We start from the raw sequence: 127,587 nt of genomic DNA, 5'->3' as shown, positions 1-127,587 counted from the left end.
GACCTAGCCTAGGAAGCCACAAGCCACTGCATGAAAGGTCCCAGAAGCCCACGAATGTGCAGGCGGATGAGTACGGCCTAGAAGGAATCCCAGGGCAAGAACCGTGTGTGGCACAAGGTACCCTAGTGTCATCTTTGGGAAGCAGTCTGTCTCACCAGCCCAGTGTGGCAGTATAGGAGACAGGGGCCAGACATGGAGCCGGGAAGTGGTTCACCCTGCTGGGGAGACCGAACGTGCAAGCCTGTGTCCCCCACTGAGTGGCTCCTATGGTTCCTAATGGGAAGCATTTGGGTTCACAGCAGATGCATGGTATCTATAGGAGTCAGTTTTCCCATTGCTGAGATACAACACCAGACCCTCGGTTTAAAGGAGAGGTTTCACTTGGCTCATGCTTCAGGGGGTTCAGTCCATGGTATGTTGGCGCCAAAGCTAAAACATCATGATGGGAAGTCCTGGCGGAGAAAATCAGCTTGCCTCATCGCATCCAGGAAGCAGAGAGGGAAGGGAGGAGCCAGGGAGGAAGAGGCACTCAGAAAGACACACCATTAGCACCCCACCTCTTCCCACCAGGCCCACCTCCCACAGCACATTCAGCGATGAATTCATCAATGGATGAATCTGCTGTTAGGTTCAGTGCCCCCCACGACTCAGTCACCTTCCAAAAACCCTGTCTCTGAACACATGAAATAGGGGGCGTTCTAGACCAAAGCCATAACGGTGTCTTAGGTCTGCTCAGACAGCTGTAACAAAGTTTATTTTTAATAGGTATTTTCCATAGTGCTGGAGGTTGGAAGTGCAAAATGAAAACAACAAAGATTCAGGGTGTCTGGCAGGCCCCTTCCTCACAGATAGAACTTCGCTGTGTCTTTACCTGCTTGCTTATTTCTGGCACAGGGGAAGGTGTGCAAAGGAGTTATTCAGAGCACAAACACCATGCCGGGCAAGGGTTACTCTAGCCATTGGCCCCGTGAGTCCCACTTTTCTGGACAAACAACTCCACTCAGAGGAGAGTTCACCCATTTTTCCCAGATCTCATTTACAAAGATATACCTGAGTGCTGGTCGGAACTTTCGACTGGGACTCGAGAAGCCAGGAACATGCTGAGTAGATTCTTCTTTTTTACTACTATTTTTTAACCCAATGCAGAGAAATTTGATGTTTGGGTTAATGTCTAAAACCCCATCCTAGGGGCTGGGGATTTAGTTCAGTGGCATAAGTGCCTGCCTTGCAAGCAGGTGGTTGTGAGTTCGATCCCCGGTACCGATAAAAAAATAAAATAAAACCCCATCCTGAGAAGAGGAGGCTGAGGCAGGAGGAGGGCAAGTTAAAACCCCAGCTTTAGCAACATAGCAATTTAGCAAGATAGAATAATTTTAAAAGGCCTGGAGATGTAGCTCACTGCAAAAGGGCTTTAGGAAGAAATGGAAACACAGCTTTTATAAATAAGGAGGGGAAGAGGAGTTGAAGAGAGCAGAGAGGAACAGGAAAAAAGAATGTACAGGTTCAAATTCTCTATGATGAATGTTATCATTGCGTATATCTAAAATATAACAATAAAAGTTGTAAAATGCAAAATAAAATAAATATCCTCCCCGAAGGCCTTTAGGTCAGTTTCCAGTATGGAGGGTTAAAATTTGCACGCCTGTAATCCCAGCACTCAGGAGGCTGAGGCAGAAGGATCACTGAGAATTCGAGACCAAATGGGGCTACAAAGTGAGTTCAAGGCCAGCCTCAACTGCAGAGCTAAATCCTGTCTCAAAAACAAACAAACAAACAAACAAAGGAGCTGAGGTTCCCATTGCTCTGGGCTGGAGACAGACCTAGGCCTCAGGGTGACACTAGGGGAAACAGGTTGGCTTGGAGGATGGGTGCAATGTCTGAGCTAAACCAGGCTGCAATCTCTCCCGGCTCTCTGACCACCTGCCTGGTTTTGACCCCTCAAGCAGTGCCCCCCCACAGGGCGCCAGTCCCAATCTAGGGGCCCCTGGCACCCCCCATCCTCTGTCCTCCCTGCCTCCCCGCACTTTTCCTCAGAGCTTGTGCCACCCTCAGAGTCGGGCCCCTGAGGGACAAGCTCTGGTGGGACAGGGCCTCTTCACCGCTGACCCTCAAGGCCCTGGACAGAGCTGTCCCGCGGAGCTGCGGACAGACTCCATCCCCTCCCCTGCCTCTCTGCCCCGCCTCCCCGCCGCCTGTTCCTGGGGCTCGCGGGAAGGAGCTGGAGCTGCCTTCTCACTTCTGACACCTCCAGAGCTACTCTGAGCCCCTCTCTGGGTCTCCTTGGCTCTACTTTCTCATGTCCTTCTTGCTTGGTGTCCCAAGGGGGAGGGCAGTGAGCACAGAGACGGTCCCAGTGACCTCTCCCAACCAACCTCTCCTCCTCCTGCCCCACTCTCATGCGCCCACACCTCCGTGAGCCCCTCTGCGCGGCCAGAGGCAGCCAGAGCCGGGAGCCCACATCTCTTCCTCGACCTGGCTCCTCAGAGAGCCTCAGCCTCCCAGTTGGCAGAATGGGCCCGCGGCGCCAGCCCCGTCTCTGCCGGCCGGGCCCAGGGGCACACGGTGGGCTCCGAGAGGAGCCCCCGCCTCCGCCTCCTTGCCCCTGTCCCACAGGCCCTGCCCGCTCCCCTCCCCCAGCTCCCCCGAGGCCCCTGCGCCCCACATTCTCTCCCTCACTCCAGCCTCTCAGGCCTCTCCTCTCTCCTCCCACACCCCTTCTCTCTCTCCTGCACTCCCCTCTCCCCCGCCCCTTTTTCCCCCAGCCTGGGAAGGTGATCCAGGGGTGCCTGACCCTCCTTCTCCCTCCCTTCCTCCCCCTGCGCCTCTGCTCTCCTCTCCTCCCCCACCCCTTTCCTCTTCCCCTTCCTCCCCTCCTCTTCCACCTTCCTCTCTCCTCCTCCTTTCCTTCCACCATCTCTCCGCCCTCCCCACGCCCCTCCTCTGCGCCCCCTCCCCTCCCCCTCCCTCCCCCTCCCGCTCTCCTTCCCGGCGCCCTCCTCCCCCTCCTCCTCCTCCTCCTCCTTTTCCTCCTCCTCCTCCTCCTCCTCCTCCTCCTCCTCCTCCTCCTCCTCTTCCTCCTCCTCCCGCTCGCTCCATCATCTGTATTCCGCTCCCGTCTGCGCGGCTCCGGCTGCTCTGGCCGCTGCCGCACCGTCCGAGGCGGGGGCCGGGGCCGGGGCCGGGGCCTGGGGGGGGTGGGTGGGGGGAGCCGCGCGGCGGCCCTCGGAGGAAGAGGAAGGAGGAAGCTGGAAGGAGGAGGAGGAAGGAAGCGGGCAGGAAGCGCCGAGGAGGCCGGCGGGCGAGGGCCCGGGCCGGGCGGGGGGGCGGCGGCGCCCGGACCCCGGACCCGCTACAGCCGCGGACCCCTCACCTTCGGGACGGGGGTGACAGGGACCGGCGGCCGCTGCCCCGCCCCCCGCGCTCCCCGCAGCGCCCTGCATCCCATCCCGCGCCCCAGTGGGGGGGTCCCCCCCGCAGGGCATGCGGCGCCCCGGACGGAGCCCCCTCCCCGCGGTGAGTAGCAGCCGGCGTGGGGTGGGGTGGGGGCTTCTGGTATGGGGGGACAGTGGTCTCGGGCCGCCTCGGAACGGCGGGGGGGGACAGCAGAGGACAGTGGGCGGGGCCTGACGGGGAGCCGAGGCTGTGGGGGAAGCGGCGGGGTAGGGGCGCTGGGCCGGAGTTGTGCGTCGGGGTCGCCCCGGCTGGGGCGTCTGGGGGTCGCTGCGCACCCCGCCGAGGATGGAGATGATGAGGTGCGTTGGGCGCGGGTCTAGACCCCCCCCTGGGGCGGGAGTCCGGCCCCCCCGCTGCCCCTCTCACCCTCCACACCGCGGCTGTTGGGGGGGCGCATGCCAGCGATGGGGAGGGGGAGAGGCGGGCACGGGGTTTCCTTGGTGACCGCGCCTGGCAGGAGCGGTTGCCGTGGCAACCGGGTAGAACCGGGGAGTTTGGGAAGTGAAAATGGGAAAGACGGAGGGGGTGACCGGGGAGTGAGACAACCCCCTCCCCAATCACTAGCCGGGCTCTCTCCGGGTTACCCGTCCCCTCCGGGTGGGCAGCGAAACCCCCGCCCCCGCTGCCTCTCCCCAGGACCCCTTACTCGGCCTGCTCGGCTCGGGCTTCAGGGCTGGTCCTCGCACACGTGCCGCTCTGGGACCCCCGCCTCTCCCGCCTGCCTGGGCCTCTCTTCCTGGGACCTCCCCACCCCCACCTGCTGGCTCCCCGCTGCTTCCCCGTCCTCGCACCTGTTCTCCCCGCTTTCTCCCTGCTCATTTCCCCTCGGGCCCTCTGCCCTCCTGGCACCGGCTCGAGGCCTCTTCTTCCCGGGACCCCTTCCGTGGCCTCCTTGCGCACAGGCCGCTGTCCCTGTCGCCTGGCCCGAGGCTCTCACGGTCCTGGGACCCCTCCCTGGAACGGCTTCCCGGACCCTGTCTCCTTCCAAGTCCCCGTCCATCTTCTGGCCTGGTCCCAGGCCCGGGCTTTGGCCAGGTGCACCCTGCCTCCCCGGCTCTGCCAGGCTCCTCAGGCCGGAGGACCTGCGGGGTCCCCAGCCCCAGCTCCACACGCCCCCAGCCAGCTCGCACCCTTCTGCTCCCCTCCGGGCACTCCCACCTGGCTCTGCTGGGGTGCCCTGGCCGGTAGCTTTCTGGGAGGAGTTAGGGGTTCCCCTGGGGACGTCCAGCTGGGGGGGGGAGGGCACAGGAGCTCGAGGTCGCCCTAGACCCCCTCCCTGTCCCTCCCCAGCTGGGAGCTGCAGCCGCGCCTCCCTCCGCAGCGCCCCATTGCTATGCGCCTCACATCCCCTCTGGCCGCGCAGCCGCCAGACAGGAACTCGGGCTCCCCTGGCAGCTGGGAGTCGCCAAGTCGGTTCCCTCCTGGTCCAGGCAGCCGGCAGCATCTTCACCCCTCTAAAACTGTCCCCTCATCCCACCCCTACCCCAGGACCCCGACAGGATCAGCACCGCCCTCCTCAGCATCCTGGGCCTCTGCTGCATCCTGCTGCCCTGCGTCCAGGCTCCACTCCCCCCCACCCCCGTCCTCTCATTGTCCACTTTCGCCTACCTAAGGAAGGGGCAGAGCAGAGCTGCAGGGACAGGAGGAAAAGGGTGGGAGCCAGCGAGAGGCAAAGCAGGTGTGAGAGGGGACGCAGCCCCCCAGCATGCACACACAGTTAGGGTGCAGCCAGTTAGCGTGGGGCTGGCGCACAGTTACTCATTCCCAAAAGAGAGGGAGAGTGGGGACAGGGACACAGGGAGCCCTGAAGCCCAGGAGGCTGGATGGACCTGCCCCTGTGGGAACCTCAACCCCTTGCCATCCCGGACCCAGGAGACCCCCACATGGGCACAGGGGTGGGAGCAGGCTGAGCCCCGGTGCGTGCGTGCGTACACACGGTCACTCCAAAGCAGGCCCAGGTGTGGCACCCACAGACCAGGTGACAGAGGCCGAGAGAGGCGGGGGCAGTCCCAGACCAGGAGTCAGGAATGCAGGCCCCCCCACTGTGTCCCCTCCACCCCGGAGACCGGAGAGGACAAAGGCAAGGCCCTCACACAGGCACCATCGCCTCGTGGCTTCACAGAGACACAAAGCAGGGGCACAGAGGCGGTCTGCGTGTCACCGATACAGCCGCACAGATGTGCACACACCCAGCGCACACGGGCACGCACACATGTGCACCCCAGACCTGCGCCCGGGCAGGGCATCACATGCGCTCGAAAGGGCCCCAGCAGTGGCCCAGGATGCTGCCCAGGGATCCCCTGAGATCTGCTAGCTGCCCCAGAGGACAGCAGGGTGAGACCTCAGTTTCAGGGGGCCCGTGTGGCAAGGTGGTACCCGAGCCCTGATGCCCCATTCTGTGCCCTGCCAGGGTCGCTGCTGACCGGGGCCCGAATCCCAGCCCCACAGAGTACCCTGCGTTCCTGCTGCCAGAAGCTCTCATGTCCCCCCACCCACTGTCACTGCCTGTTTCCCTCCCTGGCCCTGGCCCTGTCACCTGCACCCACTTCTGAGACTCCTTCCTGTCCCCATCTCTCGGTCTCCCTGGGGCTGACTCTGGGCCCTACCGGACACCTGACCACCACTTGCCACCCTGCCTTCCCCACCCTGGGCCACTGGTCCTCACCTTTCAGCCTGCCTGTCCTCCGGACCCACTGCCAGTTCCCACTTCTCCAGACCTGGGGACCATGAGTGTCATTACACACACACACACACACACACACACACACACACACACACACACACGACTTTCAACTCTGTTTGCGGCCGACATTTTTTTAATAGCAGTTTCACATGAAACTCCATGAAATTCTCTGCTCCTTTGAAATTGCCTGGCCACTTGGGTCACAGGGGCTGTGCCCAGCGGTCCCGCCCTGCCTCAGCCTCCACGATTCCTCACCACCCGCCCGTCCTTCACACCTCTGGGCAGCTCAGTCAGCTGAGTTTCCCCCCCTGCTGCTTTCTCTCCCCTCGCCTCAGCCTCAGCCGCTGGCTGGCTCAAGTTTTGCGCTGTCACTCTCTCTGGTCTCATCCCCCGGGTTCCTTTGCCAGGGGCTCTCTCTGTCCCTCCTGGCCTCCATCCTTCTGCCCTATCTCAGAGCCTCGCTGGCCTGGGCCACTCCCCCCACACTCTTGTGCCAGCACAGAGGCAGGGCCAGTCCCCCCTATACTGGGAGCAAGGGACAGCTAGGCTGTTCCAGAGGACACAGAGCATGGTCCCAGCAGCCAGCTGCAGCCAGCGGGCCAGGGCTTCTGGCCAGCAGGTGGTTTCACTGTGCCCCACCTCCAGGGCTGGTGTCCCCTTCTAATATGGCCCTGCGGAGGACAGACAGATGGCAACACTTCCTCCACTGTCCTCGCTGAGGTCGGGGCCCTGTCTTTGTTCCTCCCTGGCAGGGTGCAGGGCGGCTCAACACCACTGACCTCAGGACCCTTGGTCCCTTTCCCTCCTGGCCCCAAGTGGCTTTGCCAGACAGGGTGTCGGTCGAGTCTGAGAGGCGGGATGCCCCTTGTTGCCTGGAAACCCACTCCTGCCTGTTGTCATGGCAGGCGGAGAGGGAGGGCCACACAGGCCTGTAGATAGCTGCTGAGGGCCTAGCAGTCAGCAGCAGGCACCATCTCGGGAGATCCTGCCTCCCCCCGCCCTGGGATGCCGAGAGGAGAGAGTGGGGAGCACTGTCCTGTGGCCTTGGGTCTGGGTGGAGGGCTGAGCACAGTGCGCAGCTGAGACGGGAAGTGGGGACAACGGCCACCCCCAGGGCCACCCGTCCCCTGGGGCCTCAGCCTGCCTAGAAGCTGACTCTCACTGCCACAACTCGCAGGTGCCCAAGAGGTGGGGTGCCCTCCTCTCGCCTAGGATCTCCCCTCCAGTGCAAGAGGGGAAAGCAGTACAGTGGCCCACACGTGCTGGGAGGCTGCCGTGAGCTGGCCCCAGGCCAAGCACTTCGTGTGAATCTGTTCCACTCATTCTTGTAAAAACCCCTCCAAGGAAGATGCCATCTTCAGCTCTGAGGTGACATTTAGGGAAACTGAGGCCCAGAGACACACTGTGCTGGGACACCAGGCCCTTCCGGTGGAAACCAGAATGTCAGTAACAGCAGCTGGGTCGTGCACAAGCAGAGGCTCTGGGGGCCAAGGCAAGAGGATCTCAAGGCTGAGCGCAGCCTGAGCGGCTTAGCAAGCCTCAAAGTAAAGGACACAAAGGCTGGAGACGTACCCCCAAGAGAAGGGCCTGGCAATCCCAGCGCCGCAAAGCGAACATGACGGGCTCAGAAGGTTGCAGGTGCTTGTGTTTGCTTTATTTTGTTTTGGTTTTTTTTTTTGGTATTTTTTTTAAAAACAGGGTTTTGCTGTGTAGCTCAGGGTGGCCTCAAACTCAAAGTGATCTTCCTGCCTCAGCCTCCTGAGTGCTGGAACTAGACCCGTGCTAGTCTTGGAGTTTTTCAAAGGCTTTATATGTAAATGGGGGGGTAGGGACGGGGATTGGGGAAGGACCCACTGCCTGGGTCTTCTCTGACCGTGCTGGTGTGACCTCTGCTGAAATGAACGCTGGCGTTCGGTCCAGGGGTGGACTTAGAAAAGGGGGCTACAGTGAGAAGCCATCCTGGAGGGTCTGGTGCCGTGCATGCTGTCTTGCATCCCTGCCACACTGGGCATCACTCACTTCCCAGACCGCAGGCTGGAGCCTGGTGGGTCGGGCCGTGGGAGGGACAGAGTTTGCACCCACTCCCCACCACCTCCTAGGACTGTGTGGGGTGAGGGGGAGAAGAGAGGCTCTCGTCATGACCCCCCAGGGACACAGCCCTGCGCCACGCCAGGGTGGAGCCAGGAGCCGCTCAGGGACGCACAGTGGTCCCTGTCACCAGTGTCAGCCTCTGCATTCTGAGTCCCAGCCACAGACCTGGATCTGCATTGCTTTGGGGCTTTGATCTTTGATAGTCAGGCCAGATCCCAAGGCCTTTGCACTGACCTCCGTCACCAGCGCTCTCTTCACTTTGAGACAGGATCTTTGTAAAAGTCTCTAAGTTGCCCAGGAATTTGTGATCCTCCTGTCTCAGCCTCCCAGGGTGCTGTGAATCTGCACCTTAAGAGGACTCCAAGGTGACCTGGACAGACTCAAGTCAGATGCACTGTGCCTGTTCCATCACTCATGACAATTTAAGTGTTCCCCACCCCTACCTCCGTTTACAGGGCAGCAGACCGCAGCAGCCCCTCCTGCAAGGGAGAGCAGCTCAGAGTCACCTCCTGTGCCCCTCGGGCTATGGCCAAGGCCCAGGGCGGATCCTGGCTCTGTCCCAGAAGTGTCACAGTAGGGTACAAGCTCCTGTGGCCCTGACATAAATGGCCTCCAGGCCGGCAGGTTCACACTCACAGAGTTGGCCTGGGTGGAGGCGCCCATGGGTACTGAACCTCACCAGGCTTGGGGGGGCCTTGTGCAAAGTGGGAAGCCTGTGACCCCCAGCGTGGAGGCAGGGGGGTCATGGTCAGTTCAAGGCCAGCTTGAGGTACATAATGAGGGCTTGTGTCCAGAAATAAATAAAGGGACCACGTGTTTCCCACCCATGATCCCCTGGGAGCCCCTCGAGGCAGCCGGGTCACTGAGCAGAAGGAGCCCAGCTCAGGACGCAAGCAGAGGCCTCTGCACACAGGGCAGGGCGGGATGGGACGGCCACATTGCAGTTAGCTCAGAACCACACTGCCTGTTGCCGTAGCCACTGTAGCCACCTGTGGCCACTGCTGAGAATTACAAACACGGTGCCTGAGGCCAAGCTGTGCCAGGTAGCGGTGCCTTAGATCCTAAGGTCCCCCCATCGCCGCTGGACACTGTAGTCACCCTCGTGCAGCCCACACGTTGCCCACAAGCCTTGTCCTGTTACATCTGGTATCTTTATTATCGTTTTTTTTTTTTTTTTTTCTTTTTGAAAAGGGGTCTTGCTATGTAGCCCAGACTGGCCTCTAACTTGTGATCCTCCTGCCTCAGCCTCCTGAGTGCTAGGATCACAGGTGTGCACCACCAGGCCCAGCTTGGGTCTCAACTCTCAGGTGGCCTCCTGTGAACTTCCCTCCCTGGCTGGGATGGCCTGTTCTAGGCCCACCATGTGGTCCACCTTCCCCTCTGGGGCAGTGACCAATCCCTGATCAGTCAGAGACTCAATGGGCTCCTGAAATCAGGTGCCCTGGAAGACTGTGGCCCAGAGCAGCTCCTTCTGCCACCCTGAAGGCCTCACAGAAGCTCTGGCCACTGAGCTGGCCCTGGGGTGTGGCAGGGAGCAACTGGACAAACTCCACATCCCCAGTAACTCACGGCCAATGGGGAGCTAGTGGGGTCCTGGCTGGTCTCTCGGGGCTGTGAATGGCTTTATTTTTTTGTTTGTTTATTTGTGTTTGTTTTTTTCTTTTTTGAGACAGCGTCTCACTATGCAATTTAGGCTGGCTCTGAGCTCACTTTGTAGCCCAGGCTGGTCTCAAACTCGCAGTGATCCTCCTGCCTCAGCCTCCTGAGTGCTGGGATTACAGACATGCATCATCACACCTGGATTTATTATTTTTTTAAACAAGTTGCCACTATGTAGCCCAAGTTGGCCTGGAACTCAGGGGCAATCCTCCTGCCTCAGCCTCCCAAGAGCTGGGTTTACAAGCATGTGCCTCAAGTGCCTGGCTTGGGTCCCTTTACTGTGAACATACTCCGGACCTCTGGAAGCACTGAGAGACACATGTGGGAAGCTAGCTCATGCTTCCAGGGCCCACTGCCCTCCCCTGCCACTCGGTCTTCCCTTTCCCTTCGAGGCTTCCTGAGAACAAAGCGCTCCTGAGCCCCGGCCAGAAGCCTCCCCACCCTCCAGGCGCAGGCTGGACTTGTGTCGTGGGCTCCCCTGGTGTAGTGCAGTCCGGTAGGGCAGGCGTAGGGTGGGTGGGAAGGTCCTGTGCAGCTCTGCTGTCCCTCTCCTTCTCCGCCCCACCTCCTGAACTTGCCCCGAAAGTGAGCTCCACCGACAGCAGTGCTTCCTGCCCTCCTTTCCACCTCCCCCACCTCCCTGGGGCCCTGAGTTTCCCATCTGCCATCTGCCCGAATCCTCTCGGGCACCATGCCCGACATCTCCAGAGCTCGGACTGAGGAGAAGCGCTGGGCTGGGGGGAGCCCCGGCTGCCCGGGATGTCTTGTCCTCTGCTGCGCTCTGTATGTTCCTGGCCCCCTGCGCCTCTGTCCCTGTCCTCCCCTGGGCCTTCTGCGCCAGCTCCTCCGTCCACTCTGTGCTGTGCAGGGCAAGTGCTGGCCTCAGATCTCCAGTAAGCCAAGCCCTGTCCCTCGGGCTGCCCGGCCCGGCCAGCATCCCCAGCCCTGGGACCTGCAGCCCAGCATGGAGCCACCCTCCCAGGGCCACAGGGAGCCTCGGTGGCCAGAGCAGTGGGCCAGACCTGGCCAGGGTATTGGCAGAGGTGGCCCCTGTATGTTGGGGACCCAGGCAGCTGTTGCTTCTCCTGCCCAGGGCTCCCCTGGCTCCCCTGCAAGACTGCGGGGCATCAATGGGCCCCTTCCTCGCTCTGCTGGCCTTGGACAGAGGCTGAGCGTCAGCTCTGTCCATGGTGTGGGCCTGGCTCACTAGGAGGACACCAGAGTGGGTCCACCAACAGCACCAGGACTTGGGGAGCGTGTGCCCACAGCCCCAGATTGGGGCCTGCCCAGGCACCCCAGGAGTCCCTGGCTCAGGTGTCGGGACTGGGCCCCATCTAGTACATGGGCCTCAGCCAGCTAGAGGCACTGGGGTATGCGTGGAGGCCTGGGGCACAGGTGGCCCCCAAAGGCAGAACCGGGTACCTCTGCCAGGCAGGCTCTGGGGAGGGGAAGGCTGAGGCTGGTGGCCCTGTGATGCGAGCAGTGGGGAGGACAGTGTGAGAGGGACTATGGTGGACTGTGGGGCACAGGGATGGGAGGCCAGGGGACATCTGTCCAGCCTGTCACCCAGCGGTGAGCACAGCCCCACCCTCAGAGCTTCCATTCAAGGTTACAGACACAAAAGAGAGCAGAGGACAGGAAGTGTTATGAGAAAAATGAAGCAAAGTGGGTCTGGGGGGATAGGGTTGCGCTGATGGGGGAGTCAACAGTGTCACTGAGAGTGACCGCACAGCCAAGGCCTGACAGAGGCAGGGGGTGCACTGGGAACAGCTTGGGAAGAGCTGGGAAGCAGTGAGAGAGCAGGTGCCAAGGCCCTGGGGCCAATGCACAGCCCTTCCTGGGAAGGCCTGAGGGGCATCGGTGGGCAGGGGACAAAGCCAGAAATGGGCGGTGGGAGCCTGGAAGTCTTCACCTTTCCCCCACATAAGTGGGGTATGTAGGAGGCTACAGAACAAAGGGACAGGGCCCCTCTGGCTACCTGCAGGGGACAGGGAGGGGGTGGTAGGAGTGGGAGACCATTGCAGAGGGGCCTGGGGACCTGCTCATCCAGGCTGGGAGCTGGGTTGGGAGCCAGAACCTTCTGCGGAGCATCAGACTCTGACCCTCGAGGTGAGACTTTCCTCACCCTCACCTCAGCCCAGAGACTGAGGTCAGAAAGCGGCTATCCTTGGCCCTAGGCCTCACCGAATCAGGGTCCCCTGCTAGTGCCATTCACCTTCAGTGGCCCACAGGTGTGCTGGCTTTTCAGCCTGCTGGGTGGCAGAGGCAGGGCACTCACCAGTAGTGAGGGCATTCTAAGTATTTCCCAGGTGGAGGGAGGGATGGAGGGACGGATGGGTGGGTGGGTGGATGGATGGGCAGGGGGAGGAAAGGAGGGGTGGAGGGGGGATAGAAGGAAGGGATGAAAGAAGGATACATGGAGCGAGGGAAGGCTAAGTGGATAGACGGAAGTGTGGGTAGAGGGTGGAGGGAGGCAGATGAATGATGGATGAATACGGAGGGATACAGGGATGGAGGGATGGAAGGACAGAGGGATGGACAGACACAGGGATGGAGGGATGGACAGACACAGGGATGGATGGAAGAAGGGGGGATGGATACAGGAACGGAGGAATGGAGGGGAGGATAGATGAGGGATGTGTGGATGGATACAGGGATGGGAGGATGGAAGGACAGAGGAAGGGAGGGAAGGATGGATGCAGGGATGGACAGATAAATCGAGTGAGTGATGGTGGCCGCCCTGCCTGTCCTACAGAAGCGGTGGGAGTCCAGGGGGCCCGGTGTCGGCTGCGGCCGAGGTCCGGAGGGCGGCGGGGCCGCAGGTTTCTGCACCGGATGAGTAGGGGCTGAGCCACCCCCAGGACGGGGTGCCGGTGCCCTGGGTGCCCGGGCGGGGTCGGGGTACATGCCGCGCACTGCAGCCGGAGTCTGGGGGCGCCTGGGCGCGGAGGGGCCGCGAGGGCCGCTGCTGGCCGGCGGCGCGGGGTCAGCGCGGCTCCGCAGCCCGGAGGGAGGCGCGGGCTGGTGGGAGCCGCCGGGCTGCCAGGCTGGGCACAGCCCGCACCCCCTTCCCGGGAAGTCCGGCCGCCTCCTCCTCCGCTTCCCCCGACCTCCCCGCTGCCCAGAAGCAACGGGTTAATTAGATAACGGAGCCTTTGATTAGCGGGGGAGGGGCGGCGGGCGGAGGCGCTGCCCGCGGGGAGGGGGAGGGGCGGCGGCGCGGCGCGCTCTGCACCGCCGTGTGACTGGAAATCGTAATCGCGAGCAAGGAGAGGACGGCGGCGGCGGGCGGGCGGGCGGGCGGGGAGACCGGGCCGAGGGCCGGACGGGACGGACGCACGGACGGAGGGACGCACGGACAGACGGACGGACGGACGGACGGACGGACGCAGGCGCTGACCGCCGAGCCCGTGATGATCGGCGAGTCGGAGGGCGCGCGGCCGCGGGGGGCCAAGGAGAGCGGGGGCCCGGAGGTCCCCAGGGCCGCGAGGCAGTGAGGGGCTGCGGGGCGCAGGCGGGCGCGGAGGTCGGAGAGGCCGGCGGGCCGAGCGGACTGCGGCAGGCCGGGGCGGGCGCCGGGGCGGGCAGGGCGACGGGCCGGGGGGGGGCGCGGGGAGACCCGGGAGCCCTGCGCCCCCCCCCCAGCAGCCCTCCCCGGGAAGCCCTGGGAACCGGGCGCAGGGCCCTGCGCGGCCTGGGCATGTGGAGGGGGGGCCCGGGGCGCAGAGAGACGCCGAGCGGCAGCAGAGCCACCTGGGTGAGTGTCCCCGGCCGGCGGGGGGCAGGACGGGACGGGGAGGCGGGGGCGGGCGCTCCCTCACCTCGCACCGCGGCTGCGGCCGGGTCCCCGCCGGAGCCGGGAGGTGGCGCGGGACGCGGGCCAGCGCCGAGCGGAACCGGCCTCGTTCGGTTCGGGAACAAAGACCAGGGACGCGGACACAGGCGCAGGCGCTCGGCAGCCCCGGGGAGCGCGGTCGCGTCCCTCTGTCCGTCTGGCCCCGGCCCTCGCACGGCAGACACTCGGACGCCGCCTCGCGCGTTTTTATCTGGGTTAAACGATGTCCCTGCACCCGTGCGGCGGGCGGGAGGCGCAGGCGTCCGCGTGGCCCGTGACCCCCACCGCCCCCGGGAGCAGCCAGGAGGAGCCCGGGCCTCGTCCCCGCAGGGGCCTCCGTTCCCCCGCTATAAACCAGGAGCCCTGACCTCTTCCCAGGCTCCCCGCGAGGCCGAGGGGACAGGCGGGCGCTTGGTGCATCGCGAGGGCTTGGATCGCTTTCTGTCCCCGCGAGCCCCCTCCCCTTCCCCGGCCCTCTGCAAAGGGGAAGCGCAGCCCCGACTTCCCGAGGACCCGAAGCCCCCTCCGAGCCCAAGGCGCAGGGTCTCCCAGCCCCACCCCCGCCCCATTAACGCCCCCAGCGCCATCCTGCGGCAGCAGCTGGCGCAGGGCCTGCCAGGCTGGCTTCACCCAAAGCACCTGCAGTCTTGGGGCACAGGAGGGTGCGGGGGGCCTCGCAGAGCTGTCGGCACCCCAGACCCCAGGCTCCTGCCCCGCCCTGCCTCCACCTCGGCAGTTACTTCCCACACCCTCTGCTCCACGCCTGGCACCTGCTGGGTCCCTGGGTTCCCGTGGGACCCCTTCCATGCTGGGCCAGGCCGGGTGGGTGGCGTCAGAGTGGGAAAGGCAGGGCCTGGGGAGAGGACGAGGGTTGGGAGTCCTGGTGAGAGAGAAGGTGGGAGGCTGGGCTCTGCCCCCTTCCCGGGACCCAGGTGGCCGATATTGGTCCCCATCCTGTCCCCCATCCTCTCCCTGCCTCTGCTGCCTGGGCTTCACTCAGGCCCTGCCTGTGTCTGCCTTTCTGGACTCAGACAAAGGCCTGTGCTTCCAGCCTGGCTGGGTCCCCCATTATCTGCCAGGTAACCTGGGCCAAGAATGTCCTCTTGCCCGGCCTCAGTGGTCCCCTCTGCACAGTGGGCACAAAGCCTCCAGCACCTGGAAAGGACCAGGTGGGAGCAGGGTGGCCCCTCTCTCTGCCATGTCCCTTTGTCTTTCCCGCTGCCCCTGTGGTCTCCAGTACCGGGCAGGGTGGTGGCAGCAGCCACCGGTGCCTGTGGGGTCCCCACCCCCAACTGAGCATCTCCCCGTCCTCTTTCACAGCCCCCCAGCCTCCACGTGGAGCATGAATATTGAGGATGGCGCGTGCCCACGGCTGCCCGTGCCCCCCACTGCTGCCCAGTAGGATGTCCTGGCCCCACGGGGCATTGCTCCTCCTGTGGCTTTTCTCCCCCCCTCTGGGGGCCGGTGGGGGCGGCGTGGCCGTCACAGCAGCTGCAGGAGGGGGCTCCCCGCCGGCCACCTCCTGCCCTGCCGCCTGCTCCTGCAGCAACCAGGCCAGCCGGGTGATCTGTACACGGAGAGACCTGGCCGAGGTTCCCGCCAGCATCCCGGTCAACACACGCTACCTGAACCTGCAGGAGAACGGCATCCAGGTGAGTGCACAGTCAGCATGCGGGGCCAGGCCTGTCCTGGGCTGGGGTGGGGAGCAGGGGACATGCGGTCACCGGAGCTGCCTTCGGTCCTCCTGGGTGCCTGGGACAGGTGTCCTCGGCTGGCGAACCTCTGTGGCCACCCATGAGGGTTCCCCTCCATGGGGCCCTCCACACAGACCCTGTGGCCACAACCCTGGAGCTCTGAACCCCAGCTTTTTGGTCTGGAAGATCAGGGTGGGAAGGCCCCGAGAGCCACAGGGCTGGGCACTGCTGTGCATGGTTTGTGGTGGGTGCCGCTCAAGTTCGTAGGTCTCCTGGGGTGAGCAGCAGCTGTGGCCATGGTGGGATGATCGTGAGTGTGATGGTGCTGGGCAGGAGGGTTCCAGGAGCTGCCCAGAGCTGGGCGGGCGGGAGCTGCAAGGTCTCAGCCCCGCTCTCCTGTGCCTCAAGGTGGAGTGGCCAGGCCCAGGGGACATCCATGCACCCTTGGCCTCTGGAGACCCAGAGCCTCTGCCTGGCTTCCAAAATCAGGTCCTGGAAAAGAACCTGGGAAACGCTGTTCCCGTGTCACTGAGGACCTTGCGGTCCACGCTTATCCACCATTGCCCACCCGCCCCACCCCTTCCTTCATTTAAGGGGCTCCATGCTGAGCCTGGTTTTAGATGGGAACAGTGCATCGGGGAGGGAGGACCTGTGGGTCCAGGCCAGAGCACTGTCCTCAGCAGAGCCTGCAGAGCCCTCTGTGGGCCCTGCAGATGGTCCAGGACCATGGGCACAACCCGTGTGTCACACACATCATGAAGCGGCTGCCAGAGGGGGCGTCACTGAAAGAGCAGAGGGGAGCAGAGCTCTGAGTACCAGTCCAGCACAGGGATGTGCACCTGTGACCCCAGCACTCAGGAGGCTGAGGCAGGAGGATTGCTGAGACAGACCCTGTCTCAAAACAAGACAAAATACCCTTCCCCAGAGCCACCACCCAGATATACACAACCACTGCTTCCATACATTTTGTTTTAATGTTCTGGCTCCTTCCTGTGCTTATGTAAATACATTTTTAATTATTTATTGCAGAGTGAATACAAATTAATAGAGAAAAACTAGAAACCACATCTAAGTACAAATACAGAGAAAAAAAATCCAGCTACAGGTTCCCAGCCCCAGGTGACCCACGCATGTCCACGCTAGGTTCAGGCTGGCAGGCACTGTTTGTTCTTTTGGAGACAAAAGTGTCACTTCTGTAGCACAAGCTGGCTTCAAATTTGCATCGATCCCCCTGCTTCAGCCTCCCAAGTGCTGGGATTACAGGCATACACCACCACGCCCAGCTTGTTTGCTTCTTTTTTTTAAAGGAAAAATGGAATCACCTTCTCTTATACTGGTCCCAGACTGTTTTTTGGCAATTGGTAGCATCCATGAACACTTTTACCCAGCATCAAACAGTCTTCTCTGGTGTTTTTCGTGACTGCCTAGTACGCCTGTGTATGCACGTTCTGTCTTTCAACTTCTTTCTTTCTAAAGTTAGGACACCCATGCAGACGAATACTATGCAGCCATAAATTGAGCCATAGAGAATAATTGGTCCCTTTGCTGTTCCAAGATGGTGTTGGTTGTTGATGTTGTCTGGTGCTAGGGATTGGACCCAGGGTCTTCCCACCAAACCACATCCCCAGCCCTGTTTAGTTTTTTTATTCTGAGACAAGATTGTACTAAATTCCTAAGTAATCCAGGTTGGATTCAAACAAGCGATCTCTTGCCTCAGCCTCAAAGAGCTCTCGGATTTCAGGTGCACACCACCACATCCAGCTGTTCAGGTTTTTCGTAAGCAGGAGCAGAGGACAACCTATCTTCCCAGCACTCCAGTTCTGTCCCTGGGATAGATTCCTAGAAGCAGACTTGCTCCATCACGGGGAGAAGGCCCTAACACCCGCATATGCCCGTAGGCCCTGCGTCCAAGCATCCCTAGATCCAGGCTGAACTCTGGAGCTTTGGGAGCCACCCATGTGGCCCAGTTACCTCTTTCACCTGGCTCCCCACCCACCTCATGGGACAGGGACATTAAACCATTCCCAGCCACGCCTGTCATCCCAGCACTTGGGAGGCTGAGGCAGGAGGATCGCTGTGAGGTCAAGGCCAGCCTGGATTACATGGTGAGACCCTGGCTCAAAATTAGCATCAAAACTATTCTGAGTCATGTGTGCAGTGCCCAGTAGATGCACAGTGACACTATCAGGATAGAGAGGGGCTCAGAGGGGCTCAGGCCTGGCAGATGCCCAGGACCTATGGGCGGAGCCCCCATCACTGCACCCACAGCCCCCTGCCTAGGCACAGAGTGGGCAGCAAGGAGCATGCAGTGTGAGCCGGGCTGCTGGGGCACCCGTGACGCCGCTGGCTCTGTCTTGAATACTGTCATTCACCCAGGGTGAATAAGCCTGGCCAGAACTTAGGGGTCCCGGTTAGGAATGGGACCTTGGGCACTTTGGAGGAGAAGGAAAGTTGTGGCACTCAGAGCCAGAGGACTTCTTAAACTCTCACCAGTGGACCTGGTCTAGTGGCTCAAACCTGTCATCCCAGCAATCAAGGAGGCTGAGGAAGGAGGATCACCAGTTCAAGCCCAACCTGGGCAACTTGGTGACTTAGTGAGACCCTGCCTCAGAATAAAAACCAAAAAATGGCTGAGGTGGGGCGGTGTGTAAGACTGAGCAGAAAGACCCTGTGTTCAAGGCCCCGTGTCGCTTGGCCCCCATTTGTTTGCAAACAGGTGGAGGGGGAGCGGTGTAACCCTGGGGCCCTGCATGATCTGGGGAGCAAGGAGCAAGCGGGCTAAACGCTCTTCCTCAGGTGGGCAGGGCCGTCCTCAGACTCCTCCCGGTCAGCCTTAGCTCCGCCCACAGCCCACGCCCCCCTCCTGCGGCGCTGACGCCTCTGCAGCTTGGCTGCTTGCTTTGCTCAGGTGGATTTCAGTTTGCCTCGTCGGCGGAGTGGTGTGGGGCGCTCTGTCTGCCTCGCGGTTCTCCTGTGGCCTAAGAATGTTTTTGAGACAAAATCCGACTGTGTAGCCCAGGCTGGCCTCGAACTCACGGCAGTCCTCCTGCCTTAGGCTCCCAAGTGCTGGGATTACACACGTGGGCCAGCACACCAGGCTTTAATAGTAGTTTTAAAAAGAGCAGAGCACACCCAGGAATGTTACCGGGGCTCGCTGTAGCATTAGGGAGGATATTTATCTTCCCCCCACCCCCACCCCCACCCTCACCCCACCCCTGCCCCATCCTTTTCTCACTACTGAGATCAAACCAAAGCCTGGTGCTGGTCTACATTCTCAGCACCCTGACCCCCACTTCTTTTTCTTTTGACGGGCTCTATGTAACTCAGGCTGTCCTTGAACTCACTGTGTAGCCCAGGCTGGCCTCGAACTCACGGCAGTCCTCCTGCCTCAGCCTCCCAAGCGCTGGGAACACAGGCATGGGCCACTGCCACGCCCAGCCTGCTAATTTATTTTTTCTGCTTTCTTTATTCTCTACATTTTCTTCTGTGAGACAGAACCTTTAATGCTTCTTTGTAATCAGGCAATTAAAAACATAGTACAAAAGAGGGCCCTTGGGATTCTTTCAAGGCCCCGGGAGGACAAAGAAGTGCGCTGTGGGCTGCCTGCCCCAAGCAGGCTGGGATCCCTCCCATGCCCCAGGCTCCTCTGTTCCCACAGGGAGGGTGGCGGCTCTGGGTGACTTGTCGGAGGCCACCCAGTGAGTGGGGGCGCTGGGGGCAGGGACGAGGCCCCGCAGGTCCCGGGGCACAGGACCGGCCAGCGCTGCTGGAAAGGGCTGCGAGGTCTCCCAGCAGGTGCGATCCCCTCCCCCTGCAGCTCGGCCAAAGCCCTTTGGGGAGAAACAGGGGCAGGTGAGGTGGGGATCTTTGAGGTCAGCAGGGCAGAAACACAGCGCTGAGCCGCCCGCTCCAGCTGCCAGGACTCCTGACCCTCTGTGGCCACTCTGCTTGCCTCCAGGTCTGTGTCTTGTCCTCCGCCATGAGCTCCAGGCACCTGGTCACCTCTCTGAGCCTCACTGTCCTCCCCTGTCAGATGAGACCCTGATGTTTGGCCATCACAGCACATAACACAGTCAGAAAAGCACGGGTGACAGAAAAGCCAGATCCACAGGTCGTCACAGAGAGAGCAGCCCTGTAGACCCCAAGTCAGGCAGAGTGGCAGCCTCCTGTCACCCCAGCACTCCAGGAGGCTGAGGTAGGAGGATGCCAAATCCAAGGCCAGCCTGGGCACCTTACTGGGGCCCTGTCTCAAAATGCAAGATGAATCAAAGGGCTGAGGATGGAGTTTCTGCTCTAAGGCCCTGGACTGAACCTCCACTACTGCCCAAAAACCCCAGAAGCCTCAGCCAGGTCAAGAAGGAATATAAAAGCCCCAAGAAGTGCCCCATGCCCTTCAGCCACCCCCTTCTCCACAGTGAAGGATGTCACTACTGTGGAAGGATGACATAAACGGGCTTGTGGTGTTGTCTTTTTCATTGTTGTATACTATGCCTTTGTGGAGGTTGCTAGGTTGTATCTATCCATGTCCCATGAGCGGATGCCCAATTCCAGAGTCATCCTGTACCTGGTGGGAGTCTTGCCCTGCATCCAGTGGATGAAGTAGGGGCCTGGATATTATAGACCAGGGGTCCAAGGCAAAGTGGCTTGGGAAAGGGCTACATGCCATCTACCCCTCCGAGGCCCTGGAGCATGTGTGCTCCTGCCAACCTCATTCCTGTGACTGAGCAGAGGTCCCAGGACACACGCACCTGCCCTCCCACCTGCTGCCCTGCTGCTCCTGCCTTAGGGTCCCTGGTGTTTTTCTGCGTGTTTGTTTGTTCTTGAGACAGGGTCTCACTATGTATCTCAAGCTGGCCTTGAACTCACAGCCACCCTTCTGCCTCAGCCTCCTGAGTGCTGGAATCACAGGTGCTTGCCACCATACACAAACCTGTCAGCCACTGTTAGGGAGGCACAGGGCCACGTCCGGCCTCTGGTTCCGGGCTGACCATGTAGAAGTGGCCTGTGTCCTCCTGCCTCAGCCTCCCAGAGTGCTGGGATGTCAGGCCTGCCTCTTCTCCCCACTTCACAGATGAGAAACTGAGGCACAGAAGCAGGGCTCTGATACCATAACGCAACCCATCCAGGCAACCCTGTGTCTTCAGCCCAATATGGTCCCCTTGCAGAGCACACCCTGGCCCCCTGCCCCCACTCTTCCCTGGGCTAGTGACAGATTCTACGCTCCCAGCTCACTGCCTGCAGAGCGCCCTCTGCTGGGTGTGCTCGGCCCGACGCCTCCTGGGGCTGCACCTGCACCTCCTCCGGGCTTGAGCGCTTCAGGCCCCCAGGCTCTGTCCTCCCCAATGAGGGACCAGGTGGCCCCCGCCCCACCCTGCCTTTCCCTCCCGCTCCAGACCAGCCCCTCCTTGTCCATCTGCTCTACCCAGCTTGGTCCATGTTCATTTATTGAGCATCTACTGTGTGCACTGCACAACTCAGCCAGGGGAAATGCAGACCCTGCCCTTCCGCTCTGGGTGCAGAATAGGCAAGCAAATACCTAGGTCAAAAACCTCCACCTGGGGCCAGACCCTCACCCAGGACAGGGCCACTCCAGGGGCTGATGGCTGGAAAGGGAGGAGTTGGAGCAAGGAGGTGAGGCAAGAAGGCCAGAGGAGGCCTGAGTGGCTCAGTGCGCAACTCGGGCACCCGTGCCAGTCATACCCTGGCCATCAGGGACGTCCCTGTTGAAGAGGAAAGCACAAGTCCCTTCCCTCAAGACAAGGAAGAAATATGAGAAGTCATCATAAAAACAGCAGGCGAGAAAAAGAACCACATTTTTAAATTTTGAATATAAAATATTAAGGTAAAATAAAACCTCAATGAGCTTACTAAACTTTTGAGACCAGTTCATTACATTTAAAATGTATAAAAACAATTTATCTTAATAGTGTTAAGATGAGCAATTCACTTCATCGTTTTCCTACCACAGTTAAATTTTTAATAAAGACCCGTGACAGTTTATTTTCTTAAAAGCCCTGACAAAACACAGCAAGATGTCTTCCCTTCTGGTAGCAGTTACCCATCTCTATTGAGAGGCCACATCTTGAGATAAAAGATAAAAGAGAGGGAAAAGCCCCCCTCCGGTGGGGCTGGGAGGAAGCCACAGAGGTGGTCACACTTCTCGGGCCAAGATGGCACACGCCTGTGATCCCAGCATTGAAGACAGAGGCTGAGGCAGGAGGATCACCACGCATCCCAGACCAACTGGACTATACAGCCAGACCCTGTCTCAGAAAACAAAGATCCCAGACCCTGCCCAGCAGCCTGTCCTGCCCTGTACCCTGGCCACGTGATCCCCACCCAGATCTGGGGTGTTTCAGCTGCACTGTGGCCAGGTAGCCCCAGCCCCAGGCTACACACTGCCACTTTGCCCCCAGGGTTGGGTCTCTCCTGTGTACAGCTGGATCCCCAGAGTCCAGCGTGACACCTGCCATACATTAACTCTCAGAACCCCCATCCAGATGCATGTGCATGGCAGCACACACCTGTCATCCCAGGACTCTGGGAGGCTGAGACAGGAGAAGTCCAAGTTTCAGCCCAGCCTGGGCAACTCAGTGAGATCCTATTTCAAAATTTGAAACAAGGGGCTAGGGATTTAGCTCAGCGGCATAAACACCTGCCTTGCAAGCAGGTGGTCACGAGTTCGATCCCCGGTACCAATAAAAAATAAAAACATAAATTTGAAACAAAAATATGTAAAAAGTTGCGAGTGTAACTGAAGAAGCCCTGGGTTCAAATTCCAGCACAACCCCAAACTAGCAGAGTCCACTGCTCTGCGGCTTAGAGCATAGGGGACTTCACAGGCAGCCCAGCCTCGGGGTCTAGGCTGCCAAACATGGCAGAGAGCCCCACGTCCAGACTCAGGAGAAACAGGCTTTGAGCCCTGCAGCTGTGAGACTGAGAAAATAACTTTACCTCTCTAAACTTGGGTTTGCTCAGAGGTAAACTGTCAAGCACAGGGCGGGTCCAGGAGTGTAGCCCATAACTTCCTGCAGATCCTGACCTTGAACTATAACTACCTGCTACACAGTAGTCACTTTACTGAGCACAGCTCCAGTCTTGGAGATTGAATCCAGGGCCTTTGTACGAAGCACTTTTTATTTTTTATTTGGATAGGATCTTCCAAGTCACTACATTGCCCAATTCGAATTCAAATGCACAATCCGGATGCCTTAGCCTCCCAGCGTCCTGGGATCACAAATGTCCACCACCAGCTCCAACAGCTGGAGATGGGATCAGCTTTGTATCCCCTGGGAAGAGAAGAGAGGAATCCACTGGTTTTAGATGTGTGCATTAAATGTTAACGCTAGTTATGAAAACAAGAGGAAACATAAATCCTAAACATTACAAAGGGGAAATAAATTCAGAAGAAATTCAATCACATGAAAGGTGACAGGAGAGAGAAAGAATAGGGTACAAAAATAAGGACAAAAACAGCACAAAATAATACTGGAGTAATAATGCTAAATATATTACTAACTACAATAAATGTAAATTGGTTAAAGTTCCACTTAAAAGGCAGAGATTTTACAAGAAATTAAAAATTTTTTTAAAAAGGGCAAATGATAAAAGTAAAAATGATAGCAAACACTAGTCAAAAAAGAGCATGTTGTTTGTTTGTAGTACTAAGGATTGATCTCCAGGTCTTTGTCTTTCCTTTTTTAACAGTCGGGGTCTTGCTAAGTCACTAAATTGCTCAGACTGTTTAAATTTGCAATCCTCCTGCCTCTGCCTCCCAGAGTCCTGGGATTTATAGGTTTGCACCAGCACACCCACCCCAGTTTTGATGGATGGTAGCATTGCACGCACCACTGCAACTTCCTTTCATGGCTGGTGTGGAGAAGCAGGGAGCCAGAGAGGCTCCGAAGAGCCAGCAACACTGTAGAAAGGTCAGAGCACAGGAGGTTGAGGTCTGAACTCACGGCTGGCCTAGAACAAAGATGCCAGAGAGGAAAGGGGCAGCCTGGAGACAGGGCAAAAGAAATGGTGTTATCAGCTAGATTAACATGGTGACATGGACCAATGCCCTGAGAGAGAAGGCAGAGGCAGGTCAATGCTGGGGACCCCAGGGATGGCTGAGGGGGAGACTGGAGGCTAGGCTGGGGTGGGGGGTGCTATGGGCAGGGTGAGTGGGCCATGGGGACCGAGGGTGTGAGACCCACAGGTGCTGCCAGCAGCCCCACGGAGGCTGCAGCCAGGTTTTGGATGGGAGGTGGCTGGAGAGACGAGCACGGGACTCAGGAAGACGGGAGGAGTGGAATCAGGCGTAGTGCTGGCTGGGTGCAGGGCACATCCACACGTCAGCAAAGCCCAATGAGGGGTGCTTTCCTGCCGGTGCCTGGGCCAGCAGGCCATTGGTTTAAAATTTCTTAGTCCAGACACTACACCACCTTTTTCCCCAGGAGAGTAGCCCTGACCGGAAGCTCTGCTGCTACCGCCACTGAAACAGTAACCAGGCACCTGCTGTGTCAGCACCAGCACTGTAGGCACTACTGCTTCCAGGGCGGTGATAAAAGCCCACCTGTAAGAGCACTTCTAGCTGGGGGTAGTGCACACCTGTGATGCCCGCACAGGAGGCTGAGGCAGGAAGATCATTGTGAGTTCAAGGCCAGTTTTAGGCTACAAAGTGAGCTCAAGGCCAGCCTGAACTGCATAGCAAGATCCTGTCTCAAAAAAAGACAAGAAAAATTTTAAATACAATAAATAGGTACATAAAAGATTTCCCCCATCACTGCCAAGTCAATGTCCCAAAACAGGAACAGCCCTGGGCCAGAATTCCACACTACCAAATTGTGATTCGAAACGTGTTTCATAAAATTGGAAAATGAGCACACTATAGTATTAATGGGAAATACAGGACTCAGGAGAGTGCATTATCAAAACTTTGTAAAAAAAATTTTAAAGATAATTAAAATTATACACATAGAATAAAAGATTAGAAGGATATATACCAAATAGTTAGCATAGGTTCACTCTAAGTAAATCTATCACACACTCAGGGAAGCTGAGGCAGAAGGATTGCAAATTTAAACCCAGCCTGGGCAAGAGCAAGACCCTGTCCCAAACATAAAATAAACCAAAATAAAATAAAAATTTTAAAAACGGCTGGGATGTAGCTCAGTGTAAAGGCCCAGTATCAAAAAACCAAAATTAATGTATCTTGGCTGGTTTTTCCTTTCTTACAACTTTTCCCTAAAATGACAACATGAGTTTTATAGGTGGAAGAGAAAGGCCTGTGACGGCCTGTTTACTGGTCACAGGAGACTCCACGCCCTCCTCCTCGGTTACTGTGTCTGGGAGGGGCTCCCACCTATCTGCCGCGGATGTGCTCAGCACTTTCCGCTCATTCGGGTCTCTTCTGCCAGTGCCCCTGCAAAGTGCTCACGGGTCTCAAAATTTTAAGAACCCCAATAAAAGCCAGGCATGATGGCGCCCTCCTGTAATCCCAGCACTCGGGAGGCTGAGGCAGGAGGACCGTTGCAAGTTCAAGACCAGCCTAGGCTACAAAGTGAGCTCAAGGCCAGGCTGAACTGTGTAGTGAGACCCTGTCAAAAAAAGACAAAAAAGACACACACAAAAAACTCCTTCCACCCTAAGAACCGAGGCGTCTTAGTCATGTTCTTGCCACAGAACACCCGATACCTGCAACTTAAAGGAAGGGAAGTTAATTTTGGCTCAAATTTTCAGTCTATAATTAGCTGGATAGCGGGGCGGAGGGATCCGGGAAGGAAGAGCTGCTGGTCTGGTGGAGGCCAGGAAGCAGGAAGCAGAGAGAAGGGAGGAGCTGGGGAGCAGACGAACCTGGGCAGTCAACTCAGGCCTGTAACCCGGTCACCCTCCAAAGGGCCAGCGCAGGAGGCTTTGGGGGAACGCCCTGGACAGAAACCATAACGCCAGGGCCTCTTCTTGAGCTGGCACTGGGTTCAGTGCCCTGGGAAACGATGATGGGCCTCAGTCCTGGTGGAGAAGGACACACGGGATGGGCCTGGGCAGAACAAGCGCTTAGATGCCTTCTTGCAGGAGCTGGGTTCCACGCCTAGCACAGAGGAGGCTGGAGGGAAGGGGAAGGGGACAGATGGAGGGAAGAGAAGGAGAAAAGGATAGAGAAGGAGCCCCAAGAGGCAGAATCCGGAAGGGGCCATTCTTTCAAAGTCATTTCTCAGGGTCACAGTGAGCAAGCCTGAGCTGTGGGTGCTGCAGGCACCCCTGTGGCAGAGGCCTAGATCCCTTCCTGCCTTCCAGGGCCTGGTCCTGGTGGGTGAGGCAGAAGCCAGCACATAGCTTGGCACAGGGGAACCCAGAGTGGGAGTCCCTGACAGCCCTGGGGCAGGCAGATGGGTTAATGACCCTCCTCCTGCAAGCAACCCCACAGGTGGGTGTGAAAGGGAGGGGGAGCAAACCAGAAAAAGAAGTAGGTAAGTCAGTCCCGGAAGCAGGAACCGCAGGTGCAAAGGCCCCAGGACAGGAAGTTTGCTGTGTCGGGGGACCTGCGGCACAGAGGACTGGATGCATGTGGAGAAGTAGGAAAAGCCAGGTTACCCCAGGTGCTGAGGGACGGAGGGCACGGACAGCATCTTCTTAGATGTCACTGTGAGCATTACCTCAGTGTAAGGCACAGTGGAGTGCAGAAACCCCAGCATAACCCTGTACTTCCACGGCGTGAGCATTAAGTGCGTTATGTCCAGGAGCACATCTGGCCCAGGCCCATGAACTGCGCATGTCCGGAAAAGACTGCGCACGCGTGTAAAACGCCGACACCTCTGTGTGAAAAGAGAACAGATACTCCTATGCTTTCATCTTAACTACGTGGTGAAAGAATAACATTTTGGAGATGCTGGGATACATAAATATATCATCCAAGTTACTTCCAGTATGCATCAATTCTTTTAAAACAATAAAAATTGATTTCACCTGTTTGAGTTTCTAAACAATATGGATCTAGGAAAATGCTGAGCTGCACCTGTGGTTCGCATGGAGCATCTAATTGGGCAGCGCTGACATAAGTGGTGCCCGTTATTATTCCGTGGTCACGACTGTGCCAAGAATATCACTGTCCTTAGGCTGGCTGCCCCTCAGGTAGTCGGTTTTGTTATTCAAGATTTCTGGGGTTTTGTTTTTATTCCTGTGTATTATAAAAGTAACAAAAGCAAAAAAAAAAAAAAAAAAAATGTCCGTAATCCCCAACAGCTGGAGAACAGCTTGGAGGATTTCCTTCCTGCTTGCTTGCTTGCTGTTTTTTGTATTTTGTTTGTTTGTTTGCTTTCACAATCTAGACAGACACCTAATTTTTAGTTTTATGAAATTGTGATTACTGAGGATGCTGTTTGGTGTTTTCCATTTCCCCGTAATATTACACATGAACATCCGTGTCACTAATAAGGCTTCGACCACACGACCCGTGGCTGTGTGACCTTTCCGTGGTCACTCGCTCCACCCACTAAAGATGGTCACCAAGATTAGGGACTAGGAGCTGGGACTCTGGGACCAGGCGGCCTGTGTCTCATCCCACATCTATTCCCTCTGTGCGAACTTGGAGAGTGACTGAACTTCTGTGTCTAATTCACCCCCAGCCCGCGGGGCACTCCCGGGCCTGGGGGCTCTGGCAGCACACACATATTCACAGTACATAACACATTCACCATGGTGAAGCGACACATGTAGATACGGCTTCTCAGTCCTCTTTATTTAGTCTTCCTCTCCCCTCACTCACCTCTCACCCCTCCTCTAGATCCCTTCCTGGCTACAAAAGTGCTCTCTCCCTATCTCATCTTTTCTTTTGCTCTTTAAATTATTTGTGCCTTGGGCTCCTCCTGTAAGAGCAACCATGTTAGATTTAACCTTGTGTCCAATCCATTTCACTTAGCATTAGGTCTCAAGATGCATCCATTTACCGATAAAGTGACTCAGACCCATCCTTTGGGGCAGAGTAGTACTCCATTGTGTATACGTGCCATATGTCGTCATTATCTGCTCATCTGTGATAAACATAAAGGACTTTGCTAAGAATTGGCTACTGTGCATTGACAGCATGTGTATTATAACACCTGTGGGTCTTATACTAACCCTGATTGAGTGTGGAAATATTTCTACAGTGAAGTATTTCAACAGTCACATGACTGGATGATAAAAGCTGTAAACAGCCTCATAGGAGTTCTGATCAAGTATTGCTACTATTTAGTATCAGTGTTATGAAAAATCTGATTTTCAGGGCTGACCAAATTTGGGACTGCAGGTACTGAAGACACGTTTGTAATGGTACTGATTTTACAGGGCAGTTAGGAGTATTCAATGAGTTATCACTTCAAAATCGTTTAAAACAGTATCTGGAACCAAACAGGTACTAATGGATTTAGCTGCTGGTATTATTATTCTTTGTCCTTTTTTAAAATATAGATAGAATTTACATATAAAATGCCCCCATTTTAAGCATATAGTTGGCAAGTTTTGACAGCTCCATTCACCCATGCAACCACCACCTCAATACACAAATTCCAGTCACCATCTCCCCTACGCCCCCTCCTATTCCTTCAAAAGCCCCCCACACACACACACACCGGAAACACCCGCTGGGAACATCTGGAGCGGGGGGGGCCTTACCCCCCTCCCCGCAGGGGCTCCCTCTGTCAGGTCCCCTTCCACACAGCACTCCCAGGGAGCCCCGAGGTGGGCGGCCCAGCGGCCCCTCCCTTCCCGCAGGCGGCTGTCCATTCCCCATTGGTGAACATTTGGGTGGCTTCCCTCTAGGCTGTGATGAACAGGACTTCTGTGAACACCCACGTGTCAGCTGTCCTGTTACTCTTGAGGACGCACCCAGGAAGGTGATGGCCAGTGTGTGGCAGCTCTAGTTGTTAGTTTGGTAGGGTTTTTTTTTTCCCCCTTTTCTTTTTTTGAGACAAGGTCTCCATAGACAGTGCAAGCCGGCTTTGAACTCACTATGTCATTACACTACCTTCAAACTCAAGATCCTTCTGCCTCAGCCTCCCAAGTGTTGGGAATGCAGGCACACATATGCTACCACTCCAAGTAAGCAGCTATCAGATTATTTTTTCCAAAGTAGCCATTCCATTCCAAGCTCCTGCCATCCCCCGTATCACACCCTGGCCACCATGACTGCCCGCCTTACTGACCCCTGTCCCCCTGCCCCAGGTGATCCGCACGGACACGTTCAAGCACCTGCGGCACCTGGAGATCCTGCAGCTGAGCAAGAACCTGGTACGCAAGATCGAGGTGGGCGCCTTCAATGGGCTGCCCAGCCTGAACACGCTGGAGCTCTTTGACAACCGGCTGACCACGGTGCCCACGCAGGCCTTCGAGTACCTGTCCAAGCTGCGGGAGCTCTGGCTCCGCAACAACCCCATCGAGAGCATCCCCTCCTACGCCTTCAACCGCGTGCCCTCGCTGCGCCGTCTCGACCTGGGCGAGCTCAAGCGGCTGGAGTACATCTCGGAGGCGGCCTTCGAGGGGCTGGTCAACCTGCGCTACCTCAACCTGGGCATGTGCAACCTCAAGGATATCCCCAACCTGACGGCCCTTGTGCGCCTGGAGGAGCTGGAGCTGTCGGGCAACCGGCTGGACCTGATCCGCCCGGGCTCCTTTCAGGGCCTCACCAGCCTGCGGAAGCTGTGGCTCATGCATGCGCAGGTGGCCACCATCGAGCGCAACGCCTTCGACGACCTCAAATCGCTGGAGGAGCTCAACCTGTCCCACAACAACCTGATGTCGCTGCCCCACGACCTCTTCACGCCTCTGCACCGCCTCGAGCGTGTGCACCTGAACCACAACCCTTGGCACTGCAACTGTGACGTCCTCTGGCTGAGCTGGTGGCTCAAGGAGACAGTGCCCAGCAACACCACCTGCTGTGCGCGCTGTCACGCGCCCGCGGGGCTCAAGGGCCGCTACATCGGTGAGCTCGACCAGTCGCATTTCACCTGCTACGCACCGGTCATTGTGGAGCCGCCCACGGACCTCAACGTCACTGAGGGCATGGCGGCCGAGCTCAAGTGCCGCACCGGCACCTCCATGACTTCGGTGAACTGGCTGACGCCTAACGGCACGCTCATGACGCACGGCTCGTACCGCGTGCGCATCTCCGTGTTGCACGACGGCACGCTCAACTTCACCAACGTCACCGTGCAGGACACCGGCCAGTACACGTGCATGGTGACGAACTCGGCCGGCAACACCACTGCCTCCGCCACGCTCAACGTCTCGGCCGTGGATCCTGTGGCAGCCGGGGGTGGCGGAGCCCCGGGGGGCGGTGCGGGCGGCGTCGTCACAGGGGGCAGCGGCGGTGGCGGCGGCTACACCTACTTCACCACGGTGACCGTGGAGACGCTGGAGACGCAGCCCGGTGAGGAGGCGCTGCAGCCGCGCGGGACAGAGAAGGAGCCCCCGGGGCCCACCACGGACGGCGCCTGGGGCGGGGGTCGGCCCGGTGACGCGGCGGGCCCGGCCTCGTCCTCCACCACGGCACCCGCGCCGCGCTCCTCCAGGCCCACAGAGAAGGCGTTCACGGTGCCCATCACGGACGTGACGGAGAACGCCCTCAAGGACCTGGACGACGTGATGAAGACCACCAAGATCATCATCGGCTGCTTTGTGGCCATCACGTTCATGGCCGCTGTGATGCTTGTGGCCTTCTACAAGCTGCGCAAGCAGCACCAGATGCACAAGCATCACGGGCCCACGCGCACCGTGGAGATCATCAATGTAGAGGACGAGCTGCCCGCCGCCTCAGCCGTGTCTGTGGCCGCCGCCGCCGCTGTGGCCGGAGGCGCGGGTGTGGGCGGCGACAGCCACCTGGCACTGCCGGCCCTGGAGCGCGACCACCTCAACCACCACCACTACGTGGCGGCCGCCTTCAAGGCGCACTACGGCGGCGGAGGCGCGGCGGGCGGCGGGGGCTGCGGGGGCAAAGGCCCGGCCGGCCTCAACTCCATCCACGAACCTCTGCTCTTCAAGAGCGGCTCCAAGGAGAACGTGCAAGAGACGCAGATCTGAGCCCAGAGGGCGTGCGTGTACGCGGGGCGCGGGCAGGGGACCCGCGGGGACAGAACGCGCTCCCGGCGGCGGCGGCGGAGGCGATGCCTCGTGGTCCCTGCCCGCCCCACGCGTGCCCAGGGACCCAGAGGGGACACGGGACCCGGGAGCAACAGCCGCGACCCGCGCCTCCCGCTGGCCCTCCCCACGCACCGACCCCGCCCCCCGGCCACTCGCCCGCCGCCTTCCAGGGGAGAGGAGCTTTTCCGAGGGGTGCCCTTTCCCCTCACATCCAACAGCCCTCCTTTTACGGTTCATTTTTTGCGGTCTGACGCCTGCCCCTCCCTCCCAAACCCTCGACCCTGAAAACCCCAGAGACACACGCGCGTCGTCGCCGGAGCCCTCATCCCCAGCCCTCGACCCCGGCTGTCCCCAGCGCCGCGCGCGCTACTCCCCCCTGACCTGCAGCTGGGGTGCCGGCGACCCCCGCACTCGGCTCCCCTTCCCCACAGACTCTTTTGATACTGAAGGGAGGTTTGCGTCAACGACTACCTGCTCTGTAATTACTTTAAAAAAAAAAAACATGAAAAAAAAATTTGTTTTGGGGGGGTCATGAAAACAGAAAGGATACAAAAACCAAAGTGGATGGGGTGGGGACAGAAGTGGGAGGATGCTGAAAGGCCCAAACCTCACAGGCCCCGCCCAGGGCCGCCCCCACCGAGGTTAGGCCACGTCCCTCACCCCAGGCTCCACCTCTTTCACTGCAGAGCCTTCTGGGTCTCCCCGTGCAGGCTCTTTCGTCCTCTTCCTGTCCAAGGTTGCCCTTTAGAGTTCAGTCCTAGAGATTCACATACATACACAATCCTGCACATCACAGCAATGCCAGGGGGCCCTGAGGGCTGCAAGTACCAGTCTGTGTGGCATAGTATGACAGGAATGTACTGTCACCCTTCTGGAGGTGGCTGTCCAAGATCCAAGTGACACAAGACCACGCCCTCTCTGAAGTCCAGAGGAGAAGGTTCCTTCTTTAGGACAGCCTCCCTGTGTCTGTGGTCACTTGCCTCTGTAGCGTGCCCCACCCCCTCTCCTCACAGGGCCACCGTTGCGGTGGACTCCGAGCTGCCCCCCATCCCTCACCCCACTGTCGCTCCTGCAGCCTTGAGCCACCTGCAGACACCCGCTGTCCCTGCAGCCACGTATGGGGAGTGGAGGGAGGTCAGGGCGTCCAGACGCTCTTTCTGGGTGACACAACCCTGTCACAGCCCAACCTACCCATAGCACCTGTCCTACTGCAGATGCCTCTGGGGAACACAGTGGGGTGGAGGGCAGGGTGGCTCAGAGCCCAGGAGTTGGCGGCGGGAATATGTGGCTCTGTGGGGTCCACAGTCTCCAGGATTCAGCCTCAGGGAGCTGCCCCTTCCCCACTGTCACTGCCAGATGTGCAGGTATCACAAGGATGCACTAGACACGGTGGGAGACTCTGGAGACCCTGGCAGAAGCCACCACCTCACCTTGAGTGTGCCTTGAGTGCCCCAACCCTGCCCTCTTCCCTAGCCACCTCTTCACCCCCAGCACCTTCTCTGCCACCACCTCGGGTTGTCAGAATTCTTTCCTTATTTGGGCTCAGTACAGCACCCGCCCCACCCTGGGACAGCCATGGCCCTATCCGATGCTCTGTCCCCTCTCTGCCTGGCCAACGACAAGGGCCTGGCATCCATGCCTGCCCCATCATTCTTGGCCCAGGCTGCGCAGATCCTGGTTGCCACAGCAACACTGCAGCGGTACCAGGTGGCAGCGGGGGCAGGGAGCCGGGCACCGCATCTCCGTGCCAGGCCCACCAGTGCAGTGGCCAGGCTCCTCCTGAGAGCACTCAGGGACTCCCCAGGCTGCACTGCACCGCTATAGGCTGGGGGGGTGGGGTGGAGGGAGAGCAAGGATCCACCTTGCCCATTCCCCATGCATCGCTGCAGGGGGGGTGCAGGGGGGGGTGTCAAGGTGAACTAAAGGAGCATCAGATCTGAGGAAAGGGCTTCTAGCTCAGGCTGAGGGGTACAAAGAGCACCCCCTCCATGTGACTGGGGGACTCAAACCCATGGGACCCACCATGGCAGGCACAGCTGCCTGGGGGAGAGCTGGACAGACGGAGGCTGCAGCTTTCTCTTCCCTGGCCACCTGCAGAGCATGAGAGCATGGTGGAACAGAAGGCTCAGAGACCTAGAACAAGGGGACAGGCTGGGGGCCCAGAGTCCATGTCACTGGCTCCTCTCCTCACACCAAGCAACTTATAGTTTCCATGGCAACGTGGCTGGCCAGAAAAGGGGGCGGGAGCGGAAAGGGGGGGGCTGCGGAGGGAATTTTCCACACTGGCAGGAGCAAGCTGTGTGTTGCAGAGGAAGGAGAGGCCAGGGCCACACAGCCTGGCCAAGCCCCAAGTCACCATGGCTCTGCCCAGAGGACTGGGGGCAAACCCACTGCCACCCCTGGCTGCTGTGGACACGGGAGAGGTTCAGGCAGGACAAAGGTCAAACGTCCAAAGATCAGCAGCTATCTAGCCTGCAGAGCAGGCAGCAGCAGCCTGGTAGGCCCAGCTGCAGGCTATCAGCGCCCCCAAGGGCATGGCCCCCCATAGGGTCCCGAGGAAGGTGGGAGTGGTGGGCTATGGCCGCCTTGGTGAGTCCTTGGCCATCACGGCCCCCTTCTGCAGGCCCCCTCCCCAAGCCCCAGAAGTCCAGCTCTATGCAGTGCCTCTCATCTATGTCGCCTACCTGGATATCAGCCATGGGAGAGCCTACCCTGCCCAGCCTCCCCACTCCCCCTCTCTGCTCTGTGACCCTGCATCCTATGTCCTTTCATCTGGATCTGTCTGTCCTTAGAGCTCTGTCCTGTCCCTCCCCTGGGCTCCTGTTCTTCTCCCATTCTGCTCCCCCATTTCGACCTTTCTGTCCCTCTGTCCCCCACTCTCTGGATCTGTGTCCCCCACCCTGGTCCCTACCCTCCCACTCTCTTTCCTCTGGTTTTGGAGCCCTCTGTCCCCTCCGGCAGGACAGTCCCTCGTCTCCCGCCTGCTGGCTCAGGGATCTGGACTGGGCCTTGAGCTTGTCTTTGTTTGGAACCGCGACCCAGCCCGCATGGCAGGGAGCGTGCCCCCAGCCCTGCAGCTCCACGACCTCTCTGCCCTTGGGGAAAGGTCAGTGGCCACTGCGCGGGAGCCTCCCTGAGCTGCGGTCTAGTAGCAGGCAAACCTGTTCGATGCCTAGTTCCACCCCAATGTGAAATGGGGTGGGCCTGGGCTCCCCTACTGTGGGAGAGCCTGGGGGAGGGAAGGCCTAATTCCCTTCCCAGACCCTCCCCCATCTCTCCCCTCTCCCAGGCACCCTGATCTGGTGGTAGAAGTGGCCCATCCCAAAATAATCCACGAATCTGGGGCACACATCCTGCACCATGCCAACCTGCTGGTGAGCCCCCCCAACCCAAAACCTTTGTCTTGGTCCTGTTCTGTACTAAGCAGCAGTCTATCCCCTCCCCCAATCCTCTCTGCCTCCCTCCCTCTCTTCATGCACCTCAGGTGGGGTCCCCATCAGCCTTGGCCAACCAGACCACAGAGCAGCAGCTCCTGGACGCCTCCCACCGCTGGGGCCATGCCGTGTTTGTGGCCCGAGGAGCCCTGTGGGGGACTGAGGATATCTCCAGATTGGATGCAGCTGGGGGTCTCCAGGTGTGGACCCGCTGGGCTCCCCCAGACAAGACGGAGCCCGCAAAGACCCAAGTCGCCCTGACCAGCTCTTGCTTTCAGAGCCTGCGAGTCACCATGGCCACACACCCAGATGGCTTCCGGCTGGAGGGACCCCTAGCTTCAGCCCACAGCGCTGGGTCACGCACTGTGCTCTACGAAGGCCCTGTCCGCGGGCTCTGCCCTTTTGCTCCTCGAAACTCCAACACCATGGCAGCTGCCGCCCTAGCTGCGCCCAGCCTGGGTTTTGACAACGTGATCGGGGTGCTTGTGGCAGATCTCAGGTGAGCAGAGCAGAACCGGGGTCAGGCCTGGGGTCAGGCCAGCCCCTCACCCCTGCTTTTCGCAGCCTCGTGGACATGCACGTGGTGGACGTGGAGCTGAGAGGCCCTCCGGGGCCCACAGGCAGGAACTTCGCCGTGCACACCCACCGGGAGAACCCCGCAGAGCCAGGCGCTGTCACCGGCTCTGCCACGGTCGCCGCCTTCTGGTGCAGCCTCTTGGGTGCGGCCCCCACCCCAGGCAGCACCCAGGCCCCTCTCCTGGGCTAACCCTAACCCTAAGGCTGTCGTGCTCTGTAGGGCTGGGGTCTCAAGCTCGATTCTGTCTTCGCGGACCTTTATTCCTGAGCTCCTGTTCCTTCACAGTCCTGCACCTCACTTTCTGTGTGTCTCTGCCTCCTCTGTCCACAGCCCTTCTCTCCAGGTCTAGGTGGCTCTCTAGGTCCCATCCACCCTCGTCGGTCTGCCCCATCCTCCCTTCTCTTCCCTCCGACCAGGTCTGTCTCTCCCCTCTAGGCTGCTGCGAGCTACCCTCCAGGCCAGGGATCCAGCTCTGCTAGACACCAGCTCCACGGGAGGACACGCTACCTTCGCCCATTTCTGACCTGGCCGCATTTCCCAAGAGCTGCCTCTTTTCTCAGTAAAGCTCAGAGGGTCTTGCTCACCCCAGACCACGTGGCCTCTGTGATTCCTTATTTCTCTTTGACGTCACACAGCGTCTTGCACAGCATGTGACGCCATCGCAGTGGGCGGGCACACACGGTTCCTAGAAGCTGTCGCGAGAGTGTTACTAACTACATTTCCCAGAACGCCCTGGGCCTCAGTAGGCGTAGCGTCCCGCGGGGTTGAATTGCCAAAATGCATTTCCGAAGTTTACAGTAAGGACTGGCGGAAGTTGTGGTGCTGTATTTCACAGCGGCCACGGGGCACTTCCGGGCCAGGCAGCCTGGACCTCCCAGAGAGAGCGCAAGAGTCCGGCGGCGGCCGTCGGGAATCGTATTGCGAAGCGCGCGGGTCGCCGGGATCTGTAGTCCGTCCTGCCAGTCCGGTCAGCGCGGTGTTGCCCGCCCCGGGCTCGGAGCCCAGTGCCGCTGCCCAGGGGGATGCGGAAGCCCCCGGCTCGGGGAAGCGGAGATACAGGCGGGGTGAGGGACGTGGTTGGGATAGGGGTCGGGGAAAGGGTTCTAGTACTTGGTGTCGGGAAGGAGGCCTGGTTGCCAGGTGATGGGAACAGGAAATACTTTACTTAGTGACTGGGAAGGGTGTTCTATTACCAGGTGACAAGAGGATAGTTGTTTAATAACCGGGGAAGGGGAGTCTTCTGTTTCTAGGCGACCAGAAGACAGCAGGGGAGGAGTCCTCCATTGCTAGGTAATCAGAGGAGGAACTTTGTTACCCAGAGTGTGTGTGAGGGGAGGTTGTCCTCTGTTGCTAGGAAACTAGTGATCCTGTTACCTAGGAATGGGAGTGGAGGGTCCTCTGTTGCTAAGTGACAATGATAGGCACCCTTTTACTTAGAAATCAGGGGTTTCTGTGTTGTCAAGTGAGCAGAAAAGATCTTTTCTAGGAACAGGGGATAGAGGTGCCTTGTGTTGCCCGGAGCCAGCCCAAGGAGCAGGGTTAGGGCCCAGTGTCCTCAGAGGATGTCCCTGGCCCACACCTTGATGCTGGTGCCCAGGGGTCTCCTGGGAGGCTGGACCTCACACTCCAGGCCTCCAGATCCTGAGGCCCTGACCACCTTCTCCCTACTCCCCACCCCCAGCAGGAGCCGAGGGCAGCATGTCCCAGGCCCCAGAGGCACAGCCAAGCCCACCCTCCGTGTACCACGAGCGGCAGCGCCTGGAGCTGTGTGCCGTCCATGCCCTCAACAATGTCCTGCAGCAGCGGCTCTTTAGTCAGGAGGCTGCCGATGAGATCTGCAAGAGGTGACTCACCCACCCTGTCCCCCAGAGAAGCAGGGCCCAGGGAGGCCAAACTAGGGCTCACAGAGAGGCCAGGTCCTGTTCCTGCACGCCCTGAGCTGCAGTGGAGCTCCATGTGGAGACAGTGCCTAACCTTCACCTTGATCCTCGCCCGCGCACAGCTTTCTAGTCCACCTTGGGAAAGTCCTGAGCCCCTCAGCCTCCACCAACACTTGTGGTTGTGCCCTTGGCTGTGCTGCCCACCTCTGCAGCTTTTTCTCTCACTGCTCAAACTAGACTTTTCTGCAGCCCCTGAGTGACCACCAGCCTCTGAGCCTTTGCACCAGGTGTGGCTTCCTGCCTTGGTAATCTGGACATTCCCCAAGACTTCAAGCAGCACTTCTTTATAATCCCTCTGCCTTGGCCTCTCCTCTCAGTCTGGCCCTCTGCTGCCTGAACATTTCACCCAGCCTCCTCACCTCGATTCCCCACCAGCCAGTGCACCCCAAATTCCCAGATGGATTTTTTCCTACACCCTCTCTTGCTCTGGGCCTCCTGCAGCTCCCTAATAATCCTCAGGCTGGTTGTTACAGACTTTATTCATCTCTTCTTATTCCACACAGGGTATCGATGGAGACTCATGCCACAAGCCCAGAGCTGAGTCAGGCAGGAGCCCTGCAGGAGGGAGGAGGCGAGGGAAACAGAAAAATAAGGCTCAAGCTTTCCCCTCCCCCTCCCTGCCCTCCCAGGGCCCGAGAGGGGGAGTTGGGGGAACAAAGATCCAGTTGTTCTGAGCTGGAACAGGAGGCTGGGAGAGACTTGTGGCTGCAGGGTGGGCCCAGAGAGCTGGAGCAAAGAACAGGACGCAGGAATGCAGGGCATGGCTGGGGCCAGGTGTCTGGGAAGGGCCAACCCCGAGACCACAGTGCCGAGACTGCCAGCTGGAGTACATGGGACACGGTGCTAGGACCATGGGGCACCAGGGGGAGCTGTGGGCTGGCGATGGGCAGCCTTAACCTCTGCAAGAGCAAACGGTGTTAAAACAGTGATGCCAGGTGCAGTGACACAAGCCTGCAATCCCAGCACCTCGAGAAGCTGAGGCAGGAAGTTCAAGGCCCACCTGGGCAATTTGGGAAGTTGTTGACTGAAGATCAGATTTACAAGGCTGGGCATGTGGGTCCTTGATGGAGCACTTGGTCAGAATGCTCAAGGCCTGGGTCCAGGCCCTAGTACCCCTCCACACATACACAGAGAAGGTGATACGGGCATCATCACCACTGGGATGGCCCCACTCACCAGGGGAGCCAGGGAGGTCAGCAGGCTTCCCTCGGAGGAGGTGCATGTGGGATGCAGAGTGGAAGGGACTGCTCACAGTGAGAGGGCCCTAGGAATAGAGACCTGGTCTCAGAGCACTGGGTAGCCATGGAGGATGTGAGTGGAGGAGGGAAGGGAAGCTCCTGGGAAGACGGGGCTGCAGGGGACACCCTGCCAGGTGGAAGGTGAGGCCTCTCCAGGTCCAAGCTCAGACTCCTGTCACCCCCGCTCCCAGGCTGGCCCCAGACTCCCGGCTGAACCCGCACCGCAGCCTCCTGGGCACCGGCAACTATGACGTCAACGTGATCATGGCGGCCCTGCAGGGGCTGGGCCTGGCTGCCGTGTGGTGGGACAGGAGGAGGTAGGATGAGCTGGCACCTGCTAGGGCCACCTGGAAGACAGGGGCAGGGCCCAGCCACTCAGTATGGGACCAGAGGAGACAGACGGGAAGGGCTGTGTGGCCCACAGGGTGGCATGATGGTGGGGGAGGGGGACCATGTGACAGTCCTGCTGCATTGCTGGGCGATGGGCAGAACGGTGGCCCCTGGGCATCTAAGAGGAAGGCTATCAGGTCATCCGTGGTGAATGGGGTGATGAATGGGTGGTTGTTGAGTGAATATAAGACACTTGGCAGGTGGGGGTAGAGGAGGTGTGGTGGATGGAAGTGGGCAGATTAGCAGGCAGGAAAGCAGCTGGCTGCTGGGGGCCCTGATAGGGTGGGTGGGGTCTCATGGATGGGTGGCGGGAGATGGCAGGCCCAGGGCCAAGGCAGCCAGGGACACCTGGCCTAACCCCACATCTCCCTCCCAGGCCCCTGTCCCAGCTGGCCCTGCCGCAGGTGCTGGGGCTCATCCTGAACTTGCCCTCACCCGTGTCGCTGGGGCTGTTGTCCCTGCCACTACGCCGGCGGCACTGGGTGGCCCTGCGTCAGGTGGGCGGCATCTACTACAACCTCGACTCTAAGTTGCAGGCACCAGAGACCCTGGGAGACGAGGATGGGGTCAGGTGAGCCAGGCGGAAGTGGCAGGGTACTCACCCTCGTCCCCCAACCTCACAAGGGGACCTGGAGGCTGGCTGGGCCTCAGGCTCCCCATCACTCCACCCAGGGCCTTCCTGACGGCTGCCCTGGCCCAAGGCCTGTGTGAGGTACTGCTGGTGGTGACCAAGGAGGTGGAAGAGAAGGGTTGCTGGCTGCAGAGTGACTGACCGACCAACCAACCACAGGGCCGGCCTCAGTGCTGCCTGGTGCTGCACTTGCGACCACAGCCAGCCTGAGTTCAAGTGCCGGGGAAGGACCTGCACGGCCAGGGAGACACGGTCCCTCCCCCTCGCCATATTCCCCACCGCTTACACCTACACCGCTGCTGCCTCAGTAAAACTGCTGATCTGCACCAGTGTGGCCTGTGTCTGCCTGATGCATCGACGTTGGGAGACTGGAGCCCAGCCAAAGCTGGTGATGGTACATGCCTGACCTCCCAGCACGCCAGGAGGCTGAGGCAGTAAGATCGTGAGCTCTAGCTCAATCTAGGCAATTTAGAGCCTTAATGAGATTCTGTCTCAAAATTAAAAATTAGAAGGGCTAGGGGTGGAGCTCAAGCCAAAGACCCGGGGTTCTGTCTCAGCGCCAAAAAGGGGGAAAAAAAAGAAGGCAGAGAGGCTTTGTTTCCTGCTGGTCAGCTGTGAGGCAGGCAGGGTGTGGGCCACAGCTGTCCAAGAACCTGGCGCCTGTGATCAGCCAGCAGGGAGCCGGTGGTGGCCCTGGCCCATGGAAGTCACTGTCCCTGGGCCCCACAATGCAGTGGGGGTCACCCCTGTCTCCACAGGCCGACAGAACCTGTATGCACACAAGCCACCAAGGGGCCGCTGGGCCACTGGGGGTACTGGGCCTCCCAGGAAAAGGGGGGGAAAGGGGGGCAGTGTGGGGTGCCAGGAAAAGCCCCCCAGGCTGGAGGACAGCCCCAAGGAGGCCTGAGGGATGGAGACAAGTGGTAGTGTGACTTCCACAGTGAGCTGGTCCCAGCTGTGCTGCTGGGTGCCAGAGCTGGGCGGTCTGTGGTCACCCTGCTTCTGGCTGGGGTTGGGGGACAAGAGGACACCAGGGCCCCCTGCCCCATGGTTGTGTGTTTCAGAGGGGAGTCCCACAGGGTGCATGGGGAGCTGATGGGGACAGAGTGGCTGTGGACAGTGGAGGGTTCTCAGACCTGGGGAGGTTGGGGGGGCGTGGCTCAGAGGTGACACTTGCATAGCCCTGGGTTCCATTCCTGACACCACCAAAAATAAGTCAGATGAGCTCAGGACCTACATAGTTATTTGAGGAGGTGATGAGAGCTAGCCGGCCAGTGGTGACACAAAGCAGGCAGGTCCACCAGGGTAGGGATAGCCTTGGGGACGGGAAGACACACCCATAGCCCAGGACACTAGGGAGGTGGGGGAGAGGCGGTTGGCAGGGATGGGCCTGGCAGACCTGGGCTTGGAGGATATCCTGGGCTCCCCAGAACGGGACTGACCAATAACAGGAAGAAGTTTTAGGGGGTTCAGGGCTCACAGTCCGGGGACAGGGGGAGAAGTCCCAGTCCCAGAGGGAGAAGCAGGTGGAGGGCGCTACTGGACTTTGCCTCAGGACCTCAGCACTGCAGCTGACACTCCCAACACCCCTCACCCTCCACCACACCTGCACATCCCAGGACCATGCTGGGGGACGAAAGTTCCTGAGGTCAAAGGGCAGGTGGTCAGTGAAGGGGAAGGACTGCCCCCTGGCTGGCCAGCACCTGGCCAGCTTCACTCTCATCTCCTGTCTTCCCCGCACCCACACCCGTCCCCTCCTGTCGCCCTCCGCCCTCCACAAACAGACAGCTGGAGGAACCCAGGTTTCTATTCCTGGCTGAGTGGCGTCGGGGCCTCCCAGGTACTCCCAGACACTGCCAAATAAGGTCGGGAGCACAGCTTCGGGCCTGGGGCCTGCGAGGGTCGCGGCCCTATGTCCCTGCACTTAGGTGGGTGGGGGCGGAGTCAGCTGTCCAACAGCTGAGGCCCGATTTAGCCACCCAGGGGTGGGGCTAGATAAGGGGCTGCCCTGGAGCCCCTTAAAGCTCAGGGCTGGGCTAGGGGCTGCAGTTGCCTCCAGTGCCAGGTGAGAGGAGCCCCCGACCCCTACAGCCGTCCTGCTCCTGTTCCCCACTTCCGCTGTGCGCCCTGTCTCTGCTCACTGGGCTCTCCTCTGCCCACCTGCGCCCTGCTTCCTCCTGTCTGTCTGTCCCTTACCTCCGCCTCTCCTGTCCCTGGCTCCTCTGTCTCTCTGTGACTTCTCGGCTGCTGCTGTCTGAATCTCTGCCCGCCGTGGGCACCTCCCCTGTCCAGTCTCTATCTCTGTCTCCCTCACTCCCCTCTCTCGTGCTCCTCGCTCTCTGTGTCTTGGTTTCTCTGTGTCTTTGTCAATCCATCAGTCTCTCCCTGTGCCTTTGACTCTGCCCGCCTCCACCGTCCCCCACTGTCCCTGTCCCTGTCCCTCTCTGCCCCCTCTCAGCTCTCTAGGGAGCCTTCGCGACTCTGTGCCTGGCTGAATAAAGCAGGTTCTGTCATTTGTCGCCCTCCACCTGTCTTTCCTTCCACTTCTCTGCTGTTCTGCTGGGTGGGTGGGATGGGGGGATTCATACATGCGGGGACAAGTGGCAGGGAGAAGCAGCCATGGTTGTGAACTGGGGGAGGTACAGGTGACAAGGGACACGGAGGCCAGCAGCCCTTCCCTGAGGTCCAAATGCCACTGCGGGGACAGAGGGGCAGTGACCACAGCTCCCCACTCCAGGTGGTGGTGCTACACCATGACAATGGCCCTGTCCTCTCCCGTGGGCAGAGCCTGGCCAGCGCCCTCACCCTGCCCTGCCCTGCCCTGGGTGCCAGAAGGAGCACACGTCCTTGTCACCTGCTGTGGGTGCCTGGGCCTTCCCCGCTCCTGTCTCTTCCTGCCTCAGCTTGAAGCTGCGGAGCAGCTGGGTTTGCTGAGCACGCAGGCAGGTGCTTCCTGAGCTGCCCTAGCCGCCTCTGACTCTTCCTTCCCTCAGGGTGGGTCCTCCAGGCAAGAAGCCCGTCCCCTGTCCCCTGCTCTGCGCTCAGCTCCCAGGACAGAAGGGATAGCCCTGAGCCTGCTCCTCACCTTCCACCCACCCCGTGTCCCCCCTTCCCCTGGGTGGAGCACGTTGGAGAAGCACTCCTGTCCCACTGGGCCAGCACATTTGCTGCGCCCTGTCCCCTCTTGGCATGGCCTGTGCTTTCTGCCCCCAGCAGCAGGGAATGTGATGGCCTGCATGCCTGACCATCCCTGTGCACTCCCCTTCCCACACTCCCCAGCTCACCTGTCAGCTCCAGCTACTGTTTGTGGAGCAGAAAACAAGCACTTTTGAAGCACCTACTGGATGCCAGGCATTAGCGGCCCAGCTCATCCTTTTAGCCTTGCCACACTCCAGCCCCCTTGCTCTGCCTGCCAGTTTCTCTCTGCCTGTTCTGAGGGCTGCATTTATTGGGCGCCTGCTGTATGCACCGTGATCTGCCCCAGTGTGGACTGTCCTTTGCTGGCCTCCATCCTGGTCCTCTTCCCTGCGCTCCTCGGCCCTGCCCACCTCTGAGCAGCCCCTTTCCCCTCCTCCCCCCACACTGGGACCACCGTACCTACCTACATGTGTGCAGTCTGTACCTCCTCTCCTCCCCTCTGCTCCCTGCCCTGCGCGCTGCTGGGGAGGAAGGGACCGGGGCAGCACCCCTTGGCCCGGGGGCCAGGGGATACACTCACACGCTGTCTCTTCATCTCTGTCTCTCTCTCTCTGTCCCTCACCTCTGATTCTCTCCCTCTCTGACACTGTCTTTCTGTCTCTGTTACTCTCTGTCTCTGTCTCTCCCTCTCACACTCCCTACCACCTTGGTGCTGTGGGTTGACCCAGTGGCTCCACACCAGCACCTTTTTCTTTTTTCTTTTTTTTTTTTTTTGTTAAGAGTAGGAAGGGTTTACTGGGGAACAGGAAGGGGGCCTGGGAATGGGGAACAGAATAGTTCCTAAGAAACAAGTGGGTGGCCCTTGTGTTTTGCTTTCTGTTCTTGACTCAGAGTCTCACCAGATTGCCCAGGCTAGACTCGAACTTGTGATCCTCTTGCCTCAGCCTCCCAGAGGGCTGGATGGCCGGCGTGCACCACCACGCACAGTGTCTCCCCTCTTTCTGCATCTTGGGGAGGACAGACACTCCATGCACTGCTGTCTGCTGGGTGGCCCGACGTGGGGTGGTGGTCTCATCCTCCTTCCTGGGGTGAGGGAAGAAGGGCCAGTATCTACCTTGTGCTGCCTCTGTGAGCCCTAACCCCCACCCTCCGCTCTCCGTCCCCTGCACCCTCGCCTGGCCCAGGGAAGGGCACTGTGTGAGCTCTGTGCCCAGCTGTCCATGCACCTGCTGCCTTCTCAGCCCCTGGAGCCCCGAGGGAAGGGGCCGGGTGTCCTGGAGCTCAAACCCAGGTGCTGGACAGAGCCAGGCTCAGGCCTGGCCCCTCATGGAGAGAAGCTGGGTGAGGCCACCAGCCCCTCCCATGTTCCTGCAGGGCTGCAGTCTGGGGAGCAGATAGGGAAACTGAGGCAGGGTAGGAGAGGGGCGGGGCTCTGCACGCTTACCTCCCTTTCCTAGGGCCCCTTCCCTCCTCTGCGACTGTCCCCATCTCCCTTAGCCCCCCTCCCCCATCTGTTCTGATGCCAGGTGCCAACCTTCCTGCCCCTGGCCTCCCTATCCCTGTGCTCTGGTGACCCGGCAGGACTCTGCAGCCTCCGCCTGGCACTGCCTCTACCCCCCGTCAGGACAGACATCCCTGTGCCCCACACCTGGAGTTTGCCACCCCGGTTCACATCCTGCCAGGTCCTGACCTGGGCTCCCCACACCCTCTCTGCCCTGCTCCAACTCTTTTATTTTTTATTTTTGTCTTTTTGAGACAGGGTCTTTCTTTGTGGTTCAGGCTGGCCTTGAGCTCACTTTGTAGCCCAGGCTGGTCTCGGACTCGCAACAATCCTCATACCTCAGGCTCCCCAGTGCTGGGATTACAGGTGTGTGTGCCCCACCACACCCGGCACCTGCTCTTGCTCTTGTCCTGTAGCCCTAAGTGCCACCATTCTGGGGAACAGTGAGGGATGGGGGACAGTCACACTGGGGGACCCTGGGCTGCCTGCAATTTGCCCCAGTCTCCGTTCCTCACTCAGGGGCGCCCCAGAGCCCTGGGACGCCCGACACGACACCCACTGAGGCTCCTCGGTGGGTCCTGGCTGCAGCCACTCCACTCAGCATGTGAGCTACTGTCCCTTGCTCAGCTCCTCTCCTGCCTTCTCTGCTCAGGTGGCTTCTTGTGTCCTGCTCCTGCTCGGCTGTCTCTTTCTTCTTCTCTCCCTAGTCCTGTCCTCCTCTCCGGACTCCTCCACTCTGGGCTCCTCCTCTTCCCCACCCCTCTGCCCTCCTCTCTTCCACTCCCTCCCCTCTTCTCCTTCTGTTCCTGCTCTTCTCCCGTATTTTCTTCCTTCTCTCCTCCCCCTCAACTCTCCTCCCCTTCTACTTTCTTTTCTTCCTTTCCACTTCTCTCCTTTTTCTCTTCTGCTCTTTCTCCTCTAGGTCCTCTTTTTCTCCACTTCCCCTTCCTTCCTTCCCCCTCCTCTCCTCCACTTCCTCCTGCTCTCCACTTCCTCCTGCTCTCCTCCACTTCCTTCTGTCCTTCTTTCTCCTCCTCTCTCCTCTCCTCCATCCTCTCTCCCCTTCTCCTCCTCCTCCGCCTCCCTCCCTGACTCCACAGTCCCCCCACTTCATTGCCCCCCCCCGTCTCCTCCCTGCTGTGGGCTTCCCCCCCTCTGTCCTCAGAGCCCCTCCCTCCCCACCCTCCCCTCCCCCCTCCCCACTCCCTCCCTTCTCACCTTCCCCTCCCCGTCCTCTCTCACAGCCCTCCTCCCCCTGCCCATCATCTCCACTTCTCTCTTCTTCCCTCCTGTCTTCTGTCTCTGCCCAGCCCTCTGACCCTCTTCCCCTCTCCTCTCTCCACCTCTCTCACTCCCCGTCTCCTAGCTCCCCTCCTCTCCCATGCTTTCAGAGCCTGGTCCCCTCCTCTAGGGGAAGCACTGCCCTGTCCTTTGCCCTTTGCCCACCCAGGAGGCCCCCTAGGCCAAGGAGGCAGCACCCAGCACCCCAACTGGGGACAACCCCTGTCACCTCTGTGACCTGCTGTCTTTCTGTCCTGTCTGCCGGGGATGCTGGAAGCTGCCTGGAGGGATTGACCACACTGGACCCAGAACCTAAAGATGAAGAGGCTCAGAGGCTGCAGGCAACCTGCCAGGTCATAGCACGTGAGTGGCAGACCCAGGCTCAGGTCATGGTGGAGGCGGCTTTGGGCTGCAGGGGCTTCTGCTCACTATCCAGAGATCTCATCCTCTCCCCAGGCAGCAAGACTGAAGCTACCCAACATGAAGGACAGCACGCCATGGCACAGAGGCCTGACTGTCGTGAGTGTCTAGAGCACTCTGAACTCCGGGCAAGGTAAACACGCACGCCTTGTCGGGACACGGGGGGTACAGCGCTTGGAAAAGAAAGACAGGAGAGACACCTTTGCTGTCTGCACCGCGTTACACTGCACTGCACTGCACTGTACGCACAATCTTTATTTTAGGATTCATATATAGTAAACCCGATCAATTCACAGAGCCCAGATAATTAAGTAGTGAAAAGGCATTCTTTGTGGCAAGCTACAACGTGACAGACTACAATGTTTATTCTAAAACTATCTAAGTGAAGTAAATAATCACAACCAGTTCTCACAACTTCTCTAGCCCAGGAAGAAATTCATTAGCTCAAGAATGTTGTTAATTTGTCTGCTGTTAGTGTCACAAAGGGTGGCCAGCCACTTCCTCAAGACTTCTGCAAAACAAAGCCAGCTCACAGTATGGATTCCAGAGGGTGAGGGCTCACTGAGAACAGGCATTCCCGTTCTACCTCCTTCTCGCATACCAGGGCGGCTATTGTAAATTGCAGGTTAGAGGGGGTTGGGCCTACAAAGTGACACCTCATCTCCCACACTTCCTTCCTTTTTATTTTTTAACAATAATTTCTATAAGATCAGGTTATTAATAGCATTTCGTCTTATGCAGTAAAAATACATAAGAACTATGGCAATGAGAACTATAATTAAACTAAGTCCCATGCCACTAAAAGTGTGGGTAATGTTTTGCCAGATTCCTTTGGAATCTAATCCTTTTAAAGATTGAGCAAGCAATTGCGCGAATTGTGCTAGAGATTTATCATCATTTTGCTTTGCAAAATCCTTGTCAATTTGATTATGCAAAGATTTTATTTCCTCCTGGGCAGAGGTGTTTTCATTTAAATACATTCTAATCATTTCCCATTTATGTTCTGTCTGATTATAAGGTCGTTGGGTTATACAGAAAGTAGTTGAATTCCAATCACATTTTAAAAACACTTGATGCTGAAGAGCCAATATTTTTTTACCCATCCATTCAACTGTTTGTTTAAGGAGGTCTATTTGTTGTTGTAGTTTGGCGTTTATTTGCCACTGAGTTAACCAAAGTTTATGAGAATTCTCATGCCATAATTTGACAACATGTTTTTCTTGTAAAGAGGTATGTAAAGCTACTCCTGAGACTGCTGCTAGAGAGGCTATAGTTATCAGACTTAACAGTACAGCAACCACTATTTCAATAAATCTTTTTGTACGTTTTAACAGATGTTTAAAAAATTCAGTAGTAACAGAAATTACCGGGTCTTGAGACCAAGGTCGAGTTAAATTTATAGGCAACCAAATATGAGTTTTTTGTTGTAACAGCATAACTGTATAAGGCTTAGTGAAATTTAGTGTGTTATTTAAGCATGTAAACAATTGACAATTTAAACAAGTACAAGAAAAATGTGTAAAATTAAAAGTTCCCACTAAAAAGACATAAGGCAGAGGTGCACAAACAGTAATATTATACATTTTAAACCTAGTAAAATTATAAGTAGTAGATACAGATCGACTAGTCCCTGAATATGAAACATTGTACAAGGTTACAGGTTGCATAGCGGCTGGGATCTTCCAAATATGATTTTGAAGGTGATGAGGGTATTCTTCGGCTGCAACAGCAGGGTTAGCGATTTCACCATCTCCCCACCACAAGAGAGCCGTCTTTTGTTGAAATATAGGAGCTCCGTCAGTTATTTTTTTTGGATCTGGAAGACTATACACAACAGAGAGATTACATCTTGTCTCATTCCATTCAGCACATCCATTAACGAATTTTCCAAATGGTCCCCAAATAATATACCCATCAATATTTTTAGCAAATTTTCCCATACATAGTTGCCAAATTATGGGATTATAAGAAATATTTTTATAAGTGAATTCAGGGCATACAGGAAATGTATTTGTATCAGGTGCTGTTAAATTTTTCCAGGTAACATTAAAGGTTTGAGCAGCCAAGGCTTGAAGCCTTGTCCTTTTGTTGCCTGCTTTTATTTCATGTTGAATCCAATACTGCCATCCCAGAGGGATGTAAGGCGGTTCCCCAATGTAAATAGGCCTTTGATTACCATAATAAGTAAAATTGAATAGTGTCCCATCATCTTGATTGTGGGGGGTTAAATCAGCCCACGGTGCTGACAAAATTTCTCTAGGTGTGGTATAAAGTAAAATATCACTAGTTCCCCATTTTACAGGTTCTAATAAAGGGGGGTTTGGAATATATGCCCAGTACGAATGCGGAGGTACCTCAGTCCCCGATGCAACGGTGAGCAAGGCACATAAAGCTAAAAACAAGTTTTCGGGGTTTAAAGGCTTTCCTGCTTGAAGGACAAGCCGTTGCCCTTCTATGGTCAATTTCTTTAATTGTCCCCATGTAGGGAGGGGATTTAAATTTGGTCGCTGTGAGCGGCGGGATTTTCTTAGCTGTAATCTGGCCATGGCTGCGATAGGAACAAACTCAGCATCCTCAGCTTCTAGCTGGTTTCGCGCTCGCTTCTGAAGGCACGGTTCCGGTTCCTTGGGGAGTTGTCTCCGGGGCTGGTGAACAGGATCTGGAGACGCGGGTCCTGATCCATCGTCCAGGGACCCACTGCTGAATTCCATTTTCTGTGGAGATATAACCAAAACCTTTCCCCCTATAGAGCAATGTGCCCCTCTCCCATTCAGCCTCTGGAGCTGTTTTAGTCCAAATAGGTTCATTAATCACAAAAGGCTGTTGTTGCTGTTCAAAATGTTTTTCAGCTCTTGTTAATATTTCACCTTGTGGTAAATTGAGAAAATTTAAAATAAACAATGCTTGATGCAGTAATGTTTTTGGACTGTTTTGCAATTTAAACAGTATTGGTATCTGAATATCCTCCTGACTCCTCCTTTTTAATTTTTTAATTTGCAACTTAAGAGTGCCATGTGTTTTTTTAACAATAGCTTGACCCTGGGGGTTATATTTAATCCCTGTAATATGAATAATATTATGGAGATCACAAAATTGTTTAAATGTTCTGTTAGTATAAGCAGGTCCATTATCTGTTTTGATTTTAGAAGGAATTTTCATAACTGTAAAAGTCTCTAATAAATGTACAATAACATTTTTAGTGGATTTTCCCTGTTGAGCAGTAGCCCATAGAAATGAAGAATAGGTATCAATAACTACATGTACATAAGAAAGCCGACCAAAAGAAGGTACATGTGTAATATCCATTTGTCATAATTTATTAGGTTGAGTTCCTCGAGGGTTGACACCTGTGGGAATAATTTTTAAATGTAATGGTCTACAAATAGGGCAGGCTTTTACAATTTGTTTAGCTTTTGTAAAAGGTATCTTATATTTAAGATGCAAATGTCCTGCATTTGCATGATTAAATTGATGTTTTTTAACGGGTGTGGTGAACATAACTAAGGAATCCACTGTATTGTTACCTGATACTAATGGTCTGGGTAACTGAGAATGAGAACGTAAATGAGTAATAAAATAAGAATGATTTTTTTTTTGAACATGTATTTGTAAATTTTGAAATAAAGACAATAAAGCAGGCTTATTAGAATATAACACAGCTGAATAGATATTTGTCACTACTCCAACAGAATAGGCCGAATCGGCTATAATATTAATAGGTTGGTTATGAAAATCTAAAAACACTTGTAATATAGCAAAAAGTTTATTTTGTTGTACAGAGTTAAAATTTGTCTGACGTACCCAGTAAGATTTTTGAGTCTAATATGTAGCTTTATTTTTAGATCTATCTGTAAATATAGTCAAAGCTTGTGGAATTGGCTGTACAGCTAATAAGGTATTAACCACAAATTGTTGACGTCTAAAAAAATCCCATAATTTACTTTTAGGAAAATGATATGAAAAAGTTCCCATGAAATCTGTTAAAGCAATTTGTAAGGTTTCAGTAATTGACAACAAATATTTTCATTGTTCTTTAGTTAAAGGGATAACTATATTGTTTATATCTTCTCCTATTAAAGTTATAGAACGAGCTCTACCATTTATAATTAAAGCTGCAACCATGTCAATATAAGGCATAACATTTTTAGATTGCTTAGTTTTAGTGAATACCCATTTTACTGGCATAGCATTTTGACCTAAAACTGCAGAGGGATATTGAAAAGTATTAATAATATATAAAGTTAGAGGCAATTTAGGATCAATCCTAATTAAAAATGCATCCTTAATTCGTTGTTCTACAAACTGTAATTCTTGCTCGGCTTTTGTTGTTAAAGAACGAGGGCTGGATGGATCTGAAGAGCCCTGTAGAGTAGCAAACAAATGCTGTAATGCATGGGTAGGAATACCTAGTGTGGGACGAAGCCAATTAATATCCCCTAATAATTTTTGAAAATCATTTAAAGTGGATAACTTATCTCTCCTAATAGACATTTTTTGTGGAATCACCTTTTGTCTAGTAAGAATATATCCCAAATAATGACTAACTTCTTCCTTTTGAATTTTATCCTGTGCTATTACAAGTCCAAACGGAGAAAAATATTGAGGTAAAGTTTTTAAAATATCTTCTAAAACATTTTTATTACTATATGAGAATAAAATATCATCCATGAAATGAGCCGTATAAACCTGAGGCCATCGTGCACGCACTGGTTTTAATGCTGCATCAACATAAATTTGACATATAGTTGGGGAATTTTTCATTTCTTGGGGTAAAGTCTTTTATTGATATCTTTGATAAGGTCTTTGATAATTTGTTTGAGGAATTGAAAAAGCAAACCGTTTTCTATCTTCTGGATGTAATGGGATGTTAAAAAAAACAATCTTGCAAATCTATAACATATACAAACCAACCAGCAGGGAGCGCTGAGGGTAAAGGAATACCGGGCTGAAGGGCTCCCATTTGAATTAAGGATGAATTTACAGCACGTAAGTCCGTTAAAAGTCTCCACTTGCCTGATTTTTTTTTTATCACAAATATTGGAGAATTCCAAGGAGATGTGGATGGTTCTATGTGATGTAGAAAAAGCTGTTGATCAATCAATTGTTGCGCTGTCTGTAACTTTTGAGTAGTCATAGGCCACTGATCTATCCAAATTGGGTCATCATTTATAAGGCAGTAAAATGAGTTGAGCTATACGTTTTCCCTTTAATAATTTATAATCTGTAAGTGAGGACATCAGAATCTGAATTTCTCCAGTATAATCTGTATCTATAATTTCTAAGTGAACAGTAATGCCTTTTTGATTTAAACTAGATCTACCCGTGAGCAAGCCAAAAGTTCCCGCAGGCAGAGGACCAAAAATTCCTGTAGGAATTCTCACGGGAGATTGTCCTCCTCTTAATTTTATATCTTTTAAGGCTGGTATGTCTACTGCGGCACTGTGTTGGGTGGCTGGCTGTAGGGAGAATACGGTAGAGTTATCCCATTGATTTGTCCGGGGCCCGGGGTAGGGCCCGTTTTCCCGTTTTTTTTTTGTTTAGCTGAATTAACTTGTTTACTCTTGTATTTACGAGCCCAATGATTTTTCTTTTTGCATTTTGGACATAAGCCAGGAGCTCTAGATCTCTTTTTTTGATCATTGTCTATAAGTTTTGGACAGGCCCTCTTTATATGTCCTATCTGACCACAATTAAAACATTTTAAAGACTGTTTTTTTTTTAGATTGCCAATTAGTCCACGTGGTTGCCATGGTCTCAGCAAACAGTTGCATTTTTTTAGATTCTGAATTTAAATCTTTACATTGTTTTATAAAATTGTCAATCGTTCCAGTATCTTTTATTGGAATTAAAGCCCTTTTGCATTCATCATTAGCATTTTTAAAAGCTAACATTTTTAAGAGATGCTCTTGTAAGTCTTGTCCCACTACTGTTTTTTCTATAACATTTTGAAGTCTTGCAACGAACTCAACATACGGTTCATTGGCTCCTTGCAGAACTTTAGCCCAAGATCCATATTCTGATCCTTTAGGCCGTATTTTATCCCAAGCTTTTAAAGCAATATCTTTTAATTGAGCATGAATCTCTCTTGGAGCTCCTGCCTGATGCTCAACAGTATCAAAGAAACCTGTACCAGAGAGCATGGGATAAGAAAGGAGTCTAATATTCGGATCTCGATCGTCAGCATTTTGTCTTGCCTTTTCCGCACAACCTTCCATAAACCACATGTGCCACTGTAAATATTCTGGCTCTTTTAAAAGAATTTTGGCCAAGGCTTTCCAATCATAAGGAGCAAGATTACCATAGTGATCTGCTACTGATGTTATTAATTCTCTAGTGTAATGAGCCTGAGGGCCATAAAGGGTTACAGCCTTTTTTAATTTTGCTAAATCATCCATATTAAATGCTTCCCATCTAGGGGGAACTGCCTCTCCATCTATTGGCTGAGGCCTGATTACAGGGAAAGCAAAGGCAGGCTTTTCCTCATCAGAATCCCCTAATTTTGGTAAATCAGCCAAAGCTAGCTTGGCTTTACTCCAATTAGGGTTAGATGGAGGAGGTGCAGAGGGAACTACAGGCGGGTTCTGCTTAACGGAGAGTTGTTTCACCTCTTGTGTTAAATGCTGTATAGCCTGTAAAATTGGGCGATTGTCATAATTTGATATTGCTGCGGCAGCTAAAGCTGAGTCGGCTGTAGCGGATTTTACTTTTGGTTTGGACGCCTTTTCACTACTTAAAGCGATAGCGTCATTTTGAACTACATTCTGCTCCTCCTCTGTGAGGGGCAATTCCTGAATAACTGGCTTAATTTCTAGTTGAAGATTTTTTACAATATGTTCATCTTCCATAGCTTTTAATAAAGAGTACACAACCGACCAAATAGCCCAAAAACGTAAAGGAATCTTCTCCTCCTGTTGCATAGCCCTTTCTATACTAACCCTTGCCTTCCTCCATACTTCTACATCCAAAGTTCCTTCATCTGGAAACCAAGGATTATATTCTTTAATTGTATCAATACACATATCTAAGTCAGCTGACCTGAGCGATATGCCATATATAGATAATAAATGTTTAAGAATTTTTAAGAAAGGAGAGGAAGCAGATTGTCCCATTTCCCCGTAATAAAATTATACTTACCTTCCTAAGCGACCTTTGGAGTCCCTGAATTCGGGCGCCACTTGTCGTGAGTGTCTAGAGCACTCTGAACTCCGGGCAAGGTAAACACGCACGCCTTGTCGGGACACGGGGGGTACAGCGCTTGGAAAAGAAAGACAGGAGAGACACCTTTGCTGTCTGCACCGCGTTACACTGCACTGCACTGCACTGTACGCACAATCTTTATTTTAGGATTCATATATAGTAAACCCGATCAATTCACAGAGCCCAGATAATTAAGTAGTGAAAAGGCATTCTTTGTGGCAAGCTACAACGTGACAGACTACAATGTTTATTCTAAAACTATCTAAGTGAAGTAAATAATCACAACCAGTTCTCACAACTTCTCTAGCCCAGGAAGAAATTCATTAGCTCAAGAATGTTGTTAATTTGTCTGCTGTTAGTGTCACAAAGGGTGGCCAGCCACTTCCTCAAGACTTCTGCAAAACAAAGCCAGCTCACAGTATGGATTCCAGAGGGTGAGGGCTCACTGAGAACAGGCATTCCCGTTCTACCTCCTTCTCGCATACCAGGGCGGCTATTGTAAATTGCAGGTTAGAGGGGGTTGGGCCTACAAAGTGACACCTCATCTCCCACACCTGACTACATGGCAGAGACCCTGCAGGAGGACCCAGGTGGGACACCTCTGTCCCCACCTGCCGGTGGTGGCCCAAAGTGCAACCCTGCTGTACTACATGGAGAACTTTGGGACCCAAAGTGAAGAGACCTACCTGGGGCAGGGAGGGGCTCTCCCTCTCTGTCGATGTCCGCTCCCGGCCGGCAGGAAGGACACACGACAAAGTCTGGTAGTGGACAACCTTTTCTTTTTATTTTTCTTCTCCGTACAGCCTGCCCTGGGTTCTCCCAGCTGAAGCCTCCTTTGGTCCGCTCCCCGCGGCTCCTTTTGTGCTTCAGCCTGCCCCAAAGCCTCTACCGGTCCGCTCTCCGCGGCTCCTTTTGGGCTTCTACTTCCGGGCTTCTATCTGGCTTCTACTTCCGCCCAGGGGTGGCACCGGTATATATACGGGTACAGTGTCCAATCATGTTAAAGTAAGCAAGGCAAGCTGATTGGCTAACATCATCAGTTGCCAGGCAGACTATATTGTTGAGCGGGTTGTTTACACGGTAAGCAGGAAACTAACGTGTTCGATGGGAGGGGTAATCTACCTCAGGCCTCACTCTTTACTACAGGCCTCACGTCCGCCAAGTGAGGCGACCGGGCTCGGGGCTGCGGCTCCCAACATCTCCCCCTTTTTTATTTTTTATGAATGTGCGCATCGTAGCCCTTCCTGGACTGGGTGCAGAGGCTTATGCCCTATGTGTAGGCCCACCGTAGGTCCTTGGCTTAGACCCTGGTCGGCCGTCCCATGGTCTGCCAAGGCCCTGAGGCCCTCGTCCTTTTTCTAGGGCCAGGCACAAACTGGACGGAACCTGGATGCACACAAGCTTGCACTCATTTTCTCTCCGTAAAGAAATCCCCTCGGAGAGAAATTTAGACCTGGGCAGCATCTAACAGTCCAGCGGCTTACGTGCAGGATGGGGTAGGGCCTGGCTTAGGTCGAGTCGTGCTGGGGAGGCACGCTCTTACCCGTCATTGACTCACCTACCCTGCTGTGTATTGTCACCTTATGGAGGAGAATGAGGGATGCCCGCCATATCTAGACTCGGTCGTGGGCCAATTGAGCAAGCCATGCATATGCCTGAGGATCTTCTTGTCCATTTCGGGCTACCGCTATTTCTGTTCATCTTGTTGGTTGGTCTGTGATGGATCTCCAGTAGGGCAGGTCTGATCTTCAGTCGAGGGCTTTGTTGCCCGTGTCAGTCTCTCCGGTATCCACAGTGGTTCTCGTCCCGATTCCTGTGGGAAAACACAAACCGCGCCTCGGTTCCTAACCACCGGATCCGGGCCCATCCATTGTCATGCCGTAGATAACCGCGCCTTTGGAGGCAGGCCTTGGCCTACTCCCCCTTTTTGTTTTTGTAAAATTTCTTTGAGGCTTCTATGAGCCCTCTCAATGATTTTTTGACCTTGGGGATTGTATGGGATACCATGTTTTAATTGAACCTCCATCATTTTGCAGAACTCATTGAAAGCTTTGCCTATATAGGCTGGTCCATTATCAGTTTTTAATATTTTTGGTTTGCCCCATGTGGCCCAAGCTGCCAGGCAATGATTGATCACATTAGACACTTTTTCACCTGTTTCTGCTGTTGCAAATATGACGCGAGAACAGGTGTCTGTGGAAACATGAACATATTTAAGAGTCCCAAACTCCTGTATATGTGTGATGTCCATCTGCCAAACATCACCAGGGATCAAACCTCGAGGGTTTACTCCCATCGGTATGGCAGGTTTGTATGTGGCACAGGAGTCACATAGTCGCACGATATCTCGTGCATCTGCTCTAGAAACATGGAAATGGTTTGCTAGTGTCCTGGCGTTGACATGAAACTTATCATGGAAGGCACGGGCTCGCTCGATTGGTGTTAGTAAGGTAAAAATCCATAACGGGCGAGTGGCAGTGTCAGCAGCCGCATTCCCCTGTGCCATAGGCCCTGGCAGGGATGTATGTGCTCTTATGTGGGTGGTGAAGACCTTATGGTGTCTGTTCTGAAGCAATGTCTGGATAGACAGGAACAGTCCAGCCACTGTGGAAGTGGATCTAATTAAACCGGCAGTCTCAAGCACTTGCATAGCATTGACCACATACCTAGAATCGGAGACAATGTTAATGGCTTCTGAGAACCGTTCAAGAATCATTTTAACGATCTGCAGTTCCACCACCTGAGGCTGATCTGGTTTAAATTGTATGGTAACCGGGGGCTTGCCTAGGATCACATAGTCGCCTATCCCCGTCTTGGAGCCATCTGTATATATTGTAGTTGCTGGGACTAATGGCTCAGAGGCAGTAACCTTTGGAAAAATTATAGGGTGCTGAGTGACAAATGACAAGATGAACACCCATATAAGTCTGGAGGCGACACTGAGGTCCACACCTGCTGACCCAGGGGTGGCCCTTGTTGAAGGCTGCCACCCTGAGCTGTCCTGTCTCTGGGGCGGGGGCCCGCCTGTGAAGGGGGCCCCCTCTGGCCGTTTTTTGGCCCTCTAGCATCTCGTCCACAAATACGGTTGCCCTGAGCATCAAAGACCGACCTACACTCCTCAGCTTTGTGTGATCCCCTCTTGCATCGCCCACAAACATATGGTTCTTCATTCCTAGGACGAGGCCTAGCATCTGCATTGTTTGGGCAGTGACGTTTAATGTGTCCTGGCTCCCCGCAGGCAAAACACCCTTTAGCCTTACATTTCCCTTCTAACCCGCGAGGTCCCCTCTGCTGTACAGCCGCGGCCAGGAGAGCAGCCACTCCCGAGTTGGAGAGCGGCCCCCCTATCTCTCTGCATATCCTAATCCAGGCATTGAGGTCCTTGTTCTTATGAGGAGCTATCGCTGCCTTGCACTCCTTTGTACACTGTTCGAAAATCAGCTGCCTTACCAGCGGTCGAGCCACTCCCGGATCAGAAAATATTTTATCAGCAGCATCTTGCATTCGGGCCACAAAGTCAACAAATGGCTCTGTGGTACCCTGAATTATTTTTGAAAGACACAAGGAGGCTGTTCCAGCACCACTTACTTGCTTCCAGGTGCGGAGTCCTATGGCATTGATTTGCTCATAGACAGCGCCGGGGAACTGGGTCTGGTCATCAGCGTGCCGACCTTCTCCCATAAGCATTTCCTTGTTCCACCCCCGGTTTCCTCGATTGGCGTTTTTCTCAGCCTGCTCTGCAGAGAACTCTGTATACCAGGCTCGCCAATCCAGGTAACTACCCGAGGGCAGACACGCCTTTGCCAGCTGAATCCAGTCCGCGGGGGTGAGGGGCCCAGAAGACAGATTCTCCAGCATGGCAATGGTGTAAGGCGCAGTCGGCCCAAAGGTTGTAACTGCATTTTTAAGTTCTCTAATCTGTTTTATCTCAAAAGGCTCCCATACATTGCGTCCCTGGCCCATAGCTACTTGTACAGGAAATATCTCGTAGGGGCCACTATCTATCCCAGGTGGATGTACCTCATGAGACAAGCGTCCCCCCTGCCAAAGCCGCCTGTAAAAATACCGACCCGCCGGCGGCGGAGCATAAGACGGCGGCCGTGATTGGGCGGAAAATGGGGGCCCGTGCATCACTTCCTGTTCTGGCGAAAGGGGAGAGAGCTCCCAGGCGGCCGCCTCGTGGCGAGGAATCGCCTCCGGAAACGGCCCCCAAGGTGGGGCGGAAGGCTTCGCCTCCCTCTCGCGCCGGGGCGCACTCAGGAGCTCTCTACTCCTCCGCAGACCAGGTTGAGCAGAGCGCAATTCGCGGCGTGACGCTGGAAAAGAACCCTGCGACTCCTTATTGAGCGACTTAGGCTCCTGACAGCTGGTCTCTTTGGCCTCCTTGCCATTCAACTTTCCCTCGTCCTCGGAGTCAGACGACTCCGAGGCTAGAGCCCCGTCCTCCTCCTTAGCATCCTTGTTCCCCTTGACGGACACCTCTCGGGAGCTCCCTGACTGGGCCTGCTCAAATACCCTGCGTACTTTTGTAAGCTCTTGAGAGCTTTCTCCACAACCACCCTCGCTCTTAGTGCCGCTACCTAGCATGTTTCCCATTTTTTAATATGTTACTCACCGCGTGAGGCCCAAGAAATCCGCCACTTACGCGTGAGCCTGAGGGGAGTCTAAAAGCCCTGTAGGTGCGCGCCACCCAGAGCCCAGGCTTATCCCCAACTCACCTGTCTCGCAGCTCTGTACTGGAGCGTTGTCCACTTCACGTCTCGGGGGTGATCAGTCCCCGGGCGGGCCACCAAATGTCGATGTCCGCTCCCGGCCGGCAGGAAGGACACACGACAAAGTCTGGTAGTGGACAACCTTTTCTTTTTATTTTTCTTCTCCGTACAGCCTGCCCTGGGTTCTCCCAGCTGAAGCCTCCTTTGGTCCGCTCCCCGCGGCTCCTTTTGTGCTTCAGCCTGCCCCAAAGCCTCTACCGGTCCGCTCTCCGCGGCTCCTTTTGGGCTTCTACTTCCGGGCTTCTATCTGGCTTCTACTTCCGCCCAGGGGTGGCACCGGTATATATACGGGTACAGTGTCCAATCATGTTAAAGTAAGCAAGGCAAGCTGATTGGCTAACATCATCAGTTGCCAGGCAGACTATATTGTTGAGCGGGTTGTTTACACGGTAAGCAGGAAACTAACGTGTTCGATGGGAGGGGTAATCTACCTCAGGCCTCACTCTTTACTACAGGCCTCACGTCCGCCAAGTGAGGCGACCGGGCTCGGGGCTGCGGCTCCCAACACCTCTCCACCCACCAACTTCTGTGCAAATGGACATTTCCATTCACAAGAACAAAGAGCCTGCCCATCAGTCTCTCTCTTTGTGGCTTGTGCCCCAGCCCCTCAGTGGCCAGGTCCCTCCTGAGACACACAGAGGTGCCTGGGGCAGTGGGCTTGGGCTGCAGAAGCCCTGAGAGCCCGCACCCCAGGGCCTGGGCTACAGCCAGCAGATCCCTTCCCCGGGCAGCCCCATCAGCCCTGCTGTAGTGGGCTGCAGGTAGAAGCCCTGCAGGGAGCCTGGTTCCTGGTCACACAGGTTGCGCCCAGAGGGCTGGGGAACCTTCGCAGTTTCTTGAAGCCACCACCATGGGCAGCAGCCCAAAGTCTGCTTCTCGGGTCCTCAGACCACGCCATGCAGCCAGGTGCTAGAACACCTGGACACCAGGAGGAACCTTAGGGGCAGGGCTTCCTCCATGCTGGGAACACAGAAGGGTGCTCAAGGGGTGTGACAGGAAGTGGTGAGTCAGTGGTCCCCACATTGAGCTCTTCACATCTTAGACCTGAAGCCTCAAGGCTGGGCATGCCTAGGAGAGGAGAGCGGTGCTGTACAGGCCAGTGGGAGCCACAGGAGAAAAGACAGATGGGGCCCAAAGCCAGCCCTCTGCTGTCTCCTGGCTCCACTCACTGAAGGCCCCAAGGGTTGCGGCCTCATGTTGGGGACCTTGGCGGGCTGCGGTGGAGTTGGCCGTGTTGGCCAATCTGGAAGGGCCACAAGTGGGAACCCTGAGGCTAGGCTGTCAGGAAGAGGGCTAAAGGTCCAGCAGGGCGGTGACAGCGAAGGAATGAGGCTGGGGCAGTGGGGCAGCTGTGGATGGTGGCACACCGGACAGGTCTCAGTACAGCTGTCCACTTCCTCAGTGCCCCTGCTGGACCCACGGAACTGTGGGTCTAGAGACCAAAGGGTCTCAGTGGGAGCTGGACCCGGGAATCTGCTGTGAAGGGTGATGGCCGAGACATGGAGCGGCCACAAGGCACACACTGTGACACACTCGTGTGCACAAACACACGCACATGCATGCCAGGCCCTGGTGAGGGCTGTATCTAGATGTCCCCACAGAGCCTCATACACTCACAGTGCGGCTGTCCTGGGCGGGCTGGGAATAAGGGAATAACCTAGTTTGGGGTGCGTGTGATAGGAAGGCCCACCCTGGGGTGGACAGGACAAAGGGAAAGGAGGCTGGCCACTGCTCGACGCCCTTCCGCCTGCCCTGCTGAGGTCTGCTTCCCCTCCGCAGTGCCTGTCCTTCCACCTTGCCCTTCACTGGCTGACTGTGGACTGAAACTTCTACAAACTGAGAGAAAATAAACCCTTCCTCCTTCCACCTCGGGTGTTGGGAATTTTGTCCCAGCAGCAAGAAAACTATGACAGGCCTGTTTGTGTGCACAAAACTGCAGGGACACGGAACCCCCTGCAGTGCTGCTCCAGAAACCAGAGACCACTGACAGGTGACCAGGGATAACCACTGAGCCACCACTCACACAGGGGTGGAAATGTCACTAACTGCACTGAGGGCAGTGGAGAGGAACGACACACTTCTGCAGACACACAGGTGACAGAAAACTAGGCAGCCTCCAGCAGGAAATGGAGCAGGGGCCAGGGGCCAGCGCAGCTGTGACTATTATGCCTTGGCTCCCCACTCCTGGCCTGAGAAATCACAGTGAACGCATTCTCCCAAGGCAGGTGAGAACTGGGAGAGAAGTTTAATCAGGACAGAGACCCAGGGAAGCCAGACTGGAGTACGAGGCAGAGCAAGTACTGGCTTGGAAGCGCTGGAGTCAGCGCTCAGCCTGCCCTAATGAAGCAACTCGGCCTTGCAAGCAGCTGGGCATGGCCACTGGCAACTGGGCTGGGGGCTGAGGACCAAGGCTCTCGTGGGCTGACCTGGGCGATCGAGACGGGACCCATGTGCAAAGCAAACAGGAGGACCGCAGATCTGGACATGGCCCGGAGCCTTAGCCATCCGGTGCACCCCTACCCAGGACAGATAAAGCAAGGGCTGCCCATGCAGGCCAGTGTGGTTCAACCCCATGCGCCTCTGCCCAAAAGCAGAAGCACACAATGCCCACAAGGGTCCCTCGAGAACCCCAACAGCCCTGCTGTTGGAAATGGAGGGACCCAGCCACACAGTGATGGTGGGACAGTTTTCCACCCTCCCAGCCTGGCCCAGGCCCCAAGTCTGAGCTGTCTGCTAGTGAGGCTGTCAGAGGGGAACCAGGCCAAGGCAAGTGGCCTATGGGGTAGCAGGGGCCACAGTTCCAGGCAGTGACACCTTCCATCATGAGTGTGGACAGAGCACACATCCGTCCTTGTGCCATGCAGGGAGGACACGTGTGCCTGATGACTTGCCGCAGTGTACCCCACTCCTGCTGCTGAGCGCCAAGCTGTGAGGAGGCACCACCAAGCTGAACCACCTCCCTCAGCGACACAGCAACACCCCCGTCCTGTGTCCTGCATGAACTATTCTGAGGTCACCACAATGGACAACCTCGTTCACTGCAGTACTGTCCACAGCCCCACAAAGCCAGATGCAGGCACACAGCTGGGTGTCTGGGAACAGTTTAATCAGCTGCTACCCAACACAGCCACACCAATGCAGGGCCAGCACCAGCCACTGCTCCTGTCTCCGAGTAGAGTAACATGGTAAGCGGAGTCCATGCAGCCCTCACTCTAGGCTGTCAGCAGTTGGAGTCTCCTGGGTGGGAATACAGTTCCGTGGCACAGCACTGGCCTGGCAGGCGCAAGGTCATGAGTTCAATTCCTGGTACCCAAAGCTGGACGTTCACAGAATGTATGTGCTGCTGTATCCTGTGGATATTCTTAACCAGATGCAGGAGAAACCAGTCAGGGCGCAGTTCCACTCTGGCGCTACACGGGGCCGGCCATTGTGGCATGAAGGACGCAGAAGGGACTCTATTTACATTCCCTGGCCCCGGACTCCACCAGCTGCAGGGGGACAACAGGTGCCTCACCTGCTGCGGGCGGACTGGGGTGGGGCACAGGCTAGGGAGCAGCGCTGCAAGGCGGGGAAATCAGGGCTCCACGTCCTCAGTGGGGAGGCCAGGGCACCCTCAAAGGAAGCTGGCAGGAGGCCTAGGGCCCAGTCCAGTGTCCAGCAAGGCGACAGGCCATGGTGGGCTGGGGGCGCAGGCGTGGGTAAAGGCACGGTGGCTGGAGAACAGCCAGAGTGCTCCAGCTGCAGGACTAGGGCAGCCAGGCAGGCGCAGGGGCAAGAGGGAGCTGGGCTCCAGCTTGAAGGCAAAGGGAGCCCAGGGGCTGAGATGGGACTGTGGGGTGGAGCACCTCAACTCCACCAGACCTCCGTCAACAGGAAGGGAGACTGGGGAAGACAGTGGCTTCCAGGAGGGGTGTCCTTCTATCCTCCTGGGATGGGGAGACAGCAGGACTACAACCCTGGGATGACCAGGGACATGGAGGACTCTGGGTAGCAAAGACTCTTGGGGGCAAAAGAGGACAAGCCGGTCACCGGCTACTGCCCCCACCCCCGCCCCCACCCCCGCCCCCGCCCTGGCCACCAGCATCTGGAGCTCCTGACATCATGAGGAACAGGACCACGGGAATGATGTACATCCACTGCAGGCGCCGGAGTCGGAGGACAGACATATGGACACAGAAAGACAGAGGGAGGTGAGTGTGGAACTGCTCTGCCCAGGAGGAGGCCGGCACGAGGGGGCCGCGTTGGGGGGCCCCAAGTCCCCTACATCACTACAGGCGGGTGGGGCAGAGGCGGGAAGGGGTCTCCATCCTCACTCAGGCCTCCTGTGGCGGCGGCGTGGGCCCCGGGGCAGCAGGACGCAGGGCCGTGAGCAACACGGCCCCCCCCAGGATGAGGTGCCACTGAGGAGGGAGGGGTGCGGGTCAGCGGGCTCCTGTGGCCTGATGCCCTCAAACAAGTGGCAGGGCCTCTCTGGGCCTCAGCTCACCACAGCTCAGCTGGTGGGCTGCGCAGAACACGAGTGGGCTTCCCGGGCTAGCTGGGCCTTGCTGACCCTCAGGTGACCAGGCATGGATCTCCAGCCTCCTGGGCCCCTTCCTCTGCGCCTCCTACTGTCCTGCCTCCCAGAGGCCAGGCCAGGTGAGGCCAGCAGCCTGTCTCTGTCCCTGCTTGGCCATTCCTCGCTGAGCCCACAAATATTCGCACCCCTAGGTCCCCCAACTCCGGAATGACTCTCATCAGTCAGCCTGGGAGGGGACCCTGGCCCTCGGTGCCTCCACCCAGGGGACTTGACCTGGGCACCAGATGGGAACATGAGGGGCAGATGTGCGAAGGGTGTGGATGGAGGAGACCGAGCAGCTGGGCGGGGCTTGTGATGAAGACGGGAGGCTGGGGCACCCACTCACATATTTGGCGAAGAAGGACTTCTGCTCCTGGGGGTTCTTGGCCTTCTGGGCCTGCTCCATCTCCAGGCGCTCGATGAAGGCCGCCGTCTCAGGGCTGGGGTGAGGAAAAACGGTGGGGCTGGAGTCCAGGGCCGGGGAGGACAGCAGCGCCTGCGCTCAGCCCTCCTTCCACACTCACCCCGGGGCGGTACCCGGCGGCCGCAGCCGTACGGAGGTGTTAAACAGCTCCAGGTCCACGTCCTCCACCTCATGGCCCCGGCATCCTCCAGGATATGTCACCACAGACACCCCTACCACATTGCCGGCCACGTCCACGTGCAGGGTCAGCTGGTCAGAGAGGTGCGACTCCACCAGGGAGCACTGCAGGTGGAAGGAGTTGGGGCCAGGGTCCCCAAAGCATCTGTCAAAGCCTCTTTTGGCTCCCTGCCTCCCGCTGAAAGCACCCATGTCAGACTGAGCCCCCAGAGCCACCCCCCCAAGGCCAGGCCAGGCCTGCAGCCTCCTGCTCTCCACACAGCCAGGAACGGCCAGGAGCTCAGTACTGAGGAGGCTGAGAGATGGAGGGCAGAAGAGGGTCTCTGTCACTGACTCACCGCAGGGACAAAAGAAGAGACATAGCCACCAGCCTCTGCACTGTCAAGGGCCCCGGGCCGTCTGGGGACCCGTACCCGGTACAGGCCATTCAAGGCTGCCACATCCTGTGGGGTACATGAGAGAGGGCACCATAAAGGGGACAGTGCCCAATGCCACTGGGCCTCCATCAAGAAGGCCCTTCCCCAGCCTTACCCACTCCGCACCCCAGATCCCATGGTCTGCTGCTCTGCCCACTAGGCCACCCCACCTGGCACTGCTCCACACCCAGATTCCTAAGTTACACGAGCAGTCAGTTCTCTTTGGGGGCAGCTAGGATGGCAAATCCCAAGGAAGCCATGCAGCAGGGCTGCTCAGGACAGGCCTCGCCCTGATCTCGTCCCAGGGAGGACACCATGTGCCCACAGGAGTAGGCTGGGACTGAACTATGCCAGATTTTGTGGGGGAACAACAGAGCCAAGAAACAGAGGGGGCCTCTTGTCTAACCACAGCCATCCTGAGGCTCTTTTCCCTTCACATCAAACTCGGCTTAAATGACTGGAGAAATCCCGGCTGAGTCTGAAGGCTGAGAGGAGCTGAGGAGGGAGACCCAAGGGCGAGAGATGTGCTATGGGCAGGCACAGGCAGCCTGGGTGAGGCCCTGGCATACGCACAGCACAGCCAACACAAAGGCTAACCAAGCCACCATGTCGCCTGGAATGGCTGTGGGGCCAGGGAGTAAAACGGCACCAGGAGGTGCTGGGATCCCACCTGAACTTGGAGGAGGGCCAGAGAGGGCCACAGTGGACAGCTGGAAAAACTGTTGGACATTCCCCAAGCCCAGCCCAGCTCTGGGCTCACCCGAAGTCGGCCCCGCTCCTCTTCATTGAGCTGCCGCTGTGACAGGGACAAGGTGCCATCCTGCTGGTTCCACAACAGTGAGCCCCGCTTCCGGAATTGGGCAGTGTCATCTGTGGAGATGAACTCAGTGGCCACCCTGTCACACCCTATAACCCTGGTAGGGACTAGGAGACCTAGATTCAAACCCCGGCCTGCCCTCTGGTAGAAGGACTAGGAGGCTGCTCCATCCTGAACCCCCAGTTTCCCACGTGCACCCTGGGGACACCCCTATCACACCCCTCTCTCCTGCTTCCCAAGCCAGCAAGGTTGATACATTAACCCCAAAGCTCCCAATGGGCACCCTGACCTTGCCAAGTGGCCCAGGGACAGTCAGTCACACAGCTTCTGTGAGTGTCAGTTTCCTCTGGCTGACCAGGGTCTGACGCGTGACTCCAGCTTCACTGTACTAGGCCGGGCCTTTGCTCCATTACTGGGCAGCCTGGGTAGGCTGACAGCTGGCTCCGAGCCTACCTGTCACTGCTGTTTGTGTTGGGCTTGGGACCTGGCTCCAGCTCTGCCACTCACTGACCAAAGGACACTGAATGGGCTCACTGAACCTGACTCCTCTTGTGGAAAATCGGGCTTATTCCTACAACCTTGCATGACTGTCCTGAGGTAACACAAAACTCCCCAACCACTAGTGCAGGACAGGTGGCAATGGTCAGAAAAATCTGCCCTGAAATCATTACTTCCACACCATCTGAGGCTGGTGTTTGTCCTACAGGTCTGGGGACATTTAAAGGCAAGGTCGCCCTTTGGCCGTGTCCCCCCTCCTCTCCCTGGCAAGGCCAGTCTCCTGCCCAGCTCACTGTGCAGCAGGTGTGCTAGGGACTCACCGATCTCAAAGGAGTGCTCCAGCAGTAGCCCCACCGTACCGCAGCTCTCGCCCTCATGGCCTTCGGCCCCAACCTGCAGGACAGATGAGGCCTGGGTGAGGACATGAGGCGGACTGGATAAAGAGTCATATTAAGCCTCACACCGATCAATCACGTTTGCCCCCATTCCACTGGGACCACCCATGAATACTCCTGACTTGGTTTCCCAGGTTCTAGAAAGCGAAATCCTAAACATGCTTTATGAGTTTTCCTCCTGACTATGCCTAGGTAGCTTCTGCACCTCACGGCTTAATAATATTTGCGAGTTAACGGCTATTCTCCCTCTCTTGGGGCTTCCCTGGCATGCTAGCATGCTAATAATGCCAAAGTCCTTGCTTTCACTTTAAAGACCTCAACAGTCCAACGGCCGTCTCAGTTCCCCTCACGCCAATACACTCAAGAGTCTACGCTTTCCTTTTTCTTTGCCTTTACCTTTCTCCCACTCTGCATCCTCCACCTCCTTACGCCCACGCACCTGCGCGACACGGTTCTCTCCCGCCTGGCCAGAATATAAAACTCTCCAACCACTCCAGTGTCCCCCACGCCTGAGCCCCAGGATCCCACCCGAGCCACGCCCTCACCAATAGTCACACAGACAGCCCCTCACGTTCTAGTAAGAGGGACCTTGCCACCGCCTGTCCACTGGCGCCGCCCCTTTCCCATCGCACTTGACAACTGGGCGCCAGGTTCTATCAAGCCCCGCTCCGCTTTCCACGCGGACTCGCACCCGGGCAGGCGCCTCTTGCACCCGCGTTTCCATGCTTCTCTCGCCTCCCTCTACCCTCTCTATTCTGCTCAACCTTGTCGCCACCTTAATTCACCTAGACCTACGACTTCCGTCGGCTCCGTCCTCAACGCAGAGCTAATGAGCACTCACCCCCCGCGTAGCGGCTCCAGCCCGGCAGCTGCTGCCCCTGGCCCGGCTGGGCGCTGCTGCCACTATCAGTAAAAGGAGGAGCAACCGGGGTGCCCCCGCGCCGGCCGCCGCCATTACGACGCCTTCCCACCACCTAGAAACCTACACCACGGTGCACGCCGGGAGACCCGGGGCACCCTCGCGCGCGTGCGCTGGGCCCTGCGCCTGCGCATTGAACCCAGTCTCAGTGGGTGCCGGGAGTCGGAGAGCGGCCGCCTGTATAGCTAGAGCCTCTTCCCCCCCACCCCGGACTCCCATGCCACGCCCGTCCTTCCAGTGACGTTACTACCACGGCGTCCACTGTGATGTCATCAAAACCTGGCCCGCCTCGTTATGATGTCACCTTACGCGGGGTTGCCGCCCTTTTTTTCTCCCGCAGCTCCTCCCTCTGTGCCCACCAAGGGGCGGGGCGTTGCGACTATGGGGCGCACGAGTGTAAGAGGGTGAGATGGGATCAAGTGGGCTGGCAGGTGAGAGGCGGACCCAAGCCAGAAGAGGTTGTACTTGGTGCAGGAACCAGCGAGGGTACAAGAAGGGTGTAGGGCCAGAGAGGGAGGCAGCTGATAAACTCTGCCCCGCCCTTTGCCGCCCCGGCCCGGCCTGCTGGGGGACCTGGGTCCCGCCCCTGGGACTGAGTCCCGAACTTCCTCTGTCTAGGATGCCATCTGGATCCAGCTTGTGCCCAGGAAGGCCCCGGATGGCTCCAGCGCCACCTCCTGAGCGGCGAGTTCGACCAGCTACGAGACTTCACAATTTTTGAGAGCAACTTCGTGCAGGTGTGGAGCTCTGGGACCTCAGCCCCGAAGCCTGGGCCCGACCTTCACCCTCTCCCTACCCTGGACGTTCTCCCATGACCTATCTCCTAGTGACCTCTGACCCACGCATTTCCAGCGTTTTTAGCTTCTGTATGAAACCTGGCCTCTGAGATCTTTGCAGTAGTTTCCCTGATTTCACACCAAGATTCTATTCCTTTAACCCCACAGTAGCTTACTCTAACCTGAATCTTAACTCCCTTGTGTGCGATTTTCTTTACCCAAAAGATTCCTGACCTCTGATCCCTGTCCAATTTTTTAGTCTGACCTCTGACCTCTGGCCCCAGGTGACCCGGTTTGGAGAAGTCGCCAATACAGTCACCATGGGGGTGGCAGCCTCCAGTCCAGCCCTGGAACTCCCAGACCTGTTGCTGCTGGCTGGCCCTACCAAGGAGAACGGATGTCAGGAGCTTCTCGGGTGACTGCCCTCCTGCAAAACCTCCTCTCTAGTTCTGGCACCCGAACCACCCCCCCACACACACAGCATCCTCTCACCCAGGGTCAGGGTCAATAGCTGCTGCCAACCTCCTCTGGCTGCTGACTGCCCGGGAATACAATAACAGGGCAGTCCACAGGGGCCAGAAATCAGGGCCTGGAGGATACAGGGGGAGGACTGTGCTCAGTGCCACCTGCTGGGATTGGGACAGTGACTTTAGAGCATTGCTCATAAGCTCATCTCTCACCTTGTATTCTAGTGTCATGGGGCTATTTTGCCCCATCTTCCAGAGAGAGAAAGTGAGGCTCAGAGAGGGGAACCAGTTACCCCAGTTCCCTAGCAGATCAGAGGTAGACTGGCAGAGTTTAGAGCCAGGGGCTTCTCAAAGACAAAAATTTCCCAGAATCCTCTTTTCTTACTGGAAAAGTGACACAACTGATGGGAAACACTCTGAAGCACCAAGCTGATATGGCTCAGACACACTTCTTCTTGTCCTGGGTTCCTGTCCCCAACTCCAGCTGCAAGTGTAGGAACATTTACAGCTTTTGATGGGGACACAGATATGTTCTCCCAGGAGCCTGCACTTTTCTGACTTAATCAGAGTTAATGACACCGAGGGAGAGACAGGAAGGAAGGAAAGGAAGGGAGGAGAGAGATGGAGGAATGAAATATTTTGACATGTTTTAAACTTTTCAGATGCTAATGTGTCCCCCTAGTGGCTCTCACCCATCTGTGTCTGACCCATCACAGCAGTTAGGAGAGCACTAACAATGTGCTGAGGGGTGACTTTGACCTGTGGTAATCTGCAGCAGCCTAAACCCCTCCCTAAATGGGTAGAACTCCCCCCCCCAAGAAAATCCTTGGTGCTGGCCTGGCAAACAACCTCAAGACACATGTGCAGTCCCGCCTCTGGTCTCCCGGGGCCTCCTGAGCAAAGCCCAGGTGGTGATGACAGACGCACATAGGCGCCACCCATGCATAGGCACCACCTGTGCTTTGGGACGGAAGTGGGGTACACACTATATACCTCCTTTGCTCTGTATGCTTCATCAACACCAGCCAGAGCCACTTCTTGTGGATGGCACTTCCAGTGGGCTGCAGGACATTCACCCTCAACAGAACTTTGTCACATGCAGTAGGGATGTCCTTGAACAGTCTGCCTTTAACTAGGCTCCCTCTCTGTGCCTTAGTTTCCTCATCTGGAAAATGGGGACAAGTAGCACATCCGCCTTCACAGACCATGGGGGTAAACTGAGGAAGTGTCAGAGCAGCTGGGACTGAGCAAGCACTGCCAGTGGCAGCTGCCACTCTTTTCTCAACGGACACAATCCAGTTGCCCATTGGTGGACTTGGGGTCACAGGCAGTGTGGCAGAGACCTCTGGGCTCCGGTGTGAGGTCAGCCAGCTCCTTTGCAGATGTCCTATTTCTGGGCTACAGGCAGTCAGGTAGCCTCCCCTGCTGTGGATAAGGACACAAGACTTGGGTCCCAGTGCCAGCTGTATGGCCTGGGCCAAGTTCCCTACCCTCTCTAGATCTTGGACCCAGCTGGGAGCCTGAGTGATTTGTGTATTCAAATATGTACCATGCAGCCATTGAGCCCCTGCTAGTGTCAGCACAGGGTGCAAGGGAACCAGCCCTGGACTAACCCTGCCCCAGTGAGCTCCCACTCCAGGAAGGCAGACAGGGCAGGGACCATTGGTCAGCCGGGTTGACATCTGTGTGGACACAGCAGAGAGGGCAGCGTCGTGAATGCCGAGTTTGAGCCCAGCCTGGGCAACTTGCTTAGTGAGACTCTATCTCAGAACAAAAAATAAAGATGGGCTGGGAAAATAGTTCATTGCGGAAAAAATGAAAAAAGGAAAATAGCTCAGTGCTTCAAGAAATCAACAGGCCAGGGGAAGACAGAGAAGGCCCCACCTGAGGAAGGTGCAGAGGAGATAGCTTTGCCCCAGGAACAGAGAGGCGCTGTGCTCGCCGGCGCCCCCTAGTGACCCCTTGGGGACCCAGGGTCGCGCCCAGGGATGGTGGTGGAGTTAAAAGTCCTTGGTGGCTGGATTTGAGAGGCCACCACAACGGGGAAGGCAGAGGGCAGGGCGCAGGCGGGGACCGCCCCCCCCGCCCTGAGGCCCCCGCTCTGAGGCCCCCCTCCTGCCGCCCAGGCTGTTCCCCCTGCAGTTCGTTGAGCTCTTCGTGCACGACGAGAGCCGCCAGCAGCTCAAGGTCAAGTTCTGCACCGGCCGTGCCTTCTACCTGCAACTGCGGGCGCCGGCTGAGACCCGGCACCTGGAGTTTGGCCAGTGGGTGCGGCTGCTCTACCGCCTGCGTTACCACGCGGGCCAGGGCGCCGTGCCCTTCACGCAGGAGGAGTCGGAGGACGAGGGCTGGGATGAGGAGACAATTGAGGACCCGGAGGCGCAGGAGAGGGACTGGCGGGACCAGGTGAGGGGAGGAGGAGTAAGTGGGTAGGGGAGGCCGGGAGGGATGGGGGGACACCTGGGTGTGAGGGTAGAGCGACTCCCACACACCCCCTGCCTTCCTGCTGGGTTCATAAGCGGGGTCCTAGATCTTTGTGATGCATCCCAGAGAGTTAGCTGGGAGGTCAGGCTACGGTTTGGCTCCCTGGAAGACCAAGGAGGGGGAGGTGGGGGCGCTCTGGAAGATGGGGAGCTGAAACGTGGGGGTCTTCTTTCTCTGGAGACCCTGGGCCCTTGCCTTCGGGCAGCTCGAGGCCAGCCCTGCCCTGCCCTGCCCACTGGGAGCCCTGTGCAGCCGGGCTTTGAGACACTCTTGCCCACCCAGCTGCAGGCCAGAGAAGCCAGGCTTGATCCACAGACCTCGGAGCTCTGGGGACTGTGACACTGCCTGGACCAAGCTCACAGCCCTGACCCGGGCCATGCACCAGATCATTAACACAAATAAAGATCGCCGCTTAAGCACAGCAGCCAGCTCAGAGGCGTTGCGCCAGCAGCTCCCCTTCCCCAGGCAGAGACTGCCTGAGTGTCTTGGCCGAGTCCAGATCTCCATGCACCCAGCAGACCTGGCGCCAGTCGTTCCCAGGGTCCCCGAAGCACACAGCCTGCCCAGTCTGCCCTGTGGTGCCCCCTAGATTGTGCTCACCATTAAGCTGTCCCCCTTTCCCCCACCTTGGAAACAGGACCTGGGGTTCCTCTCTGAAGCTTCGCAGTTGTCACAACATGGTTGCCCCACTAAAATTACTGTTCCAAGATGGTGGCCCCAGCATGGCCTGTTTCATTGCAGCAGCCTAGCGGTGGTGCCTGCCCTGCCCTGACTGCCCCCTCACGCACCCCAGGGTGACCAGCCCCGGCTGGAGGGGGGAAGGGAGTTACAGGCAAGGAAACCATACAGGCCACCGTAGTCTAAGCAGCACTGTTTAGTTGTCAGTGACAACTTGGGAAACAAAGGCACAGTCCAGAGTGCTCTGGGGCTGGAGGCTTGGCTCAGTCATCTTGGCAGGTGGGGGACAGTTTCACTGCGGCACTGTGGGAGGGGATGGGAGGGAAAAAGAGTTGGTGAGCTGGGCTGTGGTTCCCGGAGCTGCCTAGACCCTCTGCTGGCCCCTTTCCCTCCAGTACCTCTCCAGAGCCACCCCACCCCACCCCATCCGCCCTTAGTTTTCTGAGACAGGGTCTCACTATGCAGTTCAAGCTAGCCTTGAACTCACTGTGTAGCCCAGGCCAGCCTCAAGCTTGTAGCAATCCTCCTGCCTCGGTCTTCTGGGTGTTAGGAACACAGATGTGCACCACCACACCGGGTTTATTTTTTGAGACAGGGCCTCACTAAGTTGACCACTGTCATTTTCTGCCCAAAACTGCTCTGACTGGCTGATGGCTACGAGTAGTTGCTCACCCCATGGGGGGATGCTTTGAGCAGACTCAGGGCATGACTGGGGGTCAGCGTATTTTTAGACACTGAGGCAGCTGGGAAGCAGAGTGACCTAAAAGGAGTCATTTAGACCTGGAGCTCCCTTCGGAACCCCTCTGGAGGGAGATCTGCAGTCTCTGCTGTCTACTGGGGTGTTACCAGGGACAGAGACATCTGAGGGGGCCAGAGGTCACAATCAAGTAGGGACCAGGACACCCAAGTGGATGTCATGACCATGAGGCCCTGGGCTGGAGATCTGGGGTACCAGGAGCCCAGGAGGGCTGTGATCAGGGAGCACCAGGCCCACTGTGGACCAGATACCCCATCTAAGGCCATGAGCAGATGGACAGGAAGGAAGGGCTGGAGGCAGGGAGACCAAGGAAGCTGGAAAGAGCGTTCTTGGACAAAGGGGAAGCAGGGGCCAGAGCTGAGAGCCAGAGAACAGACTGGGTGTGGTGGTGTAGGCCTATAATCCCAGTCCTCGGGAGGCTGAGGCAGGAGGACTGTCTGAGTATGACTCCTTGGACTACATTCTGATAGTCTGGACTACACAGTTGAAGAACACCCTGAATACACAGTGAGACCCCCATCTCAAAACAAGTGCAGAGCTGGGGCTGGCTATGCAGGAGGAGGCTTCTCCTAGGCTCCCAGGGTCCCAGGGTCCTGGGCTCCACTTTCATTCATGTTTGCTTTCCCTCTGCTAACAGGGAGGCCTGTGCCATGCACCTGTGCCTGCCCAGGACTGGGGCCCATGCCACCGTCCTCCCAGGCCGGGCCTGGCCCTCACCTCGCACATCCAGCTTGCACTCGGCCAGCGCCTCCCCCAGCTCGTTAACGGCACGGCAGGAGTAGGTGCCTGAGTCAAAGGGTGAAGGCCTTCGGATGTTGAGCGTGAGGACCCCCTGGTGGTTGGTCATCAGGAACTTGGGGTCCTCACCGATCTCCATCTTGTTCTTCATCCACATCACTTTCGGCTGGAGCGGGGGGGGGGGGGGGGAGCAAAGGGCAGCTCAGTGGGGGACCCGGGCCTGGGCAGAGAGGGAGCCTCAGCACCTGGGCACCTGTCTCTCCCAGCACACCTTTCCTGCAGTGCCTGCTTGCCTCCCACCTGCCCTGGGGAATCTGGAGACCCACCCAGTCCAGATCCTCCCACCCCTGCTGTTTCTGTTTCCAAGGCACTCCTGTCTGTCCTTGAACAGGACAAGAGACACTGTGTCTCTCCTCAGAGGTCAGGCTGCCTGGAGGAGCTACTGCCTGGCAGGAAGACAGGACACCATTGTCTAAGCTTGGGCTGAGGCCAAGGAGAGAAGCAGGAAGTGGGTTAAAGTGAGCAAGTCTGCTGAGACTAGAGGATGCCAGGAGGAGGAGGCAGTGTGCTGGGCTCGGTTGTCATGCCAGTTTCTCCCCGAGTCCCACACATGCCACTCCAATGGGCCACCACCTTGGTACCTTTGGGTTGCCTCTGATGGCACAGTTGAGAGCCGCAGAGTAGCCGGCTACGACCACCCGGTCAATGAGGGGCGTCAGGAACTTGGGAGCCATCCGGAAGTCGTGTTCCTTGTACTCTAGTGGCTTGAGGGTGATGCCTGGTGCAGAGGATACACCCATCAGGGGGTGAATGGAAGATGCCCCCGAACTAGCCAGCCAAGAGACCCTGCTGCTTCCAGCCCATCCAGATGCCAGCAACTGGAGTCCGGGGCAGAGGCAAGGCTCAGAGCTCCCACTGGACCCAGTGCAGAGCCACAGAAGTGACTGGCCCAGGGGGAAGAGGCAGCACCTTTTTTTAGGATGTGGGCTGTGTTCTTGGAGACCCCAGGCGAGTCACTGAGCCCACAGTAGTTCTCACTGAACACGCGGAAGTAGTACTCATTGCCCACAATGAGGTCGGACACGGTGCAGCTGGTGTGGCGATTGTGTTCATAGACATTGAACCATTCCTGGTGTGGGGACAGGACACAAAGGGGACAGATACAAAGTGTCGTATGCAGAAGCCTGTCATGCATGGCAGCGTTTTCCAACAGGGAGGAACCACCCAAATATTCGTCAAGGGATGAGTAGAGGAACAAAATGTAGTTTAACAGCATAAAAGAATATTACTCAGCTCTGAAAAGGGTGGCAGCTGGGACACAAGCTAGACACACACAGCACATACTCTCTGCTTCTATTTAGAGGAAGTGTCCAGTCAGCAAATCCACACAGACAGAAGGCAAAGTGACCCTTGCTGGGGATTGGGGTGGGGTGGGAGGGAGATTGCTGATGGGGACAGGGTATTCTTTTTTGTGTGGTACTGAAGAATGAGCTTGGTGTACTCTCACAGCATGAAGCGGGCTCACCAGCACCCTGGCCCTCTCAGCCAGTGGTCCCTGGCCACTCACCATGGTCTTCTTGTCAGCTTTCTGCACAAAATACCCCGTGACCTCACTGTTCCCGTCGTCTTTGGGCGGCTGCCACTCTACCAGCGCATTGGTGCCCCACACCTCCTTCACCATCACATTCTGCGGGGGCCCAGCCTTTTCTGGAGGAAGAGGGGTTGTCACACACCAGCCCGGGGTCCCTCACCACACTTCAGACTCTGACACCTCAGGCCTACGCCCTGCGTCCTCCAGTGCCTCACCTTGTTGCCTCATTTGCAGCTTACACCCCAAACCTCTTGCCTTCTGCCCTTCCTGGACCCCCGCCCCAAATGTGACCACTTCCAATGACCCTGCCTCTGACCATGCCCTTTCAGACAAGAACCCTCTCCATCCCTGGCCCCACCTCTCTGTCCCTGGCTCCACCCCTTTATCCCTGGCCCCACCCTCTGCCCATGGCCCCACCCATCCTCATCTTTGGACACATGCCCTTGTCCCTAGTCCCGCCCATCCTGTCCCTAGCCCAACCCATCTTCGTCCTTATCCCCGCCCATCTCCGCCCTGGCCCCACCCCCTCCATCCTCCCTGCTCCCGGCCAGGCTGCACACCCACGACGCGGATTCGGATGGTGGCCGTGTCCTTCATGTTCTCGATCTGCACACTCAGCTCATACTCTCCTGAGTCGGAGCGGGCTGCTTGGCGCACGAAGAAGATGGTGTCCAAGTCGCTGGTGCGCACGTGCACGCGGGAGGTGTCCACGGGGGCCCCGCCCTTCGTCCACACTACCTGGGGCCGTGGTTTGCCCTGGGGGTCGGGCGGCGAGGTCAGGAGGCTCTGCGGAGCCGACCAGGCCCTGACCCACCCCGACCTGGCCCTGACCCCGCAGTACCTGGAAGGGGATCACCAGGTTGACCGGCTCCCCCACTTTGCGGATGTAGGTCTGGCGCAGGTGGCGGGGGAGGCGGATCTTGGGTTGCTCTGTAGCATAGACACCGGGCTCAGCGCGGGGCCTGAACCAGACCAGACCACCAAAGCTGGGTGAGGGCACTCACCCACAATCTCCCGGATGGTGACCGGCTGCAACAGCGTGGCCGGCTCGCTGCGACCCGCAATGTTGATCCCGACGACCCGGAAGAGGATCCTGGCCCCCGTGGGGAGATCCTTGACCGTGAAGCCGCAGCGCTCCACCGGCTCCTTGTTAGCGGGGACCCACTCGTCAGCTGAAAGTCAGAGGAGCCCCGTGGGCCTCGGAGCCTCCCTCCGAGCCCGCACCCCGGAGCCCAGCAACCTTCCCGTGGCCAGGTCCCTGGCAGCGAGGACTAAGTACCCAGCAGCAGCTTCTGCTCCCCAAGCAGGCTGTGACTGGGTTCTGAGGCCAGCCCACGTGAGTGCGATCATTCCTGCCCACTTTAGGGAGGGGGACACTGATGCCCAGAGGGGCTCAGGAGCATCCCGAAGCCACACAGTTCTGTTGCAGTGTTCAGGCCGCTGAACCCAGGGCCATCCGAGTCCAGAACACGCCCAAGCTCTGCTTGTTGCCTGGTACAGCTCCGAGGGCCAGGCAGCAGCTCTGTCCCCCCACAGAGTGGGAGGAGACAGGGGAACAGACACCACCTTGTCGGGGTCGAGACAGGGGTGGCGCTGGAATCACTGGATTCTGTGCCTCCTGTTTTGTGCCTCTCTGTCTTGGATTTATTCCCGTGGGCTGGTGAGCCTGGCTCTGGCTCAGGGTGAGGGGCAGCCGGGGTAAGAACAGGTGGAGATGGCAGGAAGAGGGTGGAAGCTGACAGCATGCATCGCCCCGTGCAGGGCCTCGGTGCTCCATCAAGATGGGCAAGACCTTCACCCGCTAAGATGATGGTGTCAGGGTTCAGGGACATGACTGGGGCTCCATGTCTCACAGTGAGTGGCAGGATGGGGCCCTAGGCAGGCTGGCTGTCAGTAGGAATGTGGAGTACAGGCATCGCTGCTGGGGCTCTGGGCTTCTGCTCCACACCCAACAGGCGTGTTTTCAGCAGAGGATGGAAGACATATGGAAATGTGGGCACCAGAGGGGTAGGTGGGAGACAGTAGTTAGCCAGGTGATTGGGTGGGTCTGTGGGTGGAAGGAAGGGAGGGACAGAGGCAGCAAAGAAATACAGGAAGATGGGGAAAATTGTTAGTGGATGGGTGGGTGGATGGATGGGTGGACAGACGGATGGATGGATGGGTAGGTGGATGGGTGTGTAGATGGATGAGTGGGTAGGTGAATGGATGGATGGACAGATAGATGGGTGGGTAAGTGGATGGATGGATAGTTGGATGATCCAAAAACTTCTCAGATGGAAAGAAGACTGACTGAATGGATAACTGTACGATGATGCACACCTGTCATCCCCGAGCTCTAGGAGGCTGAGGTCAGAAGATCACAAGTTCAAACTCAGCCTGGCAGTATAGCAAAATAAAGTTAGTAACTAAAATAAATGGCTGGAGATGTAGCCTTGGAGATGCCGAGGCTCTGGGTTCCATACCCAGTACTTCAAAAAAAGATGGGTGGCTGAGTGAGCAGGAAGAAGAAAACAAAACAAAGGAAGAAAGGAGGAAAGGGTGAGACGCAGACAGCGGAAAGCGGGAGAGGAGTATGGCGGGGTGCTGAATGCACAGACCGGCCGATGGCTACGGGAAAGGCTGGCTGGCCGAGTGGACAGATGTACAGACAGAAGGGAGGAGGCATACAGGTGCAGGGAAGTGGTTGGGAGGGCGGAGCAGGGCAGAGGGGACAGGCTGGCCCTTGAGCCAGCACCCAGGGCAAAGGGTAGACCTGCAGGGCTCTCCCAGGCCACCCGGCTGCCAGCCTGGTGAGGCAGTACTCACAGCCCTCCAGGCAGTACTCCACCAGGTAGCCGTCGATGCCACCTGCCCCGATCCTGTCTGGGGGCCGCCACTTGAGCGTAGTGGTCGTGTCTGTCACGTCCTCCACTGTCAGGTGCTGAGGTGCGCTTGTGGGTGCTGCAAGGATCCAAGGATGTGGGGGTCAGCAGGGACCAGGGGTCAGCAGGAACAGGCAAGGATCAGAGACAGGGTGCTGATCAGGGCAAGGGGTCTCTGTGGGCCGGAAGTCGGAGCACTAGTGTGATTGAAATGACCAGGGGAAAGAGAAGACTGGGGTTGTCTGGGACAAGGGTGGTGTCAGTCTGCAGGTCAGAGGCCATGGTAGGCAGAGCAGGGCGTCGGGACGGGTCCAGAGCGTTACCGATGGGCATGAAGGGCTTGGTGTTCATGCTGGGCTGGGAGATGCCGATGGCATTGACCGCAAAGACCCGCATCTCGTAGAGGACGCCCTCTATCATCTTGGTGGACTCGTAGGTTGTCTCCGTGAAAACCTCAAAGTTCAGCTTCATCCAGCGCTGAGAGCCCTTCTTTTTCCGCTCCAAAAGGTACCCTGGGGACGCCAAGCAGAGAGGTCCCCATGGTCGTGGGAGGTCACAGGGTTATGGGTCAGTTGGGATGGTGCCAGCTCTTCAAAAGGACCATGTGACCGCCAAGGGTCTGAGGCCAGTAATCTCGTGTTTCTCTTCAGGGTCACAGAGCTTTTCCAAGGCACTGCTTGAGAGTAGAGGTCAAAGAGTCCAAGTTGGGAAGGATTGGGAGTCAGGAGAGGTCACAGGTCTCAGGACTTGGGGCCAGGGATCATAGAAAACCCCAGGCCCTGGGGCGAAGTGACATTTATTCACAGACCGATGGAGAATAAATAATGAGAGGGAGGCTGGACAGGGTGCGGCATGCCTGTCATCCTGGCACTTGGGAGACTGAAGCAGGAGGATCATGAATTCAAGGCCAGCCTGAGCTACGCAGTGAAACCAGATGTCAAAATAAAATAAGAGTTGGGAAGGTAGCTCAGTGGCACAGGAGGCCCTGAGTTTAACTCTCAGAGCCATGAAAAATAAAAAATAAAACATGATGAGAGGCCGTGGGATCAGAAGGCTTCAGAGTTGGGAACCCAGCTTTGAGGGGGAGACTGGTGAAGAGCCTGAGAGCCGGAAAGTGGGTAAGAGTGACCCAGGCCCCAGGTCCCTGGCTCCCAGGCACCCACTCACCCGTGACCGGCTGTCCCCCGTCATACTTGGGCGGCTCCCACACCAGGATGGCCCAGTCTTCACCGACTGAGGTCACACGCACAGCCTCCGGGGGGTCCGGGACATCTGGGGGCCAGGAGAGTCAGGAGTACCCCGAGAGCTCAGGGAGCCACCCGGCCCAGCCCCTTTAACCCCCTCTGCTCACCCACAACCCGCAGGAAGATGGTGGCCACATCCTCGCCTGAGGGGTTGGTGACCTTGATGGTGTAGCGGCCCTCATCCACCCGCTCCGCGCTCTCGATCACAAAGCTGCTGCTGTCCACCCGCTGCTCAATGCGGATCCTGCCTTCAGTGGCTGAGAACACCTGGACACAGTCACCGGACAGCCCTGATTGCACACGCTGGCCCAGCCCTGACCTGCCCCTGCCCTGACCTGCCCCTGCCCTGCTCCACGCCTGCCAGGGCTGCCCGCTGTCACTCGGTGTGCCACACCCTGGACTCGGCACACAGACCCTCTCCACGGCCGCTCAGCCAAGCCATTCCTGTCTGAGGCCACCTCGGCTCCAGATACCAGGCCCATTAAAAGCACCATGCAGAGGCTGGGGATTTAGCTCAGCAGCATAAGCGCCTGCCTTGCAAGCAGGCAATCGTGAGTTCGCTCCCCGGTACCGATAAAAAGGAAAAAGGCAAAAAAAAAAAAGCATCATGCTGCTTTGTGAATCCCAAGATGTCCAGCCAGTCCCTAGCACAAGGTGCCATGCTCTCCCATAGCTTCAGCACCAGGATGGCTCACAGATGCATGGATGGATGCTAGGTGGGTGGGTGAGTGGTTGGTTTGATGGATATTTGGAAGAACAGTGGAGAGATGGACAAAATATATGAATATAAGGCTCAGAAGATCATTAGATTTCTGGATGGATGGATGGATGGATAAGTGGGTTAATGGATGGATGAACAGACAGATGGATTAATTCCCAGGTGGGTCAATGGCTGGGTGATTAATTGATGAAGGATGGATGGGTTTGTTAATCCACTGATTTAATTAGCTTTTTTTTGTATTGGGGATCGAACTCATGACCTTAAGCTTGCTAGGCAAGCCCTTATGCCACTGAGCTAAATCCCCAGCCCCTTAATTAGATTTTGGGTCAGTGGTTTGGAAGAGGCACCCACATCAGGTAATAGAAAATATAATCTCCAAAGTCAGGCACGGTGGTGCATGCCTGTAATCCACTCGGTGTGCCACACCCAGAAGGCTGAGGCAGGAGGATTGCTATGAGTTCCAGACCAGCATGGGCTACAAAGTGAGCTCAAGGCCAGCCTGAATTGCATAGTGAGACCTTGTCTCAAAAGGAGACATATATATATATACACACATTATAAATATATATATATATATATATGTATATATATATATATAACCTCCAATTTAAAAAACAACCCAGTGAAGAAGGAATACTTGTCCTTATTTCATAGCAGATGAAACTGAGATTCAGAGAGGCAAAGCAACTAGCCTAAAGTAACCCAGCAGGGCTAAGCAGAACTCAGGGGAGGCCCAACCCACATCATCTCCCTTCAGCCAGGTGGCGACAGGAGGCGGCTCCCCAGTGATGGCCACGTCCAGCCTCAGCTTGTTTCCAGCCACGACCACAACGGTGTTGTCGGAAGTCTTCCCAGAGCAGTCCAGGTGGATCTTGGGTGGCTCTAGAGGTAAGGAGGGGGCACTGCCACCTCAGGGACAGCAGGGGTGGGGCAGCTGCCCAGTCCCCCAGAGGGGCCCTGAGAAGTGCCAGCCCCTCCTCCCTTGCTCCTGGGGATCCAGGCCCCACCTCCCAGGGCATCGGCCGCCCCTCACCTTGCTTGGGGACGTACTCCACCTTGATTTCTGGAAAACCAAGGAGACTAGAGGTCAGGTCACCACCAGGCCCCCTCTGCCTTCACAACCCAGAGGCAGAGATGAGCATCTAGTGGTCACCATGGAAACAGGGTTCAGGATCATGAGCCCCCCTGCTCCCTCGAGGACACCCTCAGTTTCCAGGACTCTCACCGCCGTCCCCTGGCTCCACCCAGGAGCTCCCCACACTTGCAGTCATCCTGCTCACACACTCTGGGACACTCAGTCATGCAGTGGGGGCCTCTTGGGGGTCTGGGGCCTGCAAAGGTGCCCAGGGTAAGGAGAGGGGTGTCTTCACCCAGGAAGTTGAGCTTGGCAGAGAGGGACAGTGCGTAGCCATCAGGCACGAAAGTGTAGTCTCCCTCGTCCTCCGGACGGACGTCATCAATCACCAACTTGTGGACCCTAAGGTGGGAGACGGCAGGGCTCGGGCCAGCTCCCGTCCCTCAGAACACCCTCCTTGGTGCAACCTGCATGCCTGTCACTGCCTTGTCTTTTTGAGACAGGGTCTCACTGTGTACCGCAGGCTGGCTTTGAACTCATGGCAATCCTCCTGTCTCAGCTTCGTGAGTGCCGGAATTACAGGTGTGCACCGTCACCTGGCTAATGCAAAGGGTACGAGCCTGACATGTGTCATGGTAACGGAGGCCACCAGAGAACAGAACTCCTAGTGGTCCAGGAAGCAGAGAAAGCGGTGGAAGTGCTGGAGGGCACCATGTTCTACCAGCAGGCGGTTGAGCTCTGCAAACCTGGCCTTGCGGCCTCCCTCTGTCCCTGTCTAACGGTGGCATCTGTCCCCACCCCTTGAGTCTGGACCAGTCTGGGACTCTCTTTCACAGATAGAACAATGTAGGAGTGACAGAGGGTCCCCTGCTGGTGCCACAGGAGAAGCCAGGACTCCACAGTGGAGGACAAGAAGCCAGTCACAGTGACCAGAGTGGTGGCTGCCGAACTTAGCCCAGTGGACGTCCTGCCCAATCCCAGGCATGAGCAGCAGAGCTGCCATTAACCAGCCGCAGAGGCCCCAGAGAGGCCAACCCTGCTCTCTGCAGCCACTATCTTTGTTACGCAGCCATGCTGACCGCTGCCAGCCCCCACTCACCTGCCGACGTGGGAGATGGTGATGCGTTTGCTGGGCCGCACCTCCACCCCATTCTTGTACCACTTGCCCGTCACCTTCTCATCTGACACTTCACATTTGAACACGGCCTGTTCTGCGGCCTTCACTGTCAAGTCGGCGATGTCCTGCAGGACCTCAAGCTGTTTCTCTGGGCAGGGAGGGAGAACATGGGGCCGTCACCACTCTAGCCGGGCCCCAAGCCCCAGTGAGCACCCTCTGCACGCCCAACCCCGTGCAGGTGCTGCCCCCTTGGGCAGTCACATCCCAGTGTGAGCAAGGAAATGCCAAGAAAGGAGGGGGGTAATGAGGAACCACAGGGATGTGGAGTCTCCCGAAAGAGGCAGCTTGTGCCAAGGTCCTGTGGCAGGCAGATGTACAGCCACATGTACCGCGCATGCCTGACATATGTGAGGCTCTGGGTTCTGCACAACAGAGAGGGAGCAGGCTCACTTGCAGCCATGGAAGCCAGCACAGAACGGGGAGCCCAGGTCATAGGCACAGAGGGGCTCAGTAATGGCAGGGACCATGGAAAGGGCTGGAGAGGGGAAGAGATCTTACATTCACATCATTACTGTTGTGGTTTGGTTTTTGAGACAGTGTCTTGCTGTCATTCAGGCTGGCTATCAACTCATGGGGATCCTCCTGCCTCAGCCTTGCAAATCCTGCGATTATAGGCTGGCACGAACATGCCTGGCTCAAATTATTATTTATCTTTTAAATAAAGCAATTTTTTTGGGTACCATGAATCAAACTCACAACCTTGCACTTTCCAGGCAGGTGCTGTGTCACTCACCTATATCCCTGGCCCCAGCAATTCTCCTGCCTCAGCCTCCCAAGTGTGCCACCACCATGCCTGGCTTTTTTTAAATTTTTTTGTTAGTTCTTTGCGAACAGGTCTTGCTATGTAGCCCAGGCTGGCCTTGAACTCTGCTGTGATCCTCCTGCCTCAGCCTGCCCAGTGATGGGATTATAGGTTTGTGCCACTGCACCCAGCTAAATAGAGCAATGCATTTATACAATTTAAAACACGATCATAAAAGAATTTAGACATACAGAGAAAAATACCGCCCCCTCACCCACACGGATCACTGCCTCAAGGTGAGGTTAGCTCAGCTGTCCTCTCTGGGGATGGTGGGACGGGGCCGGGCCTCTCGGGATACCACCATCCTCCGCGAGCTCGGAGAAGGCGCAAGCCCACGCGGCACACAGCCTCTCTCCCACGTGCTCTGCGTCCTCTCCAGGAGCTCCCGGAACCGCGCACCACGCAACGGTGGCGTTGCCCGCGCTGCGGTGTCCTTCAGGGAACGACCAGGGAGCGCCCCACAGCTCCGAAGGGACTTGGTCTCCCTCCACCCCACGGCCGGCAGCGCCCCACAGTGTGAAGCCCAGTACATTCGCTGCTTCCCTCCCTCCTTCCTCTCTGCCTGCTGCCCGTTTCCCTGTTAAAACACGGTTTATTTGCTTTCATCCTGCAGACCCTTCCGGATCATAAATGTGAAACGGGACCGTTTGCTTGGCCCACAAATGCCTTGGTGTTGTTTTTTCTCTTTCCTTGTCCTTTGTATGGAATTAGCCACACACAGTGCACCGAGTCCTGTGGGCCCTTCGCCCAGCCTCCCCTGTGGTGACATCTTACAGAACTGGGGTCACTGTCAGGTGTGGTGGGCACACGCCTGTCATCATCCCAGCACTCAGGAGGCTGAGGCAGGATGATCGCCACGAGTTCAAGACTCACCCCGACTCAGAAAAAAGAAAAGAAATAATGGGGTGGGGGCAGAAGCTAACCCAGGCACTGACATGGTGGGTCCCGAGAACTGGCTCCAGAGCCTGACAGGGCTGACCAAGCCCAGTGCCCCTGGATGACTCCAGCAGGAATGCATGGGAGATGTGGGGAGGTGACAGGAGGGGGACAAGCGAGAGGAGCCCAGTGCCCAGCGCCTGGGGAAGGGAGGAGGGCACCCGCCCCAGCCCACTGCCTCACCTTCCACGATGAGGTCGGCCTCACACTGGCCGCCGTTGGTGATGACCTGGTAACGGCCCCCGTCCTCCAGGCTCACGTCAGAGTAGATGAGGATGTGGCGCTTGCCGTCCTTCTTGAAGCGGTACCGGGCCTTGTAGGAGTCCTCCCTTGTCAGCTCCACGCCGTCCTTCATCCTGGGCAGAGAGGATGCAGGAGCGGACAGTGAGGGCCAGCCCCTCCCTGGCCAGGTCCCAGAGGGTGTCTGGGGGGTAGAGACGACCTCGCCACAGGAGGGAGGCAGATAAAGCTCGGGAGCTGGGAGCAGAGAGGGCTTGGGGGCACGGAAAGAAATTGTGTGAGCTGGGTATGGCGGGGTGCGCCTGTCATCCCAGCACTCCGGGAGGCTGACGCAGGAGGATCTCCAGTTTTACCCCCACCTGGGCAACTTGGCAACTTAACAAGAATTTGTCTCAAAATTTAAAAAATAAAAATAAAGAGATTGCTTAAAGCAAAGGCCCTGTATTCAGTCCCTAGTATACCGTACAGAAGCACACACACACACACACACACACACACACACACACACACACACGCCAGGGTCATGGGGAGAGGACAGAGCAGGATGAAGCCCGAGGGTCTTGGAGGCAAGTGTCCAACACAGTGGTCTCTGTGAGCAGGGCTCCCCAGCTGGGACACCCCCTCCTCTACTTCCTCGTCTTTCAGGCCACAGCTCGGGTCTCAATGTCACCTCCTCCAGGAAGCCCACCTGCCCACCTGAGACCCCTCCTCCTGGGAAAAGCTGACACAGTGACTCTTGTCAGTTAACTCTTGTCAGAGTGGGGCATTATAGGGATGGATGATTTCACCACTTCTGCCTCTCTTCTCCCCGGGCACACCCCTCACCAGCCGACCTGGTTATAAACACCGTGAAGGCAGGTCCTGGCCTGGTGCCTCTCTCCCACTCACCTCGGACATGCAGAAGGCTGCAGCCAGAGGATGGGGCTGGGGAAGTGCCTGGCTGGTGAGTGGTTACTATGGAGATGGGCAAGGGTGAGGGAGAGGGAGGGATGGTGGATGAAGGGAGGGATGGAGGAAGGAGAGAGATGGAGAGAGCGATGGAGGGAGGAGGACTGGAGAGAGGAAGGGATGATGGGTGGACGAACCGAGGCAGGGAGGGAGACATGAAAGGGAAAGGGGGGATGGATGGACAGTGGGGGAGGGCAGGGGAGGGAGGGAAGGATGGGAGGGAGAGGCAGACATGCATGAACATGGGTGGGTAGGCCCAAGGATGGGGCCATTGGCTGGATGGATAAACACGCAGGGACACAGCAGGGGCCAGGATGGGCCGGTGTTAGAGGGCCCAGATGCGGCCTTGAAGGTCAGTATTTGCAGGGAAAGCCGAGGTGGCCTGGTTACTCTGACGAGAGGCTGGGAGCCCCAGGGGAGGTCTCAGGCCCCTGAAGACCAGGCCTGAGGTGCCTGCATGGAAACCAAGGCCCAGGCCACTCACCACATGACCTGGGCACCTTCTTCTGACACCTCCACCGCCATTTCCACCCGGTCACCCACGAACACCTGCTGGTCCTCAAGAGGTGTGACGATCAGGACCGGAGGCTCTGTGTGGATGGGACAGGAAGCAGAGGTGTCAGGACACCCGGCTTCCCCCACTCAACCACGCCCCACACGGTTCCCGCCTCACCTTTGACAAAGAGCTCCGTGAAGCACTTCTCATCCTTGACAGCCACTTCGTAGGCGGCATCGTCAGCCAGGGTGCACTTGTTGATGGTGAGGATCCGCTTCTTCCCCACGTTCTCAAACACGTACCTGGGGAGGGGCCCCGCTCACTGCTGGCCAGGAACTGCACCCCAAGCCCAGAGCCAGCCTCGCACGGGAAGAGACAGACGACCCCATCCACACAAGCCACCAGAGAGCCCATCTATGTCCACCCCACCCAGGGAGCTGCATTTCCCAGCCTCCATTGTTGCCAGGCCTGACCCAGGATCGAGACCAGGCTCCTGGAGTATGACCGGAAGTGACCAGAAGTGATGCTTCTCACCCAGAACCAGGTGTTTTAGGCTATTTTTTTCCAATACTGAGGATTGAACCCACTGAGCTACATCCCCAGTCCTTATTTATTTATTGATTGATTGATTGATTGATTGATTATCTTTTTGAGACAGGGTCTCACTATGTAGTTCAGGTTGGCCTTGAGCTCACTTTGTAGCCCAGGCTGGTCTTGAACTCATAATGATCCTCCTGCCTCAGCCTCCCGAGTGCCGGATTATAGGCATGAGCCACCACGCCCAGATTGTTATTCATTTTTTTATTTTGAGCCCAGCTCAGTTCTCACGTGGGCAGCATCACTGCCAGCTGATAGAAGCCCATCTGAACGCCCACCCTCTCTTCCTACCCCCCCCACCCCGCCCAGCGCCTGCCCCCCTACTTGCTGCTCGGCTTGATCTCCTGGCCATTCTTGAACCACTTGAGGGGAAGGTCTGGGTCACTGATCTCCACAATCAATTTGATCTTGTTGCCCTTGTCTACCTGGTAGGCTGGGTCCAGCTTCTTAGTGAAGGCTGGAGATGGAGGAAGGCAGAGCAGGGTGGAGACCAGAGGCCCCGGCTGCCCTAGCACCCCTCAAGGAGCCGTCTCCCTCGGGGTTCCCCGAAGGCAAGGCCTGGAGGCCTCCCCAGGACCGGAGACCCCCATCCCGGGCGGTGGGCTGCTGGGGCCTGGGCGCCACTGGCCGTGTGCTGACCTGCGCTCTTCTTGACCTCCACCTTGGCCTTCTTGAGCCGCTTCAGCATGCCACGCAGGTCGGTGATGCCATACTGGAAGGCGATCTTCTCATACTCACTCTTCTTCGCCCCTTTCAGGAGCTCCCAGATCTCGGGGGGGATGCCCAGGTCATCGTCATCTTTCTTCTTCTTCTTCTTTTCCTCCTCGACCACCTCCCTGGGGAGGGGGACACACAGGCGGATTCCAGAGCCTGTCCCCGCCCTCTTGTGTGACTGCCACCGTCCCTGTGCGCCAGACCTCAGCCTGGCAGCCAGGAGCTCCACCTTCCCCGACCCTCCAAGGACAAGCTGCTGGCCTTGTCCTTGGCACCCTGGGTTCTCTCCTGTCTCTCACTTGGCACAGATGACTGTTGTGCCTCTTTCTCGACGAGCTCCCCTTCTGGGAAAACCTAGTGCCCAAGTGCCCTTCTCTGGAGGTGTTCCCTGGCCCCCAAGGCAATGAGATGCCCTTGCCTGGGCTCCAAAAGGCCCTTGGGGACTCTCTGTCTCTGACCACACAGAATGGTCTCAACCTGTGTCCCTACCACTGTACCCAACCATTCCTCAACAGCAGGGACCTGAGAGCCATGCTCTGCCCCATCTCTGTCTGGTACCCAGGAGGCCTCTGCAGGTGGGTAGGAGGGACAGGAGGAGAGGACAGCCAGTGGGTGGGCAGGTGGGGGACAGCTGGGGATGCTGGATAAGTGGCTGGCTGGAGACAGATGAGCCAGTTACTAAGTGCAGCTGTCAGGGAGGTATGGAGCTAGACATGTGAGTGAAGGGCGGAGGGGCAGGGCAGAAGATAAGGAGTAAAGGAGCATGAGGACAAGAATTATGTGGGACAATGAGGACCTGCCACCATTCACCGTTGACAACACCAATGCCACATAGTCATATTTAACAAAGCTGCCAGGGTGGAGGGAGTAGGGAGGGGAGGGGAGGGGTCACCACTGCAGAGATGGGCAGCTGCTAGGGGTAGGCGGGCTAGGTGATACAGGGTGAGCACAGGGGGCTGGGTGTTGGGTTGGGTGGGGAAGGGATGTGGGTGCAGCCAGATGGAGAGGTGGGAAGGCAGATGGATGAAAGAATGTGGGGGGTGTGGCGACAGATATAGGGGTGCCTCCTTGGGTGAAGTGGGTGGATGGAGGGGGTTTGGGAGGGTGGAAGGGTGGGTTGACAAACAGATGGCTGAGTTCATAAGTAGACAGGTAGACAGATGGTGGGTAAATAAATGGGTGTGTGAGCCCAGGGACTGGCAAATAGGCAAGTGAGTGGCTGGGTGGATGGATGGGTAGGTGATTGGGTGGAGGGATGGACAAGTGGACCAGTGAGTGGCTGGAGGATCAGGTTAACTGGCGCTGAAGAACAGAGCAGAGTGGAGGTGAAGATGGTGGGTGCATCGGTGAGTAGCGAGTGAACCGCATGGCAGACAGGTGATTGGATGAGGCTGACCAAGGGTCAGTGGGAGATGATGGACAGGTGGCTAGATGGGGTGGGGGCCAGGGAAGACACAGACAGAGAAGGAGGTGCAGGAGGAAAGCAGGGGATCTCACCTCTTCTTCAGGAGGCCACTGAAATCCAGCTCCCCTGCATCTTCTGACTTCCCTTCACCCCTGCGGCCATTGAGAGGGGGTGTGAATCCCACTGAGGTGCATCCTGGAGTCCCCACCCCATACCCCAAAGGGGAGAGACTCCCCTGATCCTCAGCCCCAGGAAACCCTCTGTTCCCGGGGCCCAGTCACTCACGTGCGCTTGAAAGTTTCCAGGTTCTGCCCAGAGGCGTCCTGACGGGGTGCTGGGGACAGGGGCCGGAGGGAAAGTGAACTGGCTGAAGCCGGGCTTCAGACCCAGAGCTTCTGCCCGCCCTCTGCCTCCCTAAGGCCACCAGCCTCCTCCTGCACTGCAGCGCCCCCACCTGAACCAGAGGATTCTCCTCAGGCCCTGGCAACTTCAGTCAGTCCTATCCACTTCCGCATTTAAGCCCCTACATTCTGGGCTCAACCCCTGGAGACGATGCACCCCCAAACGCACATCCTTCCTGTCCATCCTGAACAGCTTCACCCATAACCTGTGTGTCCCCAGTCTTGGAACCTGGACAGCCTCTTTGCCCAGGTCTGTCCTGCTTCCTCAGAGCTGGGATCCCCCGCCTTGTCAGCCTTCACATGACTCTGAACACTTTCCCCAAGACTTGGACCCACCTCACCACACCCTCCTGTTCCTGGTGGGGACATCCGTCCCCCACCCCCAGACCCATGAACCTCTAACTCCTCTGTCCCCACCAGCGCACCCTCCACGTCGATATTGAAGCCACAGCTGTCGCAGGCGTCCTTGGCTTTGATCTCCAGGCGGTAATCCCCCCTGTCTCCCAGGACCACCTTCCCGATGTGCAGCTCCACGGTGTACACCTGGGGACAACCGGGTGGGGATGCTCATGAGACCCCAGCCACCGCACCCCTGGACCTCGCATGGAACTGTCCCCGAGTGCTCAGCCCCATCGTGCGGCAGAGGCTATGCACCCAGAGGAGGCTCCAACTATCCTACCTGCACAAGCTAAACTTTTGGGGGCCCACACTGCGGGCTCCCCATTTCAGGACACGAATATGGCTTTAGTGAAACATGGCCTGCCTGCTCTACCCCCACGCCCCCTCCCCTCCTGCCCAGCACGACCCCCATCCCGGCAGTGCTCCTCTAGGGGCTCCGGACCATAGCGGGGGCCCTGAAAAGCAGGACCCGCCCTCTGCCGCCAGGCCCCGCCCCCGCCCCTCCCCACCCTCCTCACATTGCTGGCCGCGTCGTGGGACTCCTTGAAGGAGAATCGGGCCCCGCTCTTGCTGTCCAGCTCCTGCCACTTGCCCTTGAACCACTTGATAGTGGGTTTGCCCGGGAGTTCCTTGCCGTTCACCTTGGCCACGATGATGGCATCCTTCCCTGCAGGGGGGTGGGGACGCCCAGGAGGGGGACCATGAGCTTTCAGATACGGGTCCTCCTCCCTCACTCCCAGGGGACCAGTCCCTGCCTCCCGCCTTGCACCCAGGGGTCCAGACCCTGCATCCCCCATCCCCCTCACCGGTCTCCACCGATACAGAGTCAGGCTTTTTCAGGAAAATGCCGGTGGGCTCCTCTGCTGTGGGGGACTGGTCCTCGGGCGGGGCTTCTGCGCAGGAGACAGGATTGGGAAGTGGGAGGTGGGCTGGGAGGGATAGCAGGCAGCTTTGAGGGCAGGGACTCAGAAGGCGCAGGGCACGGGGTGAAGCTCCTACGTCTCTGGGCTGAGGAAGAGCAGGTCCTGGACCGCAGGTCTCCTGGAAACCTGACCTACCCGGAGATGAGAGCTTGCACCCAGGCCCCCTCCAGGGGGCGCTAGAGAGTCGCGGGAGGCTGCGCAAGCGAGCAGCGCTCGTCCCTCTGTCGCGCTGCCGGGTCAGTTGCAGGACAGAGAGCAGGACTAAAGCGGTTCAGGTGCAAGGGGAGTAGGTGCAGGGGCCGTGGGCACCGGGGACGTGGCCGGTCGGCAGACTCAAGGAGGCCACTCACCTTTGGGGGGCTCCGCAGGAGCCTCCTTAGGAGGGGCTTCTTTGGGGGCATCTTTGCCTTTGGTGGCCTTTTTGGCAACTGTGCAAGAGGAGATAGTAAAAGTCCAGGCCTGCTTGACGGCCCCCTCTTCCAGGATAGGGGGTCCAGGCCTAGCCTCTTCCCTCTGCTCCAGAAAGCCCCCATCTTAGGTGTAAATTTATCTCCAACCCAGAGTCTGGGGTCAGGTTTCCCAGCCCAGGCTGGCCAGGGCCTAGCAGCCCAGGCTACCCAGCCCTGACCTTTTGGTTCCGGGAGTATAATTAGCTTTTCCCTTGGGCTGGAAACCAGACACCTTCTGCTGAGCCCAGCAGCCTTCCCCGGGATGCTGGCTTCTGGCCCAAGAGGGCCCAGTCATAGCAGGTATCTGGACCCTAACCCGAAAGTGGTTCACCTGCCACCTCGGGACCGCATACCTCACAAGGGTCGTGGGACCTGTGTCTGTCCTTCAGGCTGCCTCACAGAGAGAAAGCCTGATCCTCATATAAAGACCTGGCCTCTGGTCCCAAACAAGGTTCCCAGACTCGACAAGGAAAAAAGATTCCAGGAGACTGGGGATGTAGCTCAGCAGTGGAGCTGGCACCTGTGTGTGACCAGCATTACACACCCCCCAAAAAAATTTTTAAAGAAAGGAAAGGGAAGTAGGCCTCTTAATTCCTGTGTAAGGGAGCCCAGGTTGCACAGGAAGAGGGTTCTCATCCTTCTATGGACAAGATGGGAATCCTCAGCACCCCTCATCCTGCCCAACCTCTCCTAGTGGATGCCACCCCACAACAGAGGACCCCATCACTCTGCTGACTCCCCAGCCTGCACACAGGACCCTACCCCCATGTCGGACAGAGTACTCTAGTTTACAGAAACTCTCCATGTCTGCCGGAGATGTGGTCCCCAGACTCCCACACAGACAGTAACTCCCTCCCTGCGGTGGGAAGGGGCTATCCCCACCCTACACACACGAGGGACCTCTTCCATTGCTCCTAAGGAAGGGAGCCACCTCTGTGGACAGATAAGACACCCCATCCTCCCCAACCCACAGAGAGACAGGAGGCCCCGAGCCTCATACAGAAAGGGGGCCCTCATCCCCTCTGAGGCAGGGCCCGGAGCCACCTGGTTTGGCCTCAGGCATGTCCGCAACTTCCTCCCGCTGGGGGGACCAGACCACCGCAGCTGCAACTCTCCGGCCCTCAGGAGGACAGGTGGGGCCCACGGGGAGCGTTTTTAAGAAGTTAGGAGACTCCCAGGAGGCTCTGGGAGGCCCAGACCTCCGCCCCACATTCCGCCTTCACGCCCTAAAGGGCGAGAAATAACAGGTGGACAGAGACAGCTGAGTGCCTGGTCCCCAGGGAGGACAGGCTGGGGGGCTTGGCCACCTGGGTGAGGGAGGAGACGCTCCGCGGGACCCCAGGGGCCTGGGGAGCAGGGGTCTGCGTGCCTACACTCCTGAGTTTAGGGGCAAAGGAATGGGGAACCCAGATTTGGGGTTCAGAAGAGAGGGTGGAGGAGGAAGGAGGAGGGGGAAGGAAGGGGAGGAAGAAGGAGGTCGTGGAGCTGGAGGAGGGTGGAGGGAGGGAGGGGAGGAGGAGGGTGGGGAGGAAAAGAGGGAAGAGGGGGACGAGGAGGGAGGAGGAGGGCGAGGAGGGAGGAGGACGAAGGAAGGTGAAGGTGGGGGTTCCGGGAGGGGTAGACAAAGCGAGGGGTCTCGGGTGAGTGTAGCTGGCACGGGGAGGGGTTGGCGCGGGGAGAGACAGGGTCCGGAAAGGCACCATTCTTAGATCTGCAAGTCAGGAGTTTTCGGGAAACCGGAGCCGGGCGGGAGAGTCCGGTTTCCCCGCAGAGGCAGGACGGCGGGCGGGGGGGGGGGGACCGGGGCGCCGCGTCCCCGAGGCCTGGAGCGTGGCCCGGGCTGTAGAGCGGGGCGAAGGGGGGCACTGTGGTCCAGGCGGGGTCCGCCTGGGAAAGAACGCGGCCCAAGGGACCCACAGCGACGGCCAAGTGCCGCCACGAGCTCTTCCTCCGACTCTCCCGTCTTGCTCTCTGCCAAAATCCCCTACGAGCCGGAAACTTCCCCGCCTCCAGGGAAAATCTAGCCAACCAGGAGGCGGCTTTCGTGTGACGTCAGGGGTTGCCTGGCAGACCGCCCAGTGGCTCTCCCGGACCCCGCGAGGTTTTTGAGTGGCCAGTGCCAGCAGCCGCTAGCCTGATGGCTCAATACAGTGAGAGAAAAACAGAAAGACCTAAAGAAAAGAAGGTAGACACCCAAACAGAAGGGAAAACGAGGAAGAGGTGGGGAAGAACTGTAATTGGCCTCAAAGGGAAACAAAAATTAAAGACACTCCCCCCTCCGCCCTAGCCTCCTTCTCTGGATTCTTATTTCGGCGTTCAGTGCTCAGCCAGCTGTGGCCTGTGACCGGAATTGCCTCTCTGATCTCCGAGCTCATCTTCTCCTGGCTGTCATGATGGCTCATTGCAGCAACAGATTGTCGTCCCTGATAAAGGACACCTACACTTTTTGTACCTTTATTTCTTTTCTGTTTTTACTTCACATTTAAGTGATGATGACAACTTCTGCAGAGGGTACCTTCTTTGTAGGAGGAGGCCTGGGGAGGACGCTGTGTAGCCCCCCTTCTCCTGAGGGTGGGGCCCTGCATGGCCTCTGCCGCTTGCAGTCCTGGGCCAAGGAGTGGACCTCCCTCAGTCCTCCATGCCCTTTTCTCTCTCCAGGGGGTGGAGAGGTCTGAGCTGCTCGGCCTTTTGCTGTCCTTCTGCTCTCCCACTTTCCCACACAAACCAAACTGTGATCGGCCCACTCTTCCCCTAGCTGGCCTGGCTGAGTCCAGGGGTGCTGGGATCCACGTGACAGCTCTCACAATTCCTGCAGCACAAGTTAGGTTTGCACAGGGCTCAAGATGCAAATGGTCAGGGCCCAACTGGCAGCTGGGCCAAGCCCTGGGGCAGCCTGGAGAACAAATGCCCCATTATGAAGGCCCCTGTCTACCTCCAGCCTCTGCACACCCCACTGGGGCTGGATTGGCTGATTATGCAAAATCTCCCTATATCAAAAGGCTGGTAGCAAGACAAGGTTTTCCCTTAGAGTACTTAGGTGAATCTAAGAAGACATCACGAGGGACCTGAGTTCCCCACTCAGGATGAGGGGCTGACAACTAGGTTAAAAATTGCATGGTTGGGCTGGGGATATAGTTCAGCGGCACAGCGCCTGCCTGGCAAGCACAAGGTCCTAAGTTTGATTCCTGGTACAAAAAAATAGTCATACAGCCAAGGGTGGTGGTGCACACCTGTAATCCCAGCATTTGGGAGGCTGAGACGGGGGATTTCTGTGAGTCCAAGACTAGCCTGGGCTATATAGTGAGCTCAAGAAGTCGGGGATTTAGTTCAGCGGCTTAAGTGCCTGCCTGGTAAGCTCAAGGTCGTGAGTTCGATCTTTGGTAACAAAAAAAAAAAAAAAAAAAAAAAAAAAAAAAAAAAAAAAACCATAATGAGCTCAAGGACAGCTTGGAACACATAGCTGGACTCTGTCTCAAAATAAAAATTGCCATAGTAGGGGAGAGGCGGGCTGCCACAGAAATCGCCCAGATGTAACATCTTTGGTATGGGTATACAAAGGGCACGCCAGGAAGGCAAGGGATGCGCAAGAACTTGGGCTGCTTGGGGGTCTCTATGTGGCTGGACATCCCAAGTTTGACAACAGGGTCCCAGTTCTATCCCAGTTCTAAGTCTCACTGAGTCTCCACCCATACCCCGACCTAACAAGTCACTCCAGACATGGCCAAAGGATTCCAGAGGGACCCTAGCTGGGACTCCAGACACAAACAGCTGAAAGTATAGCGGTTCTAGAGAATGCGGGGACCTCAAAGATCACAAAAGGATCTAGGGGGACAGATTTGCCAAATCACAGAGGCACAGAGCACTGAGGCCACATCGGGCTCCCAGAGGGCCCCAGACATAACTAGGAGATCTCCAATCCTACGAGAACTCAGACAAGAGAGGATCCAGGTGCACTGACCCCTCCCCCTGTGTTGCAGAGGGCTAGGATTGCTGGCAGCGCTCTTCCTGGGGTAGTGATCTGTGGGTGCCCCCACCCTGGTGATGTGGAGGGTTCACGTACACACAAGGGACCTCAGAGGTTCCCGTCCTGGATGCAGAACCTTGGCTATCACAATGGGATCCCAGAGGCACTGGGGTTCTGGAAGCACCGCCCCCTACACACACACACACAACAGAGTAGTCCTTCGGGTCCTGCGATCCAAAACACCACGCTCCCGCGGATCCCATGCGGGACAGCGATTCCGGCGCCACCGGCCGCCCGGAGCTCGGCTCAGGCGCGGCGTGCGGCCGGCAGCAGCGCGCTGTCGAACTGGTAGGTGAGCTTGCGCTTGACCTTGCGGATCTCGCCTGTCTTGGCGTAGTTGCGCAGCGCGCGCGCCAGCTTCTGGTAGGTCATGCGCTTGCGGTTGCCCTTCTGCTGGCCCCAGCGGCGCGCCAGGAGCTCCTTGTGCTTCGAGGAGAACTGGAAGACGCCGGCGCCCGGCTCCACCCACCACACGCACTCGCGCATGTCGCCCCGCGTCAGCAGCCCCAGCAGGAACTGGTATAGGCGCAGCTTCTTGCGGGCCCCTGCAGAGGTGCGGGTTTACGTTAGGGGGCGCTCCGGGGACCCACCCCACCCCATTCCGGTGTCCCGGCCCAGACACGTGGGCGGGCGCAGGGGTGCAGGGGGTGACAGGTGCACCTGGCTCGGTCCCCAGCCCCGGGCACAGTGCGACTCCCTCCCAGAAGCTATTAGCCGTAGCCTCCTCCACCCGTCTCTCCCGTTTACTGCTCGGTGGCGGCGGCGAATTGCACCAGCAGCCCCTGTCAACGCCAATGGCAGCAACCTCCGCGGAGCCTGTAGCTCCGGAGTGGGTGTGGATCCCTTTGGCCGCTTCTGCAGGGTCTCAGAAGATGCCAGGGCTGCAGAGTGGCACTGGAGACCTGAACCCCACCTCTGCCCTTTTCCCTAAAGCCGTGTGACCTTGGTGGGGCAGTCCGACCCGAGTCTGCTGGGCCATAGAGAAGATTATGTGCGCGCGTGCGCGCGACTGTGGGAGACCCCTGCTGGAGCTCACCGTCCTATCCCAGGAGACAGGGACGATGGTGGATGGGAAACCGAGGCCGGCTAGGGAAATCACTGTGACGGCCATCCCCTTGTGCGGACTGGAAACCGAGGCACAGAGGACAGGGCGCTTCTCCAAGGCCGCGCAGCCTTCAGAGTTGGGAAAAAGAGTGGCCCCTCCCACATTGCCCAGGGTCCCTCCCATCCCCCCACCTACCTGCCTCAGAGCCCCTCCTCTCAGGGCTGCTCCAGAGGGCCTCGTCTGACTCGCTGTCGGAGACCTCCAGGGCGGGGCTGTCCAACAGCAGGTCCTCCTCCTCCGACAGCGCCGGGCTGGGGTACGGGGCGTACGCCAGGGGGCCTAGGGTCTGCGGGAGGCCAGGGTCACCTTGCATCCGGGACCGTTTCCTCCCCCTCCTCCTTGCTTGTCAGCGGCCCTCCCCACTCAGCCTCCTGGCTGCGCATCGCTGCCCGGGACCTGCGTGTTCCTGCCCTGTGTGCTCTCCGCACCAACCAGGCGGATCTGGCTGCGGGCTCTGGTCTGGGAACGCCCTGCAGCCACGGGAAGTGGGAAGCTTCCACTCGGGGAAGTGGCCGGGGCCACGGGTTTGGTTGTAAGCTGCATTGGGTGGACGTGGACGTAGATGTCTTCCTGGTCCTCACCTGGCCAGTGAAGTCCTCCGTGGGGTATGTGAGGAGGCTGAGCCCAGGGGTCTCCAGGCTGGGGGTAGGCTCGAGGGTCCCCACGGGGCTGTAGGCAGAGGGGCCGTAGCAGAGCTGGGCGGCCTGGGGGTGGCCAAAGGTGGTTGCTGCCGGGTCGAAGACTTCATAGGGGGTGGCCGAGACAGGCGGGGCCTCAGTCCAGCCCCATAGGGAGTCTGGGGAAGGATACCACAGAGTCAGAAGCCCTTCCCACCAGAGCTGGCACAGAGGGACCATTGTGAGCTGTGCAAATGTCCAACCCCAGGATTTGCATGAAGAGCAGGTGGGTGGGAAAGGAAAGGGAGGTGCCTGGGCTGCCACCGGCTCTGGCTGTGCTAGGTGAGACCACTCCTTGGGTCTCAGCTTCCCCACCTGAGAAATGGGCCCAAGGTCCAGCCATGGTCACTCACCGGGAGCCCCCTCTGAATCAGGGTAGCTGGAGTGCTTGCAGCTGTCCAAGTCATAGAAGATGCCATCTGGACACTGCTGGGGGGTGGGACAAGGTCACCTCAGGCTTTGGAGCCCCCTTCCTCTCCAGACCTCAGGGAGACTCCCACAGAGATGGGAAAGGAGAGGAGCAGCTGAGGAGAACACAGAGACAGAAAGAGACAGAGAGACCAAGACAGGGCAGGAGAGATGCATGGAGCCAGATGCTCTGGAGAGGGAGACGGTAGCCAGCTCCTGGTCAGCAGGCCACGGTGCCTGCCAGGGTGGGTGTGGAGGGATCCCAGCTTGCCTTTTATAGCAGTGGGGTCCCAATGCTGCTGCTTTTCTTTATTTGTACCCTAGGCTGGCTTTAAATTCACAGAAGCCCTCCAGCCTCAGCCTTACAAGTACAGGCGTGTACCACCACACCCAGCTGCTGATGATTCTTAAATCTGCCTCCCTGCTGGTCTGCTTCTTGTCAAGAATCATGTGTTGTTTTAGTCATGGAAGTTCAGAGACTGATATAGGTCTGTACCGTCCCTCCAGCCCAGTGGTCTCTTCCTGTTTACCCAGGAAAGCTGAAAACATTATGTCTGCAGGAGCCTGAGCCAAGAATCATTCGAGTAGCCCTGTTAATGGCTCCAACCTGGAGGCAGCTGAGGTGTACAAAAGTAGGAGGCAGGAGAAGCAGACTGGTATGATCAGCAGGTGGAGTACTACACAGCAAGGAAGAGCAACAGACTGTTGAGAGGCCCAGTGGGACCCACTGCATAAGTAACTAAATTTAAAGTTCAAAAACAGGCAAAAGCGGGGCATGCTGGTGCACACTAGAGATCACAGCACTCTGGGAGGCTGAGGCAGGAGGATCAAAAGCTGGAGCTCAACCTGGGCAATAATGTGACCCTGGCTCCAAAAAGGGGTAAGAGGGGATGGAGCTGTCTGTGGTGTGAGAGCCCTGGGTTCAATCCTCAGCACCACAAACTTCAAAATCAGCCGATGGTGCAAAATGCCCCAGTGGGGGTTGTCTGCAGGAAGGGAGGGAAAGTTCTAGAGAGCGATGGAACATTCTGGGTCTGACCAGTGCCCACACAGCCAGGTACACAATTTGAAAACTCCCGGCTATGCACATAAGCAGTCACTGTTTCTGGCTTGGGAGTTGTACCTCAAGAGAAAAAGAAAACCCAAACCAACCAACAAGTCCAATGTGGTGAGCACCTGTAATTCCAGGTGTTCAGGAGGCTGAGGCAGGAAGATGGAAAGTTTGAGTCCTGCCTGGGTAACTTAGCAAGATCTTGTCTCAAAATAAATTTTAAAAAAAATGAATATAGGGAACATAGCTCAGTGTGAAGGCGCTGGGTTCAATCCTTAGTACTACAAAAAGTACAAGAAGAAAGAAGGGGAAAACAATCCTTTGTTGAAAAAAACCCAGCAAAACCAGAGGCCAGGAGGGGGTATCTCCCGAGGATTATCTACTGTGGGGGGGGGCTTGGGCTCCGGGAGGCTGTGCCTAGTTTCCTGTGTGTCTGAAATACTCCAGGATGAAAATTTTAAAAGTCTGCCCCTCCTCCACCCCCAAAACCGAGGGAAAGGAGGGTTACATGTGGGACAGAGACGCAGGGTCCCAAGGAACAGTCTCAGAGCCCAAGGGGGAGATGCCAGAAGAAAGAAGACCTGAGATGAGCAGGGCAACAGGAAGGGGAAACTGAGTCAGGGAGCAGGGACCCACTCTGAGGGAGCTCACAGTGGGCGTAGGGGCCCCTCCCACCCCTCACTGGCCCTGGGAGCCTCCCTCGACTCACCAGAAAGCTGAAGTGTGGCCCGTCGAGCCTGGAGGGGGAGAGACGCAGGGGCATGTCAGGGCCGACCTCAGCCACCTGGGCTGGCGGGAGGAGGCGGCAGCTGTGACCACAGCAGCTCTGCAGGCTGCTGGGTGTCCCTGCGTGAGAGCAACCCCAACACCGGGACAGGAAATGGGGGGCAAAGGCCAGGCAAATGTCCCCCCCTCCTCGGGATTTGCATAGATAGACTTGGGGGGAGGCAGGGAAAGTGAGGGGGAGAAAGTCCCCCGGGAGGAGGTGAGGGCATGGTGGAGGGCCAGGCGGCAGCGGGCATCTTCACAATGGGCCCAGCAGGAAGCGAAGGAAGGCACAGACCCCAACATGGCACAGGGAGGCAAAGGTATTTCTGGGGCCCCAGGGGTGGAGACAGGACTGAGGGGCAGGAGAGGGAGCCAAAGGTCAGAAAGAGGACGGAGACTCATGCAGTGAAGACACAGAGATGGAGATGGGCCACCCGAGAGGCTAGGGGCAGAGGAGCAAGCAGGTGTCCCCTGGAAATGGACCCTTGGGGACCTGGGGAGACCAGGCTGGGAGGAGGGTGGAGGCCAATGGGGGCCCTTCCATCCCACCATCTGGCCTTGGGTGGGGCAGACTCCCCCCAGGCTGAGGGATGGGGGGCAGAGTGGGCAGGGGTCCTGGGCAGCTGGGGGCACTTACTGTGTAGCCTCCAGAGCGAGCATGGTGCTATGGGGTGCTGGGCTTGCTGTGGGGCTGCAGCCACCACCCCTATATATACCTTGGCCCAGCCCCGGGGAGGGGCAGGGGTGCTAGGCCCTCCTCAAAAATCCCCTCGGGGAGGGGGCTGGATTGCACAACGCTGGTCACGTGTCAGAGAGGGCGGGCCTGGCTTCAAGGATTTGGGGATCCCCACAGTTGGGGGCAGGAATGGGGGGCTGACCCCGAGGGGTGGAGATGGCTCAGGAGCTGGATTTGGGGGAAGACCCTGGAAAAGGAGGGGCCAAGTTGACGCTAAGGTTAAGAACAGGAAAGCAGGGCTCAGGTGGGCTATGCTGCCAGTGACCAAAGCAGCAGGGGCCTGGGGACAGCTGAGACCCCTGGGGGCTGCTCTGGGACACTGGGCCAGGGGAAACCCAAGCCGACAATGACCCTCCGGACCCCAGGTGGAAACATCTGTGGGCGTGACACGCGGGGGGGTCCCCGCCACCTGCACCAGCTGGGGAGTAGAAGACTCCTGCCCACCAGGGGCTGCCCCAGGCCCATCGGAAGCAGGCAGCATCTGGCTGGAGGGGCAGCCACCAGGCCCCCAGGGAGGCCTGACACCTGAGCAGGGCAGACAGCTGTGCAGAGATGCCCACTCTGTGGCCTGATGGATGGGCCAGAGGGAAACTAAGGCAGATGGGGCTGGTGAGTGCCTGGCAGCAGAGACTGAAACCTAGGGATCTCTAGGGAGTGAGGAGGTGGGCGGGCACCTGGGGGTGGAGGCCACACCAGGCTCATAACATTGGACCTTGTAGCCTGGTGTGGTGCTACATTCCTGTCACAGCACCCAGCTGGAGAGGCTGAGACATGAGGGTACCGAGTCTGAGCCCAGCTTAGGCCACTTAGTAAGACCCCCATCTCAAAGAGGTATAAAAAGGGCTGGGGTGCAGCTTTGTGTGGGGGGCCCTGCTTTCAGCCCTCACTGATGATAAAGTAAACCTGTGAACTCTCCCCCCAGACACCACAGAGCACTGGGTAACAAAAGGCCAGCATTTTATTAACCCAGAGGGGGCTTCTGGTCACCAGGCCTCAGGCCCCGGAGGCCCAAAGCGGCGCAGCAGCTTCTCCTGGTCCTCCAGGTCCTTCCGCACTTTCTTGCGCATGTAGAAGATGGGGCAGTCCCTGCTGCAGAGCGGGTGTGGTCAGGATGGCCCGACTGGTGCCCAGCGGGGGCTGAGCGTACCATCCCCAGGGCAGGGGCCGTTCCCAGGACTTTGCCCCCACCTGCTGCCCACCCTCCTCCTGTAGGGGCTGTTTGCTCAGTAGGCACAGGGGGGCAGATAACAGCGGTGCCTGGTGAGGCACTGGTGGCCGTATATCACCTGTCACCTGGCGTGGGAACCCGCCCCGCCCATCTGTTCCCTGGGGAAAGCCTGGCCCCACCCTGGGGGGAGCGGCTGGGAGCCTGGCCAGCTCTGGACCAACTCGAGACCCTGCCCCAGGCTACAGGTGGGGACTTGGGGGAGGCCAGTCCAGCAGGGCCCCTGGAACTGGGTCCCCAGCCTGCAGCCCTGAGGCAGGGAGGGCTGAAATGGGTACCTACCTGGTGCAGATGACGTCCTCGTGCAGGCTGCCCTGGCAGCGCTGGCACTGGGTCCAGAGGCGTGTGAAGCGTTCCTCCAGGGCGTTCAGGTGGGACACCTGGGGGGCTGGGGTTCAGTGGGCTGTCCACACCCCCACCCCCACCCTGGGCTACCCAGTATCCCACTTACCTCTTTCTGGTACAGCTCCGACTCCCGGGGCTGGCAGAACCTGCACACAGCTCCTGGGGGCGGTTAGCACAGGGGCAATGGGGCCGAGCCAGGTCTGGCCACCCCACCCTGCCCCTTCCCCGCCCGCTGCCCATCCCGGCTGTGAAAGTCCCCAGAGGCCGGAGAACAAGGGAGCGAGTGTCTGAGGAAAACTCCCCTGGGGAAGTCCGGGTGGGCAAGGACCCTCGGGTCGGGGCATGGGCAGCCTTGGGGTCTCACCCTCGTGACTAAGCACCGTGCGGCAGCCGATGCAGCAGCTGCGGCGCGTGGCAAAGGCCAGCAGGCCGCCCACCTTGCCCGTGAGCACTGTCTTGCAGCGTGTGTGGTCACCACCTGCGGGAGGAGGCTGGAGTGAGGTGGGGGCCCCTGTGACCCCTAGGCCCGCCCTGCCCAGGACCCTGACATACGCAGCAACACCGCCTCAGCACGGCCCTCGCCCAGGATGGGCTCAAAGATGCGCAGCAGGGGCTTGGCGAGCTGCTGCTCCAGGTAGTACTGTGTGTCGATGGGCAGGCTGTGCTCCAGCACGAACAAGGGGTCCTATGGGCCAGGCCTGTCATGTATGGTGGCCCAGGGGTGTGCCCGGGGCCCGAGGTGACGAGTGAGTGGGGCAGTGCTGGGCGCGGGTGCCACCCCGAGGCTGCCATGTGGCTGGGAGGGGTCAGAGGTCATGGGAAGCTGGCTGCTCTGTGCCCCATGCTGGGGATCGGGACACCAGGAAGGGTCACTGTCCTGGAAGGAGGCCAGGCTGGAAAGGGCAGTGCGGGGTCACGGCCAGGCTGGGCACGGAGGGGCTGGGCAGCATTGGGACAGAGACCTGAGGCAGAGGCTTTGGGCGGCTGGGGAGGAAGGAGGTGCCCTCGGGCGTGCTGGGGCCTGGCCCGCCCACCCTGGAAAGCAGAAGTGAGAGCCCAGGGCGGGCACTGGGCGGTGCAGGTCCAGGTGGGCCTCACCTCGGACTTCATGTAGGCGGCCACACCCTTGGCAGCGCCGATGATCACGTAGGGGACGCGGTCGCCCAGGCTGGGTGCACTGCCCGGGTCCCGCTTCCTCATCCTGCAGGGACAGTGAGACAGGTGGCAGGGTGAGGGCCAGGGGCCGGGGTGTGGGGCATGGGTGGGGGCAAGCACTGGGCACCGACCTCTCAGCCAGCTCCACATGGGCCTGCTTGCCCGAGTAGTCGGCCGCGGCACGCGTCAGCTCCTTGGTGATCACCAGCTGGGAGATGTCGATGCGGTTGCATAGCAGGTCTGAGATGATGTCCTTGGCATGGGCCACGGCGCCCTCGGGGTCTCTGGGAAAGGCAGCAGTGGTGTCACCAGTGGGCACAGAGGTCCAGCTGGAAACCTAACCCAGCCCTGGGGCCAGGGAAGCAGAGGAAAGGGTGGTGGTGGCAGCCACAGGCGAGCAAGGCAGAGTCTGTGCCACAGCTGTGTGACCTCACTCACCACGGCCTCCCCTCTTCCCTTCCTGTCCGGAGGCAACATCTGCATGTTAGGGGCTGGGAGGGCTCGAGGCACCAACTGTGGGGCCCAAAAGAAGGCTCGTCCCAGAGCCTGGGCCCAGGGAGGAGGAGGCTGGGCCTGGCCCCGTCGGGCCTACACACCGGTCAATGAGCAGGCGACGCAATGAGGCTGTGACCAGGTTGGCCACGAGCGGGCAGTTGTCCCTGCGCACAGCCTCCAGGCCCTTGCAGTCCATGCGGTCGTGGCTGTCGGGCCGGGAGGAGAAGAGCAGGCCGGCATAGCGCTTCTTGCTGATGAGCAGGTAGGGGAAGTAGACCTGGCAGGGACAGGCAGCGACAAGCCCTGAGACTTGGGGGTTCGGTCCCCATCCTGAGACTTTTCCCAGAAACAGGACAGGCAAGAAAGGCCCCCAAGACACAGGGCTGGGACACTCAGGGAGCTGGAGCCGATGGAGAGGGACCTAAGGTGGTTCCTGACTGCCACCTGCCAGGTGCATCCGGATGGGGAGGCAACAAAGATCCCCTCAGAGAACAGAGATCACAGCCCCCCACACCCGTAGGCCCTGCACTGGGGTGCATGTGAGCCATGGGGAAGAAGGTGGGGTGTGATTCTGAATGAAGCCTCCTGGCCTGGGGCTGGGCCCCCCACGGATGCTGCTATATCCACTGTTACCAAGGCTGGGGCTCTGGAGTCCTCAACCCCAAACTCAGGACGCCAAGCCATAGGTTCCTGACCCTGGAGGAGAGAGGCCTGGGGGACTGACCTGAATACCTGGGACACGGAAGACATGAGCAACTGGGGGATCCCCAGCCAGTGCACCTCCCCTGTGGGGCAATCTGGGACCGGCAAACCCCGCACACCTTCTCGAACTCCAGCCGGATGGGCGGGGGGAAGTGGCTGGACACCCAGCTCGCGGCCTCACGCCCCAGGTCCATTGCCTCAGCCACGGAGGAGACGCCGAACCGGCACATGACAGAGTCAGTGTCACCGTACACCACCTGGGTGGGGATGGGAGGGTCCCTCATGCCAGCCGGGGTCTGGTGCTGGAAGTGCCCAGGACACGCAGGGCCGGGCAGGCTGTGCTGGGAGGCAGGGACTCTGGGCCACAGACCCTGGAGCCCTCCCCAAGTCTCTCCGGGCCTTTTTGGGGTGGCCCTCACCTTGGCATCAGCGCTGTAGCCATTGGCCACCGTGTACTTGGACTCCACCAGCTGCTTGGTTTTCTCGATCATCTGACGTCCGAAGCCTGTGACGCTCTGTGGGGTACAAACCCAGGGGCAGGTGTGTGGTCATGAGGGGTCCTCCCGACACTCATCAGCAGTGGGGGACCCAGCTGCTCCTGAAGGTCTGTGGGGTGCATGCGGGTCCGACCCAGAGTCCAGGTGGAGGCTGCCTGGCCCGAGAACCATGGGGAGGCTGTGATTCTCGAGGCCGGGGCACATGCATGATGGCAACAGTACTCTGTGTCTGGACCACAGACATCGCTGTCCTCCTCCCGCTTCTACAGTGACAGAGGCCCTCGAGGCCATGGGGCTGGGCACCATGAGCCTGGGCCTGATTCTTCCGTGTGGATCCGTCAGATGAGTGTCACCTAACCAGGATATTTGCTCCGCCCATGCTTAGTTCTGAAATCCGTATCTCTGCTGTCCAGTTCCACCTGGCCATCACCCCTGCCCCTTTCCTTCCCGTCCTTCAGGGACCCAGGGGTTTATTCCTCCAGTGCTGGCCCCACAAGCTTGACACAGAAGCCAGGAAGGAGCCCAAAGGCAGGAGCGGGAAGGAGTGAGGTGAGCACTGGTCCACTGAGCTACCAAGCAGGGCAGGGCAGGGCATGGAATAAGGGGTTTGCCAGGACCCCCTGGTGCTGACCTGCTCTAGGGGAACGAACTTGTAGATCTCCAGATCTCACAAAGCCCCAGGAGGCATGTGCCACAGATCTGAGCCCTGGGTGGCTGCTGCCGGGGAATAACTCGGGGCTGCTGCCTGCCAAGCCAGACACAGAGGGAGGGGGGACCCAGCGTCCAGACAGCATCTCACACCTTGGTCCTTCCTAGTTCCTTCCTGCACACGGCTCTCCATGACCAGCTGTAATCTGTAGCCCTTGCTGGATTAAATCTTGACTGCACACACAGTCTGTACCTGCGCACAGTCTGTCTGGGTGCTTGGGGCCCTGGTGGGGGTGTAGGAGGCGCTGTCCATGGGATTCTCCGCAGCCTCCTTGCCCAACACCAGAAGCCTGCAGCACTGTCTGGGTAGACAGGGAGCTGCCTATAGCCAGAGTGAACCAACAAGAGGCACAGAAACACCAGTCTGGATGGCAGCCAGGAAGACCCCATAGAGGCCTGCGGCTGGGCTGTGTGGCAGGGGTGCAGGGCAGCAGGTGGAAGTGCCGTGTTCCTGCTCAGAGTGCCCATGGATTGTCCCCTCACCTGGGGCAGGGAGTGACCACAGTGCCAGTGCTGACAGTGGGGACCAGGGATCCAGCCTGGATGCCACAGTCCCCTACCTTGCCCCAGGCCCTGTCCCCCACTGAGAGGATACTGCTCCCCTTCCCTGCCCTGCAGGGACAGGGCCTGATGGCTAAGACCAGTGAGCAGTGCTGACCCCTCCCTGGGGTCACCCAGGCCATGCGTGGGACCCTTGAGCCACTTATGACCTACACTTCCTGCCTCCATAGTCCATGTCCCCACTTGGTCTCAGGACAGCCTCTGGGGCAGGACACTTGTCTGTCTGTCCCCCTCTGCACCTGGTACAGACAGCCTGACCCACAGCACCTGCTCAATGAGTGTTTGCTGATTGAAAAACCAGGGGCTAGGGGCTGGGGATTTAGCTCAGCGGTATAAGCGCCTTCCTTGCAAGTGTGCGGTCGTGAGTTCGATCTCTGCTACCAATAAAAACGAAAAAGACAAAAAAAAAAAAAAAAAAAAAAGAAAAAGAAAAAGAAAAACCAGGGGCTCAAGCAGCCCTGATAGCTAGTCCCCAGGAGGCCAGAGACCTGGCAGCAAGCCCCCATGCTCCTGGCTCCCCGAAGCAGGCCTCCCGCGCCCACCCACCGGGCTGAAGCTCACCTGGGAGATCTCCAGGCATGGCAGCTTGCCCACCTGGGCGCCCGTGAAGCCGTACACGGAGTTGGCGCTCACTTTCAGCGCCAGCTGCCGCCCATCCAGCACCTGCCGCCGCAGGGGGTCCGTCTCCTGGGCCAGCTCGGCCTTGGCCCTAGGAGGGAGCAGATGGTAGGCTGCTTGGGCAGCGCCAGGACACGGGGAGAGACCAGAGGCCCAAGGAGGGGCCAAGCAGAGGCAGGCATTGGCCAAGCTGTACAGTGGGCTGCGTAGTGCACCATACCAGGTGCCAGGCAGGGGCAGCCCTGGGGGTGCACAGCGAGCGAGCCCACCTCTTCCGGGCGCTGAGCAGGTTCTCCAAGATCTGGGGCAGCAGCCCCTTCCGCACCGACGACTTCACGAACTCATCCCCTGTAGGTGTCCTGATGAACTGGTCTGCGTCCAGGCTGGGGAGACAGTACAGCACTGCTGGGTTACCCGCCCTCCTGGGCCCCAGCCTCTCCACCCTGTTCCCTGCCAGCCCCAAAGCCCGGCGCAGTACCCCAGCTTCTGGGCAGCCCCAGGCCGTAGCAGGGTTGTGTAGCACAGGTTGTGGGCCATCATAATGGATGGGTACAGTGACGAGAAGTCCAGGGTGGCGATGGGGACGTCATAGTACCTGCAGGGGGAGCCAGTGGGGACTAGTCAGGGCCAGGACCCCTGCTGTGCCCCCCACAGCTCCCAGCTGGGGCCTCACCCCTTGAGGGGCTCGATGACAGTGGCTCCTGTGTAGTCCTCACCACCCTCTGTCTTCACCACGGGCATCAGCATCCTCTCCCGCATGGTCTGGAGGGGCAGGGGGTGGTGCCATGAGTGACCGCGTGCAGACCCCTGGCCCGGGGGTCCTGCAGTGCCCGCCCCAGCCTAGCCTGGCCCGGCACCAACCTGCCGCAGCAGCTGGGACACGACCTTGACCTGCTGGCCGCGGCTGAGCAGGTAACTGAGGGGCACGCCCGTGACGCGGGCCATCTCCACGTTGTTCACCAGCACCATGAGCCGCTCCAGCAGCCGCAGTGGCAGGAAGGCGTCCTTGAGGCAGTACACAGCCAGGCGGCGGCGCGTCTGGTCGTTCCCGTTCTGGGGGCCACATGGGGGCTGCGGTCAGGTGCAGTGGCCAGGGTTTGGGGCCGTGCAGGGGTGAGGGCAGGGAGCAAAGGTCCTGGCGGTAGAGCCCACAGGGCGGGCACAGCACAGCAGGGAGAGGTCGCAGTGAGGGGGCGGGAGCCACACCTGCAGGTCCGTGATGATGCTGTGCTGCACGTCCTCCTTCTGCTCACCCAGGAAGTGGAAGCTCACGGCATTGAGTGTATAGGAGCGTAGCTTGTACTCCCGCAGCAGCACCTGCGGACAAGCAGGGCAGGCTGGGGCCAGCAGCCTCCCCCAGGGCTCAGGACCTCCTCCCCCACTAACCAACCCGCCCAGCCGTACCTGTAGCATGTCCATCTGCACGCGGCCCACCATGCTGACCACCTTGCTGTCCCGCCGGCCCATCTGCCTCGACTGGAACGACGAGTCCCGGATGTTGGAGGGGAGCCCGACCACACGGCCCAGCAGGGGGAAGCCCTTCACCTGGGCAGGGGACATGACACAATGGGTGACGCTGTTGGGGGACAATGCCTCAGCTGCTGGGGGTCCTGGTGCTTTTGGGGGCTATCGGTCTGTTCTGTTTGGTCTGTTGTTGCAGTACTAGGCACTGACCCAGGGCCTTCACACTGAGCTGCATCCCCAGCCATTTTTATCTCCAGACAGTTTCCTTGTGTTGTCCAGCCTGCACTGAAGCTGGAGATCCTCCTGCCTCAGCCTCCCAGAACGCTGGGATTAGAGTATGCACCACATGCTGGCTTATTCTGTGCTTTCATTACCACAATGATGGAGGATATGAAAAACCAGAAGAATAATATGATACATCCACTAGGGGTTAAACTGTTTCCCCAAAAGAGACTCATGTCCCAGCTTCCCATGCATTAGCGTGCAACTGCACCTGGAACCCAATCTCTGCAGGGAAGCAGAGAGGCGACCCTCACAGGGGCCATAACCCAGGGTATCTCAGGAAAGGGGCCCACAGGTCTCAGAGTTCACAGGGGAGGGACATGGGGAGAAGATAGCTGCCCACAGCCCAGGCACAGCCAAGCCAAATCCTTCCTTCCCTGACCTTGATCTCCCGGCCCCAAGGCCCCTGCCCAGCCCTTCCAGGCCCAGCAGCAGTGACACAGCAGGGTTCCCCTCTTCTTGTGACCTTCCTGCCCCTGTCCTCCCCTTCCTATTCCTATTCCTTGCTGCTGGGCAGAGCCAGGCCCAGGCCAGTGGGTGCAGAGAGCGAGGGGCTCCTCTGCCTGAGCCTCACCTTAAGGGTCTGGGCTCGAGAAATGAGGTAGGGGAGGTCAAAGTTCTGAATGTTGTAGCCAGTGATCACATCAGGGTCCACGGTGCGCACGAAGAGGGACCAGGCCTGGGCAGGAGCACAGAGAAGCAGCTGACACCCATGGCCTCAGTCCCTGGCCTGGAGCAGGGTCTCGGGAGGCAGGGAAGGAGGGTGGGGGACGAGGCTGGGGAAGGTGTGGGGCACAGCAAGAGCCACCTGGAGCAGGTCCTCCTCCCGCTCATAGCTCTGCACCCTGGCGCCCAAGATGGGGGCACAGGGCCGCAGGGTGAGTGCCAGCCGCAAGAAGGGCTCTGGCTCGCCCCAGCGCAGGCCCAGAGAGCAGATCTGGATCACAGGGTCCCGCTCGGGCTCAGGGAAGATGCCTGCAGAGAGGGGAAACGGGACCTGGTGGCTGGGCCCCAGCCCGTCCACATCTCTACCCTGTTAGCTGCAGCCCCTGCAGGATCGTGTGGTCCCCTCCCCTTCCCTTCTACTCTGGCCACAGGGGACCATCCTGCCCCTGGGCCTTTGCACTTGCAGCTTACTTTACTGTGAATGCAGTCCCCAGCCCTCACCCAACCAGAGCCTCCCGACGACCCACATTGGGGGGCACCTGGCCCCGGGGACAGACCTTTGCGGCCAGCACACTCGATGTCGAAGCTGAGCACGCGCAGGGGTGCGATGCGCTGCCATGGCCCTTCAGGGGAGTGGCTCACCACATCCGACCACAGCACGTCAACCTCCAGCTGACACAGGGTGGCCTGTAGGACACGGTGTCAGGAGAAGCCGGGTCCTGGACCCCTGCCCGCGCCCCTGGGGAGCCCTGTACCTTCTCCTTCTGCCTCAGGACATATTTTCCAGCTGGGAGCTCCAGCCAGTTGCAGCCCACAATGTCGGTGTCCACCATGAAGCTAGGGTGGGGTGGGGATGAGATGTAGTCATGAGCAGAGGTAATGGGGTGGGGGTGAGGGAGGGCACAGGGTAGGGGTGCAAGGCTGTACCGGATCTCAAAGTCCACATTGGCCTCATAGGGTGCGAAGCTGGGGGTGCCCAGGCCTGCCACGCGGATGCCCTGCTCCAGCAGGCGGCGGGCAGGTGCCACGAGGCGGGGCAGGGCCAGGGTGATGCGTAGGAAGGGCGAAGGGCCGTGTCCGTGGTACCCGAACATGCCTGCGGACAGGGAAGGTTGGGACCGGCTGGGGGGGTGGAGCGCCCAGGCCCCAGTCGACACTCACTCTCTCGGGAGCATAGCTCCATGGCCAGTACGGCCGGGCCCGCCAGCTCCTTGCCGCCACGCTGGTCCCGGCTGATGGCGGCGCTCAGCTCCCGCTGCAGGTCTGCCAGGTGTTCGGCCCCGAAACCTGGCATAGAGGAGGCTTGGTCAGAGGCACGCTGGCCCCCACAGGCCAGGCCGGGGTTCAGGGATCAGGGCTACTCACCGGGGGGCGCAGGGACGTAGAAGTAGGGTGCAAAGCCATGGATGTGGCAGCAGACAGAGACGCCCTCATCGGTAACCCCAAAGGCGCGGAGCACAGGCACCTGGTTGTGGAGTGGTGGGGTGCGCCCTGGCAGGGGCGGTGCTGAACCTGGAGGTTACAGATCAAGGCAAGACGTCCCCTCTAGCCACCTCATTATTCACTGTCTCTTGCCTGGCGCCTTTCTCTACCCTCAGGAGAGGCCCCTCTGCTTTTCTTCCTTTGTGGTACTGGGCGTTCAATCCAGGGCCACACACCGAGATATGTCCCTGGCCCTTTTAAAGACCCTCCTGCCTCAGCCTCCCAGACTGCTAGGGTTTACAGCTATGAGCCATCCTACATGACTCCTTCCTTTTGTAAGACATTTCCACAAGAAGTAAAATCGTCTATTGATGAGTGCGTGTCTCATGTCATGAATGTTAACAGGTTGATTCTGGCAACCAGCACCTAACGGGGGCACAAGATGGTCCCATGCTGCCCAAAGCCCCTCTCGCTCTGCACTTGCCTGTCCTCTGTCATCAGGAGTTTTCTTTGTCAAGTGGGCTTCCCCGGGGTGCACAGTGCTGAGCAGGCAGCATGACAAGAAGAGCTGCCCCCCACTCCCGCTCGGGGCACCCCCTGACCCCTGCCTTCCCCTCACAGTCCTGATCACTGCCATGGGGACCGCCCATATCCACGCCTCATGGACTCACCCACATAATGATCAATCTCCAGCTGCTGGAAGATGAGGGGCTCCTTCTGGGGGTCTGGCGGGGGCAGGCTGGGCCGCAGCCAGCGGGGGTCAATGGCTGCAGAGGAGAGTTGCCCTGGAAGAGGTGGAGGAGTCAGGGCCCCCTTGTAGACCAGTGGGCTCCAGGGTCAGCCCTGGCCTCGGCTTCGCAGGCCCCGCCAAATGGGAGAAGGCTGGGGGAGGCTTGTGGGATACTGGGGGTCAAGGTCAGGGTCAGAAGAGAAGCTGCAGCCCCAAGAGGCACACAGGGAAGGGGTCAAAGGTCAGCCCTTTGGGGGACTCAAAATAGGTGCAGGTTTGCTTTGCCCCTGACACCAGAGGCAGGACCAGAGGTGAGGGGAGTTGCAGAGGTGAGGGGTCCCAGCTCCAGGACTCACCGTCCACAGCCCCCTCCAAGGCCGGCTGTAGTGCCTCCTCCTCCTGCTCCCGCAGCCTGTTCTCAGCCTCCATCTCCTCCAGCAGTGCCAAGTCCTCTTCGAACTGGGACGGTGGGGGCTCCTCATCCCAGAGGCCTGCTCGGGCCCGCTTTGGGGGCAGCCCAGGCCCTGAGCCCCGCTGCCTCTTGCCATCCATCCTGAGGGCAAGGCAGAGCATAAAGGGGGCTGTGACCAGAACCCCTTTCCTCCATGCCTAGCACGCTCGCTGGGCAGCTAACAATGCAACCACTCTCCACCTGGCTCTGGGAGGCGGCTGGCATGCTCTAGAGGCTGACACCAGGGTTCCCTCCTGCACACCCAGCTTACCCGAGGCCCCCACACCTTCCTCAGGGCTCTCATTGCCAGCCCCCTCCCTATCACGTGATCCTCAGCAGGGCCCCTTCCCTGTTCACCTCCGCCCCATTGGCCTGGCCACCCTGAAGCGGGTGCCAGGAAGTGCTCAGGCCGGTTGCCGAGTCCCGCATCTGTCAGGAGCCTGTGCATGTCACGGGCCAGGACTGTCCTTCCCCAGGCTCAGGGTCCACCATAACTGAAACCCAAGCCCTGACTGTGTGCAACCTCTCTCACAGGCCTGCGCATCCACCCCAGAACCCTGGCCTCCATGCAGGCAGGAGTGCAGGTCGGTCACGCAAGTGACACTGCAGACTGGAGTCTTAGGGACAAGGACCTGGCCTAAAATCAGCACAGGACAATGCCTGACAATGATCAAGTCCAGGATATTTACCATGGACTCAGGAAAAGGTCTTGGAGTGTGCAAATCCCCAACTTCTCCAGCTGCCCCCCAGATGCCTTTTGGCTGGGATCTCCCCCAATCCAGAAGCTACTGTGGTCGACAAATCAAAGCACAGACCAGAGACAGATGGTATTTCTGTTTCCTTAACTGCAACCAATAAAGAAAGCTGAAAGCCGGAAGCCAGGTGTGGGGATGCACGTCATTAATCCTAGCACTCAGGAGGCTGAGGCAGAAGGATCGGTCCAAGTTTGAGACCAGTCTTGGCTACAAAGTGAGTTCACAACCAGTCTGCATAGGCAGACCCTGTCTCAAAAGACAAAAAAAAAAAAAAAAAGGCGGGGCTGCCTTTCCGTGAGGAATACTGCGCATGCGCATAGCCCATGACCGCTTGGTCGTGTCTGCCCCAAGGTTATACTGCAGCCTGCAACTTTGCAGTGCTTCGGGAAGCACCGTTCTAAGGGCTTAAGGGCCACGACCTATGCAACGCTGCGTGATGCCTGTGTATGGGGAGGAGGCAGCGTGTGGTCATAAAAACAAAAGGTGAACCACAGAGCTGGGGGCCAGAGCACGGTGCTGGCACTCTATGTACTGTTCTTATTCTTGGGGGGGGCGGCTGCCCAGGATCCCACCGCTCACCCCGCTAGCACACAGGATGACACGCGCCAGGACGGCCACATGACCGGGCTCATATGCCGAGTGACTTCTGGGTGCCCCGCACCCTTCCACTCCCCAGTGTGTGGGGAGTGGGGGTCCAACGTGGGCCAGGGACGGGATGGCTCCGGGCTCCCCGACCACCTCTGGACAGCAATGGCGAATCTTTCCCGAAGGTTCAGTGATTACAAACAGCCGGCTGTGGCATGTGCCTCAAAATAAAAATTAAGGCCCGGGCGTGGTGGCACACACCTGTAATTCCAGCACTCGAGAGGCTGAGGCAGGAGGAACCTGGGTTCTAAAAACATGCAGTACAAAATAAGTGTGAAAGAAGCCACACATGCAATGCCCAGACTGAGGGGTAAAGGAATGGTGGGGAGCTTAATGGGCATGTGTGTTCTTTGGGGTGGTGGAATGTTCTGGAACTAGACAGGCGGTGGTTGCGCCACACAGTGAACACACACTGAGTCATTCACTTTAAGTGGTTCATTTTGTTGGGCAATGACACACATCTGTCAGCCATTCATGCAGGAGGCTGAGGCAGGAGGACTTTGAGTTCAAGGTCAGCCTGGGCAAGATCCTGTCCTAAACTAAAAAAAGGGCTGGCCAGGCATGGGGACATAACTACCTGTAATCCCAGCACTCTAGAGGCGGAGGCAGGAAGACTGCCACAACCTGTAAATTCAAGGCCAGCCTGGCTATATAATAAGTTCAAGGCCAGTCTGAATTACAGAGCAAGACCCTGTCTTAAAAACAAAAAAAAAAGAGGCTGGTCCAATGGCAGTGGGTTATCAGAACTTATTAACATTAGTTTCACTAAAGTTGATATACAAGCCCCCCACACTGCTAAATTTGACTAACTTTACATACATACATATACATATATATATATATATATATATATACACACACATATATATATAAAGGTGGGCGTGGTGGCTCACGCCTGTAATCCCAGCACTCGGGAGGCTGAGGCAGGAGGATCGTTGCGAGTTTGAGACCAGCCTGGACTACAAAGTGAGCTCAAGGCCAGCCTGAACTGCATAGTGAGACCCTATCTCAAAAAGACAAAAAAACAAAAACAAAAAAAAGGCACCGGGTGTAGCAGCACATGCCTGGAATCCCAGCACTTGGGAGGCTGAGGCAGAAGGATCTCAACAAGTTCAAGACCAGCCTGAGCTAAAAAGGGAGCTGAAGGGGCTGGGGATTTAGTTCAGCAGCATAAGCACCTGCCTTGTAAGTGTGTGGTCATGAGTTTGATCCCTGGTAAAAAAAAAAAAAAAAAAAAAAGGAGCTCAAGTCCAGCCTGAACTGCATAGGGAGACCCTGTCTCCAAAATAAATAAATAAATGCACCCCTGGATTCCATCCCCAGTCTCTGTCTCTCACACACTCAGTTCACTTCACCCTTGCACAAAAGGAAAATCCATGATGTACTCTAGAACAACCCAGTTTGTGGCACACCCCAGGTGGGAGGGACCCACAGGGAAGGGGCTTGAGGGGATTTTCTGGGATAACAGGAAGGGAAATATTGCGTGCACCAAGCTACATGTTTGTGACCTTGTGCATTTCACTTCATGCAAATTACACCCCAATGAACAGGTGAAAGTTTGAAAGCTCCACCTGGGTACCTAGGGATTTATGCTGCAACAGATCATCACGGGAAAACGGTGCCTTTACAAGGTAATTTCCGGAGGCATTATTTGGAATCTCAAAAGACTGGAAACCACCTAACTGCCCTCCCCTAGGTGACTGTTTAAATAAATCACATTAATTCCATTCAATAGAGGAATACTATGCAGCCATATAAAAAGAATGAGGAAGCTCGGGGGCCCCACAGGGCAGGTGCTCGAAGAAGGTGCTTTTCTGCAGAAAAGGTGAGGTACGGAATGGCACAGAAGAGTTTTATGTTTTCTAATGTCCACTCTCACTCTTGTCGCTGTAATACCATCCAACCCACAGGAAAGCTGGCAACTACTGCTCTGGAATCTTTCAATCTATCCATATCATGAAAGACAAAGCTGTCACAGCAGAGAAGTGCAGAGTGCGAAGTGGGGCCTTGGGGGAAAGAACCACTGGTTATGAAGGGTGCATGCACAGCTGAGCAGACCTGGATAGGGACCCTCTCCAAAACGTGTATCCTATCTCACTCCAAAGCTTCTGACTGTGATAATCACACAGGACTGATGGAGGCTGGGGCCCCAGTTCTTAGGAGACACCTGCTGAGGTTTTTGGAGGCTAAGGAGCCTTCCTGATGACCACTACTGTCAAATAGTCAGGCCAAAAAAAAAAAAAAAAAAAGGAGAAGGAACGCTGTGCGGATTCAAGAGTATTTAGATAAAGCAAATTAGGTGTCAACACAGATGCCAGTCACTCAAGACAAAGGGGACACAGCTGTTCACTGTGCTCATCTTACAAGGTCTCTGCAACTTAGAAAAATTCAAAATAGCAACTTGAGAAGAAAACACATGAAGATCCCCCCCCCCTTTAATAAGGTGGGGAGCAGAATACATGCATTGCTTTTGTGTCTATGCTGCTGGGGATCAAACCAGGGCCTCCCATATGCTGGGCAAGCATTCCACCACTGAGCTATACCCCAGCCAGTGTGTCACCTGGGAAGCACAGGCAGGGTGGGTGACAGTGGTTTCCTAGGGACAGCTTGGGAGAGGACTTGATCTAGCAACAGCTCCATTGAGATGTACTTCACACTCCAGAGGCTCTGCACCTTGGGGTGCAGCTTGAAGGGAGCCCTTGGCTGGTGAGAGTGAGTCCCTGTTCCATCCCAGCACTGCCACGGAAACAGCAAGTTCAGTGCTCTTAGCATACTTCCTCTTGCACAGCCACCACAACCCATTTTAGGGGCTTTCATCTCCCACTCCCCAGAAGGCCACATCCCTCGGCAACCCCTCCCGCTGGGCCCATCACCCGATGGCCAGTGTGAGGAAGGACAGGCCCTGCATGTGGTTACCTCTCCTGGCTGGCACAGGACGCGCACTTGTCACATGCTGTGCCCTGGCCCTGTAGTGTCCTTCAGCAGAGCAGCACATGCCCAACAACCCCAGAAATGAAGCCACAGGCGCCAGGGTCAGGCCCTGGCTTTTGGTGACTTCCTGTGATGCTGCCTGCCCTGCCTGTACCCGTGCAGCGCTGGAGCCCAGGGCTTTGGAGCAGGCCAGCCCTGCGTACCCACTCCCCACAGCCACTTCTCCTGAGGGTCTCCAAGGACACAGCTGCGACCACCACTGCACCCCTTCCGGTATCTCACGCCCCAGAGCTGAGCCCTGACAGCCCCTCACGTTCCATGGTCCCCTGAGTCTATCACTTCAACTTTTGTGTCTCCCCCTCAGTCGGTCCCACAAGTTTAGGTTACAGATTCCTCCTGAGCCTGCTCATGGTCTCCCCCTGCTGGGCTGTGAGCTCCGTGAGGAGCTGGCATAGAGGTCCTTGAGGGATCAAGGTCTGCGGTTTTGCTTCCCTCACCAGGGCAGCTGGAGAGATTCTGGACAAACAGGTCAGTCCATCCCCATCTCTCTGCTCAAAGCCTGCCCCGTCCCTCTTCTTAGGCAAAACCAAGTTCAGTCCTCACCATGGTCTCCAGGTACTGCACTATCTGGCCCCGAGTTCTGATGCTACCTCTCACCCTCCTCCCTGGTTTGTCACTGGCCTCACTGTTCCTTACATATAGCAGGTCCAGTTCTACCTCAGGACCTTTGCACAAGCTGTTGATAGTGCAGATATCCCTGGCTCCTCAGCTGCCACCTTTTACTGATGCAGGGTCACCCCTTCCTGGGACTGCCCACCTCCCTTTCCTGCTGTTCTGCTATTGGTTATCACTGCCTGGCATGTTGTACCCTTCTCAGTTCTCAAAGAGCAGTCCCTGGGAGAGCAGCAAGAGCTACAGGCAGGACTTGCTGGGAAAGCTCAGTGTCAGGCAAACCTAGGACTACACTAGGACCATCGGGGGCCAGAGGGGCAGCCCGTGTTGTAAAAAGAACTCCCACGCTACTGGTGCAGGCCTGTCACCTCAGCACTCAGGAGGCTGAAGCAGGAGGATCTTGAGCTTTAGTCCTACTCGGGCAACTTGAGGAGTTCACATCTCATGGTACAATGGAAAAAAAGGGTTGGGGACGTAGCTTAATGTGACAGTTCAATCTCCACTAATACCAAGTAAATAAATGAGTAGAGAACAAACCCCCACATTTCAACCCACTGGGGCCTGAGGAGCACTGCTGTTTATCTTCCACACCGTCTCTGCTACTAGGACAGGAGCTCCATGACAGCAAGGATTTGTCTTTGGTTTCCTGAGATAGCTCCTGCACCTACAAGAGCTCAATAGCCATGGTTAAGTGGTTGCATCGCACCCTTTGGAAACCTGTGCATTTTCCCACTGTGGCCTTAGGCTTCCTTCCCTGGGCCTCTGATCACGCTGCCTGTGGACTGACTGTGTTTCTGCCTCCTGCACCAGACTCTTCTCTGGCCTCCACCTGCCCTTGGGAAGTATGAGCTGGATGAATCCTCCTCTCAGCTGCCTAATCCCGCCACTTCCTGTCTCAGCACCAACTCAGCTCCTCCAGGCTGGCTGGCTGTCCCTGGGCTCCCACAGTGCGTCTCATGACATCTGTCATGACATGTGTGTTCCAAGCTGGACTGTCTCAGTTTGGGAGCGCCTTGAAAATAAGGCTGAAGGTCTCACCCAAGCCAGGACCCCAGCATCAATCAGCATGGTGCATGGACCACAGGTGAGTTTAGATTTCCAGTGTCACCAACTCGGCCAACGCTGCTGAGATGTCTCTCGGTGCTCAGCTGTGGCTCCCAATAGGTTGAGATCTCTCATCCTTTCCACAACCAGACTGTCATAGCTCCCAGACCCAGCAAAGGTCAGAAACAGGGCAGGAAGCTCTCTAAGGGCTACTAGAGACCTGAGTGAAGTGCAGGAAAGAGAAAGCAGACTAGGCAAGGGCAAGTTGCTAGATGGAGTCAGGCCCCTGCCTTCAGTTGTTCCCCAAACCTGCTCCCCCCTTGCCTTCTCCATCTGGCCCACTGCTCAGACCACGAAGCCGGTTGCCCATCACGTCCCCCGACTTCATCTGTATTTCTCTTGTCTTCAGCTCCAGCTCTAAACACATCAAGCTCCTGCCTGCCCCGGGGTCTGCGCTTGTGGGTCGCTCCTCCCACACCTTGCATCCCACTGCGGACTTTTCATCTCAGACGCGGCTTCCCCAAGAAGCGGCTTCCCGCACGGGATTGCATGAGCCAGCTCTAGTTTTCTGCATTTAAGGCACCGCAGCCGGGAAGCACTGCCTTGCTACTGCAAGTCCTTCTCTACAGTCTGCCGTCCCCGAGGTTGAAACCTCAGACTTGACTGTGAAGTGACGCCTGGGACCGAGTAGGCCACCAATATCCAACGAGTAGAGAGAACTGCACAGGCCTGCACGTGGGCACAGGGTCCAAGGCCCCCTGCGAGGCGATCCCCGACCCCAGGTCAGGCCCAGGAGCCCGCAGCCCTGCCCGCCACGAGGGCCCCTCCCGCCACTTTCCGGCCCACGCAGGCAGATCACTGGTCCCGGAGGCCCCGAACCAAGGCGGCCCCTCCTGCAGACACGTCTCGCGCGACCCCTCACAGCACCTTCTCAGAACTGAGCTAGTGACTCCCCAACTCCGTCCCCTGCCCAGCCGAATTCCACGCATCTCTCTCCTCGCTTACCCGCTTCAAACAGCCTTTCCCGCCACAGCGTACAACACCGCGACCTTTGACTCCAGCGTGCGCATGCCCAGAGCAACCAGGCAAGGGCGGGCCACACCCCCTTCCTCCTCGCGCGACGAGGCCACGCCCCTAAACCGGAGCCCCGCCCCGTTACACAAATTCTTACGGGTTCAACGCTTCGGTAACGTGGCCGCATGACCACGCCCCTTCCCGCACGCCCTCCAAATTTTCCAGCGCTGCGCCCCAACCTCCAGGCACAGAGGTGGGGTCAGGACGACTGCCCGTTCTACCGCCCGGCCTTCCCGCGGAGGTTGCTGTCACGGGACTCCCAGCCTCAGTTTCCCATTCTGTAAATCGGACCCAGTGGAAAGGATGAACCCTTGCAACTGTCATCTCTGTTGTTCCGTGCTCCCCGCTCCGCATCCACGCTCCTTCTCAGCGTCTTCCTTGCAACCCGCCCCAACTCCGTGATCTGAGAGGACATCGCGCCGGGAGTACCCCACAGCCAGCGAGCACCACTCCCAGATCCAGGCCCTGGCTGCTGCTTCCCTAACAAGGGAAGACGCTGCCTCCTGTGAGCTCCACGCTGGTTTGAGCCGCCTTATCCAAGCTCCTCACCTACTTCCCGTCAGTCCCACCCGTGTCCCCCCGCCTCGCAGGAAGCTCAGAGAGACGTTTTTCTTGTTCTCTGTAGGTCCCAGTGAAATAACTGCTCCACCAACGCCTGCGGAACAAGAGCCGTGGGACCCAGAGTGCCAGTAGCCCCGCCCACAGGGGTTTGAGGGGCACTTGCTGACCTACAGAATTTCTGGTCCCTCAGCACCTTGAGTGCTCTTTGTCCAGCAAGGGCGGTGCCCATTCAGCTTGTGCCAGGAGGGGACAATGACCCCGCGGCCGCCAGGGCAGGTGGCCCTGGATGCAGCTGGTGCTTCAGCCAATCAGCCTGGGGAGCTGAATCAAGCAGGGAGTGGCATCAGTGAAGAACCTGGAAGCCCCCCATTCACTGCTCAGGCCGGCGGTTCAGAGCCGGCTTATACCCTTATTTTCTCGTTTTTGTTGTTTTTAGTTTTTATTAAATAAAAAGGAACAGAGGCAGAGGGCGCCTGTGGCTGCCCTCACTCTGTTCAAGGTGCACTGTGTGGGGGCTGGAAGTGTAAGCTGGGCAGGGAGAGCAGCGGGAGAGGTCAGAGGTCAGGACTTGGGCCCCATCACCCTGCCTGGAAGACTCAGTGGGCGGGAAGGTGACTTCTGGACCCCAGCTGGAAGGCCATAAGACCAACAGGCCTGGCCGCCCCCCTCTCCCCCAAGAACGATGACAGCGTCCATCCATCCGTTGAAGGGTGTCGGGCAAGGCTGGGGACCGGGGTAGCCGGTCCCTTATTCATGGACATCCCAGATCTCAGAGAGCAGGGGTGGCAACTTCTTATCCTGGAGCCGCAGGGCGAAGACCTGCTCGGAGTGCACAGAGCTCAGAGTGCGCAGGCTCACAAGCTTCATCAGCATGCGCGGGAAACGGAGCTGGTCCTGAGGACAGAAGGGAGGTGCTGCTGGCTCCCTGTCCCCGCCCTGCCAGGAGCCCCCCAAGGCCCAGCCTGGGAAGAGCAGAGGCTGGGAGGCCATAGGCCTGAGGGCCGGCCCACCTGCGGCCTCTTGATGCGTGTGTAGGAGAGCAGCGCCTCCACGTAGGGCTGCTGCAGCGCCTCCACTCGGCTAGGCTCCTGCACGTTGGGGCGGTCGGCGGAGAAGATGTTGATGGCGATGAGCAGGGCGTACTCTGCATCGTCTAGCCCCAGCCGCCGCATGGCCCGAGAGAACTCAAAGATGGGGTTGATGAACTCTACCTGCAGGCCTGCGGCGGGACCAGAAGCCAGAAGTCAGCTCCCTCTGCCCACGCTGCTATCTGTGCACCCCTGTTAGTGGGTGAGTACAGCAGCCATGGCAGGTTCCTATCACTTCTGATGTTCTGTGACCCTGAGCCTGGCGTGGGGCAGGTGTCCTATTGACCCTGGCAGCACACACATTTACTGAGCACTTCCTGCCATCCTCATGCCCTGGGACAGCAGTTTACAAGAGGAAGGCTAGCTCTCGGGGGATTCTGGGGTGGAGGGAGCAGGTGATAAGCATCAGTGAGGACCCACCCTGTCAGAGGGTGACAGGCTTTAGGGACAATGCATGGTAGTGAGGCACTGAAGATTTCGTTCACCTGTCCAACACCTTGAGCAGGGCATGAACAAGGCAGGGAGGGAGCAAGTTATGGGCTGCCCGAATGTCCTGGGTGTGTCTGTTCTCCCCACTTAGGGTTACACAGGCCATGAGGCTTTCTGCATTCAAACAGCAGTTCCTGGGCACACCCGATGATGTGGGCATGGTCATTCCAGGCAAATGCACAGTAAGTCCAGAGGCCTTACTGGAACCAGCTTGAAGGTTTGAATGCAAGCCAGAAGGCCAGTGGTCATGGAGGAGGTGGGCACAGAGGGCAGAGGAGGAACAGGGCAGGTTTGAAGAAGGGCTCTGTGGCCCACAGTGAAGACTGTCTCTTCTCCCTTTAAGATGGGAGCCATAAAAGGTTGCAGCACAGGAGAGCCAGCCATGACAATACCCCTCGGACTGCTGTGGGAACAGGGGCGCTGGAGACGAGTTGGGCAGCAGTGAGGGTGCCCAGCCTCCTCTCCAGCCCCATCTACTGTTTAGGCTTCCTGTCATTCTTTAAAACCCTCTAGCTGCTCCCCTCTGCCAAAGCTCCACTGAGTCCTCTACTGTAAGCTCACAAGGAAAGGGCCACTGGGACTGATTTGGGGACAAGGAGGGGCTGGAAGCTGGAGGACAAAGGCAGGGCCAGGAAGAGCTGATCAGGGACACCCAGACATGCCCCAGGGAGAAGCAGCAGCTGCGCTAAGAAAGCCCCATGGAGCTGCAGGCCAGGCCTCTGAAACTCCCGCCCTTCCCCAGCTCTGACCCGGTGGGCCTTGAGGCCTGAGGTGCGCTTCCTGATGCACTTGATACATGAAGCCTTCTGGCTCTCATGTTGGCTCCCGAGAGCCCACTCTGGAGGCTCCACTGGGATGTGGTTGCGGTCCTGATACCCACTCCGGCCCCACTCAACCCCCACTCTGGTGACCTGCGCGGTGGAAGTCGTCCTTGCTGTAGGTGAAGTCTTTCAGGAAGGTGATGCATTCTGTCTCATGGTTGTATCGCCGGGCTGTCTCCAGCAGCATGATCTGAGGGTGGCAAGGGCCCAGGACCTTTAGCTGCTTCTCTCTCCATCCTGGCCCCAAAGGGCCAGTGGCCTGCCACAGCAGTATGCAGTGCTACACCTGAGCTCTCTGCCCCCACCCCTCAGACTCTTTCCCGGGCAGTTCCAGGCATGGTACAGGGAGTTTTGCCTATTCATTGCCATAGGCCAGTCGAGCTTTGCATGCAGACAGTGCTCAATATTTAACTCACTGGCTCAAATGGCACCCCAAGAGTGTTGGGCGTATTTCCAGTAAAGTAGGCCCCTCCAGCCAATCCTCCATTATTCTCAGCCTCAGCCCCTTTTCCCTTGGCCCCTGGGAAGCCCTGAACACCCTGTTTAAGAGTCTGCAGGCTCCTGTGTTCGTGCCCTTTACTCTGCTGCCACTATCTGTCTCACTGTAACCTCGGGGGTCCCTGTAGGGAGAGGGGAGGGTAGCCTGGCAGTGACCTCGATGGTGGATGCCTTCAGGAGGGCGATCTGGTCCTCACGGCCCAGCTGCAGGAAGCCAGGCACCTGCTTGGCAAAGTCCACAATCTCTTGGACCGAGATGATGGCCAGCTCCGTGAAGTGGGCGAAGCGCTGCTGACGGGCATCGCGGGACTGGGGGTCTGCACCCAGGGGCCAGGGCTGGGATGCAGGAGGCTAGGGTCACTCCCGGCAATGCTCTAGGGAGCCTTCTGCCCCCTGCAGCCCAAAGCCATCCCCCAACCCGTGTCACATGAGGGCAGAGAGGGGCATAGTACCGTGACTTTGGGCTGGTCAGAGAAGGAGCGCTTGTTGCACTGTAGCTGGGCCGCCACCAACTGCTGGATCATTAGTTCCTGAGCTGCTGTTAACTGGATACCCTCACCTTCCCCAGGACCCTGGCTGCCAGCCTCAGACCCTCCCGGGGAAGTCCCAGGGCCAGAGGTTGAGCTGCTGCTGCTCCCTGGCTCCACGGGCAAAGGCTGCTGTGGCGGTGGCTGCTGCTGTTGCTGCTGCTGCTTCTGAATCTTCTTCTTCCGGATCTGCTCTTCTGAGAGCACACCTGCGGGGGATGCAGGCCTCAGCAGCAGTCCAGCCTGGGCAGGCGCCGGGACAGGTGAGCCCCGCCCTGCACTCACACTGCTCCCTCATCCCGGCCTCCTTGCACTTCCGCAGCCGGCACTGCTGGCACTTGCGTCGCATGAAGGCATCCATCTGGCAGGTTCCACCACCCCGGCAGACATAGCGCCCGGCTCCACCATGGACCACACTGCGCCGGAAGAAGCCTTTGCAGCCTTCACAACTCAGCACGTTGTAATGGAAGCCAGAGGCCTTGTCCCCGCACACACGGCACAGCTCATGGCCCAGCATCTTTGGAGCTGGGCCCTTCTTTCGCTTGCGCTCAGGCTCGGGCTCCTCATCTGGTTCTAGGATGACTGGGATGGACAGACGAAGGCCATAAGAGAGAGCCACAGAGACAGACCGCAGCCAGGGTGCAGGTACTCGAGCCAGCCTAAAGGGAAGAGCCAGAGAGCAGAGGGCGACCAAGCAGATGCGTGCAGCTAGGGCCCAGCAAGCCAGAAGGAAGGTGAGGAACGCAGTGGGCCACAGAGAAAAAGTCGAAGCAGGAGGCCTCCAGAACAAATAGGAGGAAATGAACAGGAAACAGGAGCCCCCATCTTCTCTGCTCTGTTTCTCATCTCTCCCCTGCCTAGTCCCCTCCCAGCTCCACACCAGCTCCCTATCCTGGACCCTGGGCCCCATCTCACCCACGATGCAGGCCGAGCTGGCCCCATCGGAGCCTGGGACATCAGGGTCCGGACCCTCAGGCCACGGCTCAGGGCCCTCCTTCTTTATAGTGGGTGAAGAGGAAGAGGTGCTGGGCTGAGGGGGGGCATTTCCTGAGAAGCAGAGGAAAGACAGGAAGGGACAGTGAGCGTCTGCCAGCGTGTGACCAGGTTGAGTGAGGAAGAGGATCACTCACCAGGCTGGGGGGTGTCCCCGGAACTCGTGGTGGGGGAAGACATGGTGGGGTCACGAAGCAGCCTGCGGAATATAGGGGACTGAGAGGCTTGTGGTGCTTGGGAGGAGTAGACCGGGCCCTTTTCCTTCCCCGAAATGTTTTCTACTACTGCGTACTTTTCACTTTCAGCTGGGTGCAGTGACACAAACCCACAATCCCAGCACTCAGAAACTGAGGCAAGAGAATGGCAGTGCGTTCCAGGTCAGCCTGCACAGTCACTTCGAGGACAGCCTAGATTATGACTAGACTATGGATGAAGACCCTGTCTCAAAAAAAAAAAAAAAAAAAAAAAAAACAACAAAAAACACTACTTGCTGCCCTAATTCTCTTAGCCTCCTTCAAATCGCTCCTCCTCTTCCAAGCCCTGCCCATCTGTTCCGGTCCAAATACCAGCCATTCCTTCAACCACAGTGTCAAGGCCTCCCTCCATCCGGTTTCACACCACCACCTACTCTTACTAAGCTGCCACCTCACCTCGGCTAAGAAAGGCCCCCTCGTCTGATTCTGATCCCATCTCCTCGCATTGTGCTCCGCCCATCTTTTCCTCCTAGGCGCCGCCCCATTCCCCCCAGGACCCGCGGCCCACATCCTTGGATAGCCTTCCCAACAGTGCGCCCCGCCCCATCAGCGCCCCCTGCCCAAAGCCCCGCCTACTCCTCGCTTCAGAGCTCGCCCCTCTCCCCCCACCAAGCTCCGCCCCACACCTCGCTCCAGGTCCCGCCCCTCTCCGAGTGCCACTGGGAGGCGGGGCTCATGGCTGCGCGGGGGGTTCTAAAGAGCTGCCTTGCGCTGGGGTCTGCTGCTCCCGTTGCCCTGGAAACATCCGGGGGAGGTGCGAGCTGTGGAGTGGAGGGAATGGAAGAGGAGCGGGAGGCTGAGTGAGGCGGGCGGACAACCCGGGGCAACCCAGGGCCAGGCTCCTCCCGCCTCTACCCACTCTCGAGTACACTTGCCTCCGTCCCTGGCTCTGCTTCTCCTCCGCAGCCCCTGACAGGCCAACGCTACCGGGTCCCCTCAAAAGTAACTTCTGGGAGGCTGGGTTTGTAGCTTGCCTAGCATGCGTGAAGCCCTGGATTCGGTCCTTAGCACCGCAAAAACGAGGAAAAGTAACTCCGCCACTTCTTCCGGCAACCCCCGCCTTACGTCATTTCCGGAAGAGGGTCCGCTAGCGAAAAGCGACGGACTTCCTGTTCGTTCTTGCAGGTTTGAAGGACTGCCCCACGCGGAAGTCGTCTGCTCGCTGAGTGTATTTCTCCGGGTAGCTCATCTGAGGTCCGGCAGAAAAGTTCCGGCAAGATCAGTAGATGTTAGGTTTTAGAAAGGGTGGACGGCGGCAAGCCTTAAAGCTCAGCGCTTTGTTGCCCTTCGTCCTTGCGCTTGTCTGGGGCTCCGGCTAAGGATTTAATGGTCAGAAATCTCTGGCAATGGCTGCTTCTCGCGCATGGCTAGTTTGAAGGATGTTTGACTTCTGGTGGTTGTGAATTTTGTGGTTTTGTAGGCATGCTGCATATTTGTTTTAAATAGGTTAAATCCAAACCTGGATCCAGAATTGGTTCTGCATTTTGTTTTTTGTTTCCTCAGTGCTGGAGAGGTAACCCCTACTTTCTGCATGCTAGGCGAGCTCTACCGCTCAGCTACACCTCCAGCCCCTGGAAAGAAACATTTTAAAAACAAAATTTTGGTGATTGGAAAAATTAAATGATTTTAAAGCCTTGTCTCATATTACTGGAGAGGTGAAATAATAGCTTTCCAAGAAAAATCAGAATATTTGAACATACAAGGTGAAAATTTTCCTCAACTCTCCCCCCCCCCCCGCCCGCAATAACCAGATCTTTGTTAAGCATGCTGTATACTTTTGTTTTATAGTCAGTTGTTTTTTCAGTTCTAAGGCTCAAACCCACAGAGTGTGCTTATGCAGAGCTACAGCTGATCTGCAACCCCTGTCCATGCATGCTTTAAAGTATATTTTATGTATGTGTGTGGGCATCATCTGTATAAGAGATTACAGAAGCCCTTATCTATTATTTTTCTACCCCTTCTGTCTCTCACTGAGGACTGAGCCCAGGGAGTACTGAGCTACATCTGCAAACCTTATGTGTTTATTTTTACCAGGTATTGAACTTGTTACCAGCTGTCAGATCCCCATGGGAGGCTTCCCAGGTTCTCTGTATCCTGAACAAAGAAGCAGACAAGATGTCAGAAAAAGTAGTGAGATGCACATGTACTGAAGGTAGAAAAGAAGTTCGCTCTGCAGAGTGAGAGCAGGCATGAACAGACTCACAGTGGCAGTGGAGAAAGGAAAGGGGTCTTCTGTATCTGGAATCTCTGTATGCCTTCTGCCTGTTGCAAACAAGGCATTGGAACCACTATCCTATCAGGAACTCGCTGGGCTGGTGCCAGGTTTCCACTGTCCTGTGGAAAGTGTGTAATTTGGGAGAGGACTGTATATGGATCTACCACTAGAGGGTGGATGAGGATTACTGCCACATTAATGAAATGGGAGGTCTTCTAGCCATCCAGAAAAGGTCTTCTCCTGAAGGCTGTACTATGGGGAGAGTGGGAGTACTGCCCCAGCAGGCCATGTGTGAGGGGCTGGGGGCTTTTGCAGGGCTCTTTTGTGATTGGATATTGGTTTTGATTGGGAAATTACCAGGTTCTTTTAGTATCATAAACACTGGCATTGCTGAATTTGCTCTCCCTGGTGTTCCACTATACCAGGGATGGTGAACCTTTTAGAGCTTTCAATGATAATAAACAGATGGCTGCGGCACACAGCATAGGTTCAGCACCTCTGTGTTATACCATGCAGCAGGATCTACCTGTGACTAATCAGTTTCCGGAGGCTTGGTATAGTCTGAACACATAAAATCTACTCTGTCTTTGTGTGGAACTGGAGAATCACTCCCCAGTTTTCGTACTATAATACCTTACTACTAAGGGAGCAGGACACCTCAGGCCAATTAAAAGCTCATGGTTGAAGCTGCTTGCAGGGGTGCAGTCTTGAAATCCCAGCACTCATGAGGCTGAGGCAGGATTGTCGTGAGTTCAAAGCCAGCCTGGGCTCCATGCTGAGTTCAAGGCCAGCCTGGACTACACTGAAAGGCCTTGTGTTATGGTTTGTGTCTAGGTGACCCACCAAGCCTCATGCAGTCATAGAGGTGGCTGAATCTAGCATTTGTGATTGGTTCATTGTGTAGCACTGGGATTGGCGGTGTGAGTGCTGCATCTACCTGGAGCGAAGCCAGCATACAATATAAGGGAGGGAAGAAGGCATGTTTTTTCCCTCTTTTGTCCTTTTAGTTTTGCTGCTTGTGGCTGCCATGAATGGTTGCCCCTGTCATGCCACCCTGCCTTGGAGCCAGCTGAATATGGACTGAAACCTCCAAAACTGTAAGATAAATAAACTTTTCCTTCCCTAATTTTGGGCCTCAGGTATTTTGTCTCAGCAATGAGAGAAAAGTAACTAAGGCACCTTGTCACACACCCACACACAATGATTGAACACTAACCTTCAAATTGACATGTCAGAGCATATCTAATGAGTACCCCTCATCCCAGTTTTGGCTATAGATCTGGAGGGAGATTTTCCAGAGAAGAGGTCAAAACAGAGGGACCACCCCCATGTCCAAAAGGAATTTAAAGCACCTACATCTGGGGTCCATCTAGCTTCCTCACAGGAGCTAGAGCTGCTTGAGGACAGAGACGCTGCAGGTTGTCCCTAAACCCTTTTGTCCTCCTCTGCAGAGTAGGAGGTGTGGGTTCTAGCAGGCCCAACCTCTCTCCAGGAGGGGGACCATCACCCCTGAAGCACACAGATAAGGACATCAGCCACCTGACACAAGGGACAGGGTCCAGATGGGAGCCAGGTACAGGGGCCCCTGCCCAGTCTCCTCGCATCTCAAGTAGGGAAGTTTTCCCTGAGCAGCCCTGAGGTTGTTGCTTCAAGCCCTGCAGTTACCATAGTTATTCTGGTTGCCTTAGGCTCGGTTCCCGCCGCAAGGGCAGGGTCGCTGAGCTGTCCTTGGCACATCTCCCAGCCCCTTCTAGGACTCTGCTCTTCTGGGGAGCAACAAGTGACCAAGACGCACTTGCAGGTCCCAGCAGGAGAGGTCGGGGCGACCCCTTTGCAGACACCAAAGGGCTTTGAAAATCAGCCTCAGCATCTTGGGGCCAGCCAGGCTGATTGATCTGTACTAGGGTGTGGGGGGCTTCTCAGGGGCGGGAGGAGGGAGCTGTGAGCAGGAGGGGGAGCCCTGGGGCTAAGGCACTGGCTGCGGGTGGAGCTTCTGAGCCCCTTGGGGAGGGGGCTGATTTCCTGGTCCAGGGATGATGGATAAGGAGGTCTGGGGGCTCCCAGTGGCTTCTTTCATTGAACAGCTGAGGGACAACGATGTCCCCAGAGCCAGGCGGGGTCCCAGGATGGGCTCAGCAGTGACACCCACTTCCTTCAGTGACCTCTTTAAGCATCATAGCTCTGTGGCCTTGGCAGAGCGGAGGTTTCTAATAAAAAGCAACAAGAACCTGTTTCTTTGCATTTTGCAGAAAAGATATAATTGAAGAATTGTACTGTAATTTAGACCGTTGCCCTGATATGGGAGATTAAGGCATGGCAAGGCTGGCTGGGGGAGTGGGTAGAACAGTTCCCCAGGGGCTGGCTGCATGAGGATGGAATAAGACAGCCTGGGCATGACATCAGTGGAAGCCCAGAATCCCAGCACTGCCGCTCAGAGCCCCGATGTACAAGTTCTCGCGAGTTTTTGTGAGATTTGGATAGCATATAAAGCTGCAGGTCCTGTGAAAAGCTTGATAGTCTGACTTTCTTCGTGGTACCCTGTCTGCTTACCAAAGATGTCGTTTTATTGCTTTTTCTCCTTTTTCTCGGCCCCGACTCAGTCTACACAGCCAGTTTCTCCCTCCCTCTTTACTTTTACTTTCTAGAATAAACGCAGCCACCACTTTTTGCTCATTTTGTTCAATCCTTTGTTCAAGAAATCTAATGGCAGGAGAGGCCAGCAACCCAAAGTCTGGTAATGTTTAGTTGGAGCCACTTTTAGAAAGAGCTACTCATAACAATTCTGTACCCATCGCTCACCAGCTCTGAGAAATGGTATTATCTTCTCAAGAGGAAGACAAGTCTTTTTTTCTTCCCAGATCATCAGGATCAAATTCTTCCCAATTCTTTCCATAGCCAATGGTCCAGCCTCCCCCACCACTGGCTCCATCTAACTGCAGTATCTGAGAGAGCAGATCCCTCCCATTTGTCCTGATCATAGAAGATAATTATTTTTATTATTTTTAGGACAGCAGAAATAAACTCATTTTTCAACATGTAAGAAAAAAAGCCTTTTGATGGGCGTGATGGTTCAGGCCTGCAAGCCCAGCACTCAGGAGGCTGAGGCAGGAAGAGTGCTGCAAGTATGAGAGGACAGGATGGATTACATAGCGAGATCCTGTCTCAAAAAACAAAACAAAGCCAAGGCGCCAAGGTACTCTCTTCCCTTCGTTCAACCATAAACATCACAGCACTCTAGAGATTATCGTGGTTTAACTCACTGACTGACAGTGTGGGGGTGGCCCTTTAACTCCTGGAAGCTTGAGTCGGCAGGCTTTTTCCCCAGTTCCTTTATTCACTTTCTCCTGCTTTGCCCTTCTGCCAGCTCCTGCTGGACCTGTCCAGTGCCCTTCCTTGCACGTGAGGACTTACTGCGTAGCTCGAGTCACACCTTGGCAGGTCTTTCCTCGCCATGCAAAAGAATCTGGGCTGCTCTGGGCCCACTGACTGGGCAGCTCCCCATACAGCGCTCAGGAACTGCAGAGCCACCCTGGTTCCTGTGACTTTGTTAGATTCTTCCTGCTCACTGGACCATTTCTGTCTCAGCCCTAATCTGCGACTACAAACGCAGGGTGTCCCCACAAGCTACATCCCCAACCCTTCTTTCACAGTTTCATTTTGACACTAAGTCTCGCTAAGTCATGCAGGCTGGGCTTCAACTTTCCATCCTTTGCCTGAGCCTCCCAAACAGCTGGGCTTATGGGAGAGTGCAGCCACTGCTGCTTGGTTTATTCTTGTGTTAAAGTTGTTTCTAACTTTCCAGGATTAAAAAAGTACAAAAGGAACCAGACACAGTGGCCTAGACTTGCAATACTAGAACTCGGAGGCTGAGGCAGGAGGATCTCCATACCCAGCCTGCACTACACAGTGAGTTCAAGGTCAGCCTGAACTCCATAGAGAGACCCTGTCTCAATAAATAAGTAAATAAATAAATAAAATGGGGTGGGAATATAGCTCAAAGCAAGGGCCCTGGGTTCAATCCCCATTAGTGTGTGTGTGTGTGTGTGTGTGTGTGTGTGTGTGTGTGTGTGTGTGAGACAGAGAGAGAGAGAGAGAGAGAGAGAGAGAGAGTACAAAAAGTTCAGGTGTAGTGGTGCATGAATAATCCCAGCACTCAGGAGGCTGGGGCAGGAGGATCAATGTAGGTTTGAGGCCAGCATGGGCTTCAGAGTGAGTTCAAGCCAACTTGGACTTAGAGCAAAAACCTGCCCTTTGTCCCCACTGAAAAAGAAAGAAAGAAGCCACCATGGTGGCACATGTCTGGAATCCTAGTACTTAGAAAGATGAGGCAGGAGAGTCACTGTGCATTTGAGGCCATTTTGGACTACACAGGGAGCTCAAGGCCAGCCTGAACTGCATAGTAAGACCCTGTCTCAAAAAAAAAAAAAAAAAAAGAAAAGAAAAGAAAAAGAAGTACAAATGGGCTGAAGATGAATTACTGAGCAGTATTTTCAAGTGAGTCACATCAGGCTTAGTCTCTGCTGACTTACTCTATGAAACAGAAAACTATGTCCGATTGCTATGAGGATGTTCACCATGGGGATAAAGCCCTGGGCCTCTTGCCTGTTCTGCCTGTTACCCATTAAGAGTACTGAATATTTCATGTAATCAGCAGCAGGGAGACTGAGACAGGAGTATCTCAAGCTCAAGGTGAACCTAAGACACAGCTTATCTCAAAAAAAACAAATTTAAAAAATAGTGTGATTTGTCTTCTCCTCTGAGGCAGTCAGGGATTTAAGTGCTACTTTTGCTAAAGAGCAGTGACTTCACTTGGG

The 127,587-nt window shown here is 57.2% G+C and overlaps 10 protein-coding genes and 1 long non-coding RNA gene across 29 annotated transcripts; 5 read left to right on the top strand and 6 right to left on the bottom strand.

The window, feature by feature from the left end:
* The first annotated feature begins 3,372 nt into the window (after window positions 1–3,372).
* Lrrc4b (leucine rich repeat containing 4B) lies at window positions 3,373–30,984 on the top strand. Of its 3 annotated transcripts, none has more exons than XM_063253182.1 (3): window positions 3,373–3,513; window positions 15,042–15,373; window positions 28,601–30,984. In XM_063253182.1, exons 2-3 carry the CDS (start codon window positions 15,077–15,079, stop codon window positions 30,452–30,454), a joined length of 2,151 nt encoding a protein of 716 aa, XP_063109252.1. In that variant the 5' UTR covers window positions 3,373–3,513; window positions 15,042–15,076; the 3' UTR covers window positions 30,455–30,984. The 3 variants fall into 3 exon arrangements, with proteins under 3 accessions (XP_063109252.1, XP_063109253.1, XP_063109251.1); XM_063253183.1 differs by lacking the exon at window positions 3,373–3,513 and adding an exon at window positions 3,730–3,752; XM_063253181.1 differs by lacking the exon at window positions 3,373–3,513 and adding an exon at window positions 13,507–13,643.
* Window positions 30,985–32,792: 1,808 nt separating this feature from the next.
* On the top strand, window positions 32,793–35,113 carry Aspdh (aspartate dehydrogenase domain containing). The gene is made up of 7 exons (XM_013147872.3): window positions 32,793–33,103; window positions 33,476–33,620; window positions 33,804–33,888; window positions 33,999–34,148; window positions 34,227–34,447; window positions 34,513–34,667; window positions 34,961–35,113. Exons 1-7 carry the CDS (start codon window positions 33,049–33,051, stop codon window positions 35,002–35,004), a joined length of 855 nt encoding a protein of 284 aa, XP_013003326.1. The 5' UTR covers window positions 32,793–33,048; the 3' UTR covers window positions 35,005–35,113.
* Window positions 35,114–35,347: 234 nt separating this feature from the next.
* On the top strand, window positions 35,348–39,053 carry Josd2 (Josephin domain containing 2). Of its 2 annotated transcripts, none has more exons than XM_005001741.4 (5): window positions 35,348–35,589; window positions 36,207–36,369; window positions 37,895–38,020; window positions 38,470–38,664; window positions 38,766–39,053. In XM_005001741.4, exons 2-5 carry the CDS (start codon window positions 36,224–36,226, stop codon window positions 38,863–38,865), a joined length of 567 nt encoding a protein of 188 aa, XP_005001798.1. In that variant the 5' UTR covers window positions 35,348–35,589; window positions 36,207–36,223; the 3' UTR covers window positions 38,866–39,053. The 2 variants fall into 2 exon arrangements, with proteins under 2 accessions (XP_005001798.1, XP_003465529.1); XM_003465481.5 differs by having other exon boundaries at window positions 35,349–35,589; window positions 36,210–36,369.
* A 6,132-nt stretch (window positions 39,054–45,185) lies between these two features.
* On the bottom strand, window positions 45,186–57,543 carry LOC134476896 (endogenous retrovirus group K member 13-1 Env polyprotein-like). The gene is made up of 4 exons (XM_063253184.1): window positions 56,980–57,543; window positions 52,948–54,074; window positions 52,199–52,318; window positions 45,186–47,778 (listed from the first exon to the last, which is right to left on the bottom strand). Exon 4 carries the CDS (start codon window positions 47,773–47,775, stop codon window positions 45,766–45,768), a length of 2,010 nt encoding a protein of 669 aa, XP_063109254.1. The 5' UTR covers window positions 47,776–47,778; window positions 52,199–52,318; window positions 52,948–54,074; window positions 56,980–57,543; the 3' UTR covers window positions 45,186–45,765.
* A 2,575-nt stretch (window positions 57,544–60,118) lies between these two features.
* Emc10 (ER membrane protein complex subunit 10) lies at window positions 60,119–65,346 on the bottom strand. Of its 2 annotated transcripts, XM_023563175.2 has the most exons (8): window positions 65,160–65,346; window positions 64,244–64,316; window positions 63,369–63,478; window positions 62,531–62,635; window positions 62,116–62,297; window positions 61,938–62,031; window positions 61,347–61,433; window positions 60,119–61,169 (listed from the first exon to the last, which is right to left on the bottom strand). In XM_023563175.2, the coding sequence occupies exons 1-7, from the start codon at window positions 65,271–65,273 to the stop codon at window positions 61,347–61,349; spliced, it is 765 nt and encodes a 254-aa protein (XP_023418943.2). In that variant the 5' UTR covers window positions 65,274–65,346; the 3' UTR covers window positions 60,119–61,169. The 2 variants fall into 2 exon arrangements, with proteins under 2 accessions (XP_023418943.2, XP_003465530.2); XM_003465482.5 differs by lacking the exon at window positions 61,347–61,433.
* A 98-nt stretch (window positions 65,347–65,444) lies between these two features.
* On the top strand, window positions 65,445–69,671 carry Garin5a (golgi associated RAB2 interactor 5A). 7 transcript variants are annotated; one of them, XM_063253186.1, is made up of 5 exons: window positions 65,445–65,641; window positions 65,856–65,974; window positions 66,273–66,428; window positions 68,607–68,886; window positions 69,247–69,671. In XM_063253186.1, exons 3-5 carry the CDS (start codon window positions 66,334–66,336, stop codon window positions 69,301–69,303), a joined length of 432 nt encoding a protein of 143 aa, XP_063109256.1. In that variant the 5' UTR covers window positions 65,445–65,641; window positions 65,856–65,974; window positions 66,273–66,333; the 3' UTR covers window positions 69,304–69,671. The 7 variants fall into 7 exon arrangements, with proteins under 7 accessions (XP_063109256.1, XP_023418944.1, XP_013003329.1 ...); XM_023563176.2 differs by having other exon boundaries at window positions 65,447–65,641; window positions 66,298–66,428; XM_013147875.2 differs by having other exon boundaries at window positions 65,479–65,668; window positions 66,298–66,428.
* A 149-nt stretch (window positions 69,672–69,820) lies between these two features.
* On the bottom strand, window positions 69,821–89,356 carry Mybpc2 (myosin binding protein C2). Its single transcript, XM_003465411.5, has 28 exons — window positions 89,161–89,356; window positions 88,018–88,095; window positions 87,551–87,637; window positions 87,263–87,411; window positions 86,771–86,888; window positions 86,230–86,278; window positions 86,037–86,096; window positions 84,465–84,661; window positions 84,150–84,282; window positions 83,406–83,530; window positions 83,217–83,322; window positions 81,728–81,900; window positions 79,729–79,894; window positions 78,925–79,031; window positions 78,588–78,617; window positions 78,297–78,436; window positions 76,941–77,100; window positions 76,757–76,861; window positions 75,913–76,101; window positions 75,534–75,668; window positions 73,733–73,900; window positions 73,570–73,658; window positions 73,289–73,484; window positions 72,705–72,844; window positions 72,107–72,266; window positions 71,779–71,915; window positions 71,117–71,303; window positions 69,821–69,945 (listed from the first exon to the last, which is right to left on the bottom strand). The coding sequence occupies exons 1-28, from the start codon at window positions 89,177–89,179 to the stop codon at window positions 69,935–69,937; spliced, it is 3,414 nt and encodes a 1,137-aa protein (XP_003465459.3). The 5' UTR covers window positions 89,180–89,356; the 3' UTR covers window positions 69,821–69,934.
* A 977-nt stretch (window positions 89,357–90,333) lies between these two features.
* Window positions 90,334–96,868, bottom strand: Spib (Spi-B transcription factor). 6 transcript variants are annotated; one of them, XM_003465484.4, is made up of 6 exons: window positions 96,787–96,868; window positions 96,091–96,118; window positions 94,276–94,348; window positions 93,827–94,041; window positions 93,381–93,531; window positions 90,334–92,685 (listed from the first exon to the last, which is right to left on the bottom strand). In XM_003465484.4, the coding sequence occupies exons 1-6, from the start codon at window positions 96,807–96,809 to the stop codon at window positions 92,387–92,389; spliced, it is 789 nt and encodes a 262-aa protein (XP_003465532.2). In that variant the 5' UTR covers window positions 96,810–96,868; the 3' UTR covers window positions 90,334–92,386. The 6 variants fall into 6 exon arrangements, with proteins under 6 accessions (XP_003465532.2, XP_013003332.2, XP_013003331.2 ...); XM_013147878.2 differs by having other exon boundaries at window positions 94,276–94,351; window positions 96,787–96,839; XM_013147877.2 differs by lacking the exon at window positions 96,787–96,868 and having other exon boundaries at window positions 94,276–94,351; window positions 96,091–96,718.
* Window positions 96,869–97,825: 957 nt separating this feature from the next.
* Window positions 97,826–115,400, bottom strand: Pold1 (DNA polymerase delta 1, catalytic subunit). Of its 3 annotated transcripts, none has more exons than XM_003465485.5 (27): window positions 115,259–115,400; window positions 108,112–108,308; window positions 107,697–107,810; window positions 106,969–107,115; window positions 106,765–106,890; window positions 106,531–106,699; window positions 106,359–106,440; window positions 106,161–106,290; window positions 105,746–105,912; window positions 105,512–105,616; window positions 104,596–104,736; window positions 104,398–104,508; window positions 104,053–104,244; window positions 103,865–103,953; window positions 103,670–103,786; window positions 103,461–103,574; window positions 103,135–103,282; window positions 101,227–101,322; window positions 100,927–101,064; window positions 100,207–100,382; window positions 99,742–99,894; window positions 99,554–99,656; window positions 99,008–99,140; window positions 98,820–98,933; window positions 98,562–98,614; window positions 98,393–98,490; window positions 97,826–97,974 (listed from the first exon to the last, which is right to left on the bottom strand). In XM_003465485.5, the coding sequence occupies exons 2-27, from the start codon at window positions 108,305–108,307 to the stop codon at window positions 97,869–97,871; spliced, it is 3,318 nt and encodes a 1,105-aa protein (XP_003465533.2). In that variant the 5' UTR covers window position 108,308; window positions 115,259–115,400; the 3' UTR covers window positions 97,826–97,868. The 3 variants fall into 3 exon arrangements, with proteins under 3 accessions (XP_003465533.2, XP_013003330.2, XP_063109249.1); XM_013147876.3 differs by having other exon boundaries at window positions 97,826–97,971; XM_063253179.1 differs by lacking the exon at window positions 100,927–101,064.
* A 6-nt stretch (window positions 115,401–115,406) lies between these two features.
* LOC134476897 (uncharacterized) lies at window positions 115,407–121,577 on the top strand. Its single transcript, XR_010048687.1, has 2 exons — window positions 115,407–115,832; window positions 115,953–121,577. It is a non-coding gene; the product is annotated as an uncharacterized LOC134476897 (long non-coding RNA).
* Nr1h2 (nuclear receptor subfamily 1 group H member 2) lies at window positions 116,298–121,325 on the bottom strand. 2 transcript variants are annotated; one of them, XM_013147881.3, is made up of 9 exons: window positions 121,185–121,325; window positions 120,442–120,503; window positions 120,227–120,358; window positions 119,597–119,893; window positions 119,237–119,520; window positions 118,941–119,120; window positions 118,377–118,476; window positions 116,899–117,107; window positions 116,298–116,782 (listed from the first exon to the last, which is right to left on the bottom strand). In XM_013147881.3, the coding sequence occupies exons 2-9, from the start codon at window positions 120,482–120,484 to the stop codon at window positions 116,636–116,638; spliced, it is 1,392 nt and encodes a 463-aa protein (XP_013003335.1). In that variant the 5' UTR covers window positions 120,485–120,503; window positions 121,185–121,325; the 3' UTR covers window positions 116,298–116,635. The 2 variants fall into 2 exon arrangements, with proteins under 2 accessions (XP_013003335.1, XP_013003336.1); XM_013147882.3 differs by lacking the exon at window positions 120,227–120,358.
* Window positions 121,578–127,587: the final 6,010 nt, after the last annotated feature.

The sequence above is a fragment of the Cavia porcellus genome, unplaced genomic scaffold, assembly GCF_034190915.1.
Source record: "Cavia porcellus strain 051 isolate PalLab524CR breed Dunkin Hartley unplaced genomic scaffold, mCavPor4.1 scaffold_7, whole genome shotgun sequence".
Taxonomy (NCBI): domain Eukaryota; kingdom Metazoa; phylum Chordata; class Mammalia; order Rodentia; family Caviidae; genus Cavia; species Cavia porcellus.
Note: the sequence above shows the minus strand (reverse complement) of the source record. Positions and strands in the feature narration are given on the sequence as shown.

Excerpts from the sequence above, each read along its gene's own strand:
- Lrrc4b (XM_063253182.1), top strand. The coding sequence starts at position 15,077 with ATGGCGCGTGCCCACGGCTGCCCGTGCCCCCCACTGCTGCCCAGTAGG. Across the intron at positions 15,374-28,600 it reads TGCAGGAGAACGGCATCCAG|GTGATCCGCACGGACACGTT; the intron begins GTGAGTGCACAG and ends CCCCTGCCCCAG.
- Aspdh (XM_013147872.3), top strand. The coding sequence starts at position 33,049 with ATGGCCCCCCATAGGGTCCCGAGGAAGGTGGGAGTGGTGGGCTATGGC. Across the intron at positions 34,448-34,512 it reads GTGCTTGTGGCAGATCTCAG|CCTCGTGGACATGCACGTGG; the intron begins GTGAGCAGAGCA and ends TGCTTTTCGCAG. Across the intron at positions 34,668-34,960 it reads CTTCTGGTGCAGCCTCTTGG|GCTGCTGCGAGCTACCCTCC; the intron begins GTGCGGCCCCCA and ends TCTCCCCTCTAG.
- Josd2 (XM_005001741.4), top strand. The coding sequence starts at position 36,224 with ATGTCCCAGGCCCCAGAGGCACAGCCAAGCCCACCCTCCGTGTACCAC. Across the intron at positions 36,370-37,894 it reads GCCGATGAGATCTGCAAGAG|GCTGGCCCCAGACTCCCGGC; the intron begins GTGACTCACCCA and ends CCCCGCTCCCAG. Across the intron at positions 38,665-38,765 it reads GGAGACGAGGATGGGGTCAG|GGCCTTCCTGACGGCTGCCC; the intron begins GTGAGCCAGGCG and ends CACTCCACCCAG.
- LOC134476896 (XM_063253184.1), bottom strand. The coding sequence starts at position 47,775 with ATGGAATTCAGCAGTGGGTCCCTGGACGATGGATCAGGACCCGCGTCT.
- Emc10 (XM_003465482.5), bottom strand. The coding sequence starts at position 65,273 with ATGGCGGCGGCCGGCGCGGGGGCACCCCGGTTGCTCCTCCTTTTACTG. Across the intron at positions 64,317-65,159 it reads CTGGAGCCGCTACGCGGGGG|GTTGGGGCCGAAGGCCATGA; the intron begins GTGAGTGCTCAT and ends TCTGTCCTGCAG. Across the intron at positions 62,298-62,530 it reads TCTCTTCTTTTGTCCCTGCG|TGCTCCCTGGTGGAGTCGCA; the intron begins GTGAGTCAGTGA and ends TTCCACCTGCAG.
- Garin5a (XM_023563177.2), top strand. The coding sequence starts at position 65,504 with ATGTCATCAAAACCTGGCCCGCCTCGTTATGATGTCACCTTACGCGGG. Across the intron at positions 65,975-66,297 it reads TTGAGAGCAACTTCGTGCAG|GTGACCCGGTTTGGAGAAGT; the intron begins GTGTGGAGCTCT and ends CTCTGGCCCCAG. Across the intron at positions 66,429-68,606 it reads GGATGTCAGGAGCTTCTCGG|GCTGTTCCCCCTGCAGTTCG; the intron begins GTGACTGCCCTC and ends CCTGCCGCCCAG.
- Mybpc2 (XM_003465411.5), bottom strand. Across the intron at positions 83,323-83,405 it reads CACGGAGCTCTTTGTCAAAG|AGCCTCCGGTCCTGATCGTC; the intron begins GTGAGGCGGGAA and ends CCATCCACACAG. Across the intron at positions 73,485-73,569 it reads ACCTGGTGATCCCCTTCCAG|GGCAAACCACGGCCCCAGGT; the intron begins GTACTGCGGGGT and ends CCCGACCCCCAG.
- Spib (XM_013147877.2), bottom strand. The coding sequence starts at position 96,144 with ATGCCCCTGCGTCTCTCCCCCTCCAGGCTCGACGGGCCACACTTCAGC. Across the intron at positions 93,532-93,826 it reads CGGAGGACTTCACTGGCCAG|ACCCTAGGCCCCCTGGCGTA; the intron begins GTGAGGACCAGG and ends GGCCTCCCGCAG. Across the intron at positions 92,686-93,380 it reads GAGGAGGGGCTCTGAGGCAG|GGGCCCGCAAGAAGCTGCGC; the intron begins GTAGGTGGGGGG and ends GCACCTCTGCAG.
- Pold1 (XM_003465485.5), bottom strand. The coding sequence starts at position 108,307 with ATGGATGGCAAGAGGCAGCGGGGCTCAGGGCCTGGGCTGCCCCCAAAG. Across the intron at positions 104,245-104,397 it reads GCATCATCACGGACCTGCAG|AACGGGAACGACCAGACGCG; the intron begins GTGTGGCTCCCG and ends TGTGGCCCCCAG. Across the intron at positions 101,065-101,226 it reads GCTACAGCGCTGATGCCAAG|GTGGTGTACGGTGACACTGA; the intron begins GTGAGGGCCACC and ends ATCCCCACCCAG.
- Nr1h2 (XM_013147881.3), bottom strand. The coding sequence starts at position 120,484 with ATGTCTTCCCCCACCACGAGTTCCGGGGACACCCCCCAGCCTG. Across the intron at positions 120,359-120,441 it reads CGGGGACACCCCCCAGCCTG|GAAATGCCCCCCCTCAGCCC; the intron begins GTGAGTGATCCT and ends TCTGCTTCTCAG. Across the intron at positions 116,783-116,898 it reads CACGCATCAAGAGGCCGCAG|GACCAGCTCCGTTTCCCGCG; the intron begins GTGGGCCGGCCC and ends TTCTGTCCTCAG.